Below are 141917 nucleotides of genomic sequence, written 5' to 3' on the forward strand. Positions count from 1 at the left end.
TTCAATAAATTGGAAACAACATAAAGTACTCTATTCAATAAATAAGAAATTACAACCCAAAGTGATTGGAAAATTATGGGCTCCGATTAAAAACAAATTCCCTAGTCCCTTGTGAATGGAAAATCATCACCTGACCAATTTGTGGTGCTAGGATCATCTCCTCTTGTGGTGCTAGGAGCATCTCCTCTTGCTCTCGTTTCCCTTGCACGCCTCCTTCGCACCACGTCCGCTTTCTCCGAATTCCAAAAATATTTAGAATTCGGTGATTTCCCCTCTAAAGGCTCATTCATAATGTCACGATCTTGTTAAGCCCTTCTTTCTTCTTTAATCTCTTCCCTTTCTTGCCTAAGTAGCTCTCTTTCTTTCTTATTAGCTTGAAATAATCTCTCAACAGCTGCAGCTTTTGCTTCCTCTCTAACCTTATTAGCCTCAAATTTAGCCATTTCCCACGCCAAAGTCAATTCACCTTGGCGAGTAAGTTCTTCCATATTTTTGCATAATCATTCTTGGAAGCATTCCCTTTTCCCTTTGAAGCCTTCTTACCTTGAGGCCTAATTGGATAACGGGTCGACCCTGAGGCTTGTTCAGGGGGCATTTCCGGCACTTCTTATGTGTCATCTTCATGAATATGCAAGGCATGATCGGGCGTAGAGTGTAGATGAGTGTTGTTCATGACAACTTCTGGACCGACAGGCACAACTCTGAATTTAGGGCAATCTTTGACAATATTCCAACATTCCCACCAGTTGAATGATTTGTTTTTGTTTTTGGTTTTGGCATTATACCAAACTTATGCTTGAAGTGTCTACACAATGCGGGAGAAGAAATAATTATAATCAACGTAGCTAATGTAAACTTGGGTATAGTACAAAGAAATAAATAATACATTGTTACCTGATCCGCTAAATTTTCCCCACTTCGAAGATTACTACTAACTTGTGCCAAGGCGTCTCTTCACATACTAAACAATTGGTTGAGTATTCTCCAACGACTGGGCATCGATTCTTTGGTTCTTTTCCCACCAATTTTCTCAAGATAATTGGTATGAATAAGACTCCACATTTCTCGCAACTGCATCTCATTACCCGTAATCGGATCATGAGTAACTTCAACCCAGTTAGAACACAACGTAACATCTTCAATAAGCGTCCAATTCGTACCTGCATCATTAGTCATTTTGTTGGAAACCAATTGGATTGAAACTTTGAGAGAAAGTTCGGACTATGGTTGAAAGTATTTGAGAAAATATGAAATTGTGGTGTAAGGTAGAAAATAATTAGAAGGTATTTATAGAAAAGTAAAATCAATTTTTTTTTCGGATTTTTTATTAATTTTTTATTCACATAATTAATTTCTGCCGTTGGATTAAAATTTTTTGAAATCCAGCCCTCCAGATTGTGCCATGTGGCACAACAGGTAAAATTTTAGATTTTTTTACTGTTTTTTCTTCTTCTTTTTTATTAATTTATAAAGGCGAATAACATGGACCGTTGGTCTCAAATCCAACGACTGAAATTAAAGAAAGTTTGAATTTTTTTTTTTACTGTTGGAAATTCAACGGTCCACAAAAAGTAACCGTTAAAATCCAACGGACATGAAGATGCCACGTGTCCCAGCCAATGGTAACCTTTCAGAATCTGCACCGCGGGCCCCACGTCTAAAAACATGTTGGAGACGCGCCCCCAAGCGTGCTTGAAGTGCACGCGCCTAATGCAAAAAAAAAAATAGAAACGTGGCTGACGTCGCCCTGATGTCAGCGTTGCATCATCTCCACCTCAGGCTCTCGGGTCAGCGATTCGTGCTAGGCCTGTCGCTCAGGCCCCCTCTGGCGCTGAAGCCTGCATGGGCTGGACTTAATCGCCCCAACGATTTGGTCCTGTTTTGTCTACGGTCCATCAGGCTAAAGGCCCCACTGGACTTGCTTTTTTGTATATACATGAATGATTTAACCTTATATATAGAGAGAGCGGAAATGCGGAGATAAACGAGGGCTATATAGAGAAGAGTGGTGGAAGAATGGCGAGGGAGATGTAAGGAAAGGTATACCAAATAAAAAGTAAAAACAAAGATTGAAATTTTTTTAAATTGTTTACATTTTATTTTTATTCTCATTCATCTTTATTTATTATTTCTTCTCCCTCCTGCCACGTTTTTTTGTCTCTTGCAGTGGTTGAGTCAGAATTTTTAATAATGGAGTTGTGATTTCGACCAAAAAGATCTTTATTTGACCCTTTTGTCGAGCATATGGTAGGAACATGCCGATTCTTACCAACATTTGCTGAAGGCTTATGTCAACATGTGTTAACAACGACTATGATATATAGAGGTTTGTCAAATGTGGCTACAGCAAACTGTAGAGTAATGTTGAAGACTGCCAAAACTTTTCAACTGATGAAGCATTTCATCGAGCATTTGGTCCGCACAGTAGAGTCACACACAAAAAGAGAGAAAAGGAAGACAAATATGATAAAAAAAAATTAGAAAAAGTAGGAGGATGATGTTGTAATTTAGTTTGCCCTAACTGTTTATAGGGTCGAATACAATATACATAGGGTTTTTGAAATTGTTGAGGTCATGGACAACCAATGACACCATGCCGGTTCTGCCACTGGTCCCTTGTGTTCTTTATCATATCTCAAATAAATTAAAAATTAAATTATTTATCAAACGGACTTTTAAGTTAATGGACCATGAAATATAACTATTGTTTAGGCATAATGATATCTAGATATGTATAGCTCGAGGTGTTAAGAATGTGAAGTGTTTATTCTTATGCTCAAGGTCATATTTGAATGTCCTCTCGTCCAATCTATCTTATACATGTCGTATATGACATACGTATTGTAAAATAAATTTTGTTGTCGAAGAATTGGCTAACTTGGGCTACTAGCCAACAACGAACATTATCATTATAGAAAGAAAAAAAACAATGTTATTTATCCATCTAATAAAATTATCAAATTCATGTGTAAAACATTTGATGTTTGGAATAAATATTTTAGGAAAAAGGAAATTAAAAGACAGTGTTGGAACCAAAGAAGGCAAAACCGAGCACCCATTTGTCTGTTTTTTTTTCGGTTTGGAGGGAGATCAGAAAAACGCTAGTTTCCAAGGCCGAAGTGACTGCTGGAGTGTCTAAGCAGCACTCCTCCGACTACGTGTCGACCGCCCATTGGGGGTCAGAACAGTGCCAGGTGACGGACATGATTGATGGCAAAACCACCGTGCCGGCGTTTACCCTCCGAACTGTGAAATGCTCTGTACGTCCACATGTCTCGATATAACAGGGGTAAAAACAGAGTTACTGAGCGTTCACTTTTGGCTGTCGACGTCTTGTCGGACGCGTGCTGGAAAAAGATTGAAACTTGAGAGGAGTTCCGTTTGCCAGTTTGATGATGCTTTTTTATTATGGCAATTCACGTATCCATAAACAATAAATGATAAAAGGAAAACAGTAAATCGTAATAGTAGACCACTCTTAGATTTAGGGTAGTGCCATTACACACTCAGTGACGGATGAATATTAGGACCTAGATGGTCGTAGGATTATTTAGAGTTTAGGAAATATATATGTGAAGGACTTTCGAAGACCATCTGAATGTTTGATACCAGTCTTTTTAGTGCTTACGAAGTGTTTGACGAAATGTCTCTCGCATATTGCGCCTACAACACTTTTCAAATTATCTCAATATCACTCATAAGATTGTTTCGGCATATGTTAATATATGTTGACATATGTGCAACTCGGTTTAGCTGACGACAACAAATTCACCAAGTGTTCGACGAAATGCCTCATTGAATAAACTGAAATTTTTTTTGTACTTTTCGCGCTCTGTTTCTATTTAAAAAACTTGAACCGTTAACACTGATAACCCCAAGATTTGAATCCTAAATCCGCCACTGCACACATCTATTTTACTTTTCACACACTCTTTTGATTTTTTGACTATTTGATCGAATGAATTAAAGAAGATCAATGACAAAAAAATAAATAAGAGTGTATGAGAGGTAAAACTATATGTGTGAATAGCAGTATCCATAAATTTATAGGGAATGAAAGAAGTATACATACACTTTAAACTTGTAAGATAGTAAAAAGTTAAACAGTTATTAGTTAAAGAGAAATATTGTAACGTACCCTTTTATTTTTCATTCAAAAAATCAATCGTAAATCAGATACGTAAATTTGAATTCGAGTGTAAACTCAAGCACTTACTCTATATATGTCACATACCTATCTCGGTGTTAAGTAGACCTAAGTGCATTTTCAGGCTGAAATGTGAATCTTAGAGAAGAAATTCAAGATAGAATGAAAAGAGATTTTTTTGATCCAAACTCAAATGCAGGTCGCAACTGAACATGACTCAAAGCTCAGTCCTACATACCCAAAATACATTTGAACTCTGGTTTCTTTAGCTTTTGTCCAATCAAGTTTGCAAGTATCTTCTTAGTTATGAGAAAGGTATAGCACCTTGCAAAGTCTGCTATCCAAGTTGAGTATTTACAACTGGGAATGGCTGTCCTCGATTGAACATCGCTGCGTTTCCATACATGATGTATGCTATTAAAACACCGGGATATACATCCGGGCGTAGGTAAGTTATTCTCTGAAAGAGGAAACACGTTCCTTATTAATCGCAATGTTATCCCAAAAATAGTGAGGGCTAATATAGCATAGGATACCCTATACTCATAGTGGCACATATCCAATTCACCACAGCAGAACTATCGTCTCAGTGACCTTAGTCAAATTGGGCTGCTCAGTGCACCAATAGGCAATAGCTGGTTCATGGTGCCTTGTCACTTCGCATCATCTCTAAGTTTATACACGGAAATATGCACAGCACAGTTGAGATATGATTCCTCCCACTAACACAATAGTGCCGTGCTTTAAGCTTCACCTGTAACACATATGACTAAGCTTGGAAATCAAAGTGACATAGGCTAAATGCAAGGCCATTCTGCCACTTACAATACCTCGTTACGTATCTAAGTATAGTTTCAATAGATGAGTGCTAATATAGTTTTTGCAGCAGAGAAGTGGGAGAAGTTAGAAGTTAGAACTATCACCCCTCCCCTAACCAGATCAACATTTTTACTTCTCTGCCTACACGTAGAAGTTTCATTTACCATGGAAGAAGGGGTGAAGCTTGTATGAGCTGTTCCAACCATATGGAAAAGGGGTGCTTACCTGTTATCCATTAAAACAAGAACCTTCCTACCAATTTCAAAGGGTATATATACTTTCCTGTGAGCTGCTATCTTTGGCAAAAACCTTCTCTTTCCAGCTAGCAATTCACTTCCTAGCAGTTTTGCATCAATGTCCAATCTACCATTTATCTTACGACACGTTCTCGAGATCTTAATTTCCTAGCTCAAAGAAAAGAACTGTGGTGGTGGGGGGAATGAAGAAAGAACCGTTCAATGTCACTTCTGATAATAACCAAACTTTATTAGGAAACTCATTCATAAGTTAATAAGTTATAACAGTGCTTTCAAATCCGTGCAGCGGGCGCACCTTCAGATCAGTTGAGGCACTGTATAGACCTACTGACCACATAAAAGATCACTAGCAGGAGCGGACGGAAGGATAGGAGGGAAGCCGTTCATCTGACCTTGAGATGAACTTTCATATTATAGCCCCCTATGCCTCCTATTTGATTCTCTGGCTCCGCCATTAAACAGGCAGCATAAAGGCATCAACCAAATTCAAGCACAAAACATTATATCAGGTTTATCAAAGATGAATATTCCACGAAAAGGGAGAAGATTAACATAGGACCGTAAGAACATAAAACGAATTCAAGCATAAATATCACTGTCAAGGATGAATATTCCAATAAAAGGGAGAAGAATGTAGGAGTTAATACCACCGCCACTAGGAAATTCATCTAACTAGGGAAGCTAGAGTTGCAGAAGTAGTACATATGCAGCCTCTAGCACTGACATGTATGGAAAACTATGAATGTACACATATCATATGAACCGCTCTTGGGAAATTATTTATTCCAAAGTATAACAAGATTCACAATGTATATATGGATTATGAACCGTTATATCCCTACTGTTTAATTTGGGTACGTAAATTTCACTGCCCTATATCACCCGTACCAAACAAGTATGGTGACGGAGGACGAAGAAAGCTTTGACATTGATTAATCTTTCTAAGATAACACAAATAGCCTGATCAAGTTTTAGTTTACTCAAACAAACGTTGGCTTAGAGCAATCGGGGCACGAAAAATGACCTCTAGCTTGACAATAGGTGCAAGAGATGGATCTTACTTTCCATCCTTCACCCCCAAGCGATTCATACATGTCGTCGATGAGATTTGATCCAAGCATTTCATCTTCTTTGATCAATCCAACTCCTCTACATTTTGAGCATGCTATCATCCTCAAGTTGCCACATCTCTTGCACATTCCCAAGGAACTGAGCATCCAAAGGTTTCATACACACAACACATAAATCAGAACAATAATCCTCGAGACACCAAATGGTGTGTTGGTGCATGCATCGAACTCCTTACTTGTTCTTAATAAATAAGGTTTAAAGCAGACGCTAATATTAGTCAAACACTGTCGTGTTATTTGGTTAGCAAATTTGGTGCCTGTAGCAATAGCATTACTCAAATCATGAAAAACATCTAATCATACTGAGGAAGTTGGGAACTTTGCATTGCTAAGTGGGTTATTTGTGAAATTCTTGGAAACTAATCAGGAGTTGGTGAAGATTATAAGCTCAAAACATTAGAAAGAAAGAATGGCGTTTAATAAGAGTTAAGAGATGGGGTATTAGCAAGTGTTACCTGCGCTGAGAGGCGGAGATGAAAGCGTCGATCTTTGGGGCGGCAATGGTGGCGCAGATGAGCAGAGTTCCGACTCCGAATCCGGCCAGCTCGCTCGCCGTTATGTTATCCATTTGCTTTGGTCTCTGTCCCTACTTTCCTTTACGAAGGGCCAGAAATTGCTGATAAGTGAAAAAGCGCCTAATCTAAAACTAAACTCTGATATAAACCGTAGTCCGAAGTTATCAAACAACAGCGGCCTATTAGCTCAGCTGGTTAGAGCGTCGTGCTAATAACGCGAAGGTCGCAGGTTCGAGACCTGCATGGGCCATTTTTTTATTTTTCTTTTCTGGGCTAAATTTTAGCATTACGGGTAAATCTATCTAGCCCAAGTACATTTTGAGTCTTTGACAATTGTGTTTTGCAGCCCGCGTTCTTCTCTCGTTATAATTCTACGAGCCCATAACTAATTATATTGGTAGATTCAAACGATTAATAACATGAAAAAAAATTAAGGAAATCATCTTTTTAGATTATATATTGTAAACCACATGATATAGCGGTTGATAATTAAACTCTTTCTTTAAATCACCCTAACAACATTTTCCTTTACAACTAGTAGTCTTGCCGTCGATGTCCCTGAGTTTATTTTCTTTTCTTTTCCACATTTATCTTTTTACCAACTCTTGTAAGGTAAACTTAAGAAGCGGTAAAATTTGTATTGCGGTAAAAATTGGGGAACGACCTGCATCCATGTATCTTAATTAGCTCTTAATTTCCATTTAGTTGCAGGCTTAAATTGATTTATTACAGTATATATAATTACATATAGTAGTGGTATATGACCCAACTGATCTGAGTGACTACTGACTGGAAGCCTCTGATCTTTTGCCTTCACAATGAATCAGTTGTGGCTTCTACAGCCTGCCTACCTCTTGTCAATCAACTTTCAAATGATATATACTTATACGTGGTCAACTCTAGGTCATTGACTAATTGACTGGTCAAGACTTTGTCACTTTAGAAGTCAATACCGGCCAAAGGAAGAAGGCCAAGGAAGAACATGTATGATCCATGTTTGACCTATAATCTGTTCAATAATTCTATTCAGTGGGTTCACTATTTTCTTTTTACCAATAATATGTAGTTAAGGCGTCAAACAAGTCCATTAATTTTGATGAAATTATTAGTTTCTTCTTATAAAAGTAGATTTTATGGGATCTTAATATTGTGACGAGAAATGCTAAGGAGATTCTTTCAAAAATCGAGTTGTGTTTTGACACAATATTTTGTAATGTTGGCAGGAAAATTAATGTTAAACTGTGACATGTCAAAGAGTTCACAGAAAATTCCGCTTAGGAGAGTCTCCTTAGTATTTCTCTATTGTAATATAAAGCCTGATATTCTAACAAACTACAACAAAAAAGACCACTATTGATAATGATTAGTTTTTATTGTGTATAGAGACAAATGACTTAGTCCATGATGAGGTTTTGATTAGTGCAGCTCCTAATGCGTTTTCAGTCCTTTTGATTGGGGTTATAGTGATAAAATCAATACTTTTTCTCGACCAATTACCATTAATTTTCCATTTAAAACTAATTATTAATTTGTTGCAAAACAAAGTTTCCAATGTTTAGAGATCAGTGCCTTTTAAAACAAGTTTAATGCATGAAACTGTGTTTTCTTTCCGATCTTTCTAGTCTGTCTGCTGATTAGAAGTCCACATGTACTGTGTTTTCTTCCTCATTTCCCACTGATCACTCGTCTAAAAAAAAGTTAAATAGATACATACGCTAGGAATATATAAAAGACCACACTACCTTTATTTATCATACATATATATATGCAAATCAAAATTAACAATAGTACAATAACGCTTTCGAAACATAAACCAGCATATAGAATTTTATTGATACGCTTATAGCTAACTAGCTAGCTGGATCAGAAGTTCATCATCGATCGTGTCAGTCGGCGACATAAAAATAATTTTAGTACCAATCTAATGAATGATCAGCATTTCCAATTAGAAGATGTGGCCTCCTACATTGGAGAAAGTGTTGGAGTGTCCTCCTCAAAATAAAGCAGGTGGACTAGTTTCACTTCCATTCTGCAATGATATATTGCTCGATTCCCCTCCAGAAGATAAAGCCGCAGTAATTCCTTGATTATTGATCTGCATGGCTGCTTTGTTGCACTGGCTTAAGCTTGTGTGTTGCTGCAAATCCATTCGACCGCTTACGTCGTCTAAGTTCCAGAGCTTATAAAACCCTTCTTCACCTAATAAATCTGACCAAAATTCCACACTTGCTTGGTGCATCAATTTTGGCAAGCAATATTTGTCTTCCTCCATATTTTCTTGCCATGTTGCTTGTGTTTCGTGGATATCAATATTATTCATATTGCTTATTATTCCTTGGCTGCAGGCTTCCCAATGATGGTGTGGTGTAGTGGCTCTTGCTTTCATGTTTTGATCTTCCTCTAATTGTTGTTGTTTTGCTTTTAGAATCTCTGCTTTTCGTTTCTCTTGCTTCTGAGTGCATTTCTCTTTCTTTTTGAAATGGGTTCTCCAGAAGTTTTTTATCTCATTGTCGGTTCTGCCTGGCAAGTATCTTGCAATGGTGGACCATCTGTAAATTCATATAGCAATTCACATTAGAAATAAAAAATACTGTGTACTTTTGATAATTATTTAATCGAGAGAGAGAGAGAGAGAGAGAGAGAGCATTAGTTAGCTAGGGTATTATTACTTACTTGTTACCCCATAAAGCATGCAATTCAATGATGATGCCTTCCTCCTGAGGTGTTATATGCCCTTTCTTCAGTCCTGGCCTCAGATAATTCACCCATCTGAGTCTGCAACTTTTCCCATTCCTGTTCAGACCTGAAAATAGTATTTTTGTTAAAGAAGAAAAAACCCTAAGTGAGCATGCATGCATGTCTAAGATTATCAGTTAATCCGAAATTAAAGCTCTCATAAACAATGTATCACATTTAAATAATTAGAACTGGTGTAAAAAAAGTAGTTAAAAAGCAGTCAACAGACTAGTTAACTTGATTGATTACCCGTAGACCTAGGCACAGAACTCCATCTTCCATCTCCATGTAAGGTGACATATTCACTGAGCAGCTTATCCTCCTCAGGAGTCCAAGGACCTTTCCTCCATCCTTGTTCTCCAACACCACCCCAACCCATCATGGCTACCATCTTTAAGTTCGCACTTTGATCTCTTTCAACTCAACTCAATAAGTAGTACTTGTTTGTTTTCTTCGTATTCTATCGCACACCGGTTATATTGCACAATGCATGGCTAGGTTAACTTCCTCTTATATATACACATAATACATGGTATATATCCTCCCTCTGAATCAGTGACTTGAATATTTAATTTGTTTGGTTTAATGCATTTTGATGATCTCAGTCAATATCTTTGAATCGAATCCCTGCTTCTGTCTCTCTCCACATCATAAAATCGAATTGACCCTTCCCTCTACAAACCTTAGTACACGTGTTGAGACATGGGTCTCAACCAGCTCAACACCTTTTTCCAATCACAGCAGAACAGCTGGCTCGTCAAACCCTACTCCGCATATTGTATGACATCACCACCAATATTCCTTGTAGCCACAAAGCTACATTTCGATAAAATAAAATTAAAAAAAAAAAAAAAAAACACAAGGGCACATTGTATAACTTGTCTGTCATTGTTATTTAAGATTAATGAAGAAGTTTCTTAATAAAGAAATGAGTAATGCTAGAGAGACTAAATTTGCAAACTAAATGATATGTCACAAATTAGAATAAACATGTTATATTAACGTGTAAGTAATAAATCAATCATCAACTTCCATGTCCTTTAGTTTTCAAAACTTTGTCCACAAATTTAGTCTCCCTAACATTACTCTAAAGAAATTAAGCATAAAATCTTAACTAAGCCGAAATGAGTTAGTGGGTTGTTGATGTCTCCTTGGACAGTGGCTTTTATCCAACTAGGGTTTAACATCTGTGATAAAAGTATTTGCATACTTAATCAGCATTAATATTGTTAATGGTTAATGACCTCTATTTTTTTAAGCACACAAAGAAGTTTCTAGGATGCTATTTAAGGTAATGGGGGGCATAAAGTATTGAAAGGAGAGGCGATTGATGAATCACCTATCCTACACCTGGCCTTTGAACTTTGTTTAAGTAACTTATTTGGAAAGTTGAGAAGTGCTTAATTGGCTTAACTCATTTGTTTATGCATTCTATGCCTAATATAGGTAATGATGTATATAGAAACTATATATTAGTGCTAATCTTTGAAAAGATTACATAAGAGTTTCAAGATCTTGTCATGCTTAAAGATTCACTGTATAAAATCCTCGATTTGATGGGACCGAAGAAAAGAAAATAGTTTACAAAAGCTTTTGCTCCTCCTTACCCCTTTGAGTACTATTACTTCAGCAATGACCTCGAAACCCTACTTTATGTTGGACAAAACTGGGAACTATCCCTATCAATCTAACCCATAGATATCTAAACATTTTTGTCCATCAATTAACATTTAAAATTAATTGAACCTCCTTCATCTATATATGTTATCTCTGTGTGTGTGTGTGTGTGTATTATATGATATTATTCCTGCTTAATTAAGTGGATGTCAATATATATATGGCTTCTCGAAGGATCTAGCTAATTACAATTTACACCATGAATTTCATTCGGGGTAGCTAGGGATTTTTGCAGATTTTATATAGTAGGGAGCATAATCATAGAAAAAGGCTTTAGAATTAGTTAGTGATTAGGTAGGTAGTGTAGCAAACTTTGAACCATATAATGTTCCTAGCTAATAAGTGACATTTCTTTATTGTTAAATTTGAACGACGTAGAATAATCATGAATTCAACAGTTAAGATCCACTGCAATATGGAGGATTACCATCAACAGTGGATGCTTAAATCCATGTCTGTCGGCAGTACAACAAATAGAAAATTTGAGAAAATCCTCAAAGCCTACTCTTCGTCTTTCTATTGGGAGTAATATCAGATTTCATAAATCTGATATTATAAGTTTAGAAATGATAAGATGCATGGCTTATAAGAAAATTGTCGAGAGAATTTCTTATTGGAGATGCAAATGCATTCAAATGAACACTTTGCATTTTTGGTTAGCAGAAAAATTCTCTGATGGACGAGATGTAAAATAAATATTTTGGTCGAAAAAAAAATTGTAAATAAACATGTAATTTTACATTTTTTTAGAGGTGAATCCCGCCAGTTAGAGAGGGAAGATATATGTTTAGGTATGGTGAGGTTAATGTCACCCAAATTGGTGGCGTTGGTAGAAAGAAGCTCACCAGAATTTGGGCCATTTAGTGGACTGGTCGATTGAGGGCTTGTAATGCAATGTTTGATTCATTGGAGGCCATCATTGGGGGGCATACTATCGTCATCAAGTGAGGAAAGATATGTTTTGGAGGAAATGTTTGGGCTTGGGAGGGTGTGGAAAGAGGGGAGAGGCATGAGATGCCCGGTGGGTCGGCGGGTGGTTAGGTTTTGTGGAGTTGGATTCAAGCCTGTGCTTGTTAATTGGGCTCTATACTTTTCCTTTTGTTGTTACTTTCTGTTTTCCCGTTTTTTTTTTTTTTTTTTTTTTTTCAAATTTTTTATTTAAACAAAATGATATTATTTACACTAAACGGAGGGGATGTGTTTAACCTCACAATGAGCTAGAAATAATGTATTTAAATTTTCCTTTGGCGAAAATCAAACCTAACACTTTTCACTTTACAAATGAAAAGGAATACAACTAGACTACATTGAAAATATATATAGATATATACAGATTAAGGATCCCTATAATCATATAAAAAACCGTAACCAAATAATATTCATAATTTTTCGTTACATTTAAAAATACTTGAACTTTTATTCCAAATCCAACCTTCACGCAATTATCCACAATTATCGAATTTTACGGATTAAATTGCCATTACCATATTAGCAATCTCTCTCTATTCCGCGAACAATCCCTTAAAAAATGTTTTTGTTTCCACTTTTTTGTATTTGGAGCCCCGATTGGGAGTTACCCGACACCCCACCCAGTCTGCGCACTACCTCCATAACTTTCTGTTCATGTTAGCGAAAACCCACCGTTATTTTCTAAAGTGTACCGGGTGAGATTTAGGGTTTAAGCCGAAAAAGGAGAAAAAGAAAGGTTTCAATTTATCCGAAAAATCAAAACTTTTATCGCGATTAGCAGGAAAAGATAGGGTTTTCAAATTAATAAGCATATTTGTTGTCTGCATATAAAAAGTCTTCAGTTTGATGCTAGTTGCACAAACTCTCAGACTCCCTGCACAAATTCGCAGACTCCACCCACAGCTTCCATAGAAGAAGAAGAAGAAGAAGAAGAAGAAGACGGGGAAGAGAAAGCCTCCTGCTTTTTACAGTTCTGCGTTTGTTCGCGGAAGGAAGAGATTCGGGGGTGGTTTTTGTTTGCATGAAAGTGAAGGAACATGACGACCGATCTCAGTGATTATGCCATCATTAAGGAAGGAGAGGCTGAGATTCTCATGCATGCTAAGAACCAAGTCTTTTACAATAAAACTCAGGTGCCAAAATCTTCTCTTTTTGTGATTTTTTGAATTGGTTTGTGAGGTTTGATGGGATTTTTAGATGCAATGTTTGTGGGTTTTTTTTGTGTGTTTTGAGTTATTCTGAATTGGAAGAATTGGATGTTTGCTGGGTCAGTGTTAGTTGTTCAAAAGTTGGGATTGGCTGCTGGGGAAATAGTGTAGCAATCTTAGAATTGAAGAATTTCGACATGCGAAAGGTTTTGTTTTTTTTTATTAGTAATCGTTGAGGAATGTGTGTGGTGGAGCCTTGTAGTGTAAAAGTTAGTTGTGTCTCGCATTTGGGAGCATTTGGGTGGAGCATTTGTGCCAATCCATATGTTGAATTATGTATTGCTCAATTGGCTTATCATTTAGTATTTCTGCTTACGCTTTATATATGGAGCGCAAATTAAGTAAGGGCAGAACAGATAAACAAAGAGAGTATATTTGAAAGTTCAACCTAGATTGGATGTGCTTATAGACAAAGCAAGACTAGTTAACCTATAGATAAGCTTTAACTTGTCTACAGCCCTGTGGTCTTTGTTTTCGAAGAGTTAATCCCGTTTTGATTATGTTAGTAGCAATTTTCTTCGTATAGTAAATATTATGTAGGGGGTGCTTTTCAACATGGGTGATTGTTCAGTTTTTAGCATGAGTATGTGCTGGTGGCATTTATTCACTTCAGTTTGCTGGCTGACTTTTAGATTTTGTAATTTAGAGGGAATGTTGATTTTTTCAGTCTGTAATTATTAGGTTAACAACAGAGACATATCAGTTGCTGTTCTGAGGACATTCATAACCAAACGCAAGGAGGAGCATGAAGCAAGATTGTCCAAGAAAGCAAAACCTGCACCGAAGGAGTCTGACAAAGATGCTTCAAATTCTGTTGTAGAAGAAGAACCTAATGAGCCTGCTATTAATGAAGAAAAAACCAATGGAGATTGTGAAATGGCAGCAGAGATATCACAAGATGAACCATGTAGCGTTTCAGAAAAACCAGACAAGGTCACTGAGGGAAAATGGCGTGGGGAACTGAAGCCACCAAGAGTTCTTGAGGTTTTTCATGAATTTTGATTCGATCAATTAATTAGTTTCTTTAGTCTTTGCTCTTTACTCTGGAAGATGTCAATTCACATTTCTGTTTTGTATCATTTTGTTCACAGGCCCTGTCAGCTTCTGGTTTAAGAGCTCTTAGGTATGCTCGTGAAGTGGAAGGAATTGGTAAAGTTGTTGCTTTAGACAATGATAAAGGTAAGTTTTAGGTTGTCTCTAACTACTGCACTTAAATGTATATGGCCATTTTTTGTGTTAACCTTTTAAAGATTACTTTGTTTGTCCTGAAAAGAAATGAAGAACTAATGGGCATTTAGACCCAAATTAGATGAGATTATGGACTTCTAGTTTCTATTTAAATACATATTGATATACATAAGTTGTAGCTGCATATGGGCTTTTCTAATTACTTGTAAGCATCATAACAGTTATCACCAATGTTTGTCTTCCTTCAGGTGCAGTTGAAGCTTGTAGGAGAAATATCAAGTTCAATGGTTCAGTTGCATGTTCAAAGGTGGAATCACATCTTGCTGATGCTCGTGTGCATATGCTCACCCATCCAAAAGAATTTGATGTGGTATGCTTATGCTGTTTTATATTCATCACTGCAGATTAATTTCTTTGGGTGGATTCCTATTATTTTGACACTTCATAAGGCAGTAACATACTCTTTGCTGGTTATTGGTGTTTCAGGTTGATCTTGATCCTTATGGTTCTCCCTCTGTCTTCTTGGACTCTGCGGTTCAATCTGTTGTTGATGGAGGATTGCTAATGTGTACAGCAACTGATATGGCAGTGCTATGTGGTGGAAATGGGGAGGTTTGCTATTCAAAGTAAGCAGTAATATCTTTCTGCTGATATACTTTGATTGAAGCATTTTATTCTGATTCTTGGACTTACTTATCACGAACTGTTTTATGGATTAGATATGGTTCCTATCCATTGAGAGGGAAGTATTGTCACGAAATGGCTTTGAGGATCCTCCTAGCTTGCATTGAGGTATTGTTATGTCCTTGATTATAGCTTTTAACTAGAACGTGCAAACCACTTGAAACTTGTTATTAACAATTTAGCCAGAAGGGAAGTAGAAATGATACTGCATTTGCCTTGGTAATATAGTTGTTGGCACGTCTTTTCCATGGCAACTATTTACAGCTTTATTGTGGGGTGTTTCGTTTGCATAATGATGATGTGGATAATAATTTTAGGTTTTCAATCAAGTTTAGATTGAAGGTAGATTGAACTTGAAGAGTACCCTTATTGGACCATAATTTATATTTCAGTTAATAAAAATTGTATATATTTCTTTTTCAGTGCACGGATAATTTCTTCTTGATAAAATGCAGGGTCATGCAAATCGTTACAAACGGTACATTGTTCCTGTGCTATCTGTTCAGATGGACTTTTATGTTCGAGTTTTCGTCCGTATCTACTCGTATGTGACCTATTTCCTTTTAATTCACTAAATGTTATCTATCTAGGCTTCTTTCTTTTGCTGTTAACTGATAGTTTAAATAATTGGTTGCAGTTCTGCAAGTGCAATGAAGAACTCTCCCCTTAAGCTATCCTATGTTTATCAGTGCATTGGCTGCGATTCATTTCATCTTCAGCCTATTGGAAGGACAGTCACAAAGGTATGGTGCTGATATACCATACCTTGGGAGCTTATGTATTCATGACAAATATCATCTAAGAAATGTTCATTCTCTTGCTTTCCCTGAACTATATGTAAGTGCCGTCTAAATTTTATTTGTAACGAAGACTTTGAAAAGTTAAGTAGAGAGTTATGAGGGTTGATTGTTTGAAACTATCTTTTAGGAGAGTTAACCTCAATTGTAGGACACACATTGATCTTCATAGTTATTACTCTATTATTAGTAAACTTTGCCCCCTTGCAGAATATTTTCATGTGTATGTGTTGAGTATGTTTGACCACTTTGATTTTTACGGCTTTACCAAGAGTTATTTGTCTGTTGAAGTCTTGTAGCTTTAGATAATGGATTTATTTTCTCATCCTAGTTTGTATCGATTCTGATAAGGAATCCCTTTACATTTTCAGAACACCAGTGTAAGATATCTACCGGGTTTTGGTCCCGTTGTTCCTCAAGAATGCAGTGACTGTGGGAAGAAATTCAATATGGGTGGACCTATATGGTCTGCTCCTATCCATGATCAAGAATGGGTGACTTCCATACTATCTGATGTGAAATCTATGAAGGAGCGGTATCCCGCTTATGGTCGCATCTCTGCTGTACTAACAACAATTTCAGAGGTGTGCCCTATGTCTTAATATTTGTCCTAGTAGACAAAAATTGATGTGCTTATGCAGTTTCACTGATGTGTCTGTATTGTTTGCAGGAACTGCCTGATGTTCCTTTGTTCTTGAGTCTGCACAACCTCTGTGCCACATTAAAGTGCACTTCCCCATCTGCTGTGATTTTCCGTTCTGCTGTGATCAATGCAGGGTATCGTATATCTGGAACTCACGTAAACCCATTGGGGTTGAAATCAGATGCTCCCATGGATGTCATTTGGGACATAATGCGCTGTTGGGTGAGCAGTCTCTTTCAGCTCTCATTTGTTTCTCGCGTCATGCGTGTATTAATTTTTCGATAGTAGACAATCTTTTAAGATCCCTGCACGTAGATTCCTTCCTGCCCCCCTTTTAACAGTGTGGTTCTGTTGTTGCTTGCTCCGTCTCTACTCTGTAAATTATGTAGACTTTCTATGAGATTAGTGCTATTTACTATTTCGTTGCATTGGGTGTGTGATGGTATCTTATTGAGCCTGATTTTGTGTAGGTGAAGAATCACCCGGTGAAACCTCAGCCAGCGGATCAGTCAGGAACCGTGATACTTGCCAAGGAACCCATCCTTCAAGTATGTTTCTCCCCTTTTTGGATACGAATAATGATTTCCTTTTTCTTCTGATTATACTTTCCTTTTCTTCTTTTGGTATGTGCATGTAATTTCATGGACTAAATCAACCCATGTGTGAGTGCGCATTTGAGAGGGCAGAGAGAGATATCTAACTTACCACTCTTTCTGACATTTTCTCTTTTGCAGGCTAACTTTGCTCGAGCTGTTGCGTCTCTTAGCAAGGCACAAACCAAGAAGGTAGCACGCTTCCTTCCAAATCCAGAAAGGCACTGGGGGCCAAAGCTTAGGGCAGGTCGTACAATCACCAGCAAACACATCTCTCTCTTGGGTCCGGAGGCTGTCAATGGACATCTTAACCATGAAGATGGTGAGGAACATGATGCCAAGCGTCAAAAGATTGAAGATCAACCCGCCCCGAAGTGAAGAAATGAGCGGTTTTAAGTTTGTCGACCAAGTTGACCTTGAGCTCCATACTCCCATTACCGAAACAACACACATAATCCTTCGTCCTATTCATTTTTACTTGGAGACAGCGGGTGGAGACAGCGAGGCTTCTTGCAACCATTAATTAAGCCATGAGCAACTGGAGCGGCAACTTTCTATTTAATTAGAAGCCAATTTTCAGCAACTTTTGAGTTTGATACACCGTTTTTATTTATATTTGCATACCTTTTGAGTTTGTAAGCAATTTATCTTGGTCACATTGGCTTCAATTTTGATTCCATCCTTCAATTCTGTCTGATATTAAATAGTGCAGTTAAAGTTCACATTGGTTTCTTATCTCTTATGTTTGAGTTATTTCACATCAAACAATTCAAACATGAGTATATGGGCTCTTGGAGCTCCCTTCTTGTTTATCATAGTTATTATTGAATGAAGATGAGCCGGCGGAAGATAAAAACTTAGATGCAATCGAGCGTATATGAATGCCAAATTATAAATTGACTCAACAGTAATTTCATTTGGACACGTAAAAGTAAAATTGACATTTCCTATCGAGATAGTAAAAAGCTTGACAATGAACTACTACGTACTTTTATTGCTCTAAGCTCATTGGAGAACGTTAAATAAAAATTACATCTGCCGATATGCAACTGAAAGCGATGACCAAACTGGCTCAGGAGGAGGGTAAAAAACAAAAGATTACAGTCACTAAACTAACGATAGATATAACTCCCAGAAGGTACAGTAAAAATATAAAGAGCAAAATGCAGTTAAATCAACTTTTTATTTTTATTTTTTTTCACTACGCCTTGCCGTTGGCCACTTTGGATCCAGGTCCATTAGTGTTGAGCTCATCCCAAGCTTCAATCCATGTTACCATGGCGTCGGCGAGCTTGTCGAAGTAGGGATCCACCTTGCTGAGCTTCTCCTTGACCTGCTTGGAGAGCTCAATGTAGCATGCTTGCACGGTGGTGCAGTCTTTGGGAAGGACAGCAGATTGGAAGAATGGGATGATCTCTTCCTGCCAGAAGATGCCTTTGTACTCCTTCCTCAGGTTCACAAATGGGTTGCTGGCTTTGCTGTGGTAGATATATGGCAGCCCTGTCTTCACTCCAAGCCCCAAATGATCTGTTATCACCTGAAATTTTCATGATAATACATACTGTTAATCTTCAGTATCAAGTACGACACATTGTTCTGACCAACTGACCTAACCGATATATGCAACATAATATATTATTCACATGAAAGAAAGAACAATGGAAGAATTAGAAGACATATGGGCATATTGTATGGTTAAAACAAGAGAAGAAAGGGAACCTTGGTGCACCAGCCAGCCCACATATCGTCATAGCGTCCAATTGGCTGACCGTCACCCATTAGTCCGAAGTACATAGCAGGGCCGATGAGGTCACGGTCGAAAGCCAAGTTCATCCCACACATTGGGAATAATGTGCCCTTTGGGATTGTCAGAACAGCATCCACAAACCTAGTGAAAGCGTAAGCATATAATGTTAGGAACATATATTGCACGATGCGTACAATGCAAGATAGGTTTTTTTTTTAGGGAGTGTCTACCTTGTGTTTCTCTCAAGTGGCTTCACAAGCTGTGTTGGTGCATCATAATCCGGGATATTGAGCCAGAGACCGTGAGAGACAGCGGTCGGAACACCCTCACGGAGACTGAAAGGGTATCCACGAACAAAATCCGCACCGTCTCTGAAGGGTTCATACAGCGTGTTGAAGAAAAATGGGGTCGATGGTGCAAGGAGGTTCTTGATGTGTTGCTCCAGTGCATTGATTGGTTTGCCAGATGGGTCTGTTGCAACCTAGAAGTATATACACACAGAAAATCATGATAACTTAAAAATAAGCCAACAATTTCAGAGTTGTAGTACAAACAAATTGAAATTAAGTGCTTCAGAATTGGGAGGGGAAAGGACAGAAGTAAGTTGTACATAAAACAAATGCATATGCTATATCTATATCTAGGAACAAAACAAACAAATATAGTGATGGAAGAAGTCCAACAGAGAAGTTAAACAAGTTCAGTGTTAAAAATATTTTCCAAATTTAAAATAGTGGGATGGATGGGAACTTGGGAAGGAGGGATTTTCATGCAACAAAGATGTCTATGCAATGGCGACATTCTAAACTAATCACATATTAATATGTTTGAAAGTTTAAAGGCATGACAATGTGAAATTAGTTTGGACACTAATCACACATTAATGTGTGAAAAGTTAAAAAACATGACAGTGTTTGAGTAGTGTGAGATAACGACATAGTGTCATTGTATGCAAGTTATAAGAAGAGACATATTGCTATTGAAATTGATTTAAGATAGGGATTTACCTACACACAAATCCTACTGTGGTGATGTGCAGTTTCATGTGTTTAACTTTGCAAGCATAACAAATTGACATTATTCAATCCAGATCAAACTAGATGCCATCAGTGCTATCTACATACAATCTGTAACAAATTAAGGACTCTTATTTCATTTTATATGGGACTTTACATGTATTAGGCAATAGTCATATAATTAAAATATACAAAATCAACAATTAAACATGGCCGGATCCGTGATACCATTAAGACTTATATTTGTAGGAAAGAAAATGGACGAATACGGATTTACTAAGGAATCCTAAACTCTTAATCCAACGGTCATATGATTTCAGATTTGGATAATTTTTTGTAAATAAAATCTTTAAGAGAGACCTACAAAATAAACAATTCGGATTGTTAAGATACGTTACGAAATGAACTCCACAAAGTATAAAAAATTGAGTTAAAAAATAGTGTCACGATCAATTAAAGAAAAGAAAATTCGATAGAGACAGAAGAACGTGCCGCATGATTTATTCAGTCACCCATATTTTACGCAAAACCATGAAATACAAGATCAAATAAACCAAGATCCAGACTTTAAAAACTCATAAAAAAAAAAATCAAAATCCAAAAACAAAACAAAGATTGGAAAAACCTAGAAAAATAAGAAAAGGAGAAGACATACAAAGCAGTCATCGTCGATGGTGAATATGTACTTCTTCTTGGAGACCATGTATCCGAAGCATCGGCAGGCAGAGTCCTTGAACGAAATGCAGGACGACCTCGGACCCAGAATCTTGTTAATGTCGTTGCGGTTATAGAGCTCGTAGTCGTAGCCGTCCGGGACTTTGATGGTCTTCGACGGATCACCGTCCTGGACGATGATGAGGTGATAGGGCTGCAAGAACGGCCTCCACATCTCCAGGAAGTCGAGGTTTCTGATGGTGGGGATCACAATGTCGAGCTCATCCGTCAAAAGGGGTGTCGCGGAAGCCATTGGAGGATCGAAATGCGCAAGGTTCACAGAGAGAGAGGGGGAGGGGGAGGGGGAGGACTGAGAGGCGTTTGGAAGAGGAGAGGGAGTTTGAATAGGAATATAAATGAAGGGGGACGTGGTGGCACGTGAGGAGGCGGAGGAAACGGCACGAGTGTGGGTAGGGAGGAAACGTGTACGAGATTTAAAGGTGTAAGAGAATTGTTCAACTCTTACAAAAGCAACCTGGGATTGAGAACTGCAATTGCAAAAAGACCAGATTTTGATTTTATGAGTGTTTAAGGACTTGATTTTAGCTTTTTGGATTCTAATTCTAGTCATCCATTTTGAACCTTCCACGTGTTATTTACGAATAGTTTATGGTATTCGATACGAGATTTTTTTAGTATGATCACCGCACTATCACGTGTTGTTTACTATTAGTATAGGTTTGGTTTGAGGGAAGAAAAACTTCAATGTGGCAGTGAGTCCCTTCTTTGACCTCATTCTTTCTACAAACACACAAAAATATACAATTCTACTATTTTGGTTAATCTGACACTACTCATGTTAACATGATACATAACACCTTTATTGGCTTAGTCTACATGACCGACCACGAGGCATCCCTATCGAAGATTGTTTCTTAGTTTCATACATATACTTTGTCATTCACACATATTATAACATGTGGATTAGTAGCAAACGTAATTGTGTGATTGTCATACTTAAAATTTTCTCTATTTTTTATCACTGCATTAGCAGTATTTCAAACTTATCATACATTGTTTGAGAAGGTTAAAAGTTACGACAGGTTTTGGAATTTCTTAGTAAACTCGATGACTGAGAGTCGATCTATCCCCACAAAACATTTATCAGCTTTCACATTGGTAAAAAGGTGCCTTCTGCGTTGCTTTGAACGTTTAGGATAGATTGGTTGCTTTCATGCACAAATTTGCAAGGACGATGATAAATAGGCGCGAAGGGGAACTGTACTAATTGTGGACTTGGATTTTGACATGACACAAGAATATGCTTTGGTCCACAAGTGAGACATCACATAACTCCTTTTTGGTCGATAGAAACATAATATAACATGTAGATAGCGCTTTATTGCAGTGACGGAAAACAATAATGTTTATACAATTTGGTGCATGTTAGATTCTAACAAATTTCTTTTCCTCTTCACATTTAACAATTAAACTCTCAAACGCTATCATTTGTAAAATAACATGATATAGCTTGCATTAATTACGAGTGTATTACCGTAAATTAATTGAGAATGTGTAAGTTCAAGGTTAATTATGGCAACCACTCTTCAACTTATACTCATTTTTTATTTTGGTCATTCAATTGAGTTCTTATATTTTTATGCTTTTTTCATGTAACTTCCCATTTTAATCCTCCGATGTTACGATTTCGTGACTTTCGTTACAAGTTGACCAGCCTCTAATGTAAACTGAAAAAAAATAAAAGAACCCAAATTAACCACAAGTGCTAAACCCATTGAACAAAGGAGGAGCAATTGTTGAGTACAGACAATCTGGATGGTAAAAAGAACAAATAAACAATAGATTCGGAGACGAGAAAAGTTTTTCTAGCATGCATCAGTGTAATGTACATTAGAATCTATGGCCTTCAGATTCTTCATTGTTGAATTCTTGGACAGACATCTAGCTCTCTATTCACATAAAGCATGTCGGACAGCAGTGCATGATAGAATATTCGAGGATACAAAAAGCGTGTGGGATTAGAAAGTTACACATGTAGTAGCGTAGGGGTTCGAGTTTTTCTTTGCGTCCAATTCAATTCACCTTAATTCCTGCAATTCATTTCGGGAGGCTTAATCTTCATATTAAGCAACCTATTAAGCTTCAAGAAGCTTTTACGTTTTTCTTCATCCATCAATACTCAATCGAGTTTTTCAATGACCAAGTACAAAACCCATATGGTCTAGGATTTCACTTGGGTACAACTTGGCCCATTAAACAATGGACATCTTCATTGCTTAGCCCATTAAATAAATTTTGGTTTAACCGTTTTGTCAGTGCTTCTATTAGGTTTGCAAACAATATCTTGTTAAGGTCTTAACCGGTGAATTGATATTGACTTAATTCGTTAACGGATTCTTCATGGGTGACTCGATAAAGACACGTTTTGTTAACAGGTTGTCTCGGAATCTGTTAATCTCGAGTCATCTTGTGTTGGGTTAAATGAGCCGTGCAAGAAATTATCATGACTAATTTGCAATGCAAAAATTATAATATCCAACAAAAGGAAAATGCTCAAATTCCATCAGTTTTTCTAATATGTTAGCACCTTATCATACATCATATTTCTCTCACATGCCCTATATACTATTTTCTCTATTTTTTCCATGTACATATATTAGTCAATAAGATGAAACCCTAAGGTGCAGTCCATTCGGTGCCTCTACTCTGGGAAATTTCATCAGCTTGTCTCCCCCAACTTCTTCCCACCTGCAAGCAAATAAATATTACAATCTTATCTTTAATAGTAAACAACATGTCTTTTACCTTAGGTAAAAAATCAGATCAAAAGCTACCTGTATCTAGTTACAAAGTAGTGCAGGAAAGTCGAAATTTCTGCCATTCCCAGCTCCTTTCCTGGACATAGCCTAGTGCCCCCTCCAAATATAAAGAAATAGTTTGAAGACTCCAAGCTCTTGTCCTGCATTTTGCATTCAAACCCGGTTTAGAAATTCCGATGTTCAAATTTCAAGTTTATTTCCATCGTCGAAGCTGAGGAGTCAGACAGAAATACAAAGAGTTTCACTAACCAGCCATCTCCAAGGATTGAAGGTTAATGGTTCCGGATACAGAAGGGAGTCATAATTAATCTCTCTTGTATACACATAAATTCTCCACCCTTTTGGAATCAAATATCCTGTTTAAACATAGAAAAAAAAATGTTATAAATCTTTTAAATAACATTAAAGGACGAACTCAAGCCAACAAGACTCTCTGCTTATGTAAGATATATTTTCCTTACCATTTAGTTCCATATCTTGAGTCGTTTTCCTCAATACCCCATTCACAATGGTAGCTAATCTTGAGGTCTCAAATATAACCTGCAGGGTAAAAACATAACACGAAAGATATTAACAAACCAGAGCAAATGGTAAATCCAAAATTTTCAAGGGTGGGAAATTTCTTACCGCACGAGTAAACTTCATAGATTTCAAGTCGTTCCAGTCAATTGGGTCCTCTGGGTTTTTCTTTTCTCTAATTGCCAAATGCTCTTTCTACAAAATGTGCAGTTAAAACTTCAGAAACCGAACTCCGAAGCTAAGCAAGTTTGGGCGAGACTATTACCAAAAGCAAAAACAAACCATAAACTTACTCTGAGTTCTTCAAGCACTTTGGGATGATCATGGAGGTACTTGACAGCCATCATGGAAGTAGTGGAAACGGTCTCATAACCCGAATACAAAATCGTGACGACCATATCGATTATTTCTTCGTCGCTGAGTTTGTGTTTGTTTTCATCACTTGTCAGTAAGCAGCCAAGCATGTCTCTATGGACTTCTTTGGAAGCCCTTCTCTCTTCTATGAGTTTTTCCAACATGCTTACAATATTCTTCCTTGCCTGCATATAAAATGGTTCGCCAATCTCAATTGCTGGACCTTCCACAACAACGTCCATTGGAGATTTTGGTCACGAGAAAATAAATCAGATGCATACCTGAAAACCGCGGCAATAATTCGTGCCAGGAAGATCAATAGGCAATGAAAGGGTGCCTAGCACAAGCTTGAAGAACTCTGTCTTGAATGCTGGAGTAATTGAGCTTGATTCAATGCCTGCAATCTGCTTCAGAGATGATAATAGTGCCATCTGTACAAAACAGTTGAAGAAAAACTGATTAGACCGGTGATCAACAAAGGAATAGTATCAGAACATGTTTACTATCCGAAATCAGCGAGTAAAAACACAAGTACTCCGCAATCAGAGTCGAACGAACTGCAGTTTGACTCTGATTACGGATTACATGAAAGATGGGATGCTGTTACACAAACCTCTTTGGTTTTTTCTTGAATGTTGATGACTTGGTTGTCCCAGCCAGCGAGGTGGGATGTCATGAACTCATCAATTTTGGGCAAAATCTGGTCTCTGATCACGGTTGGGTTAATGATGGCAAGCAATGCGCCTCTCATGTACTTGTGAGTGGAGCCATGGACTGCGGCAATGTTGCATTTTCCCAAAATATCCAACATGGATTGTGGGTAGCCAGGAACCAGCCCTTTGGCTTCATTCATTAGGATGTATCTGTTCACCTCTGGATCCATGGATACCACTGTAGGGCACCCCAATATGTGGGATTTGAAGAAACTCCCATACCTGGCAAAAATTCAATCAAAATTATACAATATTTTGCCAATTTAATTTACGAAAAATGATACACACGACTTTTCACCCGTTATACACATATGTTTAATCATGACTGTTGTTTCCGTTATACTCAAAAAACCAACTAAACGTTAACAGAGGAGAACCCAAAAAAATATAATCACCTTGCTTTCTGGTTTTTCAGGAAGTTTGGGCCTTGTTTGAGAAACTCAGTAGTTTCACCAAAGACTGGCCAGCCCATTGTGCCTGGAGGGAGGCCCTTCTTTCTGTATCTAACTTCATTCCATCTGAGAAGAGCAGAGCAGATGCAGACCAAACAGAGGAAAAAGATAAGCACTATCATGAAGACAGCCATTGATGCTCTGCTCTCCTCCTAGAAGCTGCAAGGAACCCTAGACAGAGAGAGCATTCAATGGTATGGGCATGCTCTAGTTTTGTGGTGTAGCCAAAAGTGTTTCACATATACATATATAGGAACAGACCTCTCCCAAGTCTCAACTACCATACGAGAGAGAGAGAGAGAGAGAGAGAGAGAGACCATATTATAGGCCAATCCATGCACCCTATACAAAGTGAGGGACCTTATCTATGACCTCGAGCAGTAAAAGCTCACTTGAATGACTATAAAGTGTTTAGTTCTTTCACAAAGATTAGTTAAACGTCTTGTTATTGATCTCTCGACGTGCATATATCATGAAAAAAGTTGAGATTTTATCATAAAATTATTTAGCAAGGTGAAAAATGCTAAAAGAGGCTCCCTTAAAAGTTGGACTCTCTATTAATTCTCTACTACCTCATTTTTTTTCATAATGTTTTATAATTTTTGTACATAAATTAATATTAAACTGTAAGGTGATAAAGAATCCTATTGAGAAACTCCCCTTTACATTTCTCTTGGCAACAAAAGTTAAATCAATCGAGAGTTGATAAAAATTGTGTGTCCACTTATTTGTGATCAAATATGAATCCACTCTTATAAATTAAAGCAGTTTAAAATATTATGTGTTAAAAAAAATAAAATTAAAATCACTCTTTCCAAAACTTTTAACTTATCTTACCGCACGACCCAACAAAAAGATTTGAATTTCCAAGCCAAAGCAATTGAATAAACAATGATTTGCTCAAAAGTGAAAAAAAGTTTTTAACTATCGTATTCATAAACTAGTTTAGATTTCGGAGGAAGGATGCTGTGGAAAATTTACTGCTGTAATATTTAATTTCGAGGGTACAAGATTTCAAGAAATGAACTAGGGTAACTCTTAACTCCAAGTAGTAAGTTTGAAAGGCACATGCAGACCACCCTCTAGGGCCTAAAAGAAAAGTGAATCCCTTTCACATGTTCGTCAACAAGATCTGGCAATGGAATTGCAAAAACCAGAAGAAGACACAGGAGCTTGGTTACCATGTGAATAAGAGAGAGAGAGAGAGAGAGAGAGAGAGAGAGAGAGAGAGAGAGAGAGAGAGCATGTATTCTTTTGGCTCCCTTCTAACTGCTAGTCTGAAAATTGGACTGCCCCTTGTTCTAGTTTGAAACTGTGGGCTGATTTAATCTCAAACACCTTCAAGGGAAATATATATAGAGTTCCAAATAATCTCAAAATACCATAAATCTTGCCTCGTCCATGAGTATGAATTAACATATTCCCTAACTCTGACTGACAATCAGATTTTGAATCTGAATCATTAACCGAGCTGATATTTATCTAAATTTGTGATACATTTAGAGTATGACAGTAAGAGTATCCATCGTGTCTAAATTATCGTTATCATATAATGAAAGCATTCACCTTCTTGCTTCAGTGATAGATAAAAAAAAGGGCCACAAACATTTAACATCCCACCCACCATCGTTAGCTATGTTTAAATGCCGTCATTAGTAGGGAATCTTCACCATTAACAATCAGGTTAAGAAGCATATGCAGACTGAGCACAAGAACATCGATCCATACATTGTAACATTGTTTTCAATCATAATTTACAGTACAGAATCTGCAGATTATATGCATCACGAGCACTCCTTTTTCCTTATCTTTTGGTCGATGGATAACGATATATGCGAGCGTTCTTTAAAGTATTTAATGGTAGCCATTAATTATCTTTGCAAGATCTAGTACCATAGATGGTAAATTGGTTGATGAGAAGAAGATTGTCCTTTGCTATTAAAGATGGAATCAGACTTCGAAGTATGATGAAGTATATACCTTTACGTGTTCTCACTGGGGTAGGTCTAAAAGGTAAAAGAAAACTATAAGGAGTGAGGATCTTCATCGGATATTCTTTGTGGGAATTCCAGGAATCCTCAAATCACATCCGTTTATCGTATATCGTGTGGTTATAAATCATTGCAAATTTTTTTTATTTAAAATTGAATATAAATAGTACCTGACAAAAACTGACTGTACAATATACGATAAAAGGATGTGATTGAAGGATTCCCTGAATTCTCACAAAGAAAATCCGACGAGGATCCTGAGTGAACTAAAAGCACTCCTCAATAAATCAATATATTGAAACATAAACTTCAAATGTCAAATATATGAAAGAGAAGTTTGGTCACAAATACAACCATAAACCCTGGAGTGCTAACTAGACCTATCTAGTAATAGAAGTTTTCCATTAACATCTTTCTACTTGTTTTTAATGAATAATTTGTTGAGAAATAACTATACCTAGCTAGTTATAGAAAATTTCCATTAATTTCTTTTAACTTGTTTTTTATGAATAATTTGTTGAGACATGCTAAGGCGACTCTCTCAAAAGTGGGGCTTTTTATGGACTCTCTGCCACTTCAAGTTTTTTTACACAATGTTTATAATATTAGCATGAGAATTGATATTAAACTGTAAGATGGCAGAAAGTCCATCAAAGTTTTACTTTGAGAGATTTTCCTTAGCATTTCTCTAATTTGTTTCAATAGAAGAAATGTATGATCACTTATTGTTGGGTATGATATTAAGGGTGTAGATTAAATCAATGTGCTATTAATGTTTCAAATTCGACGGTGAGTGACCATGTATCCTTAGTCACCAGGTGACTACGAGAACATGATTGTTTTGTTTCAATACTAACTAGGCTTTTTCTCCAAAGTCGTCCCTGAGATAGATACAACTCCTTACTTTATTCCTTGACAATGAAAATTGATAGAACTAGTCCCTAAGTTTGTCTACTATAAATCATTTTGGTCCTCCTGTGAAAAATTTGCCAAAATATTTGTTAAATTGTCATATGAACAACCCCCATGACTACTTTTTGAAGGGTATTTTTGTCAAACTAACTCATCTACGAGGATAATTACAGACTTTTCAAGGAAGGACAAAAACGATTTACAGTGAACAAACTTAGGGAGCACTTTTATTGATTTTCATTGTTAAAGACTAAAGTGAGGAGTTATGTCAATCTCAGAGACCATTTTGACTAAAAACCGTACTAAACATCTATTATTTCTCTTGTGATTCCTTGCGCAAATAGTGACAAAAATAGTAAAGTGTGTAAGTAGGGTTTGTCGTGATGATCGTGATCATGAATTTATAATTCATAATTAATTAACATTCACCACATGTTATCTTCGGGGCAGCCCGTACAGTAGGTGTCGATGATCATCAGTCTCATCACATGTTACATGAATCTAATGAGACATGGTTCGTCCTGTAATTCGCTTATCTCTTCTACTCTCATTTTGTTTCTTGACTTTGGTTTGAAGCTGATGGCTTGTCTTTGAGTGGAAAATAAGGTGGATTGGATGGTGACTTGAAGAAAGGTGGGGATACATATTGAGATCCTTGGAAAGAGATTAGACACAAAAGGGGTTTTACCAATCTTAACTTAGTTTTCAAATTAAAGATAGTCGGTAATCGTTTTGTAGTAGGATAATGAGAGTTATTACAGCAACAGTAATGTTATATGTGATTTTCATGTACTTTTATGCTTGTGAAAACTATAAGATATTTTTTTGGTTCATCATTTTATGTACATTTCATATTCTAATACAAATACATCATAACGTGTTATATGATCCAAAATATATAAGCTCATTTTCTGATACAGTTCATTGAATAGGGTACTTTTATCTTTGATGTACTTGATCCAATTTGAGAATTGCTAGATTTCAAAAATTGAAAGAGATGTTCCATCAAAGCCTATAAGGATGTATATTGAAACTCCTTAGAGTTTCTAGTACACACGAGTGTCTTGTTTGGCAGGTGACAAATGGCATATACATGTAGACACCCTTTAATTCTCCAACTTGTTATCCAATTCCGAAGTAATTTGTTATAAGATAGCATGACTAGGTAGACGATTGCATGCCGACATGAAATGCATAAAACAGATTGATTAGAACAAGCTAAAATCCAGGAAAATAAAGGCCAAAGCTAAAATAATAATAATAATAATAAGAGAGGAAACTAAGTGGAGAATAAGAGAGAGCGATGTGGATAAAAAAATAAATAATAATAATAATTGCATGGAATTCCAGACAGAATACATACGGTACTGGTAGGCTGCAAAAGATTACATTATGAGAGAGAGGGAGGGAGGGGGGATGTTGAGAGTTGTCCCACATCAGTGAGGGACAAGGTTTGTTATGTGTTTATACGGTCTAGGGTTACTCTTCATATTGCTAATTGATTCTATGGTGGAACCCCAATTTCATCATAGTATCAGACCAGGTTGTCCCACGTGTGAAAGCCGAAGGACCACATGTGCTCACGCATCATCCAATTGTTGTTCATGTGGAGGCTTGAAAATCCGCCACACATGCGGGACGTGTTGAGAGTTGTCCCACCTCGGTGAGGGATAAGGTTTATTATGTGCACCTTCGTGAGGGATAAGGTTTATTATGTGCTTATATGGTTTTGGACTACTTCTCATATTGTCAATTTGTTTTATGATAGAACCATAATTTCATTGAAGAACCCGAGGGGCCATATGGCTGGCCGCTACAGGTGGCAGAAAAGAGAGATGGAAGAATGTCTACCCTCCAGTTGCACGAGGGCCTCTAGTTTGTTCTCTTCTACTTTTTTCATGCCAGAGCGGCAGAGATGGGTACCCAACCAATTATTTCCTCTAAATTATTGATCTCATACAACGCAGGGGTGGATGGAGACCTGTGTGTGTACGCACACAATTCATCAAGATACTAATTAAGTTCTAATTAATAACTTAATTTGTTTTAATTCAAAAGCAGAACGTTAGGCAGATGTAGGATGTGGATGGCCATGATAGTGTGGTAGTCCTCGTGAATAAATTTGAATCTCTCTTATCATATAGTTTAGATTTCCTTTTAAAAAAAAAAAAAAAAAAAAAAAAAGAAAAGCCTCTACAGTCATGTTTTATTGGAGATGGGGCTAAAAATTAACCTTGGGGATCCTAATGTCGAAACAAACATCTTTAGTTGTGTAACTTGGGCATTTCGATCCGCCAGGCCATGATGCTCGCACGCTGACATTTGTCAAGTTTGTCTATAGGGCCTATAGAATTATGTTGAGTAACATTTCTAAGTTAGTCTAGACCTCCTGTCGAGTGATATTGACTCATTCTATTGAAGAATGTTGATGCGTCCTACTAGGTGCCATAAAGATATGTCAAACATGCATTTCATCAATTACTTGATGGACACAAAAATATTCATGATCAAACATTTCAAGAGTCTATGAAGAATCTTAATCATCGTATTTCCCAATGCGGGACGGCTCTAGGACCACCCAGATTCCTATGTAGCCCCGCCCCTGATTTTATTCAACTAACTTCTCGTACGGGCGTGTTAATGAAGTCTTCTTTTGGTGGACGTAAACTCTCATTTCTTGTTTCTTTATAATTTTAAATAAGATTATGTATTTGTTCGTTTAAAATAAATTAGCTTTTGTTTGAACAAGTAAAGGTAATTTTGGATTATTTTGTCTTTCACAAGGCGATTTGATAGTCAACTGCCTAAGGTAATTTTGGGTTATTAAAAAGGATAATGATTGTGTGAGAAAATCACACTACAAAGGATACGTAGACATTTAAACTACGAATATCAAGAGCTGAAATCGTACCATAGCAAAGAATTTTCCGAACAAAAGCTTGGGCCCAAGTCGATCAAATCTAGGTTGTGAATCGAACTGACCACACCTCCATATTACTTATATACGCACGCATAGTATAGACATTTGCATGAGATGTATTCTTTATATAGAAAATATTTAGAAAAATTGATTATATTGGAACTAAATCCAAAACGGTGTATTCAATTGGAATATTAAAGAATTTTTGGCCACTCAGTAATACGGTATGATGGTATTCCTCTTCATTTGAAAGTGAAAGGTCTTAGGTTTGAATCTCGTGAATAGCGAATTCGATACCAAATTAAGCTACCCATTGCATGGCTTATCCGAACTTCGCCTCCCTTAATGTAAAAATATCGATAGATTAAAGAAAAAAGAGTTTAAAAATTCAACATATTCAATCAAAATTTTGAATTTATTTATAAAATTTAGGGATATTTAGTAAGAATTTTAAAAGAACAAATAAAAGTACATACAGTGTATTCAGTCTTGATGTAGGTGTATTCAATCATGTTTTGGTTTTAAAAGGTTGAGGGTTCTTTTAAAAGTATATAATTTTGATAGATTTACATATATTTCATAGTATACTTTAGGCTTTAACAAATTCAACGCGTCTCTTGTTACTTTGAGAGAATTTAATCAAAATTCAAATGACATATATGGAATCCATTAAATTCATAAAATTAAAACTCTTCTAAAATTCCAGTTAAATACACCCTAAGATTTTATATGCTTGAAATGGCCTATCTACTAACATATTTGGTCCGCTGGATATGAATTATAATGTTCAAAGCTTTAGGTTGCTCACCCTTTGTTCAAAGATTGTTTTCGTGTGACACAACATGATCTCTCCATTATATGTGGCATGCATGATGCAAATTAATGAGAAAGATTAAGTGAAATCAAACATGAAGTGCGGAAAACAAAAATTGAAAACCCTAAAAATCAATATTTTGGCCAGCCAAAAAAGGGCAAGGAATAATCAAAACTTTCTTTTTATGACAGTAAACTGAAACAATCGGTGTAAAAAATGTCAAGTGTCAACTACATGCCGATGCCACAGAGAAACGTCTTGAGACTCACAAATCTCTGTTCCCAAACACTGAACTTGCAAAATAAATAAACTCAACAATTATTAAACAAAAACATAAAAATTAAAAAATATGAAGTTAAAAACATTTGTGCAGAAGTAGTACACGGGGTGCTAAAAACTCCAAAGGATTAAAGATGTCTATTTCTTTGTTTGTTTTGTAGTTTCTTGACGTCTTTATCCAAACCACAAACCCACTCCCCATTCCCATAAAATGATCTTGTGCACGTGTGGTAGGTCTATCCAAGTGCACCTGTTTTATTCGCTGAATTGATTGATTTGTTATTTTGCTTCTCATTCTCTCTCCCAACCCCCCTTCTTCCTGACCTAGCTTTCTGATATTTTTCACCCCATTTGCTTCTGTCTCAATCTGTTACCTGTTTCACCCACACTTTTCTATGCTTCTTTACTTCTTACCTACTGGGGATAATGACAATTTATATTGACCTTGCAATTGTTACCCCGGCATACTGACGGTTGGTAAAGATGTGAGGAGACCATAACCAATATGTAGGTTTTTTTTTTCAAACAAAACTTCACCGATAGAATAAAATTTTACAAGTGATAAACTTAAAGAAAAGATGTTAGCAAGCCAAGTGAACAAAAAACCCTAAGCAAAACACATGATGGTCATTAGACTACGTTGCTGACACAAGTAGTCATCAACCAACCACCATGTATTTTACCAATTTGTCGTTCGTATCAGTCGAAATGTGATCAACACAAACAAAACACAAGAACCATAAAACAATACCACAAATTAAAAAAAAATCCAAATAGACAAATCTACTCCCTAACTTAACAACAACAAAGAAGCCACATGTAGTTGAGTACTCTTTGCTCATCACGTTTTTAAGCAACTCATAGCTCATTAAATCCCTTTGTACAAGTCACACCATTTTGTTTGTTTGAGAAATTGTCGTAGCTATAGTATACTTTCGTATGTATAATTGTCTATTCATTTATCGGATCCCGTGATGATTTATACATAGACGTTACAATACAATTTTCCTTTATCTCTCCTTGAGAGAATAGTACATCTTAAACTAGTTTTAGTTCCTACAATTTTCAGTTAGGGAAATAACATATCAAATTAAATAAATCCTCTAATATGTCTTAGGTTAGAAATATTACCATATATAAATATGCATGTATATAGAGGCAGATCTGTAGTATCACCTTTTTACATAACTTTTTACACATTTTTGTAGAGCTCGCTTTGTAATGTATTTTAACGTTTCGAACTGTCTATCTTTTATGTCTTCCCTCAAAGATCATGTTTATCAAATATCACTCAAATCTGAAGTCATATAATCATTAGATTAAGCGTTTAGGGTTTTTTTGTAAAACTGTATTTGTCTATTTTCTTCACTACAAATGAATGTCTTAATGATTTTGGATTTGTCTAACTTTTACAAAGATGATCTATAAATAGCGTTCTAAAAAATAAACAGTTCTAATTGTTAAAATACATTTCAAAATAAACTCTACAAAAACGTGTATATATAAAAAATTAGGGTAAATTACATAAAACTACCTCAACTATTGGGTCATTAACAGTTTCATACCTCGTCTTTAAAAAGTTTCAAAGTCAAACCTTATCTTCAAATTTGTTGCAATGTCATACCTTCCGTCAGTTGTTTGTCAATTCCTCCATTAAATGCTGACGTGGCTTGAGACGAGACCCACTTTTTATTAAAAAAATAATTGAATATTAAAAAAAAAATATATTAAAACAAAAACAAAACAAAACAAAAAAAAAAACCCAAAAAACCACCCAGATCCCCTCTCCCCCCTCCCTGACCGAAGCTCCCTATCCCCTTCCCCATCGACCAGTTCCCCACCCCTCTTCACCTTATTTCCCATTCAAAACTTAAAAAAAATAAAAAATAGAAACAAATTCACCCAGATTGTCCAAATCGTTTCACCTCACCCAACCCTTCCTTCCCATCGAAGTTGGACCACTTCAACTGGTCCTCGAGATGTGGCTGCTGCTACTAGCGGTGATGGGGGGTTGGGATTGTCGTCTGGGTGGGTGGCCAGGTTGGGCTTAAAGGGGTCGAATGGGAAGAGTTTCAGATGGGGGGGGGGGAATAAGGTGGGGGGGGGGGGGGGGGGGGGAGACCGAGAGAGAAAGGGGGAGAGGTGTGGGGAGGTTAATGAAGCAAGAGGGGTAGGAGGAGGAGGAGGGGGAGGAGCGCTCTGGGAGGGAAGAGGAGATGGAGGAAGAAAGGGCGAGCGGCGGTGGGGTTCTGGAGTGAAGGGAGGAAGGGTGCGGTGGGGAGACAGGTGGGAGGGAAAAAGGTGGGGGTGGGGGGACGGGTCGGTGGGGAAGGGGATGGGGAGCTTCGATTGGGGGCAGGGGTTGTTTTTGGGTTTTTCTTATTTATTTATTTATTTATATATATATATTTTTTAATATTTATTTAATTTTTAATTAATTTTTTTAAATATTCAATTAATTTTTTAATAAAAAGTGGGTCCCGCATCAAGCCACATCAGCATTTAATGAAGAAATTGACAGACAACTGACGGAAGGTATGACATTGTAACAAATTCGAAGATAAGGTATGACATTAAAACTTTTTAAAGACGAGATATTAAACCGTTAATGACCCAATAATTGAGGTAATTTTATGTAATTTATTCAAAAAATTATGTAAAAAAACACTACTACGGATCCGCTGTGTATAAAAACGTGTATATATAAACAATTATGTAAAAATACAAACATAATGCAGAAGTGGACTAGTTGAATTCAATTATTGTTTCTTTGTCCTTTATGCTGAAGTGACTAAGCTCTATTGGGATTACAACACGTGTCTTTCCCCCAGGATCAATACCACCTAACCAAAGTTGACTATTTTTCATTCACAATAAGTTTCAATTGTTCCTAAAGATATTTGGAACCCACTATCGTGTGGTCATGGATTCTATGTAATATAAATGGCATGAATATTTACTTAAACAATTTCCATTGTTAACTACTAGGTGTTAAGTGTTAATACAAAAATTAAAGGGTATACATTTTTTTGTTACATATTTAACATTGTCTTACCTTTTTTATTAAACAATTGTGCTTTCTCATTACTATTCTTTCCAAATTACGATTATGCTCTATACATTGCACCAAATTCTCATGTTATAATTTTCCTTCCCAGACGATCAACCCATCCCTAACTTGTTTCATTGTATAACCGAAGCTAACTTGAATGTGTCCCAAATTATAAAATTAGGGTTTACTTTTTCATGTGTCCCAGCTTCTAAATAGGAAAATTTACAGGAAACTGAAGCTGCAGTTACGGTTGAACATAAGAGTAACTCTAGCATTGCCAAGGCCCCCTAAGGCAACTCAATATTGAATAGCCTCCAGTAAACAGTAACTACTTTTAATGAACAGTAACTGCCATTTGTATCTCCACCCCTAAACTGAATAGCTATGACAACAGGTAATAAAACATTAGTAATTTTTATTTTATAAAATAATACAAAATAATTTTATTTGTAATTTCGGATAAAATTTTTAATCGTTCTCATTGCGCCATGCGTCATTATCCAAAAAGACAATTTTTGGTGATAGATTTTGATAAGATATTTATCCAATGTCGTCATGCCATATGTCGTTACCTTTTTAGAATTGTTGAGGATAGATTTTCGATAAAAATTTTAACCAATTACGTCGTGCCACATGTCACAATCTGTGAGAATAGATTTCGATCATATTTTTAACGAATGACGGCATGCCACATGACATTATCTACAACTTAATCCTTTCTTTTTCCTCCATATAACCCATCATCCATCCTAAGAAATCACACACCAAAATCAAAATCTCTATCATTATTCATAGTTTCTGCTTCCTTCTTACAATGTCTTATTCAAGGATGTTGTGGGAAATCGATGAGCAAGAGAAAAATTTGTTTAAGCAAGGGGAAGAAATGTTCAATCTCCAGGTGGGTGAAAATGAGATGGAAGAGGATGATGATGAGGAACGTAGAAGGAGAGATGATGAAGCAAGAAGCCAAAAGAGCGTCACATTCCCATCGAGTCATCCAAGATGTGGCTCAAATTTGCAGGCCCAGCCGTTCCGCAAACATTGATAGAAGCATGCAACGACGAGGTACAGATCTCTTGGATGATTATTTTGTCTATAATAGTGTATTCCCTGATACGTACTTTAGACATCGTTTTAGAATGGAACGAAATTTGTTCAACAAAATCATGATTGCTATTTGCAACCATGATTCTTACTTTGTGTAAAAGAATGATGCTTTTGGTGTTATGGGTCTCCTTCCCGAGCAAAAAATCACTGCTGCCTTACGGGTGCTTGCATATGGAGCATCTGCAGACCAAGTGGATGAGATAGTGAGGATGGGGAAATTAACCATTCTTGAGTCCCTGATAAGGTTTTGCTCCGCAATTGAATCTATCTACACCACAGAGTACCTCCAGATACCTACTGAGATGGACTTGCAAAGGCTTCTGAAGAAAGCCGAGATGCGAGGTTTTCCTAAGATGATTGCAAGCATTGACTATTTACACTGGACCTGGAAAAACTGTCCAAGTGCATGACAAGGAGCTTATAGGGGACAGAAAATGAGGAAAAAGTATCATTTTGGAGGCGGTGGCATCATTTGATACGTGGATTTGGCATGCTTTTTTCGATGTTCCGGTGGCTCAAAATGACCTCAATGTTCTTACCCAATCCCTAGTGTTTATCGATGTCTTGCAAGGAAAAGCACCAAGAGTCATGTACTGGGTCAACGAACATAAGTACCACGAGCCATACTACCTAGCAGACGGCATTTACCCAAGGTGGTCATCGTTTGTCAAAACAGTGCTCCGTCCGCGAAGTGCAAAGGAAAAACACTTTGCAAGTTGTCAAGAAGGGTGTAGAAAGGATGTAGAACGTTGTTTTAGTATCCTCCAAGCTCATTGGGCAATGGTTAGGGGTGCTGCCATAATGTTTGATTTAGAGTCACTTCGATCCATCATGATCATGTGCATTATTCTTCATAACATAGTTGTGGAAGATGAGTACGATTATGATGTCGTTGATGAATATGAGCCATACATGATGAACAATTTCGGAACACAAATATATTGTGCTCATGACGCCATTGAAGAACCCATTCAACACGAGCCATTACAAAGGGATAGACATTACAATGAAATGCTCATTCAACGATATACTGCACTTCAGGACCCATATATGCACAATGTCCGGCAAATTGACTTGATAGAGCACCAGTGGGAATTGAAACAAGCTCAAGAAACTTAAGTTTATTTGTGTGTTTGTTTTTATTTGGTGTGTTTATTTAATTTTATTTGGTGTGTTTTTTAAGTTCATTTAGTGAGTTTTTTTTTATTTTTTTTTTATTTTTTATTTTTTTTTATTTTTAAATTTGGTGTGTTTGTAATTTTATTTGGTATGTTTATGTAATTTTATTTGGTGTGTTTATGTCCTTTGAATAAAGATTCTCTTAGTTTAAATAAATTACCAAATTAAATAAATATACTATCAGTTTAAATAAAGTACTAAATTCACTAAATTGGAAACAACATAAGGTACTCTATTCAATAAATAAGAAATTACAACCTAAAGTGATTGGAAAATTATGGGCTCCGATTAAAAACAAATTCCCTAGTCCCTCGTGAATGGAAAATCATCACCTAACCAATTTGTGGTGCTAGGATCATCTCCTCTTGTGGTGCTAGGACCATCTTCTCTTGCTCTCGCTTCCCTTGCACGCCTCCTTCGCACCACTTCCGCTTTCTCCAAATTCCAAAATATTTAGAATTCGGTGACTCCCCCCTACAGGCTCCTTCATATTGTCACGATCTTGTTGAGCTCTTCTTTCTTCTTTAAGCTCTTCCCTTTCTTGCCTAAGTAGCTCTCTTTCTCTCTCATTAGCTTGAAATAATCTCTCAGCAGCTGCAACTTTTGCCTCATCTCTAGCCTTATCAGCCTCAAATTTAGCCAGTTCCTGCGCCAAAGTCAATTCACCTTGGTGAGCAAGTTCTTCCATATATTTTGCATAATCATTCTTGGAAGCACTCCCTTTTCTTTTTGAAGCCTTCTTACCTTGAGGCCTAATTGGATAATGGGTCGACCCCAACGTTTGTTCAGGGGCATTTCCGGCACTTCTTCTGTGTCGGTTTCATGAACGGGCGTAAAGTGTAAAGGGGTGATGTTTATGAGAACTTCTGGACCGAGAAGCTTGTGCTTGAAGTGTCAACATTCCCATCGGGTGAATCATTTGTTTTTGTTTTTGATTTTGTCATTATACCAAACTTGTGCTTGAAGTGTCAACACAATGCGGGAGAAGAAATAATTATAATCAAAGTAACTAATGTAAATTTGGGTGTAGTACAAACAAATAAATAATATATTGTTACCTGATCCGCCAAATTTTCCCCACTTCGAAGATTAGCACTAGCTTGTGCTAAGGTGTCTCTCCAAAGACTAAATGATTGGCTGAGTATTCTCCAACGACTGGACGTCTATTCTTTGGTTCTTTTCCCATCAAATTTCTCAAGATAATTGGTATGAATAAGACTCCACATATCTCGCAACTGCATCTCATTACCCATAATCGGATTATGAATAACTTCAACCCAGCTAGAACACAATGTAACATCTTCAATAAGCATCCAATTCGTACCTGCATCAATAGTCATTTTGTTGGAAACCAATTGGATTGAAACTTTGAGAGAAAGATTGGAATGTGGTTGAAAGTATTTGAGAAAATATGAAAATGTGGTGTAAGGTAGAAGATAATGAGAAGGTATTTATAGAAAAGTAAAATCAATTTTTTTTTTCTAAATTTAAAAAAAAAAAAAAAACGGATTTTTTATTAACTTAATTAATTTCTGCCGTTTGATTAAAAAAAAATTGAAATCCAACCCTCCAGATTGTGCCACGTGGCACAACTGTAACATTTCAAAATTTTTAAATGTGATTTCTTTTTCTTCTTTTTTTTAAGAATAACGTGGACCGTTGATCTCAAATCCAACGGCTCTTGTTGTGCCACGTCATCTAGCCTTTGTTGGTACGTTTGAATTTTTTTTTACCGTTGGAAATCCAATGGTCCAAATAAGGTATCCGTTGAAATCCAACGGACAACGTCGCGCCACATGACCCACAACGATAACAATTCAGAAGTCTGCGTTGCGGGCCCCATTGATTAAAAAGTTGTCGGTGACGCGTCCCCACTCGTACTTGAATGACATGCGCCTGACGCAAATTTTTTTAAATCATGGCTGACGTCACCCTGACGTTGACGTCAGCCTTGCATCACCTGACCCTCAGGCTCTCGGGCCATTGATTGGAGCCGGGCCTCTCACTTGGGCACCCCCCTCAGTCCACACGCCCGCATGGGTTGGAGCTTGCAGCTCTGGCTATTGGGTTGGAAAAATGGCCGGTCCATCGAGCTACTCCCCCCGCTGGAGTTGCTCTAATTATGTCGATCGAGGGAACTTGATAATAAAAATCAACTATATGTCCAGATAGTTAGTTGGTAGTTGCTAGTTGTAGAAGGGACGACTGAAGTACTACAAGTCCTCTGGCTCTGCCATTTCATCGCTAGCTAGTTTTTGCTAGTGGCAGTCGGTCCTGCAGACAAGAGGTCAGGTAACGCGTGTCGTCTACGGCCAATTGGCCACCACTATGGGCATGGACGTACGTACGTCCGTCTGCATAACTAGGGTTTCCTGTCCTATCTTACTCTAATATACTTTCGGCTACTTAATGCCAATAATAGAGGCCTGCTACACTCTTTCAGATAAAATACAAAAGAACCCCAAACCCCGAAATTATTGTGCTCCATGCAAACTCGTGCTTGCGATGCGTCTCTTCTCTCTTTAATTTTTACGTGCTCTCTCTGCCCTAGACAGACAATCTTACAATTTATAACTATATTACATATCTAGGTATACCAGCTTTTAGTTTTGAGTATATGTAATTAAGAAATTAACAATTTATATATATATATATATATATGTAATTAGGGTTATATTATAAGTTGGACAGATTGTTATGAAACTGATGAAAAGCTTGGAGGCAATAACCAATAAGTAAGTATGTGGTTCCAAGCAACAATTTTGGAAAGATTCTGATAAAACATAAGGTAGCTAGGTTGGCTCCACAGCAGAAGGGTAAGCACCCCCACCCCATGTGTGAAAGGGTCCCCAACTGCAATTTGTATTGACGCATAATTGCTTGTCTTTGCTGTTGTTTCTTTCATTCCCTCCCACTATTGTATTATAAAGTTATATTATTTATGTTGCTTGAATGTGTGTTTGAGTGTTCATGATCTCATCTCCATCTAGAGTAGTAGCGTACGTACTCTCTTGCATTGGAGAGTGAGTTATGTATTTTTTTGTGTCTACAACATTCATTGTTTAGAATGAGTGACGAATTTGATGAGTCACGCGCGTGAAGAGATTATACAACAGATTATGAGGTTGACTCGCTCGTCATGCATGCATTGAGCTTGAGGTGCTTGGGTGAGTTGAGTCCAGTAATCCAAATTAGGTAAGCTTATGACATATGGGCATAGGCACCAAAACCACGTGATCGGGGGGCTGCTTGGCCACTTCGAGCGAGCAAGGTTGAAGCTTGTGGTGGGGTTCTCCACACACATAGAGGGGCTGGTCTAGTCTTGTGGTGTAGTTGTGTGCATTAACAAACAACAATGTGGAAATATCAACTATGGATCAAACGATATGCCCAATTTCATTTGCATGTTACCCCCTCGTGGGTGTATCTTAATCGTCCTTGGTACCTTTGTGGAATATTTAATATTGACAAGTACCAGACACTCAGCTTAGTGATCGATCGATCAATATTCATCATCCAACACACCGTCCCACCCCTTCCTCTCCCAAAAAAAAAAATAATAATAAAATAACCAACCATCGGTTCATCTTTCAATCACAAAAACAAACATTTTTTACTTTAAAAATACTACTCTTACCATATTTTTCATACCACATTTGTACCATTCTCTAATAATGTCAATTATATATAGTATGCAACATGTTAGTTACCATCTACATACCTTATAATTTTTGTCTTTTGATTATCTTCAATTCATTTAATTTGACGGTTGAAAAAATAGTGTGTACAAATAACACCACCCTTAAATACTCATACATATAAGATTCACTCATAATTAAAATTCACCAATACTCACTAATATGCTATATGACGAGATATGATGGTATACAAACTACTTATGTTTTATAAAATATCTTGTTTCATATAACAAAATAGGAGTTTTAACGAAACACTTCCAATACTGTCCACTTTTAACGAAAAACCATATTTTTACCTTTCCCTAATACTATTCACTACACCTTTATTTGTCATTTTTTTTTATTAAAACTAAATTTTTTTTGAACTTTTCGTTAGTTTTCCTTAACAAAATAGCTTTTCAAAATATTCATCGATATATATATATATATATATATATATATATGTTGGTAGCTATTGAGTAGTGCGTTGACGACAAGAGTACTCCCCGAACACAATAGTCAAAATGATATAAAATACGATTAGTATAGTATTAAACTAATCACAACATGCCCATGAAAATGTGAATTTAAAAAGAAAAAAACATTTTTCTATTGTTTCATTCATGTGATGATACACCAATGAAGCCCATTATTCTGGCACAAAAGCAACATCGAAGCAGGTTGCTGGTGAATGTAATATCAAGTAGGTAGTCACAAGTAGATCTGAAATCCTCTATTATTCCTATTGTACAATTGAATTGAACCTAATGACATTGATTTTACAAATAATATAAATATTTTTATTCCTTTGCTCAATATTGCTAGCATGTGTTTGATGCCTCCTAAACTACCAACTCACATGCTCCACACCAATTGAGATCCTTGAGAATTAATTTGGTACATAATATAATTAGCTACTCGATTCTAATTAAACTACCGGGAATGCATCCATTGTTTGACTCTGGATTAATAAGGTTATGATCTTTTTAACTTCGGATCCCTTGGTCACATTCATCAGATTATGCATCCATTGGTCACACTTACGAGTCATGAATTTGACCGAATCTACCAGCCATTATCCTTTTAAAGCATAGTTGTCAAATATAATATTTTAAAATTTTATTTGATTGCTAATGTGATAGATTGAATATACATGTTTTTATTTTAACAAACAATATTATCTATACTAAAGGAGTGGGAAGTGGGCTTAGCCTCACAATAGGCTTGCAATAATGTGGTTGAAATTCGTTTTTGGCGAAAATCAAATCTAATACCTCTCATTGACAAGTGAAGAGAGGTACCACTAGACCGTAATACTAAGTGACACTATATGTTAAAATCTTCTTCATTTTTCATGGATGTGTCAAATATTTATTTTGTTAATATATAGGGTTCTATGTTGAGAATAACTCTCACATTGATGGGAGAAGGGACCCTGCATGAGTTTATAAGAGGTTGAGATATTTCCTATATTGCCAATTGTTTTTATGGTGGAACCTCAACTTTCTTTATGGTATCAGAGCAGATTATCTCACGTGTGAAGCTAAATCGTCACACGTGTTCTACGTCACCCCGTTGTGTTGTCCGTGAACAGGCATGTTAAGAATGAATATCACATTGATAGGAGAAGGGACTTTGCATGGACTTATAAGAGGTTGTGCTACATCTTTATATTACCAATTGGTTTTATGATGGGACGTCAACTTTCTTCACTACATAGTTACATTAACTATTAAAAAAATTAAAATTGTTTTTAGTTTTCATCCTATTCCTATTGCTTGTCAATGGGACTCATGAATTAAAATTTTAAATTAAAGACATTTGACTCCATCTTTATTTCTACAAAAAAAAAACACCTAGAAAACAAAGAGTCAAATGACTCATCTGCCATGTTATATATTACAACTTCATTGGAGAATAGCTTGATGTCTTTAGTATTGGTTGACATATTTGACATCTACTTTGGAGATAGTCTAAGGTTGGATTATTCAATTTGTCGCTACTTGGAAATATTGCCTCTGCTAGGACCCTAGTGATTCAGTGAAGGTGACATCCACTTCGAGTGTAATTAAGTTTGCTGGTTTTATTGACAAAAAAAAATTACTTAAATTTTAGCTTGTAATTAGCATCGAGACGTCAATTAAATCTATCAATCTACTCCTAAAGTAGGTCAAACAAAAGAAGTAAATAACGAAAGAAGGAAATTTGAAGACACAAAACTTTGTTGGTAATTATTCAACTGCCCCTTATAGTTATTTGTGTACTCATTGAGGTGTTCGATTCTTCTTCATCAAAATCGTTTGTATTCAAACAAGGGAAAGAGAGAATGAATTAAGGGTTATTCCTTGTATTATCTAATACTCACTTTCCATCAATGTAGCCGAGTGCTTGCACAAATTCTGTTTGGCTACATAGCATGGAATACAATACATTATACATTGTGTTTGGTTATATGTACAACATAATTAAAGCCCAAATTCTGAGCTTTTAGTTTGATCTCATGCAGCATAAACAAAGAAAACAAAATTAAAAGTAAAATAATTCTATAAAGTACTTTAATTATGGGCTCATTTGGAATTGTTTCAAATGTCTGAAAACGCTTTCAATATTTTTAAAAGCATTTCCAAGCAATATTTTATTAACTTGAAGGATGATTGTTGGTTTAGAAACGAATTTTCTTATGTAATACTATTGTTCGTGAACTTCCATATTGTTTTTTTATTAACAAACCCCTAATATCATTGTATTAAAACAAATCTAGATTCGGTATATTGCCATATCGTTAAAAAATGAGTAATGTTGCTCTGGAGTTGCAAACATTTTTAGAGTGCGGAGAAGCCACCTCATCCGATCCACTTGGATCGTGCATCCTTAAGGGCAATGCACCAATGCGTAGCTATATGACATACACTGTTTATGACTATGTTTTTCTAACATCGAGTCTATCTTGTAGAGGTGTTCAAATTGGATCAGTGGATAGATTTCATTTTTTATCGGACTAATCATTAGCACAAACAGTTCGTGGGGGAAGACAAGATTGACAAGTTGAACTGCCATTTTTTAAGTGACAACATATCTTTCATCTATTAAGAATGAAACGACAACGATTTTCAATATAAATATTTTTTTCTACAGATAAATCAATTACAAATTATGCCGATTCATCGAAATTCCCACAGTTCTCTTAAAGATTTAAGCTTCATTACATGAATTTGTATTGTGTCTCCTATGGCTGGCAAGACCCTTGAGGTGATCCCGGCTGCAATCAAGCACATAAATTGTTTATTAAAAAATATATATAATTTTTTTTATGAAGATACTTTGCCAAAAATACAAAAATGATTTTGGTGTTCGAACCAAAATTTATTAGCTTACCACACATGCATGTACATCGTTACATCCACACAAGAGCTCCCCATTGAGATTGTCCAAAGCTTGAAACGATCCTCCCCCTTCACTCCTCTGCATCACAACCCAAGCACGTATAAATAAATAAAATTTCAAAAGTTACAGAAATTAAATTTGATTATTTTTAGTATACATTAAATCTGACTTTTCAGTGGTTATTAAGCAGGGGAAGAGAGGGCATGCCTTGTAAAAATCAACAGCAACAAAGTTAGCCCATCGGTTGGCAGCAGCACCATGACAAGTGTAAAGCATGTTAATCAGATCCCCAGAGTTATTTTCGCAACTTTCTAGCTTCAAGGGAATAGAAGCAAAATAATTCACCAAAACCAAAGATTTAGTTTTGTCATCAAGAGGTGATGATTCTCCTCTATTTGAACAACTTCCTTCCTTCATTCCATCATCCCCATCTGCAAAGTTTGGTGTTGTAAGGTAAGACATTCATTCATACATGCCCCTTTCAAAGGTAGCGGCATATCGACAATTGTGTGCTCAAATTATCAATAGTTTATCAATAATACTAGTAGGTAATGCCATATGATTGTCAATATGGATCCAGCTGCAGGCAATTTAGTAATAGACGGAAAATCATATGATAATGTTAAAAAAAAAGAAATGTAGTTGGGTTGTTGCCTCTTACATTGGTTTTCAACCATGTAGTTCCACTGGTAGGCGATTCCTTCGGATTGTTCCTTCGCACTTTTTGAAGTAAACACAAGTAGCCTTTGGTTATTGGCAACCATGTCACTAACTAGTGGCCAGTCCTGGCCATTTTTGGGCATGCTTGTCACCGGAAACCAATAGTTCTTCAACCCGGAAGCGTTGAAGACGTTTGTCAATCCATTTGGAGCTTCCACATAGTCCTCCAATATCAATGTCACAATTTCTGATGGGTTGGCTGATAAAAATGCTTCAACTTCCTTCAGTGTATCTATAGCTGGTTCCTATATATTTGGGAAGCAATGTTGAGGCAAAATACATTTTGTGTGCAAATTTCTTAATCTCAAAGAATATATATATACAAGAAGAAAATGAAGTTGGGCAGATGGTATTGCTTACAAATGCAGTAAAGTCATAGCATTGTCCATTAAAAGAATGGCACAACCACACATCGTCCTTAAAATCATACGTATCGAGCATCAAGGCTCGAACCCCATTCTGCAAAAGGTCAAGGATTAATTGAGAAATATGACTAAACCCTACATGTTAGCACTCTAAACAAGTCATCATGCACTCATCTTTCAAAACAACATAAGGGAGAAATTGCACTTTAACGAGTGCATGAGGACCTATTCCAGAATGCTAATAACAATTTCCGAACAAAATTGAAAAGGACAAAGGCATGCGTTTATATGATTGAAGGATGCCATACATTTAGTTGTTGAGTAACAGTATCTTCTTGATTGTTGAAGGTAACGCGAGGAATTCCAGTGTGAGATTGCTCTCCCTCAATTGCAAAGGCATTGTGGGTTGTCAAAAACGCATACTTGTTGAAAGGTAGAGAATTGTTCTGCGATAATAAAAAAAAAACACAACTAATCTTTTACCCCAAATTGACATAGATGAGTAAGCAAAGTCCTCCGCCAGTATTGGGCCTCAATAGGCCTACACAAACCATTCTCCTAAAGCCCAATCAAGGGCATAGAAAACTCTAAACTTCTGTTCACTGGTTGTGACAGCCGAAGAGGCCGGCAAACCAAAAGTCATGCTTAGATTCTACGAGTCGGATTTGGATCCTCTCCCGAGCTAATGGAGAGGATCATTCTGATCAAGCATTGTGGGTCGTTGGATTTTTATTCAATGGTTACAAACAGAGGATCCCTTTAAAGATATAATAATTATAGCCGTTGGATGAAAATCCAACGGCCCAAAATGCTTGATCAGGAGGATCCTCTCCATTGGCTCAGGAGAGGATCCAAATCCCACGGAGTCAATATGTCATTGTGGACCCCTCTCCCCCCCCCCCAATAATCTGCCCTTTTTCCTCTCCATGGTAAGTTCATGTAAAGTTGGAAACTTCACAACATATGCGCCTGTCCGTGTCTCTATGTATGTGTAAGAGAGAGAGGCGAAATATTGATGTTCAAGCTTTTTATCTCAAAATTTTCTCCATTTTTAGAATTTTAACTACTCGAGGGCATCGATTATACTCAATGGGGGTTCGAGTACTGCTGATGAGGCCTCAAGAACTGCTCAAGCGGTCTCGCGTGGTTTTATTTCTAAGATTTCTAAATCTTTAAAAAATGGACGACTCAAAATCTTGAATGTGTTACAAGAAACGTTAAGTTATCAAAATTTCTAGAGGGAGAGGGGTAGGTAGATCACGTACCAATAGCTTGAATTGATCTGTAATGGCTGATCTTATACATCTAGAGCCTGAGAAGCCTTGTGGGCAACATCCGCAGTAAAGCCCGGCCTCACAATCGGCATCCATCGAGCATTCGTCCAAAAGCTACACATTTGAAAGCAAAACAAATATCACTCCTTCTTTTCCCAGTCACAAAAAGTCATAATTTAGATACACAGACATGAAAAAAAAAGAGGCACGAACCTTGCACTGTCCGTTGGAGCAAGCTTTGGCGACGCTAAAAACCGCTGCGACAACAGTGACTAACAAAACTAAGTTCTGCCGAGTAAACCCTAACTTCTGCCGAGTCTTCATATTGCAACCCAAAAAAGATGAAGGGAAATTGTGGTTGTCCGGTTTTGACGACCAAACTTGGGTTTCTCAGTTTTGGCTGAGAAAACAAAGTCTGCAGAACTTATGAACGCAAACTAAACTGACGAGGAGCTCTTATGGTTACGGATATAAATGCTAAACCCAAACAAAACCAATCACATTCATTCACAACATGGATGGAGACGTAGAGGAAAAGGTTAAATCACTCGCACCGTAACGGAACTTTCATTAACCTTGGACCTTCACTGCCAAGTGGAAAAGATTGACTGGTGGCTAAGCACTGATGAGAAAGAAACAAGAAATAGAATTATTTATTTGAATGCTATTATGAATAATTAGGATAAGGAATAAAAAAAGCCCATGAGAGTATGTCCATCCGCATTGCCCATATTCCATATATGTTCAACTTATATATAGTATACAAATCCATTTCAATGTGACCGAGATATGGAGCGGACATTAACTATATGTCACTATACCCTTAGAGGAACACTTGAAAAAAAACTTTCTTCTAATTGTATAATAATATGTTGCATACCATCCCGTGTTCTTAGTACACTAAAAAATCTCTCCCATTTTAGAATAAGCTTTTTAGCCAAAATGGTCCCTGAGATTAGGATAACTCCTCCCTTTGGTCCCTAAGAATTGAAATCGATAAAACTAATTCATGAATTTGTCCACCATCAATTATTTTGGTCATTTTGTAAAAAATTTCCATTAAATAGGGGATAAAATGGTAAAAATACCTTCAATTTTTGTCAAATTATTTTGGCCTATTGTTTATTAAATTGAGAGTATTTTTGTGATTTTGATCCTTATTTAACAAAAACTTTCACAAAATGATTGATGGTGAACAAAATTAAGGATCACTTCTATCGATTTTAAATCTCATAACTTTGATCTTGTAGACCAAAGTCAGAGAGGTCTTTTGACTAATGTATTTAAGGGGTCAATTTATGATTTTCACGTTGTCCATGTAGTTTTGATTTATGCAATTTTTGCGTTTTAGTTTAATGATTGTTATAGTTTAAGAATAATGACTTTATCTTTATCAAAATTTCAACGAAATTAGTACTTTTAGGGAAGGGGAGTGTCTACATTGGTCTAAGAGAGAATAGCTGCCGACACTTGCATATAAAGTTCAAGCACTCAACTATAATTGGTACCCACCAATGTCGATTGACTTGTTAACACATAAAGTTAACGTTAAAGGAGCAATAGTTCATAACGTTTTCAACAAAAAAATTTAAGTTAGGTCAATCTCTATCACACAATGATTTTTCACAAAAAATTAAGCGTTAAGGAGTAAATGATTTTTCATTTTGAATTTATTACATGTGAATAAATTTTATCCCGTCTAATCTTATCATTTCAAATAGTTGGAAGGGACAAATTTCCCTAAGGAATAATTCTTTTTTTTATCTTCAAAATGGACAAAAGTTTTTCATTCCTTTCTTGAGGCTTGAATTTGAATACAATGAGATATCCAATCTAATTTCACCTATGCCCCGAAGAACCAAAAGGTTAAATATGTATGTGGAAAGAATTTGTGGAGCGACATTTAATTCGGGTGTTGTTTCATGGTCGTTGTTTCAATTTGTTTCAGGTGGAGCGACACAAAATTATGTTTATTGTTTCAATTTGGTTTATTTAATCTAATGGTTAGAAATAAAAAATAGAGTGTATGAGAGAGATTAAAAACGATGTGTGAAAATCAGCTCTCGTTAAAACTCTTCTATCTCTTTTTGTCACCAACATTGTTCTTTCGGTATGCGGAAAGATATTCAAGAGAAATAGAAAAGTAAATATTAGATTTAGAGATAAATTTGTATTTTTATTTCTTATTAGGTATAAAATTGAAAAGAAAAGTTGAGTATGAAAAGTTATTATGGACACAATTGAGTTTTCAATATTTAAAAGGATAATATTGTCCTAAAATAATGTAATTATTAATGTTAACAGTGCACAATAATTACAATTTTTCCTGTATTTTGTTTTCCCATCTCACGGGGGAAGACGGGGGAAAATGCACTCTCCATTCCTCATGGGTTTTGTTTTCCCATCTCATTTTCCGACATTAATTACAATTTTTCACGAGTCTGATTTTCAAATATAAAAAAAGGAAGTAGGCCACTCAATACTACCTTCTGGTAGTATTCATCTTTATTTGAAAGTTTTATGTTCGAATATCGTAGATGGTGAATTTGATACCAAATTAAGCTGCCCATTGTGTGGCTTAACCGAACTCTCACTCCTCCTAATGTAAAAATATCAATGTACCAAAAATAAAAAAATAAAAGTAATTTCTCATTCCCAATGCTTATTTTAATGTTACGTGATATACTATGTGTAGTGGTATTTCTCTCTCTATTTTTAAGTAAAAATTCTTAAGTTCGATCATAAATGGTTAGTTCGATAACAATTTGTTCACCCTACTCTTTAGTGTAAATATGTTGTTGCATTAAAAATAAAAAAATTCAAAGTTTTAATCTTAAAAAAAAAAACATATCCGTTACAAATAAAATAAACATATTCATGGTCTCACATGGGCCGATCCTAAACAACAAATTGTTTTTTTTTTCTATGATCCAACAAGCCCAAACAGTTTGGCATGTACTTCCCAATATCATTTGTCGTAATATTTTTCATTTTTCATTTTTGCCAACGATTCTTTTGCTTGAAGTTCATTGCCTGCGTGTTAAAATGACTTCTGCATAATTGAAATAACTACATTCTCACTCTTCTGATTTGAGACAATTTGTAAATGGGGCATGAGGTTTTAATTTTTTTTCATATTGCACCATGAAGTTTAAAATTTTTCCCAATTTACACTTTTTGTCTTTTTGAGCATCTAATCATCCATTAAATTAAGACTAGTTTATTTTATTTTATTTTTTTGTCAAAATGTGCAAATGTGTCTTACATGTTAGACTTTACAAAGGTCTCAAGCTTACCAAATCATCAATTCAATAAATAAGCACACAATCAATCAAACTGAGGACACAAATTAAAACAATTTTCATCTGTGATACATGAGAAAATTAAAATTTCGTGACCTATTTGGAAAATCACACCAAACTTAAAATGGTGTACGATGAAGTTAGCTCTTGAAATATATATTTTGCTTATGTACTGAATTATCACTAAATAAAAAATAAAAAAAACAAACAAACGATTGATTGTTTTATTACGATGTTTTTCAAGTATCAAAATGACAGGCTCATCATTAAATTATTATTTATACAAAATGGGGAAACATGAATGACTGCTGTGGAATTTCACAAAGGGGTATGAATTCACACGTCACTTTTTATTTTTCACATACCCTTTATTAATTTATCACATACCCTTTATTAATTTATGTCATTTGATATTCTTCAATTTATTCGATCTGACAACCGAAAATTAAGATGATGTATGAAAAGTAAAAAGTGATGTGTGGATAGCACACTCCCTTCACAAAACATGATAAAAAAAAAACTGGCCCAAAGCAAAATAGTATAAACTGACATGAACAAGTTGCTATAAAACTCTTAAAAAATAAAACCCCCTGCGCTCGCAAGTAAACCTTCATGAACATGTCCGATATCATTTTTCTTGAGAGAAGAAGTGGTTGATGGTAGGCATAATCTCCGGTGGCCGTGTGCGGAGGAACTTCCGGAGGCCGTGCTCGGCGTACTTCTCTCCCTCTTCTTCGTTTTCAAGCACCGCCATTCGACGGTGAGCTTTGTTGATTCTGCAAATAAATTAACTAATTAACACGTTTATATACTTAGACCTTTAAATTATATGTATATATATATATCTATGTATGTATATGTATATTAATTTGTACCTGACTTCAGGGTTGAGGAACATGTTCCTTGTAAGCTGAAATGCGCACAAGCTTGTCACAAATGTCATCGCAGCCATTAACGGGTACACCTAAAGATATGTCAAATAAAAATTGGGATTAATTATTTGCTTAATTGGATTGTTTTGTTGAGAAAACTAATGGACCTTCAGAAAATATTTTCGTGCTATCGTTTTCTTCCCATCAACAGACAAAAACGAAGAGATTTGAAAAAAAAAGTAACCAATTTAATTTGAAAACTTTATAACCAAATTAATTTGAAAACTTTATTCTCAACTATTTGCGAGGAAGAGATCTGAACTCAAAATCAAGGGTGGGACATATGTCGTCGCAATCAACTAACCTAACTGCTATCGAAAAAGTAACCAAATTAATAAAAGCCAAAGCTTGCTCACCTCAGGCCTAACCCAACGCCCCATCTGAAATCCAGAAATTCTCCTTCTCTTAGTGCTCTGATTTTCTCTAACAAGATTTGTGAGAGGAAAGTAATTTGCTTTGCTTTCTTTCTGCTCCTTGCTTTTTACTGTTGCGTTTGGATTTCTATGGGCCAAGTATATATAGTGTTACGTGGATTGGTAAATATGGAAGAATGGAAAATTATGAGCTACTTACTGTGGGCAGCAATAAACTTTTGACCACCCAAAACCAGCGGCTTAGCCTGTGGATTTTCTTAAACGACCCAATAGGAAATAACATTTTGCATTCAGGGTTGACAATTTTAGACTTTGACCTTATCGCTAGAATGTTCCATGGCGTCAAAGCAATTTAACATATTCAAAATATGAAATAGACAAGCAAGTGATCATTTACTACAATGATAGAAAAGTATTAAGTTTTTGTATGACGACGTGAGTTCAAATATTATTTGATGACTAATCTAACAAATTATATCGCTTGACAAAAAAAAAAAAAAAAAAAGAAATAGACGAAAGTGGCCCTTAACTACAATGGTGAAAAGATGTTAAGTTATTGCATGATAGCGTGGGTTCAAACCCTATCGATGACTAATCTAACATCTAATCTAACAAAATCTATCATTTGACCAAAAAAAGAAAAGAAAAAAAGAAATAGACTCCTTATGAATACTAGAATGGTTTGGTTAGATAAAATGGGTCTTGATTCTTTCTAACCATTTTGTGTTAGCTTAGAGATTAAAGCTATTACTGAAGTCTGACGACTAGATTAAGGCTATTATTGAAGTCTGACGACCAAACTTTATGTGTAGTTTGACTCGCCTAATTCATTATCTCTCTCTTGTTTTTTACATGCACATATAACAACAAGAACACCTCTATCGTGCTTCTAATTAAAACGTTGATAAGGAGAAGTGTTCTTCTTGTTTCTTAAAAAATCAATGAAAATTACTTCTGTTATTTGCAATTACTTTTTAAGTTATTTTGTCGAACCCCTTGATAAACACATTTGGTTGAAACTTTGCCGCTTTTGTTTGAGTTTATAAATTAGCAATGCAGCTTTATGACCCCATGCAATAAATTTTACACTTTTACACATAAAAACCAGTTGCCCCATGCAATAAATATTACGCTTTTAACATAAAAACCAGTTGATGTTTACGCATTCGACCTTTCGAAGAACTAATTCTCAATGGTTAATTAGCTATCAATCCTTTTCCAAGCCAACTCAAGCCTTTAAATTGCAAGCACTTGAGTTGAGTAGTCTTTATTTCTATTAGCAAGGGACTCTTATCCCTACTCAAGAGCAAGTGTACACATGCTAAAACTATTATTAGGTTGCCATGCAGAAATAACTTGTTTTGTGGAATAATTATATAAAAATAAAACAATTACAACACTTTTGGCAAGCTAAATTTCTTTTTCTTTTATAAAAGATGATACTAGAGAAAGGGGAAAATCGACCATAAGATTTCACATTCGGGGTTAATAGTTAATACTTTTAATCAAGAGTCAAGCTAGAACTTGGGTTGTATAGCTTCTATTATTTTTAATCACTTGAGCTACAAACCTAATCATCAACTACAACGGAGGACCGTTGAGATGTTGTGTTCACTGCAAATATATTTCAAATGCCTAGCTAGCAAGGTATTATTAGCAGTTAATTTACGACATGGAAAGCTCAACAGAAGTATTCAGATGAGAAGGACTAAGAGATCAGAATTGAACATGCAATTATAACTTTTAAGTATGCAACAACCATTAGGTAATCCATCTGTTTACAAAGCTAACGAAATTTTCCTTTGCACGATCTCTATCTTTCTTAAATACACACACTTCCATTGGCTACTAAAAAGCTCCTGCTCATTGCTTAAGCTTACGATCCAAACTCTATCACCGGGAAGTTAAAGATTAGGGTTTCGGACCGGGGAGATGAGAACTTTGGTATCAGTTCTCTTCTTTCTTGCTATCTTTTCATGTGCTGGTAAAACTCTTAATTCCTTTATACTACTACGCATTGGATTGAAGAAAGAAAAATAATCACTTATCTGATGTTTTCTGATTTGATGCAGCTGCATATGATCCGTTGGATCCGAATGGAAACATAACTGTAAAATGGGATATCATGTCTTGGACAACAGATGGTTATGTGGTGAGTATCACTTTTTTCCTGTAGTAAACTTGATTTCTGACGTACTCCATATACGTTACTCGATGACGTTAGTTGTACGAATTTCACCTTCATCATCATTTATCTAAGAAGATTGTTCTAAAAAGACTTAGAGGGTACATACCAAATGTACGAATGATCGATTCTGCCTCTATTGAATGAACTGTATGTTTCAGGCGGCTGTTACTGTGAACAACTTCCAAATGTACCGGCACATCATGAGCCCGGGGTGGACATTAGGGTGGACATGGGCCAGAAGAGAAGTGATATGGGCGGCGGTGGGAGCTGAAGCCACGGAGCAAGGTGACTGCTCCCGGTTCAAAGGGAACGTACCTCATTGTTGCAAGAAAACCCCCACCTTTGTGGACTTGCTTCCTGGTGTTCCTTACAATCAGCAATTCACAAATTGCTGCAAGGGTGGCGTGTTGTCCGCGTGGGGCCAAGACCCCTCGACCGCTGTCTCATCCTTCCAGCTTAGTGTTGGATCAGCCGGCACTACAAACCGTACAGTGAGACTTCCTAGGAACTTCACTCTGCTAGGCCCTGGAACAGGGTACACTTGTGGCAGGGCAAGGATTGTGCCTCCCACAATTTTTTTGACACCTGCCGGACGCCGCAGGACTCAAGCTTTGAGTAAGTTCCTCCATGTCACATGATTCAATTTATTTCGAACATTTTTAGATTATTGGTTCGTTTTGATTAGCATGTGACATGTCAAATGCGTAACGGTTATCCGATTTTGTGCAGTGACATGGAACGTGACCTGCTCATATTCACAACTTCGGGCCAGAAAATACCCAAGCTGTTGTGTCTCTCTCTCGTCCTTTTACAATTCCACAATCGTTCATTGCCCTTCTTGCTCTTGTGGTTGCCAGGACAAGAGAAATTGCGTCCAGTAAGTCCTCGACCAAGTGACGATATATTGCACAATCTGTGCAAACATATATAAATAAATCACATGGTCATAATTTTGGTTGTGTTGCAGAAGTGATTCCAAAATGCTTAGCGTGGTTGAAGATGACACTAAGCGGAAAGCCAATGCACAGCCGCTACTGCAGTGCACACGGCACATGTGTCCGGTGAGAGTTCACTGGCATGTGATGCTGAATTACAAGGAGTATTGGCGCGTGAAGGTGTCGATTACAAACTTCAACTATCGGATGAACTACACGCATTGGACTCTGGTTATGCAGCATCCTAATTTCAACAATGTCACACAAGTTTTCAGCTTTGATTACAAGCCTCTTATTGCTTACAGCTCCATAAGTGAGTTCAAATCGATTTCCTCTTCCACGTTATATTCTCGTAGTCACATATAGGCTAACATAGCTGCTACGTTATGTGCAGATGACACTGGAATGTTTTATGGATTGAAATTCTTCAATGACCGATTAGTGCAAGCCGGGGAATTTGGGTTCGTTCAGTCGGAGATGCTGCTTCAAAAGGACAAGAACACCTTCACTTTGAGGGAGGGGTGGGCATTTCCTCGCAAAGTCTACTTCAATGGCGATGAGTGCCAGTTGCCTCCACCTGACGTCTACCCGTTTCTTCCCAATTCTGCCCAGAAAATTCTACTTTCCTTCTCAGCTTTGATTTCGTCGTTCTTTTTCTTGTTTATAGCTATCTGATGATTTGGTTCCGTAGCTTCCACAATCGTGATCGACGCCCTAAAATTTTTAAGCTAAGGTATGAAGGATATTTTGCACAGAGAATTGGAGCACAGGTACTTCAAGTATTCTTTGAAGAAGCAAACTTAACTTATTTGTATGTATCTTGTGAAGAGAGACTGGACGAGTCTGGTATATGAATTTCTCTGTTCATATAAATAAGTACGTGATTGGCAAATGAAATCTTTAATTTAATGCAGAACTGCCACAATTTGATTGAACAACGCGATCATTTGATATATTACGTAAACAGTAAGAACAGATAAAACTCTGATCAGATTTTATTGCTCGTTTCGGATTTACCATCATGACTACATAATCTGGTAACTCTACAAGCAAGAGGGTCTGGCGATATGAACATTCATACAACACAAGCCAGAAGCAACCTACCCTTTACAGTAATACAAAAAATGAACATCAGCAGCACATTTGACTCCATCTAATTTCATGCCGGGAACACTGATCATAATGCATCAGAACATCGAGTGGCTTCCATATATTCCTATCTAAACTATACCCTTTGAAAATCATTGATCGGAACATTTTCGAGCTTAGATTAAGCATAAGCATACATGACTGCAATGGTCGATAGACAAGTCATGATTAGAGTGAGCAGAGAGACATACTGCCGGAAACCAGAATTTGGCAACCATGGATAGGCATCTGGAGGTGGCATCACACAGTTATCACCATTGAAATAGACCCTTCGAGGGAACGCCCAACCCTTATCAAATGTGAAAGTTGCTTCATCCTTTCGGAAAAGCAGCTCTGACTGTACATTACCAAGAGGCCCAGCTTGCATCAGAATATCATTGTAGAACTTAATTCCCCATAACATGCCAGTATCATCTGTTTGAAAGAAAGCCAGATCAGAGATTCGCAACTTTCAATGTTAAAAAGGAAGAATAACATATGCAGTTCTTTTAGAAAATCATGCAACACTTCAAGTTCGTCAAATTATGTGAGCCAAGAACTGAAGAACATATGAAAAGTAACAGAGGTCAGGATTAACATACTTATTGTCGCATAAGGAGTTATCGACTTGTAGTTGTAGCTGAAAATCTGGGTCAGATTGTCAAAGTTTGGGTGTTGGACAACCATGTTCCAATCGGAATAATTCATCCTGTAATTGAAGTTTGTAACTGTAACCTTCACTCGCCAGTATTGTTTGTAGTTCACCTTGACATGCCAGTGAACTCGGATTGGGCACATGTGCTTAGTGCATCTAACTAGAGGCGTGTAGCTGTTCTTGTTGGAGGCTGAGACAACTGAAGCCAAGTAGGGGGAATCTGGTCTGCAAATTCCCGGAGAATATAAATGTCTTAATGAAAAAGCTTAAGTTAAAAAGAAGTTAAAAGAAGCTGATTTCAGAAGAAAGCTCACTCTACACAGCTTCCTGGATGAGTTGCGTTTCTCTGGCAACCGCATGAGCATTTTGGGCAGGGCACTATAGTGTCATTGTAGAACGATGAGAGTGAGACACAACATGTAGGAGTTTTCTGAGCCAGTATTTGCGAATATGTGCACGTCACATTCCATGTCACTGTCACGAACAAGGGGTAAGAATGACTGACAAACTTATTAGCGCAAACATTTATGTTTAAAAAGATTCATAACACTTACTCATAGCTTGAGTGACTCTCCTTTTATCTGGACTGATAAATTTAGTTGGTTTGACGACTTTGGCACGAGCACAAGTATACCCAGGACCGGGTGTGTTCAGGGTGAAGTTTTTAGGCAGTCTGACGGTCTTGTTTGTGGTTCCTGCTTGACCAACGCTTATTTGAAAAGAACCTACAGCCTTTTCTGGATCTTGCACCCATGAACTAAGTACCCCTCCTTTGCAACAATTTGTGTATTGTTGATTGTAAGGAGTTCCTGGCAATAGATCAACAACTGTAGGATTCTTCTTACAGCAATGGGGGAGTGTTGTTTTGAATCTTGAACAATCCCCTTGCTCTGTGGCTTGTCCTCCCACCATGTTCCATATAACCTCCTTCTTTGCCCATGTCCACCCTAGCGACCATCCTGGTGCCTGAATGTGCCGATACTTTTGGAAGTTAAAAAGTGTAACAGCAGCCTGCGCATTCAAAGAGAACACTAATTAGATATTCACTCAACTCTACTATGCTTCGGGGAAAGGTAAAACGAATCCATGTTTAATGTTGCTGTCAACAACTAATAGAGCTTTGTTTTACTAAACCAAAAGTGGAACGTCTATCTTTGAGTGCAGCTTGCGATTGAGTTTTTAATGTAGAGGGAACCAAATCCTAAACACTCATTCTAGTGACTAAGTTTCTTAGTTTCATTCCCGAATATCTCGAATAGGAATATGACATTGTGAATGAAAACAAGTACCAAAGAAGCACAATACCAGACTACGAAAAGTAACAGAACTAGAGTCACTATGTAGTTTGTGCAAGTAAAAATCCAAATGGAAGCATGACATAAAGATGATGTTCAGTGTTTGGCAACTGATCGATGCTTGAAGAACTTCGACAATCAGCTCATGTTATTACTCGGAAATCGTAATCATGTTCCGGTATTAACTTAATTCATTGTATGTATATTTCTTCGAATGCAACCACTTTACGCATTCTGGGCAACTAGTGACAAAAGCAAACAGTTCTCAAATAATACTTACAACATAGCCATCAGCAGTCCAGCTTATGATATCCCATTTGATGGTGATATTTCCGTTCGGGTCGAGTGGATCATACGCTTCTGGCAATAAACAAACAAAACAATGAACAATGCGATGATTTGAATCAATCAAAAACTATGTCAAACAATAATTGTAGAGCCTTGTTTGCCACAATTTCGTCTGTTAAAATTCAAAAAGTTCGAATTCATTCCGAAACACAAGAACTTCATAACGAAATACAATTTTACCATGATAACCCATCTGCATCAACATCAGATAAAACCAAAACCAAGAAGATTAAAAGTTTCGAAACATTAAAAAATAAACAAAAATAAAACCTCATTCCCTCACTTGTAGAAGTGAAAACCCAAAAGCCAAAACCTCACAAACATTGAAGAAATAACACACGTTGGGCCAAGAAAATTAAAGATTCAAACTTTGAAGAAATTACAAATTACCAAGTAAAAAAGAGTAAAAAAGATTCAAACTTTGAAAATATTGATCGAGCCTGAGCATATATACCTGTTGCAATGAAGCTGGTGGTGCAAGAAAGCACAAAGACAAGAAAGGTGGCGAAACTGATGAATTGTGGGACTGATCGAATCATGGGCCGGAACAGAAACCCCATTTCTGGCAATTAGATTTTGTTCTGGTCGGAATGTTTGTGGTCTAATTTTTCTTGGGTGCCGCAAAGTTTCATACTTTTTTGTCAGAGGTGGTGGCACAGCCTTTGTCTGAACACAGAGAAAAACAGAGAAAAAGAGTGTGGAAAGAGAGAGTGGGGAGAACGCGGAAGCGTGTGCTCCTGCCCACTTTCCAAGTCTGCAAGTCAGTTAAATGTACTCATTTTCCTTTTCTTTTGTCAAATATAAATGTAGCCAATTTTTAATTAACTAATTTAATTAAAAGTCGAAAGTTTTCGGTTCGACTTTAAAGATAATGATTGTATTAAATAACGGTACCGAGGAATATATGTGTACTCTACAATAAAAATATTATAAGGAGGTTTTTTTAGTACTCCTCAGTCATCAGTGTCCAGTACACATTATAATTTTTTACGATTAGATTTTTTATTGTTGAATCGTTAGCTGCATATTTAATCCGCAGTTATCAGTGTATGTCATGCACAAGAGATAATAAAAATATCGTATTATAAAAGATGAGTTCTTCAAAGGAAATAAGTATTAATTTGTGGGTTGTTTTATGGTAAGATTGAATTTGTAAAATGGGTTAAAAAAGATTAATTGACTGTTTCAAAGTAAATAAATGCTTGACAGTTGTGATGATCACAAATCAAAATCAAGGGTTTGACAATTTGGCAGCTTCTGGACATTTAGTAGTTATCATGCCCGTTTGGAGCTTAATTTTTTATATTTCAATTTTTTTTAGTTGTTGTCATATTTCATATTTCAATTGGAAATAGATAATTAATTTCAATTTTTGGTCATTTAATGTTATGGTGTTGTGATATTTTTTTGCACTTGTAAGTGAGATATTTTAGATTTAACTCTTAAATATACTGAGTTTGAACTCTCCACTCTGAAGAAATGAGCCACTAAAAGACCATGGTGGTTACAGTGTAAAATAATATTTAGGCGCCCCAAGCCTGCATTTGTAGAAAAAGAAAAATTAACAGTTTTGTTGTTTTCTTTATGGTTGCAAAGCAAGGAGGGGTTTTTATTTTTTTTATTTTTTTTTAATAAAAGATATCAATTGAATTAAGATGGTGGGAGAGTGGGCTATGTCTTACACTAGGCTAATAATAATAACGTGGTTCAAATTCACTTTTTGTGAGAACCAAACCTAGGACTTCTCACTTACAAGTGAAGAGAAACACTATTATACCCTACTACTATGTGACAAGCAAAACGGAGAGTTTTAGGAATCGAGTTTAAAATATACTTTAATGTTATTTATAAAGCAATATAATAAACTATTATTTGCAAACCTTCATTTTTCTATCAAATGAGATTTTTTCGTACTTTTTTCTATATTTTTAAATTTTTAGTGCATTTTACCCTCCTCTCTACCTCTCACTTAGTTGTATGGTTTTGTACATTTCTCTCGGTTCTCTCTATTAATTTTAAAGGGACTTTCTTTCAAGTTTTGCCAAGATTACTTCATTTGCTTATGCTATGAGTTTAGAACTTTTTTTTTCCTTAATACACATGAAAGGCTCTCCCTCACAAATAATTCTGGTTCCGTCATTGTCCGCCCATAACATAAATATATAATTGATTTGTATTCTAGTAGTAGACCTTACTGAAATATTCATTTTTTTTTTTTGAACAAATGATATTATCTACACTAAGGGGGAGATGAAGGTTTTAGCCTCACAATGAGTTAGCAATAATGTGGTTCAAACTCGTCTTTAGTGAAAATCAAACATAAGACCTCTCACTTATAAGTAAAGAAAAATACTATTAAACCGTAATACTAAATGGCAATTCATGCATTCTTATTTTTTGGTTTAATGAAATGAAATATTTCGGTTGATAAGTTGGGAGGATAAAGTCAAGTCCAAAGATTTATAAAACCTTTTCCGCGGATACAGACCTAGACCTTGTCCTAATTTTCTTGCGTATAAAATGTGAATGGTATCGGTCAAACACGTGGATGACAATTTTTTTTTTTTTTTTGGAAACACGGGGATGCCAATTAGCGGTCTCTAAAATCCAGTTTTCAACATATATTTGTAAGTTAATGGCGTGACGTACGGTTCATTAGACGAGTGATTTTAAACGATTAAAAACATTTTTAGAGGATATTTTTGAATTGCACTAAAAGTATTTTTAGAGAAAATATTTTTTGGTTTCTAAAGTATTTAAAGTGCTCTCTGCTAAAAGTGCATGTTATGTGCTTCTTGCTGTTTTCATAATTAACTTGCATTTTTACTAAAATTTGTTCAAAAAACATTTTATTTAAAAATGTTTTCAATCATTTAAAAACACTTGTCAAACGAACTAGTAGTCAAACAATATAGTTAGACACATACTTTCTCTCTTGTGCAACCTTCTATAGTTATTAAAAGATTTTTTTTTTTTTTGGTAAAGTTATTAAAAGACTTATCAAAGACGAATCTGAACCATATTATCTCATTGTGAGACTTAGCCTATTTCCCCATCCCCTTAGTATAAATAATATTGTTTACTAAAAAAAAAAATAGTTACGTCTCTGGAAATTTGATTGTCACATCCAAGCCTGGGGGGAAACATTTCCTGGGTCCGCTCCACCATCGTAGCACGATATTGTCCGCTTTGGGCTTACCATTCCCTCACGGTTTTGTTTCTGGGAACTCACGAGCAACCTCCCAGTTGGTCACCCATCATGGGATTACTCTAGCCCCCTTCTCGCTTAACTTTGGAGTTCCTACGGAACCCGAAGCCAGTGAGCTCCCAAAATGCCTCATGCTAGGTAGGGATGAGAATATATATATAAGGATCACTACTATGGGCGATGTGGGATGTCACATTGATTGTGTTGTACTTTGCATTTATAACTCAAAAGTCGTTATTTTATTCTATGAAACTCAAAATTCGTTTTACTTTATTATATTTTATTATAGAAAACTTTATTTTAATCCTTGACAAAGATGACTTTTAGATTAAAACCATGAGTAAGATCAAAATTTAATTTTAGTCCCTTGATACATTAATAACCTCATTTATTAATCATATTTTGATTTTTTAATAATATCTTTTTTTCTTCGTAATTTTTAATGTATTAATTTTATTTTGTTGTAAACATTTAGATAAACTAATTTTTTTTAATACAATATATTTCGATGTGCTTTGCCTTCTTCATATAGGTATATTAAATTCATTATAATACATTTCGGTACACACATTTTGGTACACACATTTAGGTACATACATTTAAGTACATTAATTCAATATAATACATTTTGGTACACACATTTAGGTACATTAATTTAATGTAATACATTTCGATGCGTATATTTTGGTACATACATTTCGGTACTAACATTTAAATACATTAGTTCAATATAATACATTTCGGCACACACATTTCGATACTAACATTTAGGTACATTAATTGAGTCTTTCAAGTTTGAAGAATGTTAAAAAAAAAATTAATAAATTAAAAAATTCTTTTTTGGTAAAAAAAATAAATTAAAATTTGTATATTTATAAATTTAAGTATTTAATGGGAGACATTACATAAAATACACATTAATTATTTTGAATTAAGGACACATCAAAGAATTATAATCAATATGTAATTTAACACCAGATTTATTTTAAATTTCAATATTCTTGAAGGATTAAAGTTAAAAAACCCTTTTTTTTTATTTTTTTTATTCTGACAATTTTGAAGTATAACACATGACCCACATAAATCAGGTAACATAAAGCACATGTGGACTTACACTTCACACATAAGAGATCATGCTCTAATATCACAAAGAAAGTTGAGATTCACCACAAAACCAATTAACTATACGAAGAGTGACTTAATTACTTATAAATATATAAAAAATTATATATTTTTCTAATGCGAGATTTATACCCTTGACGGTTATTTTTTTACAAAACACAACTCTAAAAAAATAAACGTATTGTGTACACGTGTTTTCACTTTTCAGGACCATCCATTTAAATCAAACGGGCGACCATGTGCATGCATGGGGTTCGCTAATTAAGTTAAAGCCCAGTAATTTGTTCAATAAAAAAAAAGGGAAAAAAAAGCCAATAATTTGCTATTTCACCAACTTATGCCAATCCAATTTCAAAAGGAAGGAATAGGGTGGAACCAAATAGAATCTACCCAACTGGGCTATCTGGTTGTTCAATTATAATTGCAATCCCGGCCCGGACCAAATTTATTGCCGACCCGGACTAAACGGTATCAAATTTTTGAAATTGTATTCAATTAAGATTTTGAAAGATTTTGAGAGATTTATAAAACATAAATTTTGATGAAGTTCAATGCATAAGAGAATGACAATGGTTTTGAAGGCTATTCATGGCAGGATCTTTCGTCTTCACAAGAAGATTGGATAAAACAAGTCGAGAGTAGTAAAATAAATAGCGACATGATAATGATTTCTTGTGTCAAAATCTTAAATAATAGCTTAAAAAAAATTAAAAAAATACTGATATCATGGCACTTCGAATATTACTAGATGCTTCAAATATTTTTTATTTTTTGAACAAACAATATTATTTTTAGATCACGAACACTATCATACTAATAGTTTGTTCCAGAAGAAGATTAGTGGAGATTGAATGGTTAGTTGTCAGTTGGTAAAATAATTATTAAATAATTTTTCTGTTAGAATTAATTAAATGAATAAGTAATTAATGTGTTGTTAATTTTATGAATTTTGGGAGAAGCATGCCACACGCCACCCTACAAAGCAAAAACAACGTCCTGACCCGCGCTGAGCCGCCGCCGTAAGCAGAACAAGAGTCGGCCGGTTGAGTTTTCTCCAATTCCTCCTCCGCCAAGCAATCAAAGTTCTCCCAAATCCCAAAATCGAGAAGAAAACTCCTTACATTTCCACGCGCTAATCGTTTCAATCAATCTTCGTACCCGTTTCCCAGAATCTTGGGGGATTTTTCGGATTCGGAAACAAGATGCTTTCTTGACCGAGTCGCCGGCTTCCTCCTTCTTCTCTTCGATTTCGAGCGACCTCCATGGCGGCCTCCATTGGCAACACCGAGATTAATTGGGACAAGTATGTTCTTTATTCGATCAATTTTTATTTTTGTCCATTAATTGAGAAAATCCCATTTGTTATCGCTTTGTTTTTGCGTTTTGTAGATGTTTCTGGGTGTGCATTCATTGACATTAATGCTACGAAATCTTCAATTGATCAAAGAATTCGATAGGAAATTGGAAACCCATATATTGGTCGAGTGCTCAAATGAGTGAATTTTGTGCTCCATTGAGTTTTGATGATGCTATGAATTCTTTGATTAATTGAAGAGTTCGAAACGAGATCCGAAACCCGTAATTTATATATTGGTTGGGTGTTCAAATGAGTGAACTTTGTGGTGTATTGAATTTTATGCAGGCTTGATAAGACTAAATTTTATGTGGTTGGAGCTGGCTTGTTTACAGGGGTCACAGTGGCACTGTACCCAGTATCCGTGGTGAAAACCCGGCTACAAGTTGCTTCCAAAGATGCTCTAGAGGGAGATGCATTCTCTATGGCCAAAGGCATTTGGAAAGCAGATGGTATTCGTGGTTTATACCGAGGGTTTGGCACTGTGATCACCGGTGCAGTTCCTGCCCGGATTATATTTCTCACTGCTTTAGAGGCCACCAAGGTGGCTGCTTTCAAGATGGTTCAACCCTTGAACTTATCTGAGGCTACAGAGGCAGCTTTGGCTAATGGAGTAGCTGGAATGACTGCCTCGCTTTTCTCTCAGGCTGTCTTTGTTCCCATTGACGTGGTAAATAACTTTATAGGATCTATCGGTTTCATTTGAGTACTTTCGTACTTAGGGGTTTGAGATGCTAATTTTGAGTAATGGGTTTTCTTTAGATTAGTCAAAGATTGATGGTGCAAGGGTACTCGGGCCATGCAAAGTACACCGGGGGGATGGATGTTGCTCGTAAGGTTATAAAGTTGGATGGCATACGAGGACTTTATAGAGGGTTTGGACTTTCTATTATGACTTACTCTCCATCTAGCGCTGTATGGTGGGCTAGTTATGGTTCAAGCCAGCGCTTAATCTGGAGGTGAGAAATGGTATTTTGTTGTCCATTAACTCTAGTTGTATTTATTCTTACGCTAGGTCAGCTAATTCATAATTCGTTAATCAGTAAATTTTATATCTTTCAAATGAATGTTGGCCATACATAACTTAAGATTTTCTGTTGAACATTCTATTTATCATTTTACAAGGGCATGAAAAGTTTGGAGGTGTATCATTTTATTGTTCGTTTTAGGTGGCCTCTGGTTTGAGTGTGTTAGTGGAACATGATAATTATGTTAAGAAGTAATGAGTTGTCGGACATAAACATCAGTACTGCAACTTTGTCGGTTGTTAGGTTGGTTAGCAATTCTAAAGTCCATCAAGCCAATGAATATCTATAATTTTGTAAATGAACTTCGTTCCTCTTAGATGAAGTTATAAGGCGAAGGAGTTTAGGTGAATCAAATACCCTTTTTTTCAACAGTTTATCTTTATTGCCTGACAAAATATCTCAGTGTTACATTATCCTGGTTTATGAAGCAGTTTCTTAGGCCGTGGAACTGGTTCTGATGAAGCTGTTCCGAGCGTGGGGAAAATAGTGTTGGTTCAAGCTGCTGGTGGAATTATTGCAGGTGCAACAGCATCCTGCATAACAACTCCATTGGATACCATCAAGACACGACTGCAGGTATTCATATAAACAGTTAATGTAACTGGTTACTTTGCTGGCTTGCAGCTTGCTCATTCTTCATTTGACCAAGTCATCGACAAATTTGTGTTTACAATAATTATGTCGCTATATTGTAGACAATGGGACACGATAAGAGACCCACTGCAAGAGAAGTTGTTAAGAACTTGATCAGAGAAGATGGCTGGCAAGGTTTCTACAGAGGGCTAGGTCCAAGATTTTTCAGTATGTCCGCCTGGGGCACCTCGATGATATTGGCTTATGAATATCTGAGTACGAACTCTTAACCTATATTTTGGGTCCTCTTCTCTTTATGTTTCCGTCGCGTAATGTTTACCCAACTTCTAGGTTCAATCTACTTTTGGTGACCTATTTAAATTCCTGCTGTTCAACTTCTCAAGCAAAAAGCATTGGACTTGCGAATACCCGAAATTGTTAACTGATTTCTATTTTGTTGTTTCCTTACTTTCAGAGCGCTTGTGCGCAAAAGATGAATAGGTGTTGTCATTCCTCTTCCATCCACAACCTTTTCTTCTTGCCGTGGAGCGACTGTGCAACGACAGAAAATTTGGTCATGAAACAAACTGGTACCGAACATTTCCGAGGAATGCTAGAGATTGTGGACGCTGAAGCCTAATTTGTTAATTTCGATTGGGCAGTTTGATCCCAAGATATCTCAATATGCATACTTTTGGAAAGGTCCTCCGAATTCGTTCAAGAATTATTCTGCTACATAGTTTTGATATCGTTCTTTAAAAATTTAATTGAACTTATTTGAATTTTTTGTTCTATAGCAAGTGTACCTTCACTCTCAGCGGGGAATTTCAACTTATTAATGCAACAACAACAAAGCTTTATCTCACTAAGTGGATTCGGCTGTAGGAATCTTAGAACGTTTATATGCCCGGTTTTGTGTTAATCGTCATTGCGTTTGGTTTTGTGTCAAGTCTTCCGTTAGCTCCAAGTACTCAAAAACGCATTATTAATGCAAGTTATATAATAATTTCATGTTGCTATATATTGTTCTCTTTAAAATATCAATGTAATTGCGAACCTTACTAAGTACAATAGAAATGCTTAATCCCTGCTGTTAACGACAAGTATTACTCGTTAAAATATCACAGGATTCATTAAAACACAAAGATATTGAGAAATTTACTCATTAAAGACGGTTATTAACCTCTGGAATTTACTCGTTAACGATGATTATTAACCTCTAATTGGCTTCTCCAAAACAGCTGAGAAGAAGAGCTCATCTCCAAGCTTATCGGTCTTGGGCACTACCCTCCATAGCAATGGCTTGTAGCCTAACCTCTTAAACTCGTCCAAATACAACTTCATGTCTTCCTTGTGACAGAAGAATCTGTCAATCCAAATAAGACCCTTCGGCCGAAGGACGCGGTCCCAATCAAACAATACAAACTGAAGGAGTTCAGCTCCAATCCAGCCATCCAAGAGCAAAGTGGAATGGATAATGTCGAGGGTGTTGTCGAAGAAAGGTAGCCTCGAACCGATTGATGTGTAAAGAGGAAGAAGGCCTCTTAAGGCGATGACCTCATTGAAAGGAGCCCCTAAGTTTAAGGTACTTGATGCAATGGTAACGTTTTTTCCCCTCATGATAGCAGCAAATGTTCCCGTGGTCGGGCTAAAGTCTAGGCCAATTCTTATCTCCCCCGGCTTTAAGCTTAGAACTTCATCGATGGTGAACTCTGCCGATTCAGACTCGTTTGTTGGTGTGTCCCATGCTTGTTTCGAAAGGTTAAAACAGTCCGAGCATTTGAAGAAGCCTCTTCGGTCCTCGGTTTCTTTCGAAACAAGGCAAGAGTAGTCTTTGCACTTGTAACTGTTCCATAAGATGTTAGCATTGCTAGGTTGAGTCCAAAGGGAGAAGTTTATAGGAAGTGGCTTGGTGTAGTGTGGCGGTGATTTTGTGAAGCATCTTCTTCTTGGCAATGGATCACATCCACGAACTAAAAGCTTTTGAGCTATTTCCGAATCATCTGGGCACGTGCCGCGGATCTTATAACTCATAAACCGTTCTAAATTGGTTGCCATTCGGGCACAAGCCAACCCAATTGATGGAGTTATTGCTTCTACCCCAAGAAAATTTTTCTTCCCAATATGCCTGTTTTGTTTTGGTGAAATGTAAATACGAATCTCACCTGAAGTGAAGATTGTGCCACCTGGAACCTGTTCTTCAGCTTCAGCTTCACCTTCCTCTGGATTTGTGAAATCTTCATCCACGGTGCTTACTTCATCTTTGTCCGGTTGATGCTTCTTTTTAATGCTATCAGCAAGTTTGTCCAAAGAAATGGCGATGCGAAGCACCTGATCCGAAAATTTCACAAGTACTTTTGATTCGGAACTTTCATTATGCAGCTGCTGCAACAAAAGTCCCAGCTGGATCTGCAAATGAGCGACATCCGTGTGCAGGGAGTGAGGCAAAACAAATTGGTCGTGGGAGATACTGGCGTTGAAACAGAAAAAGGATTGCGGATATGAGATGTGAAAGCCGAAAATGAAGACTGTAACGGGGCTGACAAGGAGAATGGCGCATAGCATCGTCGCAAGAAGGCATCTGACTGGCTTAAAACTGCTTTCCCTCGGCATTTCGTAAGATTGGCTTTCTTCTTCCTTCCAACTCGGATAAATAACAACCATTTGAAGATTCAATCACTCTCGACGCTGTTGACTTGAAGAGTGAAGTTGGATCTCTCTTATTTTTCTATTGAGCTTTCGATCTTCCCCAGGTGCCTAGCATACTTTATTGGCAGCTTGCTTTTAACCCAAGAAACCCCCAAAAGCAATGCAACTTGATCTGTGATACTATTAAATAAGACCTACTTCATTGATAGTTAAAAACAAACAAAATTTCAAAGTTTTTGTGCATAAGCACTTGTACAAAATTACGCGTGGACCACTAAAACAACGAAAGAAACACGAAAAAAAAGACGTTGATCAGTTTACATCTTCAAGACCTTCTTCATGGTGTTGAAGAAACGAGGATATCTTTGCCCAATTTGTCATTGATAGTACAAAGAGATGCAAGGGATTTCGAACTTGCGTGCAAAGGATGGCACACTACACGATCATAGCCAACTGGCCTAATCGACACGTTCGCTACTGAAATACTACTTAGCACCTCTTTTAATTGCAAACATGTGCCTCATCTTCTTCGCCTTCACCATCATCACCGTTGTCATCCTCATCATCTCTGCTTGCCTCTGCATATTCTTCGAGTGACGCAGACGGGAACAGGTCCCCCGCTTTGTCTCCTTTCTCGCTTGCAGCTTTCGCTACACCCGTAGATTTTCCAGCATTCATCTGTTACAGTACAATCCGAGATCACAAATTATGCAACTTTTGATTCACAATCCAATACAAGAACAAACAAATGTGTTCGAATTCGAGAACATACCGCACGCAATAGACTCCTCCTATCTCTTTCTCTTGCATTTTTGATCGCCTGTACATTACAATTTTCACGAAACAAAACAAACCCATCAATTTTCGTCAATTTCCGAATCGAAAACCAGTTAAAAACTGTTAACTTTACAAAAACAACGTTAAAAAACCAAACCTCTTGAAGCTTCTTCTGCTCAGACTCCACTTCCGCAAGGTCTTTTCCGACAATTTGCTCGACACGACAGCAACACTTCGCACAAACACGTTGCTCCTTAGCACAAGCAGCACAGAGCTTATGGTGGGACTGACGGACTGCGCGTTTGGTACAACGTTGGCACTTGGCGGGCTCCGTCAGGGTCTTGTACTTTCCGTAACGGCGCTTCCACTCGATCTGTTCCTTGCAGCGCTGGCAGACCCCCGTTATCTCCGACAGCGGCCGGAACCGGCCTCCGACCTCGGTTTCGTTGATTTTGACGCCGAGGTTTGGCTTCCATGCGAATTTGTTTTGGTGCCGACCGCCGTTCATCATGGTTCCTTACGATTTTCAAAGATTAAAACTTTTGCGTTTTCTGTGACACCAGGGTAAAAGAAAGTCTAGGGTTTTAGGGGAGGACAGACAGACAAGACTAACCCGATTTGAAATTTGGGTCATTTCTGACCCGTGTTTGGTTTGGATGTGGGTTGTTTGGAATCTGATTGGGCTTTTGATTGGGTTGATTTGATATGGTCCATTTAGCCCTATGGGAATGTGGATACCAACTAGCCTACAGAGTTTGAGAAAGGTGTGAGAGGTTCATTTGACAATTGGGTTTTGGGTTGGAACTGCGTACGACTGTCAAGATCGTTACATCTTTCGTACTGTGTTGGAACTTGAAACTTATTCGACAATAAATTTTTTGACTTAGGACTGTTATAGTTATGGTCGCTTCTCAGTTTTAATTGCCGGCTCCCATAACATTAGGTCACTAGCTTCCTTGACCCTCCAACATAGGATATGCATTAGCCCCCATACATGGTTTACGATATGCGGATTCCATACAATATAAAGTAAAGTTCGAGTTATTGATTACAATATTAATTACAAAACACTTATTTTGATCAGCAATATGTTATAAATTAGGAAATGAGAAATGACACAATTTAGAAACATGACCCTTGATTACCGTGGCAGTTTTTGTAATAATATTGAAAAGAACAGATTGTGATCAATAACAAGGTAATTAATTGATTGGTCAAACAAGTGGCGGATTGCTTGGTAGATAGAGCGTTTCTCTTGAACTCACTATTTTTTGAGTTTAAATTTTCTCCCATCCCCATAGTTAGAAAAATTAGGTGCATATTATTCTCTCATTTGTCATAAAAAAAAAAAAAAAGATTTATCCGTAACTAAGTATTTCTCTTTGGTTTATACCTAGGTTAGTAAAGGAAATTACCTATGATTACAATGCTTCATTAATACATTGATTGGTTGAGATAAATCTCTAATTCAACCACCAATATGAGGAGGGTTATCTATGTAGCAATATCGTAAGTTACGATTTGGACACTGGAAGATGTCAGACGTCCTGGCACATGCACTGAAATTATAGCCCAATTCATTAGACCGGAGCTCGAAGCCTTGTTCGATAAAACTCCTAACGAGTTTGATAGCTTCGAAGGTGTGCTTCAACTCTCCGTTGCCTGAATTTTTGTTCAAAGAAATCGGGGACAACATACCTGATAGGAGCATATTCATGCGACTTAAATGGCTTGTTCTCATACATTTACGTTATGTTTCTTTAGTTATTTTAGTCCTTTATGCTTCTTTTGTGTGTTTTCAGGATCATAGAACGTGTTTGACGAAAGGATGCATTTTGGAGTAGTTTGGGGCATTAAATGGATTGCATATGCTTAAACGCCAAGTAGATGGACGAAATTGGAGACCAAACTATCTTAACCACCTATCATACACATATCATTCACTTATCACTTAACATATCATACACTTATCATAACAACATATCATACACTTATCATAATCATTCACTTATCACTTATCATAATCATTCACTTATCACTTATCATAATCATTCACTTATTCTTTCATCATTCAACCACCAATTCAACACATGCATTCATCATCATAACCTAGCTGCACAAAACACTCCACATACATCAATGTCGTGCACTCCCCTCCACATTCCAGCTTTCCTTCTCTTTGCAGCCACACTTCCACATGCATTCCCTCTTTTCCTAGCTGTTTTTCCATCATTATTTCAACCTAACATTCACCGACATGCACCCTTTAAACAAACCCAAACATGCAGCCACACAAACACCAACCCTTGTCGTGGCTTTCACATCTCCATTTCAGCACACTCCACATGCAATTCCAGCTTTCCAACCTAGCCACATTCACATGCATTCACTCATAATCATTCACCAAACTTGTAGCCACATTTCCACCTATTCCTAGCTGTCATGTTCCCTCTTATTTACCTATAAATAAGCATCCATTGCAGCCACAATTCATTCATTCCATTCACAACACAACACACAACACAAACACTTCCCCTTGTGCCGTGCCTTCCCTACCAATCCAAACACCATCACTTCCTTCTTTCTTCCACAAAACCTATCATTCTACATCATCCATAATCCCCCAAACCTCACCTTAGACCTTGTGCTACAACAACGAGGAAGATAAGAGGGCCTAAACGTTCATACAATTCAAGTTTGAGTTGTTGGAATGTTTAGGTGTTTCTTTGATTTCAAAGTTTAAATTCAATTCTCTTTGTTTTGTACGTATGAGGAATGGAAGAGAAGAGTGCCTAAACGTTCATACAATTCAAGTTTGAGTTGTTGGAATGTTTAGGTGTTTCTTTGATTTCAAAGTTATGAGGAACTAAACCCCCTTTAGCTAGGGGGTGATTCGAAACTATGTTTATATTTGCAATATGAATTGATTAACTTTCGTTGGAATTTCATAAGTTGTGGATTCAATTCGTTTAACCGTTTGATTGATAACTTATTTATGTACGTTTATTAAGAATGCGCGCTTAATTTTCATGCATGAATATGACGCTAGAATATAAGTGAGTTTCACCTAATCGTTACGAACTTATATTCACAAGTAGTGGAGGTTGCTTATAAACAATCGCGTTAAATGAATTCTTGGCACGAGTTTCATGCTCATCATAGTAACGAATGCCTCGTCAATACTTATAGTTTTCATAATGCTTAATGATCTTTGATTGTATCTTTATTGTGCTTTTCACGTAGAGGACCTTTGGAGAATGTTGTGAATTGCGTTGCGCAAACCCATCCAATTCATTAACTTAAGGAAAACTTGACGGTTAATTTAAGCGGACCTAATTAACCCGGGGTGTTGAGTTTCATAATTTATCGAAAGACCAACTGAGAATCAATCTTGTATGCAAGTGTAACATGTGTGGAGAAGAACCCCTTGGCTATTCCATCATCCATATTTTCATCACATTCATATTTACGTTTTGCCTTTAATTACAATTTGTCCATTTAATTTAATCTCGTCAAACACTCAATTCCCCCCCCCCCCATCTTTTGTTAAGTCTTAGTCATTTGATTTGTTTTAGTATTGTACGTTGGTTCAGTTTTGCATTCTTTAAGTTTAGTTTCATGTTTTAAACTTTATTTTACGTTGTTTAGTTTTGCATTCTTTGAGTCTAGTATAGTGTTTTATATTGTGTTTTTACGTTTTTGAGTCAAATCCAATTGATTAACAATCCCTCATAATCCCCGGTCCAGAACGATCCCTACTTATACTTATACTACAATTGTCAAAAATTTGTGTGCGTATAAATCTCGCATTAATACCTGCCGAGATGCTCAAGGAAAATTTCCGAACTGATGGTGCACATCCTCCGATTCCCAATGCCTGAAGTGATTACAGATTGGTTTGGAGTTGTGATGCTTTAAAAAAAAAAATAGCTTATTAAAAAATTTAGAACATTAATATGAAAAGCATAAAAACGCAGAAGTAGAGTCTACAATACTTCTAAAAAAATGTTTTTTTTTATTTATTTTTATTTATTTTTAAAGCATGGTGATTAGTTTTAGTCATTTAACATGCTCATAACAATTTTATACAAAAGTTTATCAGACAGTATTTTTTTAGTTAAAAGTACTTTTACAAAACAAGTTTACCAGACACTCTAATAACTTTATTTTCCACTTATTTCGCTTAATTATTTATGGTCATTTGTCTCTCAGAACACTACTCAAAATGGATATGGAAAGTATATTTTCCACTTCTTTCGTTTAATTATATATGCTAATGTGTTTTGAGAGTAGATTCATGTATTAAAATGTTTCAAATTAATAAATAATGGTTCATATTGTTATATAATATAAGGGTGGTGCCTAAACCTCTGTTAATTTTTATACTTTGATTTTTTTCAAGTTATTCAACCCAACCGTTAAGAAAAAATGAGATGGAATGTGTACAGATAGCACCACCCAATATATATTATGCATCCCATTCATGAATCACATAATTATCACTAATTTTTAACTAGCAGAAGTTTAACCATAAATTTTAGTAAAACGCCAGTCTTCTTGTAACTTGTTGGTTTTATATCACTTCCATTTCAAAACAGATGAACATAAGAAATTCTATGAAGACAATGTGCTCTTTGGTTATATACATTATACACCATGTCAACATAAACTTAGCTAGGCAGAAGCTCGATGCCTCAACTGATTGAGGATATCCCCTAATATTATTGTAGCCAAACTATATTATATTAGGATGGTCGAGTATATTTAGTATTAATTTGTTCAAATGCCTTATAAGAATATGGTATGTCAGTCGTCTATGCGCACTTAAAAACAATCATCTGTATACACTTAAAATCAATAATACATGTGAATTGCAAAATGCATAAATGCTAACAAAAATCTGTGTGCGTATTATCATCATCGTACCTCAAAAATCACATTGTAAAGACACATGCTTGCTAAAATGACGTATACCAACTCATACCTGGATACCATTTGATGGGTTGGTTGTTACTTGTTGGTGGTGAGACTTTTCAACCTAGCATTTTCCATAAGACAATATAACAAGTTAACAACGCAATCTCTACTTGTTTGGAAAAGTATACAAGCAAATCACTATGGATGAAGACTAGTGGCAAAGACTATGGATTTTTCCTCTACTACCCTTTGTATCAAGTCTATTAACTCTACTCTTGATGATTGAGACGTGCAGCCAAATATTTGACATTCAAATCTATAGCTGGTATTGTTTGTCTGGAGTGCGCTGCATCTTTCTGGATGATGAACTCGCCTTATAGTCTTTGACTTATCCTGTTTGAAAAAGACTTATATGAAATGAATTCAATATAATTGTGGTGTACTAAACCAATATTACAAAGTCATATCAGAAAAAGTTTCGCGCATGATCGTATGTTAGTTAGTGGTTTGAGAAGTCATTGTGCCAATAGATTTTTCAATATCAATAACATAACCCAGTATACCAAGTGTCATAATACAATTAGTTAATCTTTGAAAAAAAAATTAATCAATTATGTTATCACTTGATATACCAGTCATATATTCTCGAACACACTAAAAATTATCTCCATTCTGACGAATCAGCGACGAACTCCTCCATGAAATCATGTCCCACTACTATTGTTTTGCCCTAGATTTTCAATAATTGAGCATGCAGACAATAACATAACAACCCAGAGTAGAGGTTTAATGATAACCCTACGCGTGACCGGAGACTCACCCTCTGTCTACACTCTGATCGATGACATCACCCTTCAGTGTGGCTTTCCGGCAGCCAAGTCAGCAAAACCTTTTATATGTCAATCTTGACGTGCACTTAAAATCAATGCTACATGTAAATCGGAAAATGCATTAATGCTAACAAAAATCTTTGTGCATAATATCATCATCTTACCACAAAAATCACATTGTAAAGACACATGATTGTTAAAATGACGGTTTTTTTTTTTTTAAAATTTTTTTTGTAGAAACGGATTAGGCGAGATTAACTATTCGTCAATAGTCGCGTGAGAGGCACCAATCCTCTCCCAAAGGAGAAATGATCGTTGCATCCAGAAACCCCCCGTCCGTCCCCCATCTACAAGATTTTATTAATAATAAGAAGAAAAAAGGAAAAGTAAAACAAACGGGAGGGACTAGGCCAATACCCGCTAAAAACAATTAACGAAAATGATATGGACTAGTTTAAGATTGCTTAACTTCAGTCACCTGAAATTGATTTCTAATAATTCAGCTGCTCATATTTCATTCCCAAAATCCTCTTCCATAGCAACAATTTGCTCCTCATGAGCTCGAACAAAAAAATGAAAGCCCGACATAGCCTCTTGTACATGACGTTTACTAACTCATAGTTGGATACCATTTGACGGGTTGTTTGTAACTTGCTAGTGGTGAGACTTTTCTACCTAGCATTATTCATTAAAGTGTATAACAAGATAACACAATACCTACTTGTTTGGAAAAGTACACAAGCAAACGACCCACCATGCATAAAGACTTGTGGCAAAGACTTTGACTCTTCAAGTCCACTACCACCACCAATAGTTTATAGTCTATTAACGTTATTGTTGATGATTGAGAATCTTTAATTTAGACCACATGCATTCAAAGTCTTTGACCCATGAGAGAGAGACTTAAATGAAACAAATTCAGGGTAATTGTGACATAATGAACTACTAATACAAAGTCACGTTGAAGAAAATACCAATTCAAGTAAAGAAGTTAATTTGACAAAAAATATTTTTAATTTAACAAATTTTCTTGATGAAATGACTAAAATAATTGACGATGGACAATTTTAAAAACCACTGCTATCAATTTAAAATCTTAAAAAACAATATAAATAATTTTGCTAATTTCCGTGATCATTTAACTAAAAAGCTTAAAATATAAAGTGGCTGGAGAAGTCACTCCATTAAATTTTGAGAACTTTAACGAAAAGTTTTCGATATTGTTTACTTTAACGAAAAATCACATTTTTACATTAAAAAGTCAATCTTGATACTATTTATTTTATTCTTTATTTTATTTTTATCATTAAAATTTAAAATTTTTAAATCATTTTCATTGGTTTTCTTTCAATTTTCTCTCGTGCCCCACTACTTTTGTTTTGCGCTAGATTTTCAAAAATTGTGCATTCAAACAATAATATAACAACTCAGACTCAGAGTAGAGGACAAGACAAGCTGCTTTAATATTCATCAGAAATTTGGTGAAAAAAAAAAAAAAACCTCTGAATTTTCAGACACCTAGTTTTCCAATTACAACGAAACACTTCACCATTAAAGTATTCAAAATCCAGTCAGAAGTTCAATTATAAATGGAATTTTGTTAAGCTTACGATAACAAGCAGCAACAGATTCCCCCGTTTCCAAATTGCAGCAAACACCTTACCATGAAACCCAATCTTTCTCATCTGTTCCTTACCCTGTTTCTGCAAATCATAACCCTACACGTGGCCGGAGACTCACCCTCTGTCTACAAACCGATCGATGACATCACCCTACAGTGCGGCTTTTCCGGCGATCAAGTCAACCAACAGGACGGACGAACTTGGAGTGGCGATATCAACTCAAAATTCTTCCCCTCCCAAGCAGCTGGCAGCTCATCCGTATTCAAAGCAGCAACCCCGATCTCCTCCTCCAGCCAAGTGCCTTACACCACAGCTCGGCTCTCTCGCTCCGAATTTACGTACACGTTTCCACTCACCAGCGGCCAAAAGTTCATCCGCTTGTACTTCTACCCCACTTCCTACGCCGTCGAGTTCGACCGATCTAAATCACTCTTCTCAGTCGAAGCCGGCGGCTTTACCCTTCTCAGCGACTTCAACGCATCCGTCACCGCCGACGCTTCCTGGTCGGAGACAGTATCAAGGGAGTTCTGTCTCAACATTGCATCCGAACAGAGCTTGAACATCACGTTCACTCCGAGCAGAGCAAGTCCAGATGCCTATGCCTTCATCAATGGAATCGAAATCGTGTCCATGCCCGACAATCTTTATTACACTCCGCCGCAAAGCGCAGATTGGGCTGTTTCCGTAGGCAGCATAGACCCGTATCCGATCGAAAATAACATCGCCATGGAGATGGTCTACCGGATCAACGTTGGCGGATCTCAGCTCTCGTTCAATAAGGACACTGGAATGTACAGAAACTGGGATGGTATTCAAGTGGAGTACAACTATTTGGACGATTTGAGTAAAAATTCTAGTGTTCTGCCGCAAAACAGTAGTGTTGAGCTCGACTTTTCGGAAATTCCGAAGTACTCTGCTCCGGAAGAAGTTTACCGAACCGGTCGGTCGATGGGGTGGAACAAAACCATAAACAAGAGCTATAATCTCACCTGGGGGTTTCCGGTAGATTCTATGTTTTATTACTTTATTCGGCTTCATTTTTGTGAGTTCGAAGGTGATGTTACATTGCCCAGGGACCGGCTGTTTCAAATTTTCATCGCCAATCAGACGGCGGAGCAGTTTGCGGATGTAATCACGTGGAGCCAAGGTTATGGGAAGCCGGTGTACAAAGACTACGTCGTTTTCGTGCCTGCAGGGGCCGGAAGTAAAAAGAAAGTTCATCTCTTTCTTGCACTGCAAACCACCCCAAAAGATCGGTTGACGAATTACAACGATGCAATCTTGAACGGACTTGAGATCTTCAAGCTCAGTGATTCAAAGAGGAATCTCGCCGGACCAAACCCCGACCCGCCTCTCAAAATAGCTCCGGCGGAGAGCCCCAAAGTTGCAGACAAGAAATCGATTCCTCTGCTTGCCATCATCGCCGGTGTAGTTTCAGGTGTGTTTGTTTTAGCCTCTCTGTTCGGATTTTTCGTTTTCCGGAGAGGAAGAAAAGTCAAGGACTCAAACTCCGGGCAAGGAACAAAGTGGGGTCCATTTTCTTTTTCGACGACCAAGTCAACCAAGACTCGCAGCTCTTCTTTACCGTCCGATTTGTGTCGCTACTTTTCACTGGCGGAGATCAAAGCCGCCACCCAAGACTTCGACAGTGTTTTCATTATTGGCGTCGGCGGTTTCGGACACGTCTACAAAGGAAATGTCAACATGGATGGTGGGTTGCGCCCTGTTGCAATCAAGCGGCTGAAATCGCAGTCGTCGCAGGGAGCTCACGAGTTCAAGACGGAGATCGACATGCTATCCCAACTCCGCCACGTCCATCTGGTGCCGCTCATCGGGTACTGTATGGACGACGGCGAGATGATATTGGTGTACGACTACATGGCGCATGGGACCCTCCGCGACCATCTCTACAATACCGATAATCCGCCTCTACCGTGGGATCAACGGCTACAAATTTGTATAGGGGCGGCGCGTGGGTTGCACTACCTTCACACAGGTGCGAAGTACATGATCATTCATCGAGACGTAAAGAGCACAAATATCTTATTGGATGAGAAATGGGTGGCCAAAGTTTCAGATTTTGGACTTTCGAAAATGGGGTCCGCTACCGTGTCTCAGACCCATATCAGCACGGTGGTGAAGGGTAGTTTCGGATATTTGGACCCTGAATACTATCGCCGTCAACAATTGACGGAGAAGTCTGACGTATACTCATTTGGTGTAGTGTTGTGTGAAGTACTGTGTGCGAGGCCGGCTTTGATTCGTACGGCGGAGAAAAAGGAAATGAGTTTGGCTGAGTGGACTAAAATCTGTCACCGAAATGGGAAACTTGATCAGATCATAGATTCGAGCTTGAGAGGTAAGATTGGAAATGCATGTTTGAAAAAGTACGTTGAGATTGCGGTGAGTTGTATGCATGACAGTGGAATCGAACGACCGTCAATGAATGATGTTGTGTGGGGGCTTGAGTTTGCTCTGCAGCTTCAGCAGAGCGTTGGAGGGGATTCAAATTCGAACGATGAAATGGGCAGTGGAGATGACGTTGAGAGTGTGACTAGGAGCGATGTAGGGTTTATTAGCTGGGAGGAGTCGTCGGACTTGGAGAAGAGCAGGGTGAGCAAGACTAGTAGTGATCATAATTCTACTACTAATGATTCGATTAAAGGAATGTCTGGGACTGTCTTCTCTGAGATCAACGATCCCAATGGAAGGTGACGGTTGATTGAGCAACGTTTTTAATCCGTTAGTGTTGATCTATTAAGCTTGGATTCGAACATATAAATTGTATTAATCTGATATGATATATGCTATAATTTGTCAACAGAATTCGTAAGTAGTTTTGTTGTTTCTTAAATTATCTACAATTAAATTTTGAAGTAGTCTAAACAATTAGGTGTTGGTCTTATGGTACTTCTCTTTCAAATGTTGATGGAGAAGTTAGCTAGGTTGTAGTTGAGAAAAACTTGTATTTTAACTTAAAAATATTTAAATTCTAATAAATATTGAAAAACCACTAAGCCAACACATATGAAACACATACAAAAAGCAAGTGGCGCTTTACCACAGTAGTAGGAAGTTTTGAGCCTTTGCATGATGACATAGGTTCGAACCCCGTCGGTGATTAATCTAACAAAATCCTTGGTTTGACCAAAAAAAAAAAAACACACGCACACACACATAAACAACAATTAATACAATAGCAATTAATACATCAATTAGCACAATTAAGACAAATTGGTAGAATTGTAGGAGAAAAGTGAGTTTTGTGTGGATGTTTGAACAAATACGTAGGTATTTATAGAGTTTTTGGGTGAATTTTAAGTTAAATAATTGTTTTTAAATTATTTAGCTATTGAATTTAAATTTGGACTATTAGTTTTTTTTTTTTTTACCATTAAATTTGATTATATTCGATTTCAGCTGTTAGATTCAATGAATTTATAAATATAAAACAAAAATATTAACTAAATTCAATGTGGACCGTTTGATAACCAACGACCCATTTGAATTTCAACCATTGATCAACTAAAAGAGTCGTTAAGTTCAATTTTCTTAGCAAACAAGTGGTCGTGCTACACTTTACAGCATTCATGTTGGCCGTAGAACTTGCCTCATGTGGCAGGCATAAATCTAATTGGCCTCTTTCCCACAAGGTGGGAGTTTGAAATAAATTTAAAATCTATAGTTTTGTAACACAACTTCAAATGTTTGTATCTATACCGTTATAATCCGGACTCACAAACGACTTTCGCTTATGCACTCGTAGTTTCAGGATCTATTCGAATACGTTACTTGTGACCTCGAAAGGTCAACGAATTTTAGATAATTAATTTCCAAACTACAAACTTCATAATTAATTTAATTAAAATCTAAATTCAAATAAATTAATATGATTTCTCGAAAAATTATATAAAATTTCAATAATACAAATACATAGATTATAACAGTGAAACTTAGGAACGTGTGCATGCAAATTGCAAATACCTTTGTACGGCAACTACCATATGATGAAACCAATCCAAACCTTAATCTTTACCACTCCTTTGTTTCGACACTCCCGTGGGTGATATCAATGTTAAACGTGGCTATTCCGGCAACCCACACCGATTTTAAGTCGTTCATTGGAAATAAAGCAAAATATTTAAGTCGGATCTCTATCTCATAGTCAAGAACACAAGTCCTAAGTAAAAGTATACACATCCAATGACAGGAAGATACATCCATCCAATGTGATAGAGGAAAAAGAACGGAAATTGCTCAAGTCATGCTTCAGCATAAGTCTTTTCTACGCAAGGACTTTGAACAAACCCTGGGCCCGGCTCTTCCTTTTTTCCTTTTCTTATTTGTGTTTGCACAGCATTGTCACCCCTATCGTACGTCCACCATGCACGCACTTACAGCTAAATTGCATTATTCTTCATATTGTTAATTGGTTATACGGTGTAACATCAACATTTTTCAGCAGACTCGAAATTGTGGCTATTCTGGCAGCATATTCGATCAGTATGATAAACTAAATTGGAGTGGATATATTTACTCCAACATTTTCTCCTTTAGAAGTACACCAAGCAGCCGGTATCACATCCATATTCAAAGAACCACCTTCAATGTTGTTGTCCTCCGTCCGCCAAGTACCATACACCACAGCGCAACATTCTCACTCCGATTTACTTACAGAGGAGGAAGCTGCTCATAGAGGTGATGCTAATAACAATTTGGTTAGCACAAAAGTCGTTCTTGTCAACATCAAAAGCCAGCGCTGATCTGAAGAAGTTTCTGATGATATGACAATAAACACATTAGTAAATATATAACAAGAGAGATTCCAGTCGAAGTTCCCACAATATTTGGATTAAAAAAATAAAAACGAGAATATTCGAGGTAAAGTAGGAATGACCGTAATAATTGAAGTAAGATAAGAGAAAATCAATTATGGTGGTTTGGACACATGAACCAAAGACCTATATATGCGCCGATTAGAAGATGCAACTTTAAGACAGAGGGTCATTGCAAAAGAGGCAGATGAAGATTTAGGAAGACTTGAAAAGAGACCTTAAGAAAATATATGGAGTACCTGGAGCTAACTGAAGACTTGACACAAAACTGAGCACAATGACGTTTTAGGATTCATACAATTAACCCCCTTTAATGGAATAAAGCTTGTTGTTGTTGTTGTTGTATTTCTGTTTTCTAATTAACTATATGATCGTTCAAAGTTTCAAAGTGGGCATACTATTATGAAAAGCAATTTTCTAACAGTTAATTATTGTGTAGTTTATCCCAATTCCCACGCCACTATCGTTGCCAATTCATTGTAGTTTACTAAAGACTTCTGCAAAACGTAATGCATGCTAAGGACTAATAGTTCAAGTCCACGCTAGAAAGGACTACTCATTGTCTTTGATGTGAACGTCAGAAGGGAACGGGAAATAACCGAAAACGATGATATAGAAACAAATGTACCTCATTCACATAAGTATGAGGAAAATAGAGAAACAAGAATCCAAGCAGCTTTCCGGCATCCTTCTTCATCAACATGAGTTTAATCTCCTCTCCCTAATTTCTATTTCTTATTATATATGCATACATACATATACATATATATAATGAAGAACTTCCCAAGCAGCAAATACTGTCTGACGCTTCTTTATCTATCATCCTTGTTTCTACACACGATGGTAACCCTACCCACGATCGTGAATGTAGACGACTCACCATATATCTACACTCCAACTGATTTCATCACCGTTGCATGTGGTCACAACGGACCCCAATTGAAAGTGTATGACGAGCGATATTGGACTGGGGATATGTACTCAAAATATTCCCCTTTGGAAGAAGAGCACGCTAGCGCATCCCTCATCAGAGAAGCACCTCCGTCTACGGCATCATCATCATCATCTGTTGGCCACGCTGTTGGACAAGTGCCTTACAATGCGGCACGGCTTTCTCACTCTGAATTTACTTACAGGTTCTCCCTCAGTACAGCCGGCCAAAAGTTCATCCGCTTGTATTTCTACCCAACATCGTATCCCAACTTCGACCGCTCCAAAGCGCTCTTCTCTGTCAAAGCCGGTGGCTTTACCTTGCTTCAGGACTTCAACGCTTCTGTCGCTGCAGACGCTTATGGGGTGGAGACGCTGTACAGAGAGTTCTGTTTGAACATTGGCGAAGAACAGAGTCTAAACATCACATTTAGTCCAAGCAGAGAAGCAAGCCCAGACGCGTATGCGTTTGTCAATGGAATTGAGATTGTATCCATGCCAAGCAATCTTTACTACACTCCTGCCAAAAGCGCCAATGGTGTCAGTTATGTGGGCACCGGAAGAAAGAAGGTCCAAATAGAAAACAACACAGCTCTAGAGATGGTTTACCGAATACACATCGGTGGAAACCCATTCTTACCCATTTCAGACACTGGCATGTACCGGAACTGGGAAGGTTTGGCAGATGAGCAAACTTACTTAGAGCCTTTAAGTTTAAGTTCGAGCACTCCACTACAAAATACTTATTCTACGCTCAACTTTTCCATAATACCAGAGTATACTGCGCCGAATTTTATTTGGAGTAATTAGAAAAATATGCGATTGTAAGATGTATATGCAGTTTACGAGAAAAGCAAAAGGGAATGTAAGCATTAGTCTTTACTTGATTCGTGCCTTTTGCATGGTGTGATTTTAAAATCTGGCAGCTATTAAGGCAATAAGTCAGTACCTTTTGGTAAAGAAAGACTGAGAGACACAAATGAATGGCGTGTCTGTTTAATACTTGTGTTTCATATACACAATCATGTTTGTAACTCTGATTTGAGGTTTTGCGATTATATGTTTTGACTTGATTGATAAATCTTTGAATAAAACTGAACATAAATATATGATAGTTAATAGTGCATATTAGTATCAATCCGTGGGATAAGGTCCTCTTCAAGGAAGGGACTTCATCTAAATTTGATGCATTTAATTGATATACGTGTGGCCAAGAACTTGTGGCAGAAAGATGAGAAATGGCGAATCAGTTTTTATATTCAATGGATTTAGAACCGCCAAACGGTTTGGCTAGCCATGGAGTTTGACTCATGCAGATACTCGTGTCTGTTGGTGGAAACATACCAGTATGTATAAATTAAAATATACAACCTCTTCAGTTTGGGTCCGTGATGACAAAGCCAAGGTGAATAGGTATGGTTGTTTATAATTGGTATGATTGTTTGATTTCGATGATGAGGACTTGGGGGTTCAGTCTCGCTTGCGCCTATTAAAAATGGTTTTTTAACCATGTTGTTATGAAGTGTCCTACAAGATAATCAAATTGATATGCAATAGTACATTAGTTTAGAGAATCCCATTATTTAAAATGGAAGATGGAGTGGCTTCAGATCCAGACAAATCATGTCTTGATAAGAAGGATGCAAACCATTGCATTTGCTTTGACGAAGCCATATATGGGCTTGATATGCCGACTGATGTTTTTTACAGAAAAAACATGAAAAGGCATTTGGTGGTGAACCGAAAACAAACGTGGCTTTCCATTTGAATGGACGTATATGTAGCCAAGCAGTATTGTGCTTGTGGTGGCAAGTTCAGAAAATTAAAGTTTTTTTTTTTTTTTTTTTTTTTTTTTTGGTCTAGGAAATTAAAGCTTGGTATCAATCAAATGGATTGATTTGCATATGCCACATGTTTCCATCCCATTTCAGAGTAGCGGTTGTGAAGCATCTTTCTTTGCAAAAGAGAGGGTTTTTTTTATGACATTATACATATGGCACTGAGCTTGTTGTATACCGCAGATGTGCGAGGGCTTCAAAGCCATAGTGATACGGAAATATGAATGCTTGAGGTTTTTGTTTCCCAATTAGCTATAAGGTCATAATGCAATCTTTAATGTTGTGGCTGGGCATCTACGGATATAGGCTGTATGATATGCAAATTCATTGATTGAAGTAGCACATATATAGAATGATGAGCAGTTCCTGATAAATGAGTAACATGTGAAGGCAACTACAAAAATGAGTCTTGCTCATAAGCCATGTTAGTCATGAATAAAACCAAAGCCAATTCCTTGCGAAGAATTACACACTAAAAGTGTGGGGGTCCTAGTCAAAGGAATGATGAGAGTAAGCATATAAAATTAAATTAAACATGATGATGCTTATTAAGTAAGCATATGAATTTTGAGGACTTGACATTTCAAACAATGTCAAACAACTACTCTCGTATGAAATATAATTTCATCAGATGGATTGTGCACACCATTAAAATAGTCAATCTAGTAGCGGATCCAATCATTAAAGGTTAGACTAGAGAGTAAGTTGATCATCGAGGGGAATGAGGCTAAAGCCAACACAACTAATGAATCAGCCGAGCGGAAACCTAACTTAGTTGATTGGAGATCCCATGGTCTAAGTTCAATAGGCAAACTGGTTGGGCATGATTCAAAGAAGTTAACACACTATATACCTCATTCCTATGATGGAAGAAGTGTGTTGTTTGCAGAAGTTTAGGATGTATATTTATACTTAATAACAATGATATCTTATAAATAAGAGGAATATTGCAGAGTATTCTTAATCAGTGGTCACCTATGTGAGAGTAGAAGTGGGTCGCTTCTATGAGTATGAGATGACTAAATTCTCTAAATCTCTCATGAATCCGGGATTTGTTCAGGACCAAAATGAACACAACCGTATGAACCAGAATATATTAGGATTAGTGATGTGTGTTGCTTATTGTCTCGGTTTACTACTGTGGTGAACACTTCAAGATTTTATATTCACTGCGTCACCAAGTAAGTCCGATAAGTATTCACTAGGGTAGGTTCAAGTCCAAAAGACACCTCTCCCGATGCATCTCTTGTCCTCCTGTACTCTCAAATTCTTCCTAATTTTTCATTCATGTGGAGGATTGTTGGAAATTATATATTATATATATTATAGTATATAATTTTAATAATTGAATGAAAAATATTGTTAACCAATTTCTTAGAAATGTTATGTTGTTTAGTTGTATTCCCTTTATAAGTGATGCATACTTATAGATGAAAAGTTACATCTCTTTGATAAGTAGAAATTGGATTATATATTGTTGGAGTTTGAGACCCTCTTGTCCCACATTGGTCAATCGTAATTTTCCACAAGCCTTTATATAGGCTTATTCCCTTTTCTTAGTAATTGGAACTTGGACCATTTGGAAATGGATTGAAGGCTTGGGCCTTATGGTTGTGTGGATTAGGTTGAATATAATATAGTATAAATACAATTAATATTAATTAATCAAGACAAGGGCCTTGGGCCTTGGAATTTAAAATTAATCAGATTCATTAATTTTAATTTTCGGATTAAGTTTTTTAATTTATTAATTAAAAAACGTTTTGATTAAAAGACACAGCTATTAGAAAGAGTTGTACTTTTTGATTAAAAGATACAGCTATTAGAAAGAGTTGTGTGCTTTCAAATACACTGAACAGGTATTTGAAAGGGTGTGAAACAGCCTATATATTTGCAATCACAGTATCCAAGTCAGAATCATCTTTTCTTCCTCCTTATCTTCTGTAAAAAAATTTTCAAAGAGTAAACACACAAAGCAATTCGCTAGAGTTCTATAATCCAGTGCGGGTTATAGAATTTGGTAGTTGTATCCTGGTCGAGCAGACGTTATAGAACCACAAGCACAAGAGTGGGACGAAAATACTGTTCGAAGGACATAGCTTTTACGCTAGCCTCTACCTTCTGTGATCAAGTTAGTATCATTGTATTTTTATATTAGTTTATGTATTTATTGTATAAGTTCATTCTGCACATCAAGTATATTTGGTAAATAAAATATTAGAATTTCAAGTTCTGTTTATTTCTGTTATTTTTGTTTATTTCTGAATTGTTCTCCAACAGAGTAAACTTTATCAAACGAGCCGGTCAATGACTAGTTCACCTACATCATATAATCTCACTTGGGAATTCCCTGTACATTCAAAATTCTCTTACCTTGTTAGGCTGCACTTTTGTTATCCTCCACTACAATACATTCCTGGAAGTGTTCGTCAAATTTACATAGCCAATCAGACAGCTGAAGAAGTAGCCGATATATCCGAATGGTATCCGACCCCAGTATACAGAGACTACGTTGTGTCAATCGGCCCCAGGAGTACGAAGAAGAAAACAAATCTTTCTATTGCGTTCTATGACTACTACAACCAAGGAGTATTAAATGGGCTTGAAATCTTCAAACTGAAGGACTCAAATGGAAATCTCGGGGGATCCAACCCTGATCCCCCTCCGGGTTCCCCGCCACCTCCAGGTCATCCACCGAAGCTGCTGGAGGGGTCGAAAGGTATGAATTCTCCTCATTTGCTTGGCATAGTTGCTGGTCTAGTTTCCGGCATAGTTGCGCTGATCTCTGTCCTCGGATTCTTCATCTTCATGCGGCGATGGAAAGCCAAGTCATCTACCAAGTCAACAAAGACCCACAAATCAACTTTATCCCATTATATGTGTCCTTACTTTTCACTTGCAAAGATCAAAGCCGCCACCCAAAACTTCAACGAGTCCTTCATTATTGGAGTTGGAGGCTTCGGAAATGTGTACAAAGGATGCATTGGTGGTGGTGAGGCCACCGTCGTTGCAATCAAACGACTGAAACCGGAATCATCACAAGGGGAACACGAGTTCAAGACAGAAATCGAGTTGCTCTCACAATTCCGCCACCGTCATTTGGTGTCTCTGATTGGATACTGTACTGATGAAGATGAGATGATTTTGGTATACGATTACATGAAACGAGGGACTCTCGCTGACCATCTCTACCACAACAACAGAGACAACCCACCTCTCCCCTGGGAACAACGTCTTCAAATTTGTATTGGCGCCGCGCGAGGGTTGCACTTCCTTCACAGTGGTACCAAGGGCACAATCATCCACCGCGACATGAAGAGCACAAACATTTTATTGGATGAAAAATGGGTGGCCAAGGTTTCAGATTTCGGCCTGTCGAAAATGGGAATCACCACTGCGTCCAAGACCCACATCAGTACCATTGTCAAAGGCAGTTTCGGGTATTTGGACCCGGAATACTATCGATATCAACGACTCACTGAGAAGTCTGACGTGTACTCGTTCGGCGTAGTGTTGTGGGAAGTATTATGTGCAAGGCCAGCTGTGGTTCATACGGCGGAGCCAAGGCAAATGAACTTGGCTGAGTGGGCAAAGAATTGCCATCGCAATGGGGAACTTGATCAAATCATTGACCCAAGCATGAGGGGTAAGATCGAAATTGAGAGTTTGAACAAATTCGTTGAAATTGCCATGAGCTGCATCAGTGATAGAGGGATCGAACGGCCGCCAATGAATGACGTTGTGAGGGGGCTTGAATTTGCACTGCAGCTTCATCAAAAGAACATTGGTACTGAGGGTTACAATGAGGTTACAGACCCACGTTGTGTTGCAAATGAATCCATTCAGTGTATATCCGCGACAATCTTCTCGGAGATCGATGACCCGACTGGAAGATGATGAGCGTTGGCAACAAGCGAAGGCATAATATCAATGGGATTGTAATATATGCTCTGTCAGTTTTAAATCAAATGTATTTGAACCCAATTGAATGCAAATTTATATGCAGTGACTCACTTGCAATTGCATTATTAATCACTGTAATCAATACTAAATACACTGTTCTAAGCACTGAGCTCGTCGGCTGGCCACCACCTCGATTATTCCCTAGGTGTTTAAAAAATAAGAAAGCGTGCTTAGACCTCTTTATGTGTCCGCCTAGCCCATCTAGAAGTTCCTTAGCCCACTTAGGCACCTGCCTAGATCGTGACTCTCATAAGATTGCTCTAGCTCCCTTCTCGCTTAACTTCGAAGTTCCTACGGAACCCGAAGTCAGTGAGCTCCAAAAAGGTCTCGTGCTAGGTAGGGATGAGAATATACATTTAAGGATCACTCCCCTGGGCGATGTGGGATGTCACACTTCTAGTGTCTTTTACAACCTTACTATATAGTCCATTGCAGAAAGATTAATTTGGACTTTGGATAAAATTAAATTCCTTGTTAAGTAATTTTAGCATGTGAAAGAAAGAAGCAGGCATGAAAATGTGAGGAAAATAAACTAAAATAAATAACTCAAGTCCCTATCTCAGCATCAAGAACGCAGGTCAAGTCTTCGATCGGTATCATCTTCCTGTGCGAAGAAGATATACATCGATTGGACGGAAGAGTTGTTCCAAGTCGGAAGAGTTGTTTCAAGTGAAAACCTTGCATAATATATGCTATAAAAACAAGGATGCTTTTAGACATTTTTCATTCTACCCCTATCGTTCGTGTATTTCGATTTTAGCAACCATAGTTTGAAATTTTTTCTATATTAGTCAATTTCCTTCTTTTTTTGTTTTTTTGTTTTTAAATAAACAGTACCAATAGTTATTTTTTTCATTTCAACAAACAATTAATTTTAGGTAGATGTCAACTTCAGCGAGCAACTTCATCATTATTCATGTTGATTATTGGGCGTCTCAATGGTGTGAGATGCTAGAGGCCAAAAAGTCTTACATGACTCATTTTCATTGGCTACCAATATTATCTTAAATTGTGCTCTTAAGAAGTTATGGGCAAGACCTGGGGCTAATTTGACCTCACAATTCATAAGGAGTCTTGGCCTCACAAACTTCATCATTATTCATGTTGATTATTCATCGTTCCAGACTTATCTCCATCACACTCTCTCTATATCAAATAATAAGAGGAAGATATACATCCAATATGAGTGACAGGAAAAAGAATGGAACCTGCTATAGTCATTCATATAAACAAATCAAAAGAAAAATTTCCGTCAAAGGCGACCGATATCGATACATCCATCGATATTTTTATAAATTTACATATTAATATTTCTATGTATATTATATTTTAAATACTGATAAAAGTACATGCACAAAGATTTGACGAAATGACTTATGCACACCTTTTTTTCTTTCTTACACACATTTTTTTTTTCTAGTCATTCGTTTAGACAAATCAAAAGAAAAATTAATGACAATAAGTAAGAGAAAGTGTGCAAAAGTAAAAAATAATATGCATAAATCACTTTCGAATCCCAATTGAATTGCATGCATGCCAAGGACTTAATTGATAATTCGTCAAGCCCACCGCCTACGCAAGAAAGAATGTTGATCCGGGAATCTTTCCTTTTGGGGCAGAAGCAGCCGAAACTTGACTTGAAAAGTCTGATAAACTTAAATCTCAAGAAGTTGCAACGAGAGACACACAAACTACCACACATGACATATCCATAAACAAGAGCTAAAGTGTACTCATGCATACAAATAAACACCTTTATAGAATTTACCATGACGAAACCAATTTTCATCTCTCATCAGTACATTTCCCTGTTTCTGCACTTGATCATTGCCACCACATTCGTTGCCGGCAATCCACCACCTATCTACACTTAGGCAGAAGATATCACTGTTAAAGGTGGCTATTCTGACCAATTATTTAATCAAGGCTTATTATATTAACACCTCACGTATTGTTATATAAAACCCAAATATTTATTGCACTCTACATTTACGTTTTCAATTAAAAATTTTCTTAATACACTCAACATATTTCCTCATAATACCCTCTCACCCCACATATCAACATACATCTTATATTTTCTACCTACACCCCACATTCTTCACATCTTCTAATACTCAGTCACAATCAAGATCAGAGGAAGATGGGGCTGCTGAGACTCTGTCGAAGGTGGCAGAGGAGGTAAATAAGCTGAGGTTTAATGACAAGAATTCGAAGAGTAAAAGCAGCAAGGGAAAGGAGAACAATCAGAGGTCTCTTGTAATGTAAATGGCACTAGGGCTCTGCCCAGATTGGCAAAACATGGCTGAATGTTGATGTAGTTTCTTTGCATTTTCAGATGTATGAAAAAAAAAAAAAAAAAAAATCTTTATTTATTGGTGTTGAATTGCAGAACAGAAGTTATGTTTGGCCATTTTATTACTATTCTCACTTTGTTAAATTGGGGTTATGTCATGTGATGACATGTCAGCAGTTAATAGATAAATTGATAAAAAATTTAGTGAAAGTTTGGCATTGCAACGAATTGATAACTTGATATATAACCGTTTTTTTCTTAAAAATGACAATGAGTGGCAAGTCACGATTATCCACTCTTTCAAAGGTCAGAAAGTGATATATAACATTTCAATGATTAAAAAAAATGAGATAATGCATAACAATGATACAAAATTAAAGTAGTAAAATATAATTTATTCATAATATAATATAGATAGAACTTTCTAGCTCATTTACTCCACCGACTTAATGTGCTATAATTAGCTACCGTATGCATGAATCTTTCTTTGTGCTTTCATCATGGGCTGGACCTATACCAGCAATACATCGAGTGCGTGGAGGAAAAAGTATGGAAACTGCTCCCGATCATTCTTCACACGCAGACTTGGGGTAGGCTTGTTATTAAGCAGGACATAAAAGTGGTCATTTACAGACAAGCATTGCGATGGGCAGTGTAAACGGCTTCGTCAAGAGACTCCAAATTCCAGTGAGAAAATGAGTTAAACAGGCAACACCTCACCCTTTCTATGTTTTTCTTACAATCATGAACAACCCCATCAGCAAACTCCCTAATAAAACTCACTCCTATTCTCATTCCCTTTTTTCTCCGCAAGATAACCATACACATGGCCGGGGACTCGCCGCCAATCTATGTTCCGTCTGATCGAATCACCCTTCAATGTGGCTCTTCTGATCTCTGAATCGACTAACACTCCCGATATTGGGCTGGAGATATCGATTCAAAATTTCTTCCATTCGAGCACCAAGTGGCTGGTAACAAATCCATATTCAAAGAAGCACCTGTTGGAGAACAATTCAGAAATAAACAAAAATAACATAAATAAACAGAACTTGAAATTTTAATATTTTATTTACCAAATATACTTGATGTGCAGAATGAAATTATACAATAAATACATAAACTAATATAAAAATATCAATGATACTAACTTGATCACAGAAGGTAGAGGCTAGCGTAAAAGCTATGTCCTTCGAACAGTATTTTCGTCCCACTCTTGTGCTTGTGGTTCTACAACGTCTGCTCGACCAGGATACAACTACCAAATTCTACAACCCGCACTGGATTATAGAACTCTAGCGAATTGCTTTGTGTGTTTACTCTCTGGAAATTTTGTATGGAAGATAAGGAGGAAGAAAAGATGATTCTCACTTGGAAACTGTGATTACAAATATATAGGTTGTTTCACACCCTTTCAAATACATGTTCAGTGTATTTGAAAGCACACAACTCTTTCTAATAGCTGTATCTTTTAATCAAAAAGTACAACTCTTTCTAACAGCTGTGTCTTTTAATCAAAATGTTTTTTAATTAATAAATTAATTAAAAAACTTAATTCGAAAAATTAAAATTAATGAATCTGATTAATTAATATTAATTGTATTTAGGCTATATTATATTCAAATCTAATCCACACAACCATAAGGCTCAAGCCTTCAATCCATTTCCAAATGGTCCAAGTTCTAATTACTAAGAAAAGGGAATAAGCCTATATAAAGGCTTGTGAAAAAATACTATTGACCAATGTAGAACAAGAGGGTCTCAAACTCCAACAGCACCTTCTCCCTCTTCTTCCGGCCAAGTGCCTTACAGCATAGCTAGGCTTTCCCGCTTTGAATTTACCTACACATTTCCACTCTCTTCCGGCCCAAAGTTCATTTGCTTGTATTTCTACCCAGCTTCATACGCCCCCCACTTCAACCGATCCCAAGCTCTCTTCTCAGTCAAAGTCGGTGGCTTTACCCTTCTCCACGACTTCAACGCTTCGGTCACTGCTGATGCTTCTGGCTCGGATACCATATACAGAGAGTTCTGCCTCTACACTGAGTCAGGACAGAATTTGAATATCACGTTCACTCCAAGCAAAGCAAGCCCATATGCCTACGCGTTTATCAATGGGATTGAAATTATCTCCATGCCCCCATATCTTTACTACACTTCACCCTAGAGCCCGGATGGGGTTGCTCATGTAGGCAGTGAAAAGACAATTTGCATCGAGAACAACACTGCTCTGGAGATGGTGTACCGAATCAATATCGGTGGCGAAAGGCTGATCTATCGCGATCAGGACAATGGTATGAGCCGCATTTGGGATGGTTCGGGAAACGATTCAAGTAATTCTAGTATTTTACTACGAAACAGTATCATTCACCTTAACTTTTCTAAAATAACAGAGTACTCTGCTCCGAAAGAAGTTTACCAAACCGGCCACTCAATGGACTTAAGCGAGACCATAATCAACGGGTACAATCTTACTTGGGAATTCCCTGTGGATTCAATGTTTGCTTACTTGGTTAGGCTTCATTTTTGTGAGTTTGATGATTTAGTGACGTTGGGAGACTGTGTATTTAACATCTACATCACCAATCAATCCACTGAGAAAATGGCGGATATAATCGAGTGCAGTGGTGGAAATGAAAGACCAGTCTGCAATCCCGAAGAAAGTCAATCTCTTTCTTGCACTGGAATCGGATTTGTTGAATAGGTACCGGGTGGCAATCTTGAACGGACTCGAAATGTTCAAACTCAGTGCAAATCGGAATCTCGCCGGACCAAGCCCTGACCTACCTCCTATAGCCCCAGCAAAGGGGACACCATCAAAACCTAGCACCAGATCAAGAACTCCTTTGCTTGCCACGGTTGTCGGTGTAGCTTGCGGAATACTTGGACTCTCTGTTCTTGGGTTCTTGGTTTTTAGGCGGCGGCGGAAAGTCAAGGGCCCTGCCTCAAATAGGTCATCATCTTTACCAACACATTTGTGTTGTTACTTTTCACTGGCGGAGATCAAAGCCGCCACCCAAAACTTCAGCCAGAGTTTCGTTGTTGGTGTTGGCGGCTTCGGTCACGTGTACAAAGGGCATATCGATGGTGGGGCCACTCCCGTTGCGATCAAACGGCTGAAACTCGAGTCATCTCAGGGAGCCTGTGAGTTCAAGACAAAAATTGAGCTGCTGTCGCAACTCAGACACTGTCATTTGGTGTCTCTAATTGGGTATTGTACTAATAAAAATGAGATGATTTTGGTGTACGATTACATGGCACGTGGGACCCTCGCTGATCACCTCTACCACACCGATAACCCACCTCTCTCCTGGTGATAACGGCTCCAAATTTGCATTGGCGCCACGCGAGGGTTGCGCTACCTACACAGCGATGCTTAGGGCACTATCATCCACTGTGACGTGAAGAGCACGAACATTTTATTGGATGAGAAATGGGTGGCCAAGGTTTCGGATTTCGGATTGTCAAAAGTGGGCACGACCACCATGTCCAAGACCCACATCAGTACGGCCGTGAAAGGCAGTTTCGGGAATCTAGACCCAGAATACTACCGATGTCAACAACTGACGGTGAAGTCCGATGTGTGCTCATTCGGTGCACTGTTGTGTGAAGTACTATGCGCAAGACCAACTGTGGTGCATGCAGTGGAGACGAGGCAAATGAACTTGGCTGAGTGGACCAAGAGCTGTCATCGCGACGGGGAACTTGATCAAATCATTGATCCGAACATGAAGGGTAAGATTGAAATCGAGTGTTTGAACAAGTATGTGGAAATTGCTATAAGTTGCATCAATGATAGTGGGATAGAAAGGCCGTCATTGAACGACGTTGTGAGGGGGCTTGAGTTTGCATTGCAACAACATCAAAACTGCTGTGAAAGGAACAACGAGGATGCCGTTGCTAGCGTGCCAGGTTGCGCTACGAATGAATCCGTTCAGTGCATATCTGAGACGATCTTCTCAGAGATCAACGATCCGAATGGGAGATGATGAGCAACATTAGAGTAATCTGGCTAGACCTAAAGGCTATGGGTAAGCCTGACCATGATATGAGTATGTTTTTTCTTATATACTGTGTTTGAACCCAATTAAATGATGAATCACTTGCAGCGCTTGCCATTGCATTATATTGCAGAACTATTTCTACAAACTGACTGCACTTACGACCACACAATAGCGGGAGAAACTTAAAAGTGCTTCTAGATATAAGCGTTTTCTAAACAAGCACATGCCAAGTGCTTCTCTAAAAAGCACTCCCAAGCATTTTTCCAAGAAACACACTGATTTTAGTAAAACCTTGTGTATTTTTAATAAAAGCACTTGTCAACAAAAGTGCTTTTAAAAACAATTTCATACGATCCCCAATTTGGCTGGAATATGCTCCATTACAACTTCCGGACAAGAGAATTTTCCTGTTAAACGCAACAAAAGTTACTACTGATATAAGCAGTAGATCATCATTTGATCCAATTCCAAAATAGCGGGGAATCAATAACACTCGTGCGTTCAAACTCTCGTAAGTCAATCAAGCACCTACATTAAGATCCGTAAGTTTCTAACGAATAACTAAGCCTTGCACTGCCTGTGATCCATCATCCGCTATCCTGTTAGCTCGAATGGTGCTGATAACGTTTGCAATATTACCCTGACAATGAGAAACTCTGTCAAGATACGATTATATAATGAAGATTTATGGACAATGCAATACAAAGGGTGGTTTATTATACCGTAGCAATGAATCGGTTCTTAGTGGTCAGTTAAAAATGAAAAAGCAGTTGAAGTTACTTACCCTCCAAGTTGGTAACTTTGTTCTTAGTGTAAGCCATTGTTCTTCCCCAAACACTCTCTCAGTACAGCGGCTGCAGATGAAGGGCCAATTCAGTTCAAGAACAAAGAAGCCTAAAAGAATGAATAAACAACTATATGCATCTTTGTGTGTACGCAGAAGGTACGAAACACAAACTAACCTCACAATCACCATTTGATTCATCTGGTCCATGTTACAGTCCATCAACTTAGCAGTTATTGCCTTTACCACCCAAAGTTCCAACTTCGTCATCATTAATCTGCCAAAAAGAAGTGCATAAGCATAATTAACCATGATGTCAGTTTTAAACTTCTAGAACCAGAAAGGTAAGCCAACCTAACCTGAAGAGTATCCCTGATAGCACTGTAAGGAATCCGTCCAGATTCATCAGAACCAAGATCCATCAAGGAAATCAACCTCATCTTAGTTATGCAGTCTTCATGGACAAGACCTATAACATTTCAGAAAGCATAATTTAGACAAACAGAAAAATGTATATAATCCGAAGAAAACCCAGTCAGATGAAACTAAACTTTACCGTAGCTTTTCAGTAAATCAGAATTTGCAGCCTGAAACTCCAAGTAAGCATCCAGCCTCTGAGTCAGAAAGATCTTCAAAAGCTGATATGCCAATGCATGCTTAGCATCCTTCTCCAGTTGCTCTACAGCGGGCAAATTTAGCAAATCACACTGCAGCATAACAAACCAACACATCAGTTATCTGAATGCCTAATGGAAGGGGGGAATATGATCATCAGAGCCAACTGCCAAAAACCAGTTGTTTTGAAGTGATGAAGCATAGTAGCTTCTTCAAAATGCCAGAAACACAATAATATTTATAAATTACTTTATAAGAGTTGTTTCTAAACTACAACACAATTAACTGGGTCCACCACATAATAGAATTTTTTTAACAACAAAAAAAAAAACATATTTTGTAAATAAGAATGAACAGTCACCAAAGAGAAACATGGACTGAAGAATTAGTTCAAAAAAATTTTGAAATTCCACAAGATCCTACAAATATACCTGAAACATGTCTGGGGCCTTCACAAATTCCACAATTGTACGTCTAACTTCCTCTTTGGCTTCACTCAACGTATGCACATCTTCACCAGAAAATGTCGCCAAGTACTTGGTCAGGAATTTGAAAGACTCCTTTGCCAAACTGAAAATACAACAGAAAATATAATTAACTGTTCTTAAAACAAATCGAGGAAAGACATGTACATATAGAAAAAAGATTACAAAGCATACTTTTTGTGTTCTTTCAGAACATTAGCGATGGTCAGAAATAACTGCCTCTGATCAGAGATCTCAATACTCCACTCTTTCAAAAAACTTTCCACATTTTTTAATGAAGGGATGACATGTTCAGTGACCTTCCCATGGATAGCCAAATTAAGAGCACTCAAGTAGACTAAGAACCGGCTATATGGGTTCTCCAGTAGGTTGTACAGATTGAACAAACTGTAAACAAAACAAAAACGGTCAGAAGTACATTCAAAATAATAAAAAGCTAAAGTCATGATCACAATGGTATCATACATCTTTAAGCGCAATGCAGGCTTGTCGGTTGGTTTTTGAGTAATCTTTGAGGATATAAGTTTTGCCATCTCCAGTGCTTCATCTGGACTTTCAGACTTTGTAACAACATTGCAGATAACAGTGAATATGCACTCAAGATCTAGAAGGAAAAAAAAATTCATGAATTTGTTATGATGAACATTGACAAAACCATTAAGATGGCATTTAATTGTCGTTACTAATTGAATGAGTTGATGCTAAGTCCATATCATCCAAAATTGTTAATAAGAACATTTTAAAGAATATTATGAATTTCAATTTCTACAATGGTAGAATCTACATAACTGACCAAAAACACATGCAGAATTTTGAAGTAATTAGACTAAGGAACTTCAAGCAAACATTGATACAATAGTGGATGGACGAGAATTGGAAGAAAAACATTTGCCCAATGTTTTTGTCACCGCAAACCCAAGTTTCGGATTCGTAAGCATTACAATTAAAACTGAGTTTCGAGATTAAGCACGTAGTACGCAATAAAGGACTAAAATTTTGTGGAGATTAGTTTATCTTCTTCAAATCATTGCGACTTGAGTTTAAATCATAATATAGATTAGTATAAAATATCATTTGTACAAGCTGAAAGGAATACGCTTCTTTCTCTTTTCTTGTTCAGTCTCTTTTTATTTGGCTAAATAGCCAAAATTGTTCATGAGATTTGTATAACTCATTACTTTGGTTCCTGAGATTGAAAATCAATAGAAATGGTTCCTGAGATTGTCCACCATCCATCATTTTGGTTCTTCTGTTAAAAACTCTTTGGGTAATTTTCAAAACTTCATAACTCAATCGTTTTTTAACTAAATTCGACCCATAATTTATCAAAATTATGGGTCTTTTCTGATCCTTGTTTGATTTGGATGTGGGTTGTTTGGAATCTGATTGGGCTTTTGATTGGGTTGATTTGATATGGTCCATTTAGCCCTATGGGAATGTGGATACCAACTAGCCTACAGAGTTTGAGAAAGGTGTGAGGTTCATTTGACAATTGGGTTTTGGGTTGGAACTGCGTAAGACTGTCAAGATCGTTATGTTTTTCATATTGTGTTGGAACTTGAAACTTATTCAACAAGAAATTTTTTGACTTAGGACCGTTATAGTTATGGTCGCTTCTCACTAGAGTTTTAATTGCCGGCTCCCATGTCATTAGGTCACTAGCTTTCTTGACCTTTCGACACAGGACATGCATTAACCCCCATACATGGTTTACGATTTGCGGATTCCATACAATATAAAGCGAAGTTCAAGTTACTAATTACAATATTAATTACAAAACACTTATGTTGATCAACAATATGTTATAAATTAGGAAATGAGAAATGACACAACTTAGAAACATGACCTACGATTACCGTGGCATTTTTTGTAATATTATTTTAAAAGAACAGATTGTGATCAATAACAAGGTAACTAATTGATTGGTCAAACAAATGGTGGATTGCTTAGTAGATAGAGCTTTTCTCTTCAACCCACTAATTTTCGAGTTTAAATTTTCTCCCATAGTTCAAAAAATTCAGTGCAAATTATCTTCTCGTTTGTCAAAAAAAAAAAGGATTTATCAGTAACTAAGTATTTCTCTCTGGTTTATACCGAGGTTAGTAAAAGGAAATTACCTACGATTACAATGCTTGATTAATACATTAATTGATTGAGATAAAACTCTAATTCAACCACCAAATATGACAATGGCTATCGATGCAGCAATATCATAAGTTACGATTTGGATACTGGAAGATGTTAGACGTCCTGGTTCATTAGACCGGAGCTCAAAGCCTTGGTCGATAAAATTCCTAACGAGTTTGACAGCTTCGAAGGTGGGCTTCAACTCTCCGTTGCCTGAATTTTTATTCAAAGAAATCGGAGACAACATACCTGCTGAGATGCTGAAGGAAAATTTCCGAACTGATGGTGCACAGTTCCTCCGATTCCCAATGCCTTAAGTGATTAGGGTTGATTTGGAGTTGCGATGCTTTAAAATAAAAATAGCTTACTAAAAATTTTGGAACATTAAATATGAGAAGCATAGAAACGCGCAAGCAAAGTCTACCATACTTCTCAAAAATAAAAAAAACGTTTTTTTATTTTATTTTTAAAGCATGATGATCAATTTTAATCATTCAACATGCTTATAACAATTTTACACAAAAATTTATCAGACACTATTTTTTTAGTTAAAAGTACTTTTACAAAATAAGTTTATTAGACACTCAACAACTTTACTTTATAGTTGTTTATCTTTGCAACTAAATTCATGAAGGGCCATTTCTATTTCGTGCGTAGCCACCCAAACCAGATCAAGTTTGTTCTTACTTGGAGGCCTCAAACCAGATCAGGTTCGTTCATCTGCATCCAAGTGCAGCCTTCCATCCGTGGGAGCAAAAGCATGGTCCAAAATTCCATTTGCCCCGTCGAATGAGATACCGTCTCCATGATCACGACGTTGAAAGCTAATCTTCACGTCTTCTGGCAAGGCTAACCCAACCTCTTGAAATTTGAATTTGGAAACCTCAAGCTCCCGACAGATTACAAAAAATATTTGTTGCCATTTGTCTCTCAGAACACTACTCAAAATGGATATGGAAAGCATATTTTCCACTCCTTTCCTTTAATTATTTATACTAATGTGTTTTGAGAGTAGATTCATGGTTTAAAATGTTTCACATTAATAAACAATGGTTCATATTGTTGTATAATATATAGGGTGGTGCCTAAACCTCTATTAATTTTTGTCTTTTGATTTTTTTCAATTCATTCGATCCAATGGCTAAGAAAAAATAAGATGGAGTGTGTATGGGTACATCACCCAATATCTATTGTGCATCTCATTCATGAATCGCATAATTATCACTAATTTTTAACTAGTAGAAGTTTAACCATAAATTTTAGTAAAACACCAGTCTTCTTGTAACATGTTGGCTTTATATTACTTCCATTTCAAAACAGATGAACCTAAATTCTACGAAGACAATGTGCTTTTTGGCTTTTTGGTTATATAAATTATACACCATGTCAACATAAACTTAGCTAGGCAAAAGCTCAATGCCTCAACTGATTGAGGATATCCCCTAATATTATTGTAGCCAAACTATATTATATTAGGATGGTCGAGTATATTAAGTATTAATTTGTTCAAGTGCCTTATAAGAATAGTATATGTCAGTCGTCTATGCGCACTTAGAATCAATCGTCTATGCGCACTTAGAATCAATAATACATGTAAATTGCAAAATGCATCAATGCTAACAAAAATTTGTGCGCGTATTAACATCATCTTACCTCAAAAATCACATTGTAAAGACACATGCTTGTTAAAATGACGTATAACAACTCATACCTGGATACCATTTGACGGGTTGGTTGTTACTTGATAGTAATGAGACTTTTCTACCTAGCATTTTTCATAAGACTATATAACAAGTTAACAACACAATCTCTACTTCTTGTTTGGAAAAGTATACAAGCAAATCACTATGCATAAAGACTAGTGGCAAAGACTTTGGATTTTTCGTCTACTACCCTTTGTATCAAGTCTATTAACTTTACTCTTGATGATTGAGACGTGCAGCCAAATATTTGACATTCAAATCTCTGGCCGGTATTGTTTGTCTGGATTGCGCTGCATCTTTTTAGATGATGAACTCCCTTTTAAAGTCTTTGATTCATCCTGTTCTAAAAAGACTTAAATGAAACGAATTCAATATAATCGTAGCGTACTAAACCACTAATACAAGGTCATATTTGAAAAAGTTTCATGCATGATCTTATATTAGTTAGTGGCTTGAAAAGTCATCACGCCAATAGATTTTTTAGTATTAAAAACATAACTCAGTATACTAAATGTCATAATACAATTAGTTAAATCTTAAAAAAAAAAAATTAATTGTGTTATAACGCTTGATATACCAGTCATATATTTTCAAACATACTAAAAATTATCTCTATCCTGATGAATCAACGATGAACTCCTCCATGAAATCAGGCCATCTCCAACCGAATGGTCCAGAGGGCCAAACGGCTGAAAATAGCCCGAAAACCGTCTCCAACCGAGGGCTATGCCAGAGGGCTTGTGGGCCCCACGAAATCTGAAAGGGCCAAAGGGCTGGCCCAATCTAGCCAGTCAGCCAGCCCGGGCTGGGCCAGAGGGCTGAGTATTCCTGTCGGATATAATCAACATGAATGCTTAAACAAAAATTTGAATCCAACGGTTAGCTGACTAGCTGTTGTATTCAATTTTTTTTAATGAATTTAAACCTTTTTTTTCCTATAGCTTCTATTTTACAAAATTTGTTTCATATTTTTTTGAAATTCTACTTTTTTTCCTATAACTTCCTAAGCCATTATACAACATTAAATTAAATTAAGTAACATGAAACAACATTAAATAATAAATTATGTTTGGCCCTATGACCATTTGGCCCTCGGTTGGAGACGATTTTTTGTAACAGGACTAAAACGAGCCCGATGGCCCTTTGGCCCTCAATTGAAGATGGAGGCAAATATGACTCTGTACTGTTCATTAAAATATTAATTTCTTAGATGATCAAAGGGCTAAAACGAGCCCTCTGGTCAGCTCTTGGTTGGAGATGGCCTCATGCCCCACTACTTCTGTTTTGCCCTAGGTTTTCAATAATTGTGCATGCAAACAATAACATAACAACTCGGAGTAGAGGTTTAATCATAACCCTACACGTGGCCGCAAACTCACCCTCTGTCTACACTCCGGTCGATGACATTACCCTTCAGTGTGGCTTTTCTAGCGACCAAGTCAGCATAAACCTTTTATATTTCAGTCGTTTAAGTGCACTTAAAATCGAAAATACTAGCCGATGAGCACACACTCTGTGTGTGTGAACAATTTCATTTTATTTTTTGTTTTTTTTATTAAGGAGTGTGATTAGTTTTAAAAATTTTAAAAAGTATGAAAAAATGGTGGTGGGACAATTTCTCTTAATAAGTGAATATTTTATCTTAATATTACATAATTACTGTTTTCTTCCCCTTATGTAAATATTGTGTACCAAAAGTGAGGGTAAAATAGGAAAAATAGGGATATGATTGTCATTTTCTCAAAGGATACAAAATTACTATTTTGCCCTCTTTGTGTAAGTATGTGTATCAAAAGTGAGGGCAAAATAGGAAAAAAGGGGCAAAAGATACAAAATTACTATTTTGCGCTCCTTATGTAAGTATTGTGTATCAAAAGTGAGGGCAAAATAAGAAAAAAAATAATAAAAATTTGACAAGAAGAGTTCTCTTAATAATAGTATAGATATGTAATCGCAAAATGCATCAATGCTAACAAAAATCCGCGTGCATAATATTATCACCTTACCACAAAAGTCACATTGCAAAAGAGACATGCTTGTTAAATGACGTTTACTAACTCATAGCTGGAGACCATTTGACGGGTTGTTTGTAACTTGCTAGCAGTGAGATTTTTCTACCAAGCGTTATCCATAAGAATACATCACAAGTTAACAACACAATCCCTACTTGTTTAGAAAAGTAAACAAGCAAACGACCCACCATACATAAAGACTCGTGGCAAAGACTTTGACTCTTCAAGTCCACTACCACTACCCTTTGTGTATAGTCCATTAACGTTACTGTTGATGATTGAGAATCTTTAATTTAGACCACACTGCATTCAAAGTCTTTGATCAATGAGAAACTAAAATGAAACAAATTCAGTGTAATTGTAACATAATGAACAACTAATACAAAGTCACGTTGAAGAAAATACCAATTCAGGTAAAGAAGTTGATTTGACGAAAATTACTTTTAATTTAACAAATTTTTTTTATGGAATAATCAAAATAATTGATGGTGAACAATTTCAAAAATTACTTCTATCAATTTAAAATCTCAAAGAACAATATACATAATTATACCAATTTCCGCAACCATTTGGCTAAAAAGCTTAATCTTTTATATATAAAGCCAATGGAAAAGGTCAATAGTGATTTTGGTGTCACCAAGCTTCAAAAAGTAATTGGACAAAATACCCCCAAGATAAAAAACCTTCAAAGGCATCCCAAAATAATGAATCAAATAAGGCAGAGGTTTCGTCATTTTAACAGTATTTTTTTAATAATAATTATTATTTTTTTTAATTTGTACCTCACAATAGGCTAGCAATAATGTGATTCAATTTCTCTATTTTTAAACACGTTCAAAACATCTTAAGAGACGTGCAATGCCGGATATAAAAAATGTCTTTCACAAGCGGATAATAATTTGATTAAATTAGTTATTAAATGATTGTTTTTTATTAACAAACGATCTTATCTACACTAAGGGGGAGTGGGGTGGGCTTGACCTCACAATGAGCTAACAATAATGTGATTCAATTAATTATTTATTAAATATTATTTTCTCTATTCTTAATGTAAATTCTATAGAGACCGATTTTATTATATGAATTCAGCTGCTTTAATTGATTTATAAGAGTTTCTTTTAGCATGATCTAAGATTATTTATTTACTTCAAATATTTAACTTTTCTTTTATCAATTTACGCATATAAATATATTTAAAACGTATAAATTGTGCGTAGGTCTATGTGATTCAAAAAATATTCACGCGCGTGCAGAAGGCTACCACCTTCACCATCATCAATGTCGTCATCCTCATCATCTCTGCTTGCCCCTGCATATTCTTCGAGCGAGGCAGAGGGGAACAGGTCCCCCGCTTTGTCTCCTTTCTCGCTTGCAGCTTTCGCTACACCCGTAGAATTTCCAGCATTCATCTGTTACAGTACAATCCGAGATCACAAATTATGCAACTTTTGATTCACAATCCAATACAAGAACAAACAAATGTGTTCAAATTCGAGAACATACCGCACGCAATAGACTCCTCCTATATCTTTCTCTTGCATTTTTGATCGCCTGTGCATTACAATTTCCACAAAACAAAACAAACCTATCAATTTCCGAATCGAAAACCAATTAAAAACTGAAAATTTTAAATAAATAACATTAAAAAACCAAACCTCTTGAAGCTTCTTCTGCTCAGACTCCACTTCCGCAAGGTCTTTTCCGACAATTTGCTCGACACGACAGCAACATTTCGCACAAACACGTTGTTCCTTACAACAAGCAGCACAAAGCTTCTGGTGGGACTGACGGACTGCGCGTTTGGTACAACGTTGGCACTTGGCGGGCTCCGTCAGTGTCTTGTACTAACGGCGCTTCCACTCGATCTGTTCCTTGCAGCGCTGGCAGACCCCCGTTATCTCCGACACCGGCCGGAACCGGCCTCCGACCTCGGTTTCGTTGATTTTGACGCCGAGTTTTGGCTTCCATGCGAATTTGTTTTGGTGCCGACCGCCGGACATCATGGTTCCTTAAATTTTCAAAGAGTAAAACTTATGCGTTTTCTGTGACAACAGAGTAACAGAAAGTCTAGGGTTTTAGGGGAAGACAGACAGAGAAGACTAACCCGATTTGAAATTTGGGTCTTTTCTGACCCGTGTTTGATTTGGATGTGGGTTGTTTGCAATCTGATTGGGTTGATTTGATATGGTCCATTTAGCCCTTTGGGAATGTGGATACCAACCAGCCTACAGAGTTTGAGAAAGGTGTGAGGTTCTTTTGACAATTGGGTTTTGGGTTGGAACTGCGTATGACTGTCAAGATCGTTACGTCTTTTGTACTGTGTTGGAACTTGAAACTTATTCGACAATAAATTTTTTGACTTAGGACCGTTATAGTTATGGTCGCTTCTCACTGGCGTATTAATTGCCGGCTCCCATGTCATTAGGTCACCAACTTCCTTGACCTTCCAACACAAGACATGCATTAGCCCTCATACAAGGTTTACGATTTGCGGATTCCATACAATATAAAGCAAAGTTCGAGTTATTGATTACAATATTAATTACAAAACACTTATGTTGATCAGCAATATGTTATAAATTAGGAAATGAGAAATGACACAATTTAGAAACATGACCTATGATTACCGTGGCATTTTTTGTAATAATATTGAAAAGAACAGATTGTGATCAAGAACAAGGTAATTAATTGATTGCTCAAACAAGTGGCGGATTGCTTGGTAGAAAGAGCGTTTCTCTTGAACTCACTATTTTTTGAGTTTAAATTTTCTCCCATCCCCATAGTTAGAAAAATTCAGTGCAGATTATCCTCTCGTTTGTCCAAAAAAAAAAAAAAAAAGATTTATCCGTAACAAAGTATTTCTCTTTGGTTTATACCTAGGTTAGTAAAGGAAATTACCTATGATTACAATGCTTCATTGATACATTAATTGGTTGAGATAAAACTCTAATTCAACCACCAATATGAGGAGGGTTATCTATGCAGCAATATCGTAAGTTACGATTTGGACACTGGAAGATGTCAGACGTCCTGGCGCATGCACTGAAATTATAGCCCAATTCATTAGACCGGAGCTCGAAGCCTTATTCGATAAAACTCCTAACGAGTTTGACAGCTTCGAAGGTGTGCTTCAACTCTCCGTTGCCTGAATTTTTGTTCAAAGAAATCGGGGACAACATACCTGCCGAGATGCTCAAGGAAAATTTCCGAATTGATGGTGCACATCCTCCGATTCCCAATGCCTGAGTGATTACAGGTTGGTTTGGAGTTGCGATGATTTAAAAAAAAAAAAAAAGCTTATTAAAAAATTTGGAGCATCAAATGTGAAAAGCATAGAAGTGCAAAAGCAGAGTCTACCATACTTCTCAAAAAAGCCCTTTTTTTTTTTTTTTTAAGCATGGTGATCAGTTTTAGTCATTTAACATGCTCATAACAATATTATACAAAAGTTTATCAAATACTCAGACACTGTTTTTTGAGTTAAAAGTAGTTTTACAAAACAAGTTTACCAGACAATCAACAACTTTATTTTATAGATGTTTATCTTCAGAACTAAAGTCATGGAGGGCCATTTATATTTCGTGCGTAGCCACCCAAACCAGATCAAGTTTGTTCTTACTTGGAGGCCTCAAACCAGATCAATTCCGTTCATCTGCATCCAAGTGCAGCCTTCCATCCGTGGGAGCAAAAGCATGGTCCAAAATTCCACTTGCCCCGTCGAATGAGATACCGTCTCCATGATCACGACGTTGAAAGCTAATTTCATGTCATCTGGCGGCCTAACCCAACCTCTTGAAATTTGAATTTGGAAACCTCAAGCTTCCAACAGATTACAAAAAATATTTGTGGCCATTTGTCTCTCAGAAGTCAGAACACTACTCAAACTGGATATTGAAAGTATATTTTCCACTTCTTTCGTTTAATTATTTATACTAATGTGTTTTGAGAGTAGATTCATGGTTTAAAATGTTTCACATTAATAAATAATGGTTCATATTGTTGTATAATAATGGGTGCTTTAGATTTAGCCCCTTACAACTGTTGAACTCTAGACATAAACCCACCTATATTAAAACATCTAAATAAAACCCAAATTTTAAATTTGATGTCATATAAGATAAAAGATGTCCATACATTTAAATTTATTTACAACACCATGCCACCAACATTAATATGGCTATTACGGTTTTTTTGTAGACTTTTAATTTATTGTCTTTTGTTTCTCAACAACATTCAATTAATTCAAGTTTTTTTTGCTTTTAATTTTAAAAAAGAAAAAAAAGAAGTTCTTTTCTTCTTTTATGTGAAATCGCCTAATCCAAATCTAATTAGTTCAATATACATTCTATTGAAAAAGTAGATACATTAACTTGTGAAAATTCAAAAAAAAAAAAAAAAAAAAAAAAAAAAGGTAAAAATAAACTTGTAGATACATTGTTTCTTGTAAAAACTAAACAATAGTTACATTTTTTTTCATAAAAAAAAAATAATGTGTAATTTATTTATTTTTTAAATTACACAATAGGTACACAATTTTCGTAAAAATTAAATAATAGGTACTTTATTTTTGGAAAAAAAAAAAAAAAAAAAAACTAGTAGAAACATTGTTTCTTTTAAAAATTAAACAATGAATTTATAAGGTAAATTAGTTTTTATGTATTTTGCATATATGGGTTTGTTATTCGGTAGGTAAATTATTTTTCATATATTTTACATATACTGGGTATATTATTTTTCTTTTTTTTAAGCAATCTAACATTTTAAAATTTTAATAGTAGGTGCACTATTTGAATCAAATGTCTTCTTTTTTTTTCTTTTTTTCTTTTTTTTTTTTTTGCAGGTAAATTATTTTGCATATATCAAGCATTTATATATGTGTGTGTGTGTGAGAGAAATAATTTACCTACATTAATATGTAAAATATAATTTTATAGAATTAATTAAGCTTGTATAATAACATATATTAGACATGTTTTATGTTATTATATATTAGGCAATGAATTTAATTATAACATTATTGGTTTTTTTTTTTTTTTTTTTTGTAAAATCATTAATTCTCCCATACCATCTATCCGCATGACATTAATTATGTACAACAAACATTCAAATAGGGTTTATATAAAAAAAATTGGGTATTTTAGGCATCCGAAATTTTTTAATGTGTGAAGTCAAACATAATTAATGAATTTGCTGATGTGGAATCTAGTTAATGGGTTTTATTCAAGAAAAAAACTTATGTCGGGTTTTATGTAGAGAAAATTAAGTTTTAGGATCTAAAGTTATATTTTCAGTATAATATATAGGGTGGTGCCTAAACCTCTGTTAATTTTTGTCTTTTGATTTTTTCAATTCATTTGACCTAACGGCTAAGAAAAAATAAGATGAAGTGTGTATGGATAACATCACCCAATATATATTGTGCATCCCATTCATGAATCACACAATTAATTATCACTAATTTTTAACTAGTAGAAGTTTAACCATAAATTTTAGTAAAATGTCAGTCTTCTTGTAACTTGTTAGCTTTATTTTACTTCCATTTCAAAACAGATGAACATAAATTCTATGAAGCCAATGTGCTTTTTGGTTATATACATTATACACCATGTCAACATAAACTTAGCTAGGCAGAAGCTCAATGCCTCAACTGATTGAGGGTATCCCCTAATATTATTGTAGCCAAACTATATTATATAAGGATGGTCGAGTAGATTAAGTATTAATTTGTTCAAGTACCTTATAAGAATAGGGTATGTCAGTCCTCTATGCGCACTTAGAATCAATCGTCTATATGCACTTAAAATCAATAATACATGTAAATCGCAATATACATCATGCTAACAAAAATCCGGGTGCGTATTATCATCATCTAACCTCAAAAATCACATTGTAAAGACACATGCTTGTTAAAATGACGTATACCAACTCATACCTGGATACCATTTGACGGGTTGGTTGTTACTTGTTAGTGGTGAGACTTTTCAGCCTAGCATTTTCCATAAGACTATATTACAAGTTAACAACACAATCTCTACTTGTTTGGAGAAGTATACAAGCAAATCACTATGCATAAAGACTAGTGGCAGAGACTTTGGATTTTTCGTCGATTACCCTTTGTATCAAGTCTATTAACTTTACTCTTGATGATTGAGACGTGCAGCCAAATATTTGACATTCAAATCTTTGGCCGGTATTGTTTGTCTGGATTGCGCTGCATCTTTCTGGATGATGAACTCTCTTTTAAAGTCTTTGATTCATCCCGTTGGAAAAAGATTTAAATGAAACAAATATAATATTATTGTGGCGTACTGAATCACTAATACAAGGTCATATCAGAAAAAATTTCATACATGATCTTATATTAGTTAGTTGCTTGAGAAGTCATTGTGCCAATATATTTTTCAATGTTAAGAACATAACTTAGTATACAAAGTATCATAATACAATTAATTAAATTCTTGAAAAAAAATTCAATCAATTATATTATAACACTTAATGTACCAGTCACATATTCCCAATCACACTAAAAACTATCTTCATCTTGATGAATCAACGATGAACTCCTTCATGAATGAAATCATGTCCCCCTACTTTTGTTTTGCCCTAGATTTTCAATAATTGTGCATGCAAACAATAACATAACAAGTCAGAGTAAAGGTTTAATCATAACCCTACATGTGGCCGCAGACTCACCCTCTGTCTACACTCTGGTCGATGACATCACCCTTCAGTGTGGCTTTTACAGCGACCAAGTCAACATTAACCTTTTATATGTCAATCGTTTATGTGTACTTAAAATCAAAGATACATGTAATCGCAAAATGCATCGATGCTAACAAAAATCTGTGTGCATAATATCATCACCTCACCACAAAGGTCACATTGCAAAAGAGACATGCTTGTTAAAACGACGTTTACTAACTCATAGCTGGATACCATTTGACGGGTTGTTTGTAACTTGCTAGTGGTGAGACTTTTCTACCAAGCATTATCCATAAGAATATATAACAAGTTAAACAACACAATCTCTACTTGTTTGGAAAAGTATACAAGCAAACGACCCACCATACATAAAAACTTGTGGCAAAGACTTTGACTCTTCAAGTCCACTACCACTACCCTTTGTGTATAGTCTATTAACGTTACTGTTGATGATTGAGAATCTTTAATTTAGAGGAAAACTAATGAAAATGGCTTGAGAACTTTGAGTTTTAACGATAAAGACAAAATAAAGGGTAAAGTGAATAGTACTATGATTAACTTTTTAGTATAAAAATATGGTTTTTCGTTAAAGTGAACAATACCGAGAGGTTTTCGTTAAAGTTCCCTTAATTTAGACCACACATGCATTCAAAGTCTTTGATCCATGAAAGAGAGACTTAAATGAAACAAATTCAGGGTAATTGTCACATAATGAACTACTAATACAAGTTCAGTCGAAGAAAATACCAATTCAAGTAAAGAAGTTGATTTGACAAAAATTACTTTTAATTTAACAAATGTTTTATTATAAAATAACCAAAATGATTGATGGTGAACAACTTCAAAAATCACTTCTATCAATTTAAAATCTTAAAACACAATATAAATAATTATGTTAATTTCCACGACCACTTAGCTAAAAAGCTTAATCCTTTATAAAGTGGCCGGAGAAGTCACTCCTCCATTAAAATTTCTCTCATGCCCAAGGTTTTAAAAGATGTTAGGCGCTAGTCCGGTAGCAAGCTGGGGCCTAACGCCTAGGCGCCTAGGAGGCTAACCGGGGTCTAAGCGGGCACCTATGTGATAGCCCGTCCTGAATTATTTGTACCGTAGGTGCGAAAAGACTAAAAGGCCCTTGGACGTTAATTGGTGTTATGGGGTGTTGTTTAGTTGTTTCTTTTGGTTGTTGATTCATCTAGGACCACACACCCACACACACACACCCATACCACACTCCCGTGCCTTCTCTCTCTCTCTCTTCCCTCTTTCGATTTTCTGCAACGTCTGTACAAGTCGTACGGCCAACACCAAACCAACCCATTTATGTGCAGATCGAGCTCATGTTTAGTACCATCACCTTCATCTCGTCATCACGAACTTATCTATACCAGTTTTTAGACGTGAAACCCTCGAAAACCTAAGAACCAGGGAACCCCGATTTTGTGCACTGTTCATGCACACGTGATCGTGGGGGTTTTAGAAGTTTTTAAGGTCATAGGGAGCTTTAGAACACTCTCACGAAGCTCGGGGAAGAAAGTTGAAGTGTTTTGGACGTCGGGAAAGCCAGGAGTGGCGAGTTGCAGTTTTGGCCGAAATTTCATGGTTTCTCCGACGAGATTCCGTGAATTTAAGGGCTTCAAAGTGGTAAGATTTTGTTCTACTCATTATAAGCTTCATTTTGGTACCAATTTCATGGAATTTGGTTGAGAAACAAAGAAAATATGAAGTTTTGAAAATTTTTCCAGTTTCCGGCGAGAATTCGAGTTGCAAACGACGGCGGCCGGCGAGACTCATTGGAGAAGACAAGGGAATATTTCGTTAAGTTAACGGAATATTCTTAACGGCGTCAGGTTAGTTTTAACGGTATGTTCTATTTTTGGACGGAATATTCTCTAACGCCGTTAGGGTTACCACACGTGTGCCAGGCACGTGCCCGCGCGTGGCCGGCGCGTCTGGCAGTGCCTTGGCCGGCGCGTGGGTGGTCGAAAAATTATTTTAAAAATATGGGGATATTTGTGAGGTTGAGTATATCACGTTGGTGTATTCACACACCCCATTTGAGCATTGTATGAGAAGTTATTACCTAGTTTTGGTTATGTGCTTTAAATTGACATTTTTATAGTTGTTTCGCATATATGTGAGACCTATCCTCAGGACGAGCGCAGTCACTCGAGGTAATGGGGTTACGACCCTTCCACATATTAGTGAGTGGGCTTTTGGTTTTTCGTATATACCTATATACTTGTGGGTTTTCCCAGAAAATGATATGGAATGTTTATATGTTTTAAATGCCATGCATAGCGTTTGCTTATTTATTTATGCATTAGTAGTTGCATATATTGCTGCGGACGCACAAGTAAATGTCAGGTAAGTTTATGGTTTATGATTGTGAATTAGTGGTTATGTGAGATGCATAGAGAGCTCATAACCTGCACCCCCGGTGTTAGTGCTCCCGCCCAGAGTAGGGCATAGTCCTTCACGTGATGTTCACTTCCCGTACCACGCGCTCATCTTGGATCCAAGTTAGGTGCACATTCCTATCGTACAGACCACTATAGGTGGTTCCGACTTGTAGGTGACCCGCGATTATTCGCCCAGTCTTCACGTGATCGTAGCACTTGAGCGTATTTATTTACATCCAGTCCTGTCATACAGACCACTTTAGGTGGTTCCGACTCGTGTACATGTATAGTTAGTGGGTTAGGGATTTGAGCTCTAGATTCAACCGTACAGGTCACGTTTGGTGACTCCGGTTGACATGTTACTTGCATTGATTGACATTACCTGGGTTACTTACATTTTATGTGGAGGCATTCGACATGGCATATTTTTGAACATGTTTTCGATATATGTGTATATTCTATTTTCTGGGAAACTATATAGGTTTTACGGCGAGAGGTTAGAACTTTTGATAATGAAATGATTTTGAAAAGCTTTGTTTTTGCCCACTCACACTTTCTGTTTTGCGCCCCTCCAGGTTCTAGTTAGAAGTAGCTTTGGTGGTTCACAAAGACTTGACAGTGGTTCTGACAGAACATCACAAATGTAGGATCACCTTTGAGTGTTGTGTAATTAGTATTCTTCTTCTGGACTGTACTTAGGTTTTCTGCGCTCTAATTATGTTTATCACACTTAGTCTTACATTAGTGTGTTACCTTAACTAGTTTATTTAGTAGTTTGGTTTTTATTTATTCGTATTTTTATTATTATCTTTTTCTTCCGCACTGTGCACATGGCTATGTCACTCTCACGTGACAGCCAGCACGTCTTGAGTTCGGTCGGGGTGTGTCAACCTAGGCGGACTAGACGGATTCAAGTAAATCCATTATATTTCGTGTAAATAAGTGTCTGTTTATACTTAAAAATATATATAATTTCTTCATAAACTACAAAATAGAATAACATATGTATTAAAACATAATAAAAACATGAAGAACACTCATATAGTGTGTGCTCATTTAAGTATTCAACAAGTCTCTTACAATTTATTGAAAAGAATTCAATGCAAATTGAAAGTTATCTATTTTCTGTCTAAATAAGTTGAAACCTAGGCAGGTGCCTAGGTGGGTCTGGGCAGGCTAGGTGGGTGCCTCAACTGGTATGTGCGTCATTTCTTAATTTTCAAACGTCTATGCATTAATCGGGACGGTGACTAGCCGCCTAATGCCTAGACAGTGATAGGCGGATATTTTTAGAACGGTGCTCATGCTCCACTACTTTTGTTTTGCCCTAGATTTTCAATAATTGTGCATTCAAACAATAATATAACAACTCAAAGTAGAGGACAAGACAAGCTGCTTTAACATTCGCCAGAAATTTGGTGAAAAAAAATAAAAAAAAATTAAACCTCTGAACTTTCAAACACCCAGTTTTCCAATTACAACCAAGCACTTCACCATTAAAGTATTCAAAATCCAGTTAGAAGTTTAATTATGAATGGAATTTTGTTAAGCTTACGACAATAAGCAGCAACAGATTCCCCCGTTTCCAAATTGCAGCAAACACCTTACCATGAAACCCAATCTTGCTCATCTGTTCCTTACCCTGTTTCTGCAAATCATAACCCTACACGTGGCCGGAGACTCACCCTCTGTCTACAAACCGGTCGATGACATCACCCTACAGTGCGGCTTTTCCGGCGACCAAGTCAACCAACAGGACGGACGAACTTGGAGTGGCGATATCAACTCAAAATTCTTCCCCTCCCAAGCAGCTGTCAGCTCATCCGTATTCAAGGCAGCAACCCCGATCTCCTCCTCCAGCCAAGTGCCTTACACCACAGCTCGGCTCTCTCGCTCCGAATTTACGTACACGTTTCCACTCACCAGCGGCCAAAAGTTCATCCGCTTGTACTTCTACCCCACTTCCTACGCCGTCGAGTTCGACCGATCTAAATCCCTCTTCTCAGTCGAAGCCGGCGGCTTTACCCTTCTCCGCGACTTCAACGCCTCCGTCACCGCCGACGCTTCCTCGTCGGAGACAGTATCAAGGGAGTTCTGTCTCAACATTGCATCCGAACAGAGCTTGAACATCACGTTCACTCCGAGTAGAGCAAGTCCAGATGCCTATGCCTTCATCAATGGAATCGAAATCGTGTCCATGCCCGACAATCTTTATTACACTCCGCCGCAAAGCGCAGATGGGGCTGTTCTCGTAGGCAGCATAAACCCGTATCCGATCGAAAATAACACCGCCATGGAGATGGTCTACCGGATCAACGTCGGCGGATCTCAGCTCTCGTTCAATCAGGACACTGGAATCTACAGAAACTGGGATGGTATTCAAGTGGAGGACAAGTATTTGGACGATTTGAGTAAAAATTTTAGTGTTCTGCCGCAAAACAGTAGTATTGAGCTTGACTTTTCGGAAATTCCGAAGTACTCTGCTCCGGAAGAAGTTTACCGAACCGGTCGGTCGATGGGGTGGAACAAAACCATAAACAAGAGCTATAATCTCACCTGGGGGTTTCCGGTAGATTCTATGTTTAATTACTTTATTCGGCTTCATTTTTGTGAGTTCGAAGGTGATGTTACATTGCCCAGGGACCGGCTTTTTCAAATCTTCATCGCCAATCAGACGGCGGAGCCGATGGCGGATGTAATCACGTGGAGCCGCGGTAATGGGAAGCCGGTGTACAAGGACTACGTCGTTTTCGTGCCTGCAGGCGCAGGAAGTAAAAAGAAAGTTCATCTCTTTCTTGCATTGCAAGCCACCCCAAAAGATTGGTTGACGAAGTACAACGATGCAATCTTGAACGGACTCGAGATCTTCAAGCTCAGTGATTCAAAGAGGAATCTCGCCGGACCAAACCCCGACCCGCCTCTCGAAATAGCTCAGCCAGCGCGCCCCAAAGTTTCCGACAAGAAATCGATTCCTCTGCTTGCCATCATCGCCGGTGTAGTTTCAGGTGTGTTTGTTCTAGGCTCTGTGTTCGGATTTTTGGTTTTCCGGAGAGGAAGAAAAGTCAAGGACTCAAGCTCCGGGCAAGGAACAAAGTGGGGTCCATTTTCTTTTTCGACGACCAAGTCAACCAAGACTCGCGGCTCTTCTTTACCGTCCGATTTGTGTCGCTACTTTTCACTGGCGGAGATCAAAGCCGCCACCCAAGACTTCGACAGTGTTTTCATTATTGGCGTCGGCGGTTTCGGACACGTCTACAAAGGAAATGTCAACATGGATGGTGGATTGCGCCCTGTTGCAATCAAGCGGCTGAAATCGCAGTCGTCGCAGGGAGCTCACGAGTTCAAGACGGAGATCGACATGCTATCCCAGCTCCGCCACGTCCATCTGGTGCCGCTCATCGGGTACTGTATGGACGACGGCGAGATGATCTTGGTGTACGACTACATGGCGCATGGGACCCTCCGCGACCATCTCTACAATACCGATAATCCGCCTCTACCGTGGGATCAACGGCTACAGATTTGTATCGGGGCGGCGCGTGGGTTGCACTACCTTCACACAGGGGCGAAGTACATGATCATTCATCGAGACGTAAAGAGCACAAATATCTTATTGGATGAGAAATGGGTGGCCAAAGTTTCAGATTTTGGACTTTCGAAAATGGGGTCCGCTACCGTGTCTCAGACCCATATCAGCACGGTGGTGAAGGGTAGTTTCGGATATTTGGACCCTGAATACTATCGCCGTCAACAATTGACGGAGAAGTCTGACGTATACTCATTTGGTGTAGTGTTGTGTGAAGTACTGTGTGCGAGGCCAGCTTTGATTCGTACGGCGGAGAAAAAGCAAATGAGTTTGGCTGAGTGGACTAAAATCTGTCACCAGAATGGGAAACTTGATCAGATCATAGATCCGAGCTTGAGGGGTAAGATTGGAAATGCATGTTTGAAAAAGTACGTTGAGATTGCGGTGAGTTGTATGCATGACAGTGGAATCGAACGACCGTCAATGAATGATGTTGTGTGGGGGCTTGAGTTTGCTCTACAGCTTCAGCAGAGCGTTGGAGGGGATTCAAATTCGAACGATGAAATGGGCAGTGGAGATGACGTTGAGAGTGTGACTAGGAGCGATGTAGGGTTTATTAGCTGGGAGGAGTCGTCGGACTTGGAGAAGAGCAGGGTGAGCAAGACTAGTAGTGATCATAATTCTACTACTAATGATTCGATTAAAGGAATGTCTGGGACTGTCTTCTCTGAGATCAACGATCCCAATGGAAGGTGATGGTTGATTGAGCAACGTTTTTAATCCGTTAGTGTGGATCTATTAAGCTTGGATTCGAACATATAAATTGTATTAATCTGATATGATATATGCTATAATTTGTCAACAGAATTCGTAAGTAGTTTTGTTGTTTCTTAAATTATCTGCAATTAAATTTTGAAGTAGTCTAAACAATTAGGTGTTGGTCTTATGGTACTTCTCTTTCAAATGTTGATGGAGAAGTTAGCTAGGTTGTAGTTGAGAAAAACTTGTATTTTAACTTAAAAATATTTAAATTCTGATAAATACTGAAAAATCACTAAGCCGACACATATGAAACACATGCAAAAAGTAAGTGACCCTTTACCACAATGGTGGGAATATGTTAGCCCTTGCTTGACGACGTGAGTTCGAACTTCGTCGGTGACTAATCTAACAAAATCTATCGTTTGACAAAAAAAAAAAAAAAAAAAAAAAAAAAAACACATACAAAAGCAGTTAATACAACAACAATTAATACATCAATTAGCACAATTAATACAGCAACAACTAAGACAATTTGGAAGAATTGTAGGAGAAAAATGAGTTTTGTGTGGATGTTTGAACAAATACATAAGTGTTTATAGAGTTTTTGGGTGAATTTTGAGTTAAATAATTGTTTTTTTTTTAATTATTTAGCTGTTGGATTTAAATTTGGGTTATTAGATTTTTTTTTTTTTTTTACCATTCAATTTGATTATATTCGATATCAATCGTTAGATTTAATAAATCTATAAATATAAAACAAAAACATTAACTAAATTGAATGTGGACCATTCGATAACTAATGGTCCATTTGAATTTCAACCGTTGGTTAACCAAAAGAGTCGTTGAGCTCAATTTTCTTAGCAGACAAGGGGTAGACACACCCAAGTGTTGTACTTTGCAGCATTAATGTTGGCTGTAGAACGTGCTTCATGTGGCAGGCATGAATTTGGCAACTTGTCGTCCAACTTCATGTCTTCCACTAGCACAAATGAGTTCCCCACTAACCCAGACTTAAGCTGGTCGGAATTTGTCCCATTTTTGAGTTTTAACCCAAAATCGAAAATTGGCCCAAGGGTTGGAATGAAATTTTGGGGTTGGGGGGGAGGGGGAATAAAATTTTTATGACTTACTCCAAGGTTGGAGTTAGAGATGGGCAATGGTTATGGTGGGCAAGTAACAACGGTTATTTACGCATAACTGTTTATACTCATACCCGCATAATCGTTTACCCGTTGGGTAATTGCCTTAACAGTTATACCCATACCCATAACCGTTTATAAACAGTTAACCATATCCATAATCGCGTACTTATTTAACCATAACCATTTCGTTTATCCGTTTACCCGTTTTTTAATCCGTTTATCTTTTGTTTTTTTTTTTTTTTTTTTTTAACCTATCTTTTTACTTGTCTGCATGTTTTTTTTAACCTTGAAAATTAAAAAATTACTTACAACATTTAATCCCAACATATATGTTATAATACATAACAACATATTTTTTGACGTGAAGAAAACCTTAAATTATACGTCTCGCTGATCATGTCAAACATTTATAAGGTTTACCTTTTTGAATGAAGTCTAAATGTTTGATAATGAACCCTTAGGTCACTTTTAGTGTTTAAAATCGAATTAGGATATCTTCATGATTATTTCATCTTCCACTATTCTACTTTTAACTTGCACAAATTTTAAAGTTAGTATCCATTTCTTTCTTACGCATGCATCAAATCTAAATAATTGTTCAATCAAGTTCAATCAGACACCGGACAAACCCAAGCATTGAATAGAATCCGCAGGAATCATGAATTTTCCTAACAAATCACCTAATCAGATTAATAACAAACTTGAAGTATTCCTGAATTATTAATAGGTGCCCATTTATAACCGCAATTAATACTCATAACCATCTATTTAAATTGCACGGGTAAAATAGTACACCTATAATCGTTTATTTATCTAAACAGTTATCCATAACCATAATAGTGAATTTTAATTAGACGGGTAACTGCAGTTACCCTTAACCGTGGGTGTTTTATCCATCCCTAATTGGAACTGGCCTAAGGAAATTGAATTTAATTAATATGATGCAATAGGTACACACAAGTTAGTGCATCAATTCCATAAATGTCAATTCTTTAAGAAACTTCCAAGTATAGCAAAGCAGACTCGCAACTTTACCGAAATACCCTCACATGCTCAAGAGAAATCACAAGTTCTAATCTAGAAGCTGCTCTTTTACTACAGTCCGTATGGATGCAAAGCCATTGTTCTATTATCCAAGGAACAACTTTATTCGAGAAAAAAAACTACAATGTCTTACAATTTATAATCAAGCAAAATAAAAAAATTTAAATTCAAATTACTGAGTTGCCTAAATCGTGAAAGGGATACGAATTTGTTTACCAAATGAAAGATTCTTGATTGATGCTTGATCAAAATTGCGTTTTTATGCCTTGAGATGAAATGGACATTCACTTCTGAGCTCACCCTTTTTATTTCCGCAGAAATTTTTGACATAGATAAGGTACGTGTTTAGTTTATAAAAGGAGAATCATTGATCTTTTTGTTTTTTATTTTTTTAGTACATCGATATTTTTATACTAAAAGGAGGGAGAGTTCGGCTAAGGCACACAATAGGCAGCTTAATTTGAAAAGAAATTATGAGCACTTTATCAATATGAATTGGAAAAGAAACAATCTTTCAAATTTTGTTAAAATTGAAGATAAAAATGAATTAGTCGTGAAGGAATATTATCCCCTCCAAATTAAGTTAAATATCCCGATCAATACATTAAGGATGCTTAATTTTCAAGTGTGCAGAAAGAATGAGTGAAGCACAAACATCTCGAGTGCATATTCAAAGATCATGCTTAATTCAGCGTGTAGTAGAGCTTCGACATCAACAACATGCTAAAAACTTAAAGGTCAATTTCGGGTGGATGATATATTAATGGAAGAGATTGAATCTCTACATGTGGTTGATAGACCTTCACTCCTATTCTTGTACTCCTGGGGTTGAGGTACTTGGTTAGGGAGTATGATTCTTTTTCCTCCTATTCTTGTACTCCTGAGGTTGAGGTAGTCAGTTTAGGAGTACGATTTCCTTCCCTCCTATTCGCATCAAGCAGCAACTATCACATCCATATTCAAACAAGCACCTTCGGCATCGTCTTCCATCCGCAAAGTTCCATGCTCCACACATCACAGATTTATCACTCCGATTTTACTTGCAGAATATTTAACCTCACTACTTCCGGCCAAAGCTATTTGTGTCGTTCATTGGGAACCAAGCAAAATATTTAACTCGGGTGTGTTATCCCGTAGTCAAGAACACAAGTCTTAAGTAAAAGTGTACACATCATGACAGGAAGATACATCCATCCAATGTGATAGAGGAAAAGGAATGGAAATTGCTCAAGCGATGCTTCAGCGCAAGTCTCTTCTATGCAAAGACTTTGAACAAACCCTGGCTGACTCTTCTTGTTTACCTTTCCTTGTTTGTATTTGCACACCATTGTCACCCTATTGTACGTCCACCATGCATGGACTTAAAAATAAGTTGCGCTATTCTTCATATTGCCAATTGGTTCTATGATGGAACATTAACTTTCTTTAGGAGATATGCCAACGATCTACACTCCAGTGGAAGATATCACCATAAAATGTGGTTATTCCAGCAGCATATTCGATCGGTATGATAAACGAAATTGGAATGGAGACACTTACTCAAACATTTCCCCTTTAGAAGCACACCAAGCAGCTGGTATCACATCCATATCCAAAGCACCACCTTCAATGTTGTCGTCCTCCGTCCGCCAAGTGCCATACACCACAACACATTATTCTCGCTCCGATTTTACTTACAGAGGAGGAGCTGCTCATAGAACTGATGCAAATAACAATTTTGGTTAGCACAAAAGTCCTTCTTTTCTACATCAAGGGCCAACGCTGATCTGAAGAATTTGATGATGATGTGACAATAAACACACAAGTAAATAATAAGAGATTTTTCTGTATCTCCAGAAAGGTGGTATTATTTCTCCAACCACATCCTCTAATTGAATTGACAAGAACCGCGTACCATGCCAAGAAGATACACATCGAGTGACTCATTCTTCACCGCACAAAGACTTTGTGTAGACTTGTAGCTAAGCAAGATATTAAAGTGATCATTCACAGAAATACAATGCGAATAGGCAGTGTAAACGGCCTCATCAAGAGACCAAATTCCAGTGAGAAAATTAGTTAAACAGGCAACACCTCACCCTTTCTATGTTTTTCTTACAACCATGAAGAACCCCAACAACAAACACCCTAATAAAACTCTCACTCCTTTTCTCCTTCCCCTTTTTTTCCACACGATAACCATGTGCATGGCCGGGGACTCGCTGCCAATCTACGTTCCGTCTGAACAAATCAAACTTCAATGTGGCTCTTCCACTTCCGAAGTCAGCCAAGACTCCAAATATTGGGGTGGAGATATTGACACAATTTTTTTTCCATTCGGGGCAGCTGGTAACAAATCCATATTCAAAGAAGCACCTTCTCCCCCTTCTTCCGGCCAAGCGTCTTACAGGATAGCGTCTTACAGCACAGCAAGGCTTTCCCGCCTTGAATTTACCTACACATTTCCACTCTCTTCCGGCCCAAAGTTCCTCCGCTTGTATTTCTACCCAGCTTCATATGGCCCTAACTTCGACCGATCCCAAGCCCTCTTCTTAGTCAAAGTCGTTGGCTTTATCTTTACTACACTTCACCCCAGAGCCCAGATGGGGTTGCTTATGTAGGCAGCGAAAACACGATTCGCATCGAGAATAACACTGCTCTGGAGATGGTGTACCGAATCAATATCGGTGACGAAAGGCAGATCTATTTCGATCACAATACTGGTATGGACCGTCAGTGGGATAGTTTGGAACTCGAGTAAAACTACCTAGACGATTTAAGTAGGAAGTATAGTGTTTTACCGCTAAACAATAGCGTTCAGCTTAACTTTTCTGAAATACCAGAGTACTCTGCACCGAAAGAAGTTTACCAAACCGGCCGTTCAATGGGCATGAACAAGACCATAAACAAGAGCTACAATCTTACCTGGACATTCCCTGTGGATTCAATGTTTGCTTACTTGGTTAGGCTTCATTTTTGTGAGTTTGAAGGTGATGTTACGATGCCCAGAGACAGGCTATTTCATATCTACATCTCCAATCAATCCGTTGATCAAATGGCAGATATAATCACATGGAGCGGTGGAAATGGAGGACCAGTGTACAAAGACTACGTTGTGTTCATGTCGGGGGACCCTGCAATCCTGAAGAAAGTCAATCTCTTTCTTGCACTTGAAGCAAGCAAGAAGGATTGGTTGACTAATTACAACGACGCAATCTTAAACGGACTCGAAATGTTCAAACTCAGTGCAAATCAGAATCTCGCCGGACCAAGCCCCAACCCACCTCCTATAGCCCCAGCAAAAGGGACACCATCAAAACCTAGCACCAGATCGGGGACACCATCAAAACCTAACACCAGATCAAGAACTCATTTGCTTGCCACGGTTGTCGGTGTAGCTTGCGGAACACTTGGACTCTCTGTCCTTGGGTTCTTGGTTTTTAGGCGGCGGCAGAAAGTCAAGGGCACTGCCTCAGATGGGTCATCATCTTTACCAACACTTTTGTGTCGTTACTTTTCACTGGTGGAGATCAAAGCCGCCACCCAAAACTTCAGCCAGAGTTTCATTGTTGGTGTTGGCGGCTTCAGTCATGTGTACAAAGGGCATATCGACGGCGGGGCCACTCCTGTTGCGATCAAACGGCTGAAACCCGAGTCATCGCAAGGAGCCCACGAGTTCAAGACGGAAATCGAGATGCTTTCACAACTCAGACACCGTCATTTGGTGTCTCTCATTGGGTATTGTACTGATAAAAATGAGATGATTTTGGTGTATGATTACATGACACGTGGGACACTTGCTGACCATCTCTACCACACCGACAACCCACCTCTCCTGGGGACAACGGCTCCAAATTTGCATTGGCGCCGCGCGAGGGTTACGCTACCTTCACAGTGATGCCCAGGGCACTATCATCCACCGTGATGTGAAGAGCACAAATATTTTATTGGATGAGAAATGGGTGGCCAAGGTTTCGGATTTTGGATTGTCGAAAATGGGCACGACCACCATGTCCAAGACCCACATCAGCACAGTCGTGAAAGGCAGTTTTGGGTATCTTGACCCAGAATACTACCGACGTCAACAACTGACGACGAAGTCCGATGTGTACTCTTTCGGTGTAGTCTTGTGTGAAGTACTGTGTGCAAGACCAGCTGTGGTGGATGCAGCGGAGACGAGGCAAATGAACTTGGCTGAGTGGACCAAGAGCTGTCATCGCGATGGGGAACTTGATCTAATCCTCGATCCGAACATGAAGGGTAAGATTGAAACCGAGTGTTTGAACAAGTATGTGGAAATTGCTATGAGTTGCATCAATGACAGTGGGATGGAAAGGCCGTTAATGAACGACGTTGTGAAGGGGCTTGAGTTTGCGTTGCAGCTACATCAAAACCGTGGTGAAAGGAACAACAAGGATGCCTTCGTTAACGTGCTAGATTGTGCTACGAACGAATCCGTTCAGTGCATATCTGAGACGATCTTCTCAGAGATCAATGATCCGAATGGGAGATGATGGGCAACATTAGAGTAATCTGGGTAGACTAAAAGGCTATGGGTAAGCCTGACCATGATATGAGTATGTTTTTTCTTATCTATTGTGTTCGAACCCAATTGAATGCTGAATCACTTGCAATGCCTGCCATTGCGTTATTTCTTAACTATAGTTTTTTCTTAACTATTTCTACAAACAAACTGCACTTACGACTACACAATTGCGGGAGAAACTTAAAAGTGCTTCTAGATAGAAGCGTTTTCCAAACAAGCACATGCCGAGTGCTTCTCCAAAAAGCACTCCCAAGCCTTTTTCCAAGAAACACACTGATTTTAGTAAAACCTTGTGTATTTTTAATAAAAGCACTTGTCAACAAAAGTGCTTACGAAAACAGTTTCATACGATCCCCAATTTGGCTGGAATATGCTCCATTACAATTTCCGGACAAGGGAATTTTCCTGATAAATGCAACAGAAGTTACCAATGATATAAGCAGTAGATCATCATTTTGCAAGAGTACAATGTTATACCATTTGTAACCAACACGAGACTATTTTCCTGTCAAAATTTTCAAAACATTTGATCCTATTCCGAAATAACAGGGAATCAATAACAGTCGTTCGTTCAAACTCTCGTAAGTCAATCAAGCACCTACATTAAGATCCGTAAGTTTCTAACGAATAACTAAGCCTTGCACTGCCTGTGATCCATCGTCAGCTATCCTGTTAACTCGAATGGTGCTGATAACGTTTGCAATATTACCCTGACAATGAGAAACTCGGTCAATATATGATTACATAATGAATGGACAATGCAATACAAAGAGTGGTTTGTTATACGACAGCAATGAATCGGTTCTTAGTAGGCAGTTAATAATGAAAAACGGCCGAAGTTACTTACCCTCCAAGTTGCTAACTTTGTTCTTAGTGTAAGCGATTGTTCTTCCCCAAATACTCTCTCAGTACAGCGGCTGCAGATGAAAGACCAATTCAGTTCAAGAACAAAGAAGCCTAAAAGAATGAATAAACAACTATATGCATCTTTGTGCGTACGCAGAAGGTACGAAACAGAAACTAACCTCACAATCACCAGTTGATTCATCTGGTTCATTTTACAGTCCATCTACTTGGCAGTTATTGCCTTTACCACCCAAAGTTCAACTTCATCATCATTATTCTACCAAAAAGAAGTGCATAAGCATAATTAACCATGATGTCAGATTAAAACTTCTGGGACGAGAAAGGTAAGCCAACCTAACCTCCAGAGTATCTCCGACAGCACCGTAAGGAATCCGTCCAGATTCATCAGAACCAAGCTCCATCAAGGAAATCAACCTCATCTTAGTTATGCAGTCTTCATGGACAAGACCTATAACATTTCAGAAAGCATAATTTAGACAAACAGAAAAATGTATATAATCCGAAGAAAACACAGTCAGATGAAACTAAACTTTACCGTAGCTTTTCAGTAAATCAGAATTTGCAGGCCGAAACTCCAAGTAAGCATCCAGCCTCTTAGAAAGATGTTCATAAGCTGATATGCCAATGCATGCTTAGCATCCTTCTCCAGTTGCTCTACAGAAGGCATATTTAGCAAGTCGCACTGGAGCATAACAAAACCGACATATCCGTTACCTAAATGCCTAATGGAAGGGGGGAATATGATCATCAGAGCCAAATGCCAAACACCCAGTTGTTTGGAAGTGATGATATTAAAACAGCACTCCGTCGTGTTTATACAGATATTATATGTAACTGCAGAAGAAGCATAGTAGCTTCTTCAAAATGCCTGAGAAACAATAATGTCTATAAAGAGTCGATTCTAAACTCCACCACATAAAAATAGGATGAACAGTCACCAAAGAGAAACATGGAGTAAAGAATTAGTTTTAAAAAATCTTTGAGATTCCACAAGATCCTACAAAAATACCTGAAGCATATCTGGGGCCTTCACAAATTCCACAATTGTGTGTACAGCTTCCTCTTTGGCTTCACTCAACGTATGCACATCTTCACCAGAAAAAGTCGCCAAGTACTTGGTCAGGAATTTGAAAGACTCCTTTGCCAAGCTAAAAATACAACAGAAAATATAAGTAATTGTTCTTAAAACAAATCGAGGAGAGACATGTCTATATAGAGAAAAGATCACAAAGCATACTTTTTGTGTTCTTTCAGAACATTAACGATGGTCAGAAATAACTGCCTCTGATCAGAGATCCCAATATCCCCCTCTTTCAAAAAACTTTCCATATTTTTGAATGAAGGGATGACATGTTCAGTGACCTTCCCATTGATAGCCAAATTAAGAGCACTCAAGTAGACTAAGAACCGGCTATATGGGTTCTCCAGTACGTTGTACAGATTGAACAAACTGTAAAAAAGCGAAAATGGTCAGAAGTATATTAAAAATAAAAAAAAGAAAAAGAAAAAGAAGAAAAGAAAAAGGTCAAAGTCATGATCACAGTGGCATCATACATCTTTTAAGCGCAATGCAGGCTTGTCACTTGGTTTTTGAGGAATCTTTGAGGATGTAAGTTTTGCCATCTCCAGTGCTTCATCTGGACTTTCAGACTTTGTAACAACATTGCAGATAACAGCAAATATGCACTCAAGATCTGGAAGGAAAAAAAAATACATGAATTTGTGTACGATTAGCATTTACAAAACCGTTAAAATGGCATTTAATTGTCGTTATTAATTGAATAAGTTGACACTAAGTCCATGTCATCCAATATTGATAATAAGAACATTTTAAAGAATATTAGCAATTTCGATTTCTACAATGGTAAGCATCTTAGTAATTGACCAAAAACACATGCAGAATTTTGAAGGAATTAGGCTAAGGAACTTCAAGCAAACATTAATATAATAGTGGATGAACGAGAATTGGAAGAAATACCTCTGCACCGTCGTGCAATGAAATACTAAGCCTCTTTATCCATTTAAAGAGTACATAACATCTAACACTGCAAATTGTACCTTTTTCCGAGACCTTTGACAATATGACCTCAGCCGAAGTAAGCATAAGGGACACCAAATCGAACCACCCCGTCCATTACCACGCATTCTTGGGCTTCGGCACGTAGTCTAGTAACTTGTGGCTCAGCAACTTGGCAGATAATCATGACAAAGATAAATCTCTTCCTTTATATGGAAATCAAAGAACAAGGGCCATTCCTTCGCTCGTACTGCCGAGAATTTTACTCCATATGAGATTGAGCAAAAAGTTGCCAAATTGGCATACAGGAAATAGTGATATGCATATGCACCATATCCATATACATAATACATAAACGCATATTTCGGATTTCTTTCGTTGGGCAAAAATGGTGGTGAAATATCAATTCTACCCCTATAGTTCATGTCTTTCGATTTTAGCAACCATAGTTCGAAATTTTTTCTATCAGTCAATTTCCATTTTTTTTATGACCAGTATCTATAGTTATTTTTCATTTCAACAACCAAATAATTTTAGGTAGATGTCAACTTCAACGACTAACTTCATCATGATTCATGTTGATTATTCATCGTTCGGGACGTATCTCCATCACACTCTCTCGATGGCAAATAAGAAGACATACATCCAATATGAGTGACAGGAAAAAGAATGGAAACTGCTCTAGTGATGCATCAACGCAAGTCCTTTTCATTTCTTTGTTAACTTTTTTCTTTTTTTTTTTCCACAACGACTCTGAACAGACAAATCGAAATACTACACGATTTGTATGCAACAAATCAATCACAATTATTGTACTCATGCAACAAAACAAAGCCAATTGTATTTACCAAATGTATATTAGTGAGTGACATGTAGGCTTGTATTATTTCCGTTTCAATATTTGTTAGGTACGGTCAGCGTTCTAAATAGGTTAACCTACTAACTTTCTAATGCTTACTGTACCTCAACAAATGCTTTCTCCGTTTCCCTCTCAAATTATTATTCCAATACCTCTAACCTTCATGTCTATATTCCAAGCAGCCCCAAATTCTTCATTATCTTCAATCTTCTTGAAAGCATCGTTTCTCTTAAAAAAAAAATTGCTGACATGGAAATAATACAAGCCTACATGTCACTAATGTACATTTGGCAAATAAATTGAACCTATATTCACTTCTATCCTACCGTATCCAACTCAAGGTAATTAATATTAGATTAAATTACAGCAGCGGTCCTAGAATCGTATAGCGAGTTTTGTTTTGGTTCGTGAACGCTAATAATAATTTCTAATGTCTTTGAATTAAGTTTGATGTTATGTTTCACTAAGGGTCCGTTTCATTATCTCTGTTAACTTTTCTACAAACTTAATGTAAAGTAGAAATTTCATTTAAAAATAATCAATAATTGGAAATAATACTATGTTTGTAAAATATCTTGACTTATCGATGTACTGGTCCGCGTCGTTATAAGAAGAACAAAAAATGTTAAATAAAAGATAAGAAAATAATTTAGATTAATTTCCAAGAAGTTTCTTCAAAGTTAATTATGACAAAAGAGAAACAAGTATATTTCTCATGTTCACACACAGTTCATAATGAAAAACAGGACAAGAACCCAACCAGGTTACGTATTATAACCAATTTTCGAGCCTTATCCTCCATCGCCATTAGTTCAACCCCTCACCCTCATCCATTTCATCTCTCTCTCTCTCTCTCTCTCTCTCTCTCTCTCTCTCTCTCTCTCTCTCTATATATATATATATATATATATATATATATATCATGAAGAACGATATTACAAGCAGCAAACACGTTTATACAATCATATATAATAAATTTACTTTGTAATTTAATGTTCCAATACAATTATGTTTTTTTTGTAAGTATTGATAGACACTTATTTAAACGAATTTACTTAAATCTGCCTAGTCCTCCTAAGCTCTCTCCTAACCGTCTAGGCGTTAGGCCCCAATTCACCGCCCGACTAGGCCTAGCGTCTTTTACAACCTTACTAAATAGTCCATAGCAGATAAATTAATTTGGACCTCGGACAAAATTAAATTCCTGGTTAAGTAATTTGTTTTCCAAGTAGCATGTGAAAAAATGAAGCAGGCATGAAAATGTGAGGAAGATAAACTGTTCTAAAAATCCCCGCCTAGCGCCGCCTAGGCGCTAGGCGGTTGGTCCACCCCGATTAATGCTTAGGCGTTTGAAAATTAAGAAAGGGCCCATAGACCTACTGAGGCGCCTGCCTAGACCGCCTAGGCACCCGCCCAGACCCATCTAGGCATCGACTCACTTAGGCAGAAAATAAATAACTTTCATTTTGTATTTTATTTTTTTTCAATAAATTGTAAGAGACTGGTCGAATACTTAAATGAGTACACATTATATGCTTCTTCCCCATGTTTTCATTATGTTCCAATACTTCATAATATATGTGTAATTCTATTTTGTAGTTTATAATGAAATTATATATACTTTACACTTATTTACATGAAATATAATGGATTTAGTTAAATCCGCCTAGTCCGCCTAGGCGCCCGCCTAGATCCCGCCTAGGCGCCTAGGCGCTAGACCTCAGCTTGCTGCCCGACTAGCGCCTAGCGTCTTTTAGAACCTTAATAACTCAAGTCCCTATCTCAACATCAAGAACGCAATTCAGTCAAGTCTTCGATCGGTATCATTCTCCAACCACATCCTCTGATTGAATTGACGCGGTCCCTTACGAGAACCACCTACTGTGCGAAGAAGATATACATTGAGTGAGTGATGGAGGAAAAAGTGTGGAAACTGCTCCTAATCATATTTCAGCGCAATTTTTTTTTTTTTTTTTTTTCTACGCAGACTTTGTGTAGACAAACAATGCGAATAGGCAGTGTAAACGGCTTCGTCAAGAGACCCCAAATTCCAGTGAGAAAATGAGTTAAACAGGCAACACCTCACCCTACGTTTTTCTTACAATCATGAAGAACCCCAACAGCAAACACCCTAATAAAACTCTCACTCCTCTTCTCCTTCCCCCTTTTTTTTCGATCGGAAAGTCGAAACTTGCATAATGTATGCTATACAAAGAAGGATGCTTTAGACTTTTTTCATTCTCCACCCAATCGTTCATACCTTTCGATTTCAACAAGCAAAGTTTGAAAAACCTTCTATCATAGTCAATTTCCATATATATTTTTTTTTCTTTTAAACAATGTATGGTTATTTATTCATTTCAACAACCAAATAATTTTAGATAGATGTCAACTTCAGCTACTAACTTCATCATGATGTTGGGAAAAAGTTAGAGTACAAAACTCTAACACAAGTGTTGGAGAGACAACATAAGTAAACAAATTACTTGTATTACACGCACAAAATATTATAACACTCAAAACTCTCAAAGACACTTTAGAAGCAACGACACTCACTCTTTCTAGAGACACACTCTAGATCACTCACACTCCTAACAAGACTACTCCTACTTCTCACTCTCACTTAGTCTTCTTAATTGATTGATTCTTACTTGTTTGGTTGATTGTTGATACAAATGGTGTGGATGCCTTCTCCTTTTATAGGCATGGATGGAACCTTGGAGAAGCATGGAAACATCATGTTAAAGATATCTAGATAATTCCACTAACTTTCAAAGCTAGAATTATCTACACTAATCTTGCATGTTGATGGAAACCTCACCATTCTTCTAGACTCTTCCACCAACTTAAGAAACAACCTTCTAGTCCTTTCTCAAAAGGACTACTTTAACCTGGATAATCTAGCTAACCAACTTTAATGAATGTTTTAGAATTTTTTATTCTAGATTTGTGTAGGTCTTTCAATGAGATGGGATTGATTTCTTTAACACATGATTCATGTTTATTAGTCATCAGATATCTCCATCACACTATCTTTATAGCAAATAATGTTGAAAAATTACTATACTTTTTTAGTTTATTTTCTTGTTTTATTGTTTTAGTGTAAAGCAGGAATTTCATTTAAAAATAATCAATAATTGGAAATAATACTATGTTTGTAAAAAATCTTGACATATCGGTACTGGCCCGTGTCGTTATCAGAGGAAAACAAAATGTTAAATAAAAGATAAGAAAATAATTTAGATTAATTTCCAGGAAGTTTCTTCAAACTTAATTATGACAAAAGAGAAACAAGTATATTTCTCATGTTCACACACAGTTCATAACGAAAAACAGGACAAGAACCCAACCAGCTTACGTATTATAACCAATTTTCGAGCTTCATCCTCCATCGCCATTAGTTCAACCCCTCTCTCTCTCTCTCTCTCTCTCTCTCTCTCTCTCTCTCTCTATATATATATATATATATATATATATATCATGAAGAACGTTATCACAAGCAGCAAACACGTTTATACAACCATAAAACCGTGTTCGCCTCGTCTTCACCTCTCACCACTGTTTCTACTCATGATCCTTACCTTACTCGTGGCCCAAGACGACTTGTCGCTTGTATACACTCCAGTCGACTTTATCACTGTTGCATGCGGCTATACGGGCCCCCTAATGCAAGATAAGCAATATTGGACTGGAGATATGTACTCGATATACACCCCCTTAGAAGAACACCAAGCTGCTAGCAAATCCTTTGTTAGAGAAGCCCCTCCATCGTCCACCTCCTCCTTCATCAAAGTACCTTATACCTGGGCACGGCTTTCTCACTCTGAATTTACTTACAGATTTTCCTTCAAAACTGCCGGCCAAAAGTTCGTCCGGTTGTATTTCCGCCCGGTTTCTTATGGCCCTAACTTCGAACGATCCAAAGCACTATTCTCTGTCAAAGCCGGTGGCTTTACCTTTCTCCACGACTTCAATGCTTCAGTCACTGCAGATGCTTATGGGGTTGACACTTTGTACAGAGAGTTCTGTTTGAACGTTGATGACACAAAGAGCCTGAACATCACATTTTCTCCAAGCATGGCAGCAAGTCCAGATGCGTATGCCTTTGTCAACGGAATCGAAATTGTATCCATGCCGAGCAATCTTTACTACACTCCTGCCCCAAGCTCCAATAGGCACAACAAGAAAGTATGCACCGAAGAAAATAAGTTTCGCATAGAGAACAACACTGCCCTAGAGATGCTCTACCGAATAAACATCGGTGGACCACAAATCTTATCCACTCAAGACACTGGCATGTTCCGCCGCTGGGATGGTTCGGAAGTGGAGATAAATTACTTACAGCCGCTAAGTTTAAGTGTGCGCAGTCACCTACAAGAATTCGGTAGTCAACCTGACTTTGCCGTAATACCAGCATATGCGGCGCCGGAACAAGTTTACCAAACAGGCCTGTCGATTAGAGCGGAATTGGAACCAACCAGCAGGAACATTGGGTACAACCTCACCTGGGACTTCCCTGTAGATTCCAAGTTTTCTTACCTGATTAGAATGCATTTTTGTAGTTGGCACGAAACCGGAGAAAAGTTTCAAATTTACATAGACAAGCAAACAGCTGAAGAAAGAGCAGACGTCTTCTTATGGACCTGTGATCGTGGCCATGGCAGTGGGATTCCTGTGTACAAAGATTACGTTGTGTCAATGGTTGGCCATGAAAGCATGGGGAAGAAAACAAATCTTTCTATCGCACTGAAGGACAAGTACAACAAAGGAATATTATTGAATGGGCTCGAAATCTTCAAACTGAATGATTCAAATGGTAATCTCGGCGGACCGAACCATGTCCCAGCTCCATCCAAACCAGTGGAGTCGCAAAGCCCCCCAAATAATTCGTCAAAGAAGACGGTGTTTGAAATCGTTGCTGGTGAAGTTTCCGGCATACTTGTCCTGATCTTTATCCTCGGATTCTTGATTTTCCGACTACTATGGAAAGTGAAGTCCTCGGGCGCCAATTGCACGACGACCAAGTCAACAATGACCTGCAGGTCAACTTTACCTTCTGATTTATGTCTTTATGTGTCACTGAAAGAGATCAAATCCGCCACCAAAAACTTCAACGACATGTGTATTATCGGAGTTGGAGGCTTTGGAAACGTATACAAAGGATGCATCACTGATGGTGAGACCACAACCGTTGCAATCAAACGGTTGAAACCCGAATCATCACAAGGAGCACGCGAGTTCAAGACAGAAATCGAGCTGCTCTCCCAACTCCGCCATCGCCATTTGGTGTCTCTGATTGGATATTGTGCGGATGAAGATGAGATGATCTTAGTATACGATTACATGGCACGTGGGACCCTCGCCAGCCATCTCTACCACACAAACAACCCACCTCTTTCCTGGGCGCAACGACTTCTGATTTGTATTGGTGCAGCTCGTGGGCTGCACTACCTTCACAGTGGAACCAAGGGCACTATTATCCACCGTGACGTTAAGAGCACCAACATCTTGTTGGATGAGAAATGGGTGGCAAAGATTTCGGATTTCGGCTTGTCAAAAATGGGGATGACTACCACATCTAAGACTCACATAAGTACGATGGTCAAAGGCAGTTTCGGGTATCTGGATCCGGAATATTTTCGACTTCAACAGCTAACTGTGAAGTCTGATGTATACTCATTCGGTGTTGTGTTGTTTGAGGTTTTGTGTGGGAGACCGGCTCTAATGCATACGGTGGAGACAAGGCAAATGAGCTTAGCTGAGTGGGCTAGGACTTGTCATGGAGACGGAACACTTAACCAAATCATTGATCCAAATTTGAAGGGTGAGATTGAAATCAAGTGTTTGAATGTGTTCGTTGATATTGCTATGACTTGCATACATGATAAAGGAATCGAACGGCCGTCAATGAACGACGTTGTGAATGCCCTTGAGTTGGTGTTGCAGCTTCATCAGAGTTGCATTGAAAGGAATAGTCACAAATGACAATCAGGTGGCCTTCTTCAATGACACTACCGCCTAAACTAGTAGTAGTGAGCAAAGTTCTTCGGAAAAGGAACCCATCCAATGTATATCTGAGACATCTTTTGCGTCAAATCTCAAGTGCTGTCATAAATTGAGTATCTTACGGTTGTATGCGGGCACCATTGAGCTCACTATGGTTCATACTTCATAGAATCTTTGTTTATATTTTTGTATTGACACCATTTAGCCCATTGTGGCAATAAAATCACAATAAAATCAAAATGCATCCAACACTTGTCCTCTAACAAGTGGCGTCACCATCTTAGTTTAAAGTTTCTATGTCAGTAACAAACTGTAAACAAACGCATCATTCCCATCGAATTCCACAACAACTTGTCGTCGATTTTCAATGTGAGAGATTTGGTTAGATGAAGAATCATTCTCTTTTCATCATTTCGTCATATGGATAACGACGTTGATGAACTTCCATTAGTTCGTCTCGAGATCACCTATTGTAAGTCATAAAATTTGACTCCACGAGAATCCCACCATACAGTTAGATCTGATAATAACTGATGCGGATCTGATACTAACTGATGCAAATTCGGAAGCACTCATGAAACTATGCTATCTTTCAAACTTAATTCTCCACACAGTGACGCGGAGCTAAGGATAGCTAACAGTAGCGGCCAAATTTCCGACCACCCACTCCAGCGACCACCCAAATTCCAACCGCCCTTCTCAGGCCAACATCCAAAACCCACCATTCAATTTTCAAAGTTAAATTTTACCCTCACCATGTGCACATCTGTAAAAAAAACTCAACGAAACACTCATAAAAAACTCCATACCTGCAAACTCCTCTAAACCAAACATAAAAACCAAACAATCATAAAGATTTTACTAAAAAGATTAGTATAATACTTCTTCTCAATTGGGTGGATTATTATTTATTTAATATATATATATCAAACAAATCTTATACGAGTAATTGACGAGATCAAATCTTTTGCACTCAAAATGAAGAACAATACTTGACTACTTAAAGATGAGTAGGAACTCCTACTTAACACTCTTAGTGTTTTAATCATAGAATTTTGTGTTTATGATCAGAACCGTTCATACTATGAATTACACTGTAAAGATCTTCTCTGCAAAAAATAAATTAAAACTAAGATTGTTTAATCAATCTATGGTAGCAAATACATAGACAGTTCGTAATACTTTTACCAATATTGTTCATTTGTTTTTAAACAGTTTGATGAGTCGATCTTAGTTTTAATGGATTTTCAGCAAAGGCGATCTTTATAGGGTAATTTATAATATGAATGATTTTGATTATAAACACGAAGTTCTATAAATCGATAATGAACAATTTTGAGAAATTTTGAGTAAGAGTTCCTGCTCATCTTTGAGTAGTTAAATATTGTTTCAAAATGAATGTGACCTCTTTGTAATCTCAATTATTATTTGACATATATTAAGTTTCTGATAATAAAATTTTAAAAAGTTAAGTTAATAAAAATTTGATAATTAATGTTTGAAGCCACGTACAAGCGACATTTATTTTGAGTACCGATCACGTAATTGACGGGTGTCTTGCAAGAGCGCAAGTCAATGAGTTTAAATATCCCTCAAGTCCACACTGCCGACTCAAAAGCGACCGAATATAATTATTACTACCCTCATATTTGTCAAAAGTCTATCAGTAGGAAATTTGACGAGTAATATCAGACCAAAAAAAAAAAAAGATAAAATATTTATATTTTCAAACTCAAAAATCTCATGTTCACACAGGTTGTTCACACAGGTTCATTGCATATGGTATTCATATCATATTTTTATACAACATTTTCATACTATTTTAGATGACGATGTGATCTACATTATTTGAATTAATTAGATTTTTAAATTTAATTTATTATTTAATAAATTAATAATTAAAAAAAACTAATTAATTAAATGATGATTATAGTATACGAAGAGTCTTTCTCTTTCCTTTCCTTGGATTTTGCAAATTTTTTAAATGTTACTGTCTACATCAGATGTCATCTAAAGTGGTATAGAAATACGGTACAAAAACAAATATCATTACTCTTCATACAAAGAAAAACAAGAACCCAAGCAGCTTGCATATTCTAAGCAATTTTTGAGCTTCATCCTCTCCCTCTCTCTCATGAAGAACATCCCTTACTTGTCATCCATGTTTCTACACATGATCCTCACGCTACTTGTGGCCGGAGACGACTCGCCGTCTGCCTACCCTCCAGGCGATGTGATCACCATTGTATGTGGGTCTATGATCGCCATTGCGTGTGGGCATAGCGGCCCCCAAATTCTTAACGATCGATCTTGGACTGGAGATAAGCACTCAATATATTCTCCCTCAGAAGAACGCCAAGCTGGCAACACATCCATCACCAGAGAAGCCCTTTTGTCGTCCTCCTCCTCCGCCAGCCAAGTTCCTTACACCATGGCACGTCTTTCTCGCCTTGAATTTACTTACAGATTTTCCTTTAGTACCACAGGCCAAAAGTTCATCCGCTTGTATTTCTATCCAGCTTCGTATCGCGACTTCAACCGCTCCCAAGCGCTCTTTTCTGTCAAAGCCGGTGGCTTTACCCTTCTCCACAATTTCAATGCTTCAGCCATTGCAGATGTGTATGGGGAGGAGACGTTGTACAGAGAGTTCTGTTTGAACATTGATGATCAAGAGCAAAGCTTGAACATCACATTTACTCCAACCAGAGCAGCAAGCCCAGATGCATACGCATTTATCAACGGAATTGAGATTGTAGACATGCCAAGCAATCTCTACTACACGGAATCCCAGAGCCCCAGTGGGGTTTATTCTGTTGGTACTAGAGGAAAGAAGTTTCTTCGAATAGAAAACAACACTGCTCTAGAGATGGTCTACCGCTTGAACATCGGTGGGGACCCAATTTTAAACAATTCGGACACCGGATTGTTCAATTCGGACACTGGATTGTTCTTCAGATTGTACCGCAACTGGGATGGTGTGGCAGAGGAGAAAAATTATTTAGATGCATTAAGTTTATGTTTTAGCGGTCCACTACAAAGCCCTTCTGTTAGTCTCAACTTTTCCATAATACCAGAGTACACTGCGCCATTGGAAGTTTACCGAACAGGCCGATCAGGGAGCAGAGCGGAAGCAAGTGTACGGCCGTACAACCTCACCTGGGAATTCCCTGTAGATTCCAAGTTTTCTTACCTGGTTAGGATGCATTTTTGTGAGTTCCAATCTGACAGAGGCGACCGGAACGGATCTGGAGACTTTCAAATTTACATAGCCAACCAAACAGCTGAAGAAAGAGCCAACATCTTCTTATGGAGTGGTGGATATGGGATTCCAGTGTACAGAGACTACGTTGTGTCAATGGCTGGCCCTGAAAGCATGCATGGCAAAACAAATCTTTCTATCGCACTATATGACTTACACAGTTATGCAACCTTAAATGGGCTTGAAGTCTTCAAACTGAATGACTCAAATGGCAATCTCGGCGGACCAGCGGAGCCACAAAGCCCCTCAACTGCTCATGTGCTAGGCATTGCCGCTGGCCTAGTTTCCGGCACACTTGTCATGATCTCTGTCCTCGGATTCTTCATTTTCATGCGACGACGGAAAGCCAAGTCCTCGAGCGCCAATAACGGGACAGCCAAATTAACAAAGATCCAGGGGCCCCCTGTACCGCTTTATTTGTGTCCATACTTTTCACTTGCAGATATAAAAGCAGCCACTGAAAACTTCAATGTCACGTTCATTATAGGAGTTGGAGGCTTTGGAACCGTGTACAGAGGGTGCATCGGTGATGGTGTGGCGACCTCCGATGTCGCAATCAAACGGCTGAAACCTAACTCATCACAGGGAGTCCACGAGTTCAAGACAGAAATCGAGCTGCTCTCCCAACTCCGCCACCGCCATCTGGTGTCTCTGATCGGATATTGTACGGATGAATACGAGATGATCTTGGTATACGATTACATGCCACGTGGGACCCTCGCCAGCCATCTCTACCACACGAACAAGCCACCTCTTTCCTGGGAGCAGCGGCTTCTGATCTGTATTGGCACGGCTCGTGGGTTGCAGTACCTTCACAGTGGGGCCAAGAGCACCATCATTCACCGTGACGTAAAGAGCACCAACATCTTGTTGGATGAGAAATGGGTGGCCAAGGTTTCGGATTTTGGATTGTCGAAAATGGGCATGACAACCATGTCCAAGACCCACATCAGCACGGCCGTGAAAGGCAGTTTCGGTTATTTGGACCCTGAATACTACAGACGACGGCAGCTGACTGAGAAGTCCGATGTGTACTCATTTGGTGTTGTGTTGTGGGAGGTATTGTGTGGGAGGCCCTCTCTGATGCATACGGTGGAGACGAGGCGAAGGATCTTAGCTGAGTGGGCAAAGAGTTGTCATGGAGATGGGACGCTTGATCAAATCATTGACCGTAATTTGAAGGGTAAGATTGAACCCGAGTGCTTGAATAAGTTCATTGAGATTGCTATGAGTTGCATTCATGATAAAGGAATCGAACGACCCTCGATGAATGAGGTTGTGAGGGGGCTTGAGCTTGCGTTGCAGCTTCATCGAAAGAGCATTGGAAGTAATGGTGACAACGAGGTTACCTTCATAAATGACGGTGGCGATAGTACCGAGCAAGGTTGTGCTAGCAATGAATCCGTCCAATGTATATCCGCGACAATCTTCTCTGAGATCAACGATCCGATTGGAAGATGACGCGAGCAACATCTTCAATGAAATGGGAGCAGGGCAGCTAGAATGCAATAGAATTTGAATAGGATATTAGTAAAATATGTTGCGTCAAATTTCATATCAGTTGTATTTAAATCCAAAATACTCAGTACTAAATAATCCGTATCCGATGTGATTAATCCAAAATACTCAGTACTAAATAGTCAGTACTAATTCAAGAGAATCATGTTCCGATTGCATTCTTAATCACTGTACTCGGTACCAAATAGTCCGTATCCGATGTGATTAGTTCGGACTTTGTACAAAAATTCCTAGTTAAGTAAACTTTTCACCAGGCAGCATGTGAAAAATGAAGAAGCTGCAGACATGTAAATGTGAAGAAGATGAAGCAAAATATCTAAAGGGGCCACCTGCCTGCTCAAATAACTCAAGTCTATCTCTTCATCAAGAACAAAAGTAGTCAAGTCTTCGATCGGTATAATCCTCCAACCACATCCTCTGAACAAAAGTAGGCAACTTTTGTTACCGCGTTATCTCCCGTAATCAATCCAAAAGACCGTGATGTCAAATTATGGGCCAAAAACTAAATGACTTTAAAGTCTTTGATGATCATAAGGGACGCACAAGGCACAACCATACATATATCTATTGTCAAGTGTATCACACCAGAAATCAAAAATAAACACAAGCAACAAACAGTATTACCATGCAGATGAAACCAATTCTCATCACTCGTCTTTACCTTTCCTTGTTTCTCCACATGATCACCGTCCCCATATTTGTGGCCGGCGATTCACCGCCTGCCTACGGGCCTCCAATCGAAGATATCACCGTTAAATGTTGTTATTCCGGTAAGGTAGTCAATGAATATGATAAACGATTTTGGAGTGGAGATGTTAACTCAAAATGAAACCACCAACTATATGTCGTATTTTGTTTTTCCACGCATTATATGTTGTATTTGATTCACTAGGTTTCGACGTGAAACTTTACGTCCTTTAAACACATCCCGTTACATAAGGACGCCAACACTTAGCTCAATTTGTTCTCTTATATTGAAGTCAGTGTTCAAAATATCTACATTTAAAATATTTACGAAATTGTTGATATTTCCGTTGAAATATTTGAAAAATCAAGGATCAATATGGAAAAGGGGTTAAATGCAAACTTCACCATCTATTGACGAGATATAAGAAAACCAATGAATATCAACGATATTTATTGATTCACTACCTACTGTAGATTTAGAGCTTTTGAATTTATTTTTATTTTTTTTGAGAATTTTTTCTCTAATTTCGACTAAATTTGAATGAGTTGATATACCAACCCATTGCAAATTTCCGTCGAAGGCGACCAATATTGATCGATATTTCCTAAAATTGCATATTGATATTTTCACCTATATCGATATTTTAAACACTGTTTAAAATACACGCATAAAGATTTGAGGAAATGACTTGTGCACACCTGTTTTTTTTTTTTTTTTTTTAATTCTTTCTTACACAACCATTTTTTTTTCTAGTCATTCGTTTAAACAAATCGAAAGAAAAATCAGTGGCAATAAGTAAGAAAAAGTGTACAAAAATAATAAAAAATGTACAGAAATCACTTTCCGAATTCCAATTGAATTGCATACATGCCAAAGACTTAATCAGTGTTTATCCGAGAAAAGTCTGATAAACTTAAATCTCAAGAACTTGGAATGAGAGAGACACAACCACACATGACATATCTATAAACAAGAGCTAAGTGTATTCATGCATACAACCAAAGCAACAAATAAACGCCTTCATAAAATTTACCATGACGAAACCAATTTTCATCTTGTTGGATTTGTTGCCAATTCTATTGGGCCTTTAGTTGATCTCACCAGCCTATTCAATGGGCCTTTTATTTAGCCCTTTTTAAAAGCCAGGGGGTGGCTAGGGTTCTTTAATAAGGCAGACAGCTGCTGCCCTTTGGTTTAAGCAGTAGCAAAGAAGAGAAAAAAGGGTGCCGCAGCCCCATTTTGAACAGAAGAAGAAAAATGCTCCTCTCTTTGGTTAGCAGTCACTCCATCAAAATTGTAGTTGGTGTGTTAGGTTTGAGCTTTGTATAGAGAGGAAATTATTCTCTTAGTGTCGAGGAATTTCATTAAATCTTAGTGTCTTTTTTATTTTTGTTCTTACATTTCATTTGATATATTTCCTATGGGTTAGCTTGAGTTGATTTTCAATTGGTTTGGTGTTATCCTATCACAACAATTGGTATCAGAACATTGGTTGCTCTTGGGTACTGTCTTGTAGCTAAAAATGTCAGACGAGCAAAATGAGAATCTTTTTGGAAGCAGCTCAGGATTTGCAAGAATTATGGTGCAAAATGCAAAGTTTGAAGTGGAAAAGTTTGATGGTACAAACAATTTCGGGATGTGGCAATGTGAGGTTAATGATGTGTTGGCTCAACAAGATCTACTTGCAGCTTTGGGAGATAAGCTGGAAACTATGTCAAAGTCATATTGGGAGAAATTGAATTTGTGAGCTTGCTCCACAATTCGGTTGTGCCTTACAAAAACTCATAAGTATTTTGTGATGTGGGAGACATTGGCAAAAGTGTTGTGGCAAAAATTAGAAGACAAGTATATGGCAAAGAGTGCGGAGAACCGGCTACATGTGAAGAAAAAATTATACCGCTTCCAATATAAAGAAGGTACAAAAAAGATTAGACACCTTGATGCTTTTAATAAGTTGATTGTCGATTTGATGAATTTAAATGAGGATATTAAGGAAGAAGATAAGGCCTTAATATTGTTGAATTCTTTGTCGGATTTTTATGAACATTTTGTTACTACTATTATGCATGGTAAAGAAACTGTGAAATTTGAAGATGTGTCGAATGCCTTGATGAATTATGAAATGAGGCATAGAGATAATAATCATGCTAGTATCTCTGAGGCTTTACTTGTTAGAGGTAGATCATTGGAGAGGAAATTTTTCTCTAGTAAGAAAAAATCAGAGTCTTGACCTAGAGGAAATTCTAAAGGTGAAAAAAGTATGAAAAAGGATGAATGTGCTTTCTATCATACTAAGGGGCATTTGAAGAAAGATTGCCCTAGGCTGAAGAACAAAAACAAGGCAAAGTGAGTTCTAAAGCTAATATTGTTGAGCTTGAGAATGATTTTTCTGATTTTTCTGATTTTGCTTTAACCGCTTCATCATCATTTGATTGTTCTACCAAGTGGGTGTTGGATACAGGTTGTACTCATCATTTGACTCCTCACAAGGATTGGTTTTTAAGCTTGAAAGAGTTTGACAGTGGTGTCGTTTTCATGAGAGATGACAATCATTATACAATGAAAGGGATTGGTACAGTTCGTTTGAAGTTGCATGATGGTATGGTTAAATAATCGATAGGGGTTTGGTATGTATGAATTTGAAGAAAAAAAATCTTATTTCTTTGGGTACTTTAGAATCCAAGGACTTCAAGTTTTATTTAGATGGGCAGACATTGAAAGTTACTTATGGCACACTTCTTGTGATGAAAGCTCCTCGATGCGGTCATTTGTATCTATTGCAAAGAAGCACTGTGACAGGGGAAGCAGTGGTAGTCTTTAGAAAATATGGTCACATTTGATTCAGATACTACTAGACTATGGCATATGAGATTAGGCCATGCCGGTGAGAAAGCTCTACAAGGGCTACTGAAACAAGGTCTTCTAAAAGGTGCCACAACTTGTAAGCTTGATTTCTGCAAGCATTGTGTCTTGGGGAAGCAAACTAGAATAAAGTTTGGTACTGCAGTACATTAAACGAAGGGCATTCTTGATTATGTGCATTCAGATGTTTGGGGTTCCACAAAGACTCCCTCTTTGAGTGGTAGACATTGATTCGTGACCTTCGTTGATGATTATTCTAGAAGGTCTTGGGTCTACACTATGAAGCACAAGAGTGAGGTGTTGAGTATTTTCTTAGGTTGGAAGAAAATAGTTAAGAACCAGATTAGGAGGAAGATTAAGATTTTGAGATCAGATAAAGGTGGTGAATACACATTTGACCATTTCTTTAAAGTTTGCAAAGAGGAAGGAATTGTGAGGCATTTCAGTGTTTGGGAAACTCCATAGCAAAATGGAGTTGCAGAAGATTGAATCGAATATTGCTTGAGAAAGTTAGATGTATGTTGTCTCAGTCGGGTTTAACAAGTCATTTTGGACAGAGGAAATTATTTATGCATGTCACATCATCAACCGGTTACCTTTAGCTGTTGTTCTAGGTAAGATACCAATTGAGGTATGGATTGGAAAAACTTCTTCTGATTATGATTGTATCTGTATTTTTGGTTCACCTGCTTATTTTCATGTAACTGAAAATAAATTTAATCCTAGAGCAAAAATGGGTATCTTTCTTGGTTTTAGAAGTGGTGTCAAACATTACAGGTTGTGGTGCCCAGAGATGTGACATTTGATGAAGAAAGTACGTTTAGAGACTCTGAGAAGAATGTGAAAGATGTCTACTAGGTAGAGCTTGAGAAAGTTGCCTCTAGTACTTCAAATCCTATTTTCGTTGATGTCGAAGCCACTATAAGTGAAGAAGTGGGAGACCATAAAGATGTTGAAGAAGTTGAAGTTGAAGACTCTTTTCAAGACGAAGAGTAAGTTTCGCCTCAAGAGTCTATTGCCAAGAACAGAGGAAAGAGACATTACCAAGCCACCTTGGTATAGTGACTACGTTGCTTTTGCTCTTCCTATTATCATCAATGAGATTCCATCCAATTTTGAGGAAGCCATTGAGAGTGAAGAAAATGAGAAGTGGTGCAATACCATGGATGATGAGATGAATTCTCTCTCGAAGAACAAGACTTGAGAGTTAGCTAAATTCCCTTAGGGCAAGAAAGCTATCGGTTGTAAATGAGTGAATGCCAAGAAAGAAGGTGTTGATGGGAAAAGCAATGTGAGATTTAAAGCTAGATTAGTTGCTAAAGGGTATGCACAAAAAGTGGGCATTGACTACAACGAACGGCCATCAATGAATGACGATGTGAATGCCCTTGAGTTTGTGTTGCAGCTTCATCAGAGTTGCATTGAAAGGAATAATCATAAATGACAATCAGGTTGCCTTCTTCAATGACACTACCACCTAAACTAGGAGTAGTTAGCAAAGTCCTTAGGAAAAGGAACTCATCCAATGCATATCTGAGACATCTTTTGCGTCAAATCTCAAGCATTATGCTTTCATA

General features: G+C 37.2%; 15 protein-coding genes, 1 long non-coding RNA gene, 1 other non-coding gene and 4 pseudogenes across 17 annotated transcripts; 9 read left to right on the plus strand and 12 right to left on the minus strand.

The window, feature by feature from the left end:
* Positions 1–6292: 6292 nt before the first annotated feature.
* LOC137708719 (uncharacterized) lies at positions 6293–6951 on the minus strand. Its single transcript, XR_011064822.1, has 2 exons — positions 6809–6951; positions 6293–6432 (listed from the first exon to the last, which is right to left on the minus strand). It is a non-coding gene; the product is annotated as an uncharacterized lncRNA (long non-coding RNA).
* Positions 6952–7044: 93 nt separating this feature from the next.
* Positions 7045–7118, plus strand: TRNAI-AAU (transfer RNA isoleucine (anticodon AAU)). The gene has a single exon. It is a non-coding gene; the product is annotated as a tRNA-Ile (tRNA).
* Positions 7119–8861: 1743 nt separating this feature from the next.
* LOC137709229 (MYB-like transcription factor EOBII) lies at positions 8862–9986 on the minus strand. Its single transcript, XM_068448327.1, has 3 exons — positions 9854–9986; positions 9542–9671; positions 8862–9417 (listed from the first exon to the last, which is right to left on the minus strand). The coding sequence occupies exons 1-3, from the start codon at positions 9984–9986 to the stop codon at positions 8862–8864; spliced, it is 819 nt and encodes a 272-aa protein (XP_068304428.1).
* Positions 9987–13175: 3189 nt separating this feature from the next.
* Positions 13176–18053, plus strand: LOC137707937 (tRNA (guanine(26)-N(2))-dimethyltransferase 2-like). The gene is made up of 12 exons (XM_068446880.1): positions 13176–13383; positions 14140–14442; positions 14550–14637; positions 14895–15016; positions 15133–15272; positions 15366–15438; positions 15786–15874; positions 15968–16073; positions 16499–16711; positions 16798–16992; positions 17241–17318; positions 17505–18053. The coding sequence occupies exons 1-12, from the start codon at positions 13288–13290 to the stop codon at positions 17739–17741; spliced, it is 1740 nt and encodes a 579-aa protein (XP_068302981.1). The 5' UTR covers positions 13176–13287; the 3' UTR covers positions 17742–18053.
* A 277-nt stretch (positions 18054–18330) lies between these two features.
* On the minus strand, positions 18331–21374 carry LOC137708865 (probable UDP-arabinopyranose mutase 1). Its single transcript, XM_068448025.1, has 4 exons — positions 20782–21374; positions 19341–19591; positions 19083–19251; positions 18331–18900 (listed from the first exon to the last, which is right to left on the minus strand). The coding sequence occupies exons 1-4, from the start codon at positions 21091–21093 to the stop codon at positions 18565–18567; spliced, it is 1068 nt and encodes a 355-aa protein (XP_068304126.1). The 5' UTR covers positions 21094–21374; the 3' UTR covers positions 18331–18564.
* Positions 21375–23351: 1977 nt separating this feature from the next.
* Positions 23352–25968, minus strand: LOC137707948 (cytochrome P450 85A-like). The gene is made up of 9 exons (XM_068446894.1): positions 25602–25968; positions 25107–25428; positions 24775–24924; positions 24433–24678; positions 24248–24334; positions 24082–24160; positions 23870–23976; positions 23636–23760; positions 23352–23549 (listed from the first exon to the last, which is right to left on the minus strand). The coding sequence occupies exons 1-9, from the start codon at positions 25790–25792 to the stop codon at positions 23462–23464; spliced, it is 1395 nt and encodes a 464-aa protein (XP_068302995.1). The 5' UTR covers positions 25793–25968; the 3' UTR covers positions 23352–23461.
* Positions 25969–36440: 10472 nt separating this feature from the next.
* LOC137709230 (uncharacterized) lies at positions 36441–37852 on the plus strand. The gene is made up of 3 exons (XM_068448328.1): positions 36441–36602; positions 36835–37075; positions 37284–37852. The coding sequence occupies exons 1-3, from the start codon at positions 36441–36443 to the stop codon at positions 37850–37852; spliced, it is 972 nt and encodes a 323-aa protein (XP_068304429.1).
* A 6892-nt stretch (positions 37853–44744) lies between these two features.
* Positions 44745–47738, minus strand: LOC137708320 (PI-PLC X domain-containing protein At5g67130-like). Its single transcript, XM_068447375.1, has 8 exons — positions 47546–47738; positions 47324–47446; positions 46367–46504; positions 46054–46152; positions 45635–45938; positions 45181–45404; positions 44965–45051; positions 44745–44848 (listed from the first exon to the last, which is right to left on the minus strand). The coding sequence occupies exons 1-8, from the start codon at positions 47654–47656 to the stop codon at positions 44816–44818; spliced, it is 1119 nt and encodes a 372-aa protein (XP_068303476.1). The 5' UTR covers positions 47657–47738; the 3' UTR covers positions 44745–44815.
* Positions 47739–51032: 3294 nt separating this feature from the next.
* On the minus strand, positions 51033–52051 carry LOC137749353 (uncharacterized). The gene is made up of 3 exons (XM_068489449.1): positions 51923–52051; positions 51510–51598; positions 51033–51410 (listed from the first exon to the last, which is right to left on the minus strand). The coding sequence occupies exons 1-3, from the start codon at positions 51944–51946 to the stop codon at positions 51263–51265; spliced, it is 261 nt and encodes an 86-aa protein (XP_068345550.1). The 5' UTR covers positions 51947–52051; the 3' UTR covers positions 51033–51262.
* Positions 52052–53814: 1763 nt separating this feature from the next.
* Positions 53815–55903, plus strand: LOC137708319 (COBRA-like protein 4). The gene is made up of 6 exons (XM_068447374.1): positions 53815–53924; positions 54013–54092; positions 54287–54743; positions 54858–55005; positions 55096–55376; positions 55458–55903. The coding sequence occupies exons 1-6, from the start codon at positions 53873–53875 to the stop codon at positions 55736–55738; spliced, it is 1299 nt and encodes a 432-aa protein (XP_068303475.1). The 5' UTR covers positions 53815–53872; the 3' UTR covers positions 55739–55903.
* Positions 55904–56018: 115 nt separating this feature from the next.
* LOC137708318 (COBRA-like protein 1) lies at positions 56019–59234 on the minus strand. Its single transcript, XM_068447373.1, has 6 exons — positions 58944–59234; positions 58422–58501; positions 57401–57857; positions 57161–57320; positions 56794–57071; positions 56019–56626 (listed from the first exon to the last, which is right to left on the minus strand). Exons 1-6 carry the CDS (start codon positions 59047–59049, stop codon positions 56334–56336), a joined length of 1374 nt encoding a protein of 457 aa, XP_068303474.1. The 5' UTR covers positions 59050–59234; the 3' UTR covers positions 56019–56333.
* Positions 59235–63765: 4531 nt separating this feature from the next.
* LOC137707930 (uncharacterized) lies at positions 63766–66566 on the plus strand. The gene is made up of 6 exons (XM_068446873.1): positions 63766–64122; positions 64462–64843; positions 64936–65132; positions 65633–65777; positions 65897–66050; positions 66250–66566. Exons 1-6 carry the CDS (start codon positions 64082–64084, stop codon positions 66273–66275), a joined length of 945 nt encoding a protein of 314 aa, XP_068302974.1. The 5' UTR covers positions 63766–64081; the 3' UTR covers positions 66276–66566.
* Positions 66567–66677: 111 nt separating this feature from the next.
* Positions 66678–68467, minus strand: LOC137707929 (probable methyltransferase At1g29790). The gene has a single exon (XM_068446872.1). The coding sequence runs from the start codon at positions 68436–68438 to the stop codon at positions 66987–66989; it is 1452 nt and encodes a 483-aa protein (XP_068302973.1). The 5' UTR covers positions 68439–68467; the 3' UTR covers positions 66678–66986.
* Positions 68468–68601: 134 nt separating this feature from the next.
* On the minus strand, positions 68602–69770 carry LOC137707932 (uncharacterized). The gene is made up of 3 exons (XM_068446874.1): positions 69358–69770; positions 69196–69243; positions 68602–69101 (listed from the first exon to the last, which is right to left on the minus strand). The coding sequence occupies exons 1-3, from the start codon at positions 69709–69711 to the stop codon at positions 68925–68927; spliced, it is 579 nt and encodes a 192-aa protein (XP_068302975.1). The 5' UTR covers positions 69712–69770; the 3' UTR covers positions 68602–68924.
* Positions 69771–76375: 6605 nt separating this feature from the next.
* Positions 76376–94541, plus strand: LOC137709231 (uncharacterized; annotated as a pseudogene).
* Positions 94542–94901: 360 nt separating this feature from the next.
* Positions 94902–97023, minus strand: LOC137707933 (uncharacterized; annotated as a pseudogene).
* Positions 97024–100873: 3850 nt separating this feature from the next.
* On the minus strand, positions 100874–104164 carry LOC137709232 (uncharacterized). Its single transcript, XM_068448329.1, has 5 exons — positions 104011–104164; positions 103817–103953; positions 103665–103712; positions 103426–103570; positions 100874–100977 (listed from the first exon to the last, which is right to left on the minus strand). Exons 1-5 carry the CDS (start codon positions 104162–104164, stop codon positions 100874–100876), a joined length of 588 nt encoding a protein of 195 aa, XP_068304430.1.
* Positions 104165–112611: 8447 nt separating this feature from the next.
* Positions 112612–115658, plus strand: LOC137749429 (receptor-like protein kinase FERONIA). The gene has a single exon (XM_068489523.1). The coding sequence runs from the start codon at positions 112875–112877 to the stop codon at positions 115545–115547; it is 2673 nt and encodes an 890-aa protein (XP_068345624.1). The 5' UTR covers positions 112612–112874; the 3' UTR covers positions 115548–115658.
* Positions 115659–119841: 4183 nt separating this feature from the next.
* LOC137749430 (receptor-like protein kinase FERONIA) lies at positions 119842–122232 on the plus strand (annotated as a pseudogene).
* A 188-nt stretch (positions 122233–122420) lies between these two features.
* LOC137709233 (uncharacterized) lies at positions 122421–125573 on the minus strand (annotated as a pseudogene).
* Positions 125574–129443: 3870 nt separating this feature from the next.
* LOC137709234 (uncharacterized) lies at positions 129444–136874 on the plus strand. Its single transcript, XM_068448331.1, has 2 exons — positions 129444–131985; positions 134030–136874. Exons 1-2 carry the CDS (start codon positions 129488–129490, stop codon positions 136731–136733), a joined length of 5202 nt encoding a protein of 1733 aa, XP_068304432.1. The 5' UTR covers positions 129444–129487; the 3' UTR covers positions 136734–136874.
* Positions 136875–141917: the final 5043 nt, after the last annotated feature.

Source organism: Pyrus communis, chromosome 11, assembly GCF_963583255.1.
Source record: "Pyrus communis chromosome 11, drPyrComm1.1, whole genome shotgun sequence".
NCBI classification, from domain to species: Eukaryota; Viridiplantae; Streptophyta; class Magnoliopsida; order Rosales; family Rosaceae; genus Pyrus; species Pyrus communis.

Excerpts from the sequence above, each read along its gene's own strand:
- LOC137708320 (XM_068447375.1), bottom strand. The coding sequence starts at position 47,656 with ATGAAGACTCGGCAGAAGTTAGGGTTTACTCGGCAGAACTTAGTTTTG. Across the intron at positions 45,405-45,634 it reads CTACATGGTTGAAAACCAAT|ATGGGGATGATGGAATGAAG; the intron begins GTAAGAGGCAAC and ends CAAACTTTGCAG. Across the intron at positions 45,052-45,180 it reads TTGCTGTTGATTTTTACAAG|AGGAGTGAAGGGGGAGGATC; the intron begins GCATGCCCTCTC and ends GTTGTGATGCAG.
- LOC137707937 (XM_068446880.1), top strand. The coding sequence starts at position 13,288 with ATGACGACCGATCTCAGTGATTATGCCATCATTAAGGAAGGAGAGGCT. Across the intron at positions 15,439-15,785 it reads TCCTCCTAGCTTGCATTGAG|GGTCATGCAAATCGTTACAA; the intron begins GTATTGTTATGT and ends GATAAAATGCAG. Across the intron at positions 17,319-17,504 it reads CCAAGGAACCCATCCTTCAA|GCTAACTTTGCTCGAGCTGT; the intron begins GTATGTTTCTCC and ends TCTCTTTTGCAG.
- LOC137709232 (XM_068448329.1), bottom strand. The coding sequence starts at position 104,164 with ATGATGTCCGGCGGTCGGCACCAAAACAAATTCGCATGGAAGCCAAAA. Across the intron at positions 103,713-103,816 it reads AGCAGAAGAAGCTTCAAGAG|GCGATCAAAAATGCAAGAGA; the intron begins GTTTGGTTTTTT and ends TGTAATGCACAG. Across the intron at positions 100,978-103,425 it reads CGACATTGATGATGGTGAAG|GAATACTCAGCCCTCTGGCC; the intron begins GTGGTAGCCTTC and ends TATATCCGACAG.
- LOC137709230 (XM_068448328.1), top strand. The coding sequence starts at position 36,441 with ATGTCTTATTCAAGGATGTTGTGGGAAATCGATGAGCAAGAGAAAAAT. Across the intron at positions 36,603-36,834 it reads AAGCAAGAAGCCAAAAGAGC|AATGATGCTTTTGGTGTTAT; the intron begins GTCACATTCCCA and ends TTTGTGTAAAAG. Across the intron at positions 37,076-37,283 it reads GAAGAAAGCCGAGATGCGAG|TGTTTATCGATGTCTTGCAA; the intron begins GTTTTCCTAAGA and ends CCCAATCCCTAG.
- LOC137707948 (XM_068446894.1), bottom strand. The coding sequence starts at position 25,792 with ATGGCTGTCTTCATGATAGTGCTTATCTTTTTCCTCTGTTTGGTCTGC. Across the intron at positions 24,161-24,247 it reads CTATGAAGTTTACTCGTGCG|GTTATATTTGAGACCTCAAG; the intron begins GTAAGAAATTTC and ends TTTACCCTGCAG. Across the intron at positions 23,550-23,635 it reads TACTTTGTAACTAGATACAG|GTGGGAAGAAGTTGGGGGAG; the intron begins GTAGCTTTTGAT and ends ATTTGCTTGCAG.
- LOC137707930 (XM_068446873.1), top strand. The coding sequence starts at position 64,082 with ATGGCGGCCTCCATTGGCAACACCGAGATTAATTGGGACAA. Across the intron at positions 64,123-64,461 it reads ACCGAGATTAATTGGGACAA|GCTTGATAAGACTAAATTTT; the intron begins GTATGTTCTTTA and ends AATTTTATGCAG. Across the intron at positions 65,778-65,896 it reads CCATCAAGACACGACTGCAG|ACAATGGGACACGATAAGAG; the intron begins GTATTCATATAA and ends GCTATATTGTAG.
- LOC137709234 (XM_068448331.1), top strand. The coding sequence starts at position 129,488 with ATGAAGAACGTTATCACAAGCAGCAAACACGTTTATACAACCATAAAA. Across the intron at positions 131,986-134,029 it reads TGCATTGAAAGGAATAGTCA|TGGTATAGAAATACGGTACA; the intron begins CAAATGACAATC and ends TGTCATCTAAAG.
- LOC137709229 (XM_068448327.1), bottom strand. The coding sequence starts at position 9,986 with ATGATGGGTTGGGGTGGTGTTGGAGAACAAGGATGGAGGAAAGGTCCT. Across the intron at positions 9,672-9,853 it reads TTCTGTGCCTAGGTCTACGG|GTCTGAACAGGAATGGGAAA; the intron begins GTAATCAATCAA and ends TACTATTTTCAG. Across the intron at positions 9,418-9,541 it reads CATGCTTTATGGGGTAACAA|ATGGTCCACCATTGCAAGAT; the intron begins GTAAGTAATAAT and ends ATGAATTTACAG.
- LOC137749429 (XM_068489523.1), top strand. The coding sequence starts at position 112,875 with ATGAAACCCAATCTTGCTCATCTGTTCCTTACCCTGTTTCTGCAAATC.
- LOC137749353 (XM_068489449.1), bottom strand. The coding sequence starts at position 51,946 with ATGGGGCGTTGGGTTAGGCCTGAG. Across the intron at positions 51,599-51,922 it reads GGCGTTGGGTTAGGCCTGAG|GTGTACCCGTTAATGGCTGC; the intron begins GTGAGCAAGCTT and ends ACATATCTTTAG. Across the intron at positions 51,411-51,509 it reads TTCCTCAACCCTGAAGTCAG|AATCAACAAAGCTCACCGTC; the intron begins GTACAAATTAAT and ends ATTTATTTGCAG.
- LOC137707929 (XM_068446872.1), bottom strand. The coding sequence starts at position 68,438 with ATGGTTGTTATTTATCCGAGTTGGAAGGAAGAAGAAAGCCAATCTTAC.
- LOC137708319 (XM_068447374.1), top strand. The coding sequence starts at position 53,873 with ATGAGAACTTTGGTATCAGTTCTCTTCTTTCTTGCTATCTTTTCATGT. Across the intron at positions 54,744-54,857 it reads CCGCAGGACTCAAGCTTTGA|TGACATGGAACGTGACCTGC; the intron begins GTAAGTTCCTCC and ends GATTTTGTGCAG. Across the intron at positions 55,006-55,095 it reads GACAAGAGAAATTGCGTCCA|AAGTGATTCCAAAATGCTTA; the intron begins GTAAGTCCTCGA and ends GTTGTGTTGCAG.
- LOC137707932 (XM_068446874.1), bottom strand. The coding sequence starts at position 69,711 with ATGATGAACGGCGGTCGGCACCAAAACAAATTCGCATGGAAGCCAAAC. Across the intron at positions 69,244-69,357 it reads AGCAGAAGAAGCTTCAAGAG|GCGATCAAAAATGCAAGAGA; the intron begins GTTTGGTTTTTT and ends TGTAATGTACAG. Across the intron at positions 69,102-69,195 it reads GGAGGAGTCTATTGCGTGCG|ATGAATGCTGGAAAATCTAC; the intron begins GTATGTTCTCGA and ends GTACTGTAACAG.
- LOC137708318 (XM_068447373.1), bottom strand. The coding sequence starts at position 59,049 with ATGGGGTTTCTGTTCCGGCCCATGATTCGATCAGTCCCACAATTCATC. Across the intron at positions 58,502-58,943 it reads CACCAGCTTCATTGCAACAG|AAGCGTATGATCCACTCGAC; the intron begins GTATATATGCTC and ends GTTTATTGCCAG. Across the intron at positions 56,627-56,793 it reads AACTCCTTATGCGACAATAA|ATGATACTGGCATGTTATGG; the intron begins GTATGTTAATCC and ends TCTTTCAAACAG.
- LOC137708865 (XM_068448025.1), bottom strand. The coding sequence starts at position 21,093 with ATGGCTTCCGCGACACCCCTTTTGACGGATGAGCTCGACATTGTGATC. Across the intron at positions 19,252-19,340 it reads CCACTTGAGAGAAACACAAG|GTTTGTGGATGCTGTTCTGA; the intron begins GTAGACACTCCC and ends CGCTTTCACTAG. Across the intron at positions 18,901-19,082 it reads GGGCTGGCTGGTGCACCAAG|GTGATAACAGATCATTTGGG; the intron begins GTTCCCTTTCTT and ends TGAAAATTTCAG.